The following is a 118863-nucleotide window of genomic DNA, read 5'->3' as shown; positions in this document are numbered from 1 at the left end:
GACTAATGACTAAATATAACAAACATAAAAGATATAGCAAACAAAAGCAATCACTTAAAAAGGGATTTAATTAAAAATATTTGGGGGCGGGGGGAAAGATCATCATCAAAATTTTATTTATAATTGCTGTTATTTATGCTATAAAATGCAAAATTCTTATCAAATGAAAAACAATAATCTAAACAGTTGCTGATTGTCATGTAATTTTTCAAACTAAAGTAGCAATTTTGTATGTTAAGGAGTTACTATATATTTCTACTTGACTGTTATTGATATGTTTCAGAGGGCTGTAGTTAGATTAGACTATAATATGAACATAATAATTCGGTCCATTGTTAAAGTTTTTTTTTTAATATAATTTAAAAAGTAATATTACTGATATATTTGCTATAAATCACATAACAGTATTTATTAAAAGAAATGAAATATTAATGTATATTCTCAGTAGTTTTAATTTACTAAACCAGGTAGTTTTTCAAGTACTAATTGTCTCTTATGTGAACTGAGGAAAAATATAATTTCCAGCTTTATTTTTTCAATTGGTAATTTTTTTCCCACTAAATGTTAAGTATCAATGTAATCGTTTTTATAATAATAGATTAGTACACAATTGTATGTCAACACATTATTTATTACCTTAAACTGTCTGGAATTTATTATTAAAGTGTTGCGATTGCGTAAAATTTACTATCGTGGAATTTCAGCTTTTTTGCGTTTTGGCTAATTTCATCCCTGTTCTAGGGACTAATTTTAAAATCTAAGTATTTCCAAGTACTCCTTGGAGACCACTTTATTTCTAAGGAGTCTGTACGAACCCTGCATATAGCAATTTGTCAAATCACTAGTGAGATAGGTTGAATGAGCAAAGTGACAATCGTTTGAATTATCTGATTAATTTTGGAGGTAATTTTAATTGTCTTTCAAGTTCTTTTTATTTCATTAGGCACTTGCATAGGTTTGTCAGTCCAACCCACCTCTAGATTTCTAAAGCGTTTTTGTTCTATGTTAGCAAACAACCTATTATGTGTATTGGTTTTCATATACTTCATTTTTCATGAGGATTATAAAAATATATATTAAGTGGGGTATTGGCGGATCATCCTGTTAACTCATTTAACATTACTCACTACACTAAAAAATAATATTTCACAGTCTTACTAGAAAATGATACTAAATGTACCATTTTTTTAATTTGGTATCATAATATAGTGTTATATATATTAAAAAAAAAAAAAAAACATTCTAGATTTCATTCTAGGTCCTGAACGAAGTGAGCTTTTAGGTGTCAGAGGTAGGGGCAGTTTGGACTAAATATATATATTTTTTTTAAATTTCTTTAAATAATTTGAGAGAAAATTTACATTGCTTACAAATTTACATTGATTTAAAATGGATAACACTTCAATAAGTAAAAAATTATAGAAATTTCTCAAATCCTAAATTCTTTTGGAAAAAATTGGTAATGTATTTGGCTATTTTTCTGAATTCTGTTACAATATTATAGGGAATTTCACATAATTTAATTTGAAAATAAGCATAAATTTCATTTTTATGGTAATTTTCAAATGGTTAAATGATAATTAAAATCATACTAATGTTAACAAACATATTGAAAATGAATAAATTTTGAACATTAAAAAAAAAAAAAAAAAAACAGGTATTTTTTATTGTTTAATAAAACACATTTGGATTTTTTTTTTAGGTAGAAAAGTAGACAGCCTTGTGATAAAACAGGAGGGTGTGTAAATTAACAAAACATCAAAAATAATTATTTGATTTCGGAAACTTCCAGTTTTGTATTGTGAAATGTGTGGTATTTTAATCAAATTAATTAGAGGAGGTGAAAAAAAATCCAATTTAAACAGTTTAAAATTGTTACAGTAAAATAATACAATAAAAAAATGAACTAAAATGCTGCATTATTTTTATTCCATTAAATCATTGTTTTTACAATATAAAAAGTTTACAATTTGTATTCACAAAAATTATGTCAGTCCTATTATATTTTCATAAACAATTAAATTCTATTTAGTATTACTTCACATCAATTTCGAAAATGGTTGGGGTTTGCCATTAGAAATAACTTAAAATTATCAATGAATGAGAAACGTACAAAATACACACGTAAAAAATAAATACTGTAAAACAGTATTATATATAGTGTTCAAATAGTATGGAAACAGTCTAATTTCTGAAGAAAACACATGTACAATGTTTCCAACTCAATAATACCTAACTAAAGCTGGGTTTTCTCCAAAGGAAAGAGAGTGTATTGGCGTGGAGGTCAAATTTGCAATCATTTGATAGCTTTTAAAACATCTAACATCACAATTTTAATTTTTCAATCAGACACAAGACATCTTCATTAAAATTTTTTTACCCAATATATTTTGAGATAACAGCACCATCTATGAATTATAAAGCAACATCCTGTTACTCAAATTGGGATACTTTTTGCCGGAAAATTCACATCTGCAATAAAAAATTATGGTGCTCATTTAAGATTTTGAAGTTTTCTACCACCCTTGGCTCAGTTTGAAGATCAAATATGGTGCACAATAAAATGCAATTTTTGAAAACATTTCCCTTTCAGATGATGCAACCAATGCCATTTTGAATTTTTAATTAAATAAACTTTTCTCCAGACAATTGACTGGTTTCAGACTTTTTGGGCATCCTGTACATAAAAAAAGTTTAACTTCAGTAGCCCTACAGCTTTCCCCCAATTTTTTTTTTTTGAAAGACAAATATAAACTCAAAATAAAATAATTGACAAAAAAGTGAATATTTACATGAGTGTATAAGAAAAAAACCAAATTTTTTGAATTGAATTATTATTATTTTTTTTTTTGAAAATGTTATTTACACTGAAAACATAAGCGAAAAAGTGCAAATTTGTGGAACAATCTTCTTATATTCTCAATTTGTGGAACACTTTTTTCTTAGCCTTTATTATGTCGATTCCCACTTCCCCGTGGATTATCTGAAATGACAAAACAGAAAGAAAAAAAAGTTCAGAAACATGCAAACCCAAAAATTAAAAAAAAAAAAAAAAAAATATGCAAGGCAACATAAGTAACCAAATGCAAGCACATGATTTGATGCATATTTTTTTTAAAATCTATTCTTCTAGATAAACATAACTAAACAAATTTTTGATACCATTCATAAGTCTGTGACAACATTGGTATACTAAGCCCATATGAAAATAACATTATTTAAACAAGTGATTTTGCAAATTAATGGATAAATACAATGTATCATTAAAGATTATATAAAACTGAAAACTTAAAATTTTTTTTTTTAACATTGTAAGTCATTGAATAAACAAGAATGCATGTTTCTGTGCTCCTCATAGAATCAAAACACATTCCATTAAAAAGAGAAAGTGCCAAAATTTAAAGAGTGAGTCATACTCACTAAATTGTGTTTTTATAAACAAGTAAAAGAGATCGAAATCTTTCTTTGAGATAGAGAAACAAAAAAAATAAATAAATTAAAAGCTAATAATAAGGAGACAAAAATTTTGAATGCTCTCCTGACTAAACTATTGTTACCATATTTTTGAGATAACATCCGCCCCCATATGTTAAGAGGACGCCATACTGCGGAATAAAAGTTTCCTCACAAATTCTCTTTCTCCTTCATTACTAATTTAAAATGTAGAAAAAGTGAATTCAGACAAACCTAGAGTAATCCATGAAGTTTCAAATGCTGAAAAGAAAATTTTAAAATGTACAAATGAAAATAAATTATGAGATGATAACTTAGGATTACGCAACAGAGAAGTTCTCTTCTAATAATTTGTTTGCATTTTAATATTTTGAAGTACTTTTTTCAGCAATTCAAAATTCATGACTTACTCTAGGTTTGCCTGAACTTACTTTTTCTTTCTTTTAAATCAGTAATGAAGGAGAAACAGAATTTGGGATCAAAATTTTCTTTCACAGTATGGTGTCCTCTTAAGAGAACACTATACCCTGGGAGTAACTTTTCATCTCAAATCTTCTTTCACCTCCATTACTAATTTAAAAGAAAGAAAAAGTAAGTTCAGGCAAACCTAGAGTAAGTCACGAAGTTTCAATTTCTGGAGAAATAAAAATGTTGAAATATCAAAATGCAAACAAATTATTGGAAGAGAACTTCTCCATTCTGAAATTTTAAGTTATCTTCTAATAATTTATTTTCATTTTGATATTTTTCAGTATTTGTATCTTTATGGCTTACTATAGATTTGTCTGAATTCACTTTTTCTATACTTTAAATCAGTTATGGAGGAGAAAGAGAATTTGCAATGAAATTTTTCTCCCATGGTACGGCGTCCTCCTAATTAGTTGTTTAAGAATTGTGAAATGTGCAATCTTGTATTTGGCTGCCAAATTTATGATACTTAGAACAAAATTTACCTTAAAATCATTTAATAATTTTTTTTCCTTTTAAATTAGTAATGAAGGAGAATTTGCGACGAAAATTTTCTTCTGCAGAATGGCGTCCTCTTAAAGGTGTAAGAATCAGAATGTGATGAGAAAAAGAAGTGGTTATTCAGAGAGAGAAAATTTTTGTGTTGTCATTAAAATATATCATGTATGGATACATTTTAATGACAGATCCTTGAGTTTTTCAGATTATATACTAGTACGTTAAAATCCGATCACTAAATTGAACATATTTAATTTTAAACACAATACAGACCATCCTTCCAATCATCCCATTGTCTTGCTTTCATTAATGCGATTGGATCGTCTTTGTCCAGTTGCTTTTCTTTTTCTATTTCTTCAGAATCTTTATCCAATTCTTCTCCTCTTAAAGCTTTTTCTTGCAGTGACATCCTAAAAAATGTGAAATGTTAAAAACATAGCTGCCAACATGGATAGGGAAAAATCCAGTAGATTTTACCAAATAGCATGAATTTTTTGTACTAAATACTTTACACATAGGGAATTTTAGGGATATTTAGTCATCAAAATAAAAAAAAAATTGCTATATTTTCCAGTTATGATTAACATTAAATGAACTTGAAATATTAATAGGTATTTAATTCATCAAATATAGTTAACTGATTTTTATAAATAAGGCTCGCTTCTTTATGCATAAGGAACATTTATTTAAATATTCAAGCAAGCAAATAATCTGAGCAAAAATTCTATTTCAATAGGGATTTCTTAAGGAAACATTCTCAATTTTAGGGAATTTTCTAAAATGTACAAAAACCAGGACAATTTTTATCAAACCAGTAGATCACGAGAAACTGGTAAAATCCAGTAGAGTTGGCAGCTACGTAAAAATGATATTTTTTTATTAATAGGCTAACACATTATTTAAGTTTGATTTCAATTATTAGACTTTTACTGCAAATGAAAAACACCATGTAAATTAAAAATATATGCAAGAATTGATTCAATATTTAAAGAAAAATTCCCACAGTGACCGCACTGTCATCCAGTCGGGACGAAAACCTATTACACATCATCCAGATATATTTTAAATATAATTTTTTAGTCGATTACCTATAATTGACACCTTATCAAAAAATAGTCACATAAAATTATATTCTTTAAATAAATTTTTTAAATTTGCATGAGTTAATTGTAATTTTGTGAGAGAAAAAAATCAGTTAATGCATTGATATATTATTTCCTTTTTTCTTCAGTATTTTTTAAATTAGGTTTTAACATTTATTTTAAACTTGAATTTAAAACTGTATCTTAATTTCTCTTAAGATATGTATCGTAATACAGTTTATTTAAAAAAAAAGCTATGGCAAATTTAAACTGATACTATTCATTCAATTTGAAATATTTAAACAGTTATATTTTCAATCTCTACTTTCAATAACTAAAAAGTTTAAACTGAAAAGAGAAAAAATTAAAAATAAAAGAAAGTAACAAGTTGATTTTCTTATACTTCTAGCTTATATGTTAACTGGTGGCTTTGTTGCATCAAAAAACCAGTTAATCTTACATTATTCAAAGAGAAAATAGTGCCCAATACAGAAATTTAAGTACAATTTTTCCCAAGTGTTCAAGGCTTGGATCATGATATCAATTTCTTTAAATCAATTTACCACTCCTGATCATTTAGAATTTGTTTAATACTAAAAATTCTTACAATACTAAAAATTCTTTCAATACTAAATTAATCACTGTATCTTAATGATGAAATTATCAAAAAGTACGAAGTTTGTTTGCACATAATATAATCAGAGGGATAAATTAGAAATTTTCAAGATTCTGTTCTTCTTTCGGATTTTGTTTTAATTGTCTATACTCTGCTAATTGTTCATAATCAGTACAAACATTTTAAAATTTTAGGTTTTAATTATATCGCTTCATCATTATTATCCTTATTACTTCTTGCAGATGCTTAATTTTGGAATAAATTTCATCGTCATCAAGAAAAAAAAGAGAAACGAAAAACTATATGTTTGCCCTACATATGAAAAAAATATTTTCAATTAGCAAAGTTCTTAGATAAGAAAGGTTTGGAAAAGTGAAGCATTAAAGAAGTTTTAAAAGATATGCATTGAATGTATAGTGATTGGCTATTAGAGACATATCATCACCTCTCTTTTTAGAGATGGTACAAATTTTTTTAAAGTTTAGAGAGGGTTGCCACTCAAATCTGGAGAAAAAATATTCCCTACGTATTACACACAATATATTCAGAGGAAACATAATTACATCGCTCTTGTGTAAGCTACATTGGACTAACTAAACTAGTTTTAATTGCTGGAAAAAGTTAAGAGAAAAAAAGGAACAGCTGAACATATTTAAATAATGCCATAGTAATCGAAATAGTTTAGTACAGTTGGAATATCATCCTTAAATATCCCATAAATTACACATTGAGTAGTCACAATTTTTTAAAAGACCAAAATTCCCCGTATTTTCCCAGTTTGTAAAGAAAAAATCAAAATTCCCTGCATTTTCCCTGCTATTTTAGGAGATTTTAAAATTCCCTGCATTTTCCAGGTTTTCTTGATTCTCCCTATGGAATGGCAACCCTGTTAGACAAGTATAAACAGAAACAGACTTTTTTTTTAATAAAGATTATACTTTAAGACATTTGAAGTTGTGACTTACCCTGTCGGACGGTTTTTAATTTGATTGTGAAATCTCTGATAATAAAAATCATCAATAGTCATCACAGGTATGGCCGGATAACCAAGTCCAAACACTTTCTTTTGAATTTCATTTTTGGTTATGATTAACGGTTTTAGCGGCTGAAATAGAAAATTTTTTTTTTTTAAACTTGCAAATTAATTAGACATTATTTTTATTAAAATAATTTTTTTTATATAAAACTTTAAAAAATAAGCTGAGACAAAAACCACATCTTGACAAAAATAAAATCTCATTTTACAGTATAGTAAAAGTAAAGTTCACTTATAATGCATAAATCAAAGTTCTAAAAGTTGATATAACATTAATGACTAGTTAATTCACCTACGGCTACAAACTTGCAGCATCCACAGAAATGATACAAAATATCTGCAGTAATAAATGGAAAATAGATTAGAATTTTTCTGCAATCATTCTATATCTATTCTATTCTATATCATTCTATCATCTATAGAAGATATTAATAGTTTAAATTTCTCAGATACAGTTATTATATTTCCCTGTTAGTTCCATTAAAGAATGTCTCATGAATTTGAGACCCAAAGCATGATTTATAGATTCCCCTGTTTTTAGATCAAAAAGATTCAAGAGGTGAACATTGATATTTTATTTTATATCTGTCGTTGAACAGCCGATCCAATTTTTTGGGTTTACGACTACTGATATTCAACTTCATAGCCATGTAATTTTGAAGCCAATTCAGAAGACAAGGGAACTCCTGGATCAAGTATTGGGAGAAATTTACCTTCGTGGAGTACTTTTTAATGGAACTAACCTGCATTTGCGTCACATGGAGAGGAAAAACTATGAAAATCTCCCACAGACTGACGGCAAGGGGACCCTGACCCATGATCCGTCTACTACAGACGATATTTTACGTCAGCACTCTGTGGAATTTGTATCAATCAAGAGTGAAATTTGTAGCCGTGTATGGAATTTGTATCAACCTGCCATTGCTGGGATTCGAACTCGGTATACCCAAACCAAAAATTTTTGAGTCGGCTGCTCAACGAAGATAATAAATTAAAATCATTAGATTAAAGATAACAGTTCTTGTTCTAGGATATGTTGAATTGCTTCGGGTTCAAAAGTATAAACTCATTTTTATAAAAGAACAAAATAAGTCTTTATTCTAGAATATGATGCAGTGCTCTGATAAAAGCATATGACAACAACAAAAAAAAAATTTTAAATCACAAATAACAAATTTAAATTTTTAAAAAAACACTAAGTCGAGAAACGTGCTAAAACATTTTAAGTCAATAGTTGCTAATGATGGCTAAGTAATTGAATTAATGATATTATTATATATATTAAAACTTTTTAAAATAAATAAACGTACATTGAAAGTTCAAATATACATATTAACAGAACAAAATTCTCAGCAATGAATTGCATACACTTTAGTTTATTACTGATATTGTTTTTGAAACGTGTGTGTATGTGCATGAAAAACATGAATACTCACCCTAATATCTTGCGGTGGCTTTTTATTAAAATCAGTGGAGTTTCCCCTGCCTGGCATAGATTTCAAAACATCTTTTTCCTCTGAAAATATAAATTAAAATAATATAAATAGGATTCATGCCAGCATAAAAGCATTGCTACAATCGTATTCAAGTCTTAAACAAAAGTTACCAAAATGATATGTATGGACTTAAAATTTGCTGAAATATTTGCTTGATTAGAAATATTATCATATCAGAAAGAAATAAGGATTTTAAAAATCATGTCAATCAGCCTATAGCAACGTAGATACAAAAGCGATTGGCGAGACCAAATGCATTTACAATGGAATAATCACAAATAAACCACATAAAAATACTTCTTTTTTAAGAATACCAGTGTGTTATAAACCACCTGGGAATTCATTGCAATATCTGCTAGAAAAAAAAAGCAACATGGCTTTCAAAAAAGAATCAATGTGAATTAAGTTAGTTCAAATAATATTGCATTAGAAATATCAGGGTTGGAAAAAGAATGTACAGAATATATTCAGAAAAATTCATTTTGATGTAACTTTCAGGATTGAAAGGAATATATATATATTTTTTAAAGGAAGAAAAAAATCCCCCGACGATACTTTTTCAAAAACACAATTTGTTTTGTCGAATTTACGATTTTATCAAATTTGGCGAATGCTTAATGGGGCCTTGCATCTTAATGTGCCTGAATATGAACAGCGCGCAAAAAATCAACAAACCACCCTGAATAACTTTTAATCAAATAGTTGGATATTTACGTTCTAGGACTCAATTTTAATGGTTTGAGGGCGTAACTTCAAATATGCTAATTAAGTAGTCTAAATGATATTACAAGTTGCTAAATCAGACACAAAAAAGTACTTTTTGTGAATAAACTTAACTTTTTTTCAACGGATTCGGATTTCTGACTCCCAAAATATAGGGGATAACTGCAATCTGGGAAATATGGTCCCCATAGTTTGATCAGGAGAGTGATTCAAAGTTTGGACCTCTTAATGCTAATTTTACTTTTTCTGCGTTTTGCCATATCTAAGAAATTTTTGAGCAAATTGAAAAATTTTTGCACACAATTATAAAATTCATTTGTCCAAAGATTATCTCGTGCAATAAATAAATTTTAGTAAAGACTTATTACATTTTATTATTTAATTTAATGATAATCCAAAAAAATTTGAAGGAAATCTGTTGAATAGTTCCTGAGAAATTGAATTTTAACTATACGACTTTTCTAAAACTCGAAAAAAAAAAACTGTTCAATCAAAGCAAATTAAAGAATCAAAAGCTATTCAGGGTGGTCCTTGGCACATTGTACAATCATCATAAATTGTATATTATTTAGCATAAATTTTATCACATTTGTCTAACATGTCATATTTTTGGACCACTAAAAAACTTAAGTGGTTCTTCCTTATGGGCGACTAAAGTTTTTCTGCTGGTGTGAACCATAAAATAATAATAATAATAAATACACATAAATTGAAGAAACAAAATATTTGAAACCTAAGTAAAATTTTTCAAGAAAAAAATATTGAAACTGGAATTAGAGTATGAAATACTTTACTTTTAATATTTTCTAATTCTTCTAACGCTATCATTATCCATCTTTCCAAAAGCACAAAATAGTATTCTCTCTAGAAAAGTACAAGCATATGTTTTAATTATATTCCATGAGTATAATAATAATAATAAACACACATATGTTGAAAACATACGCATTAATAAAAGATGTCAGGTGTTTACAAAAGTCCATTCCTGCTATGAAGAGCATAAAATAAAAATATTTTGTTTTGTATCTAGCGAAAAAATTACATTCACAGGGGTGATTGTGAGCCCAAGTCAAAATTCCGGAAAATTTCTTGAGTTAAGAAGAAAAGTTTAAATTGAAAAAAATAAAACAAGATTTTTCTTCCTTTTTCTCAATATTTCTTAGTTTCCTTAAAATAGTATTAAAATTTTACACGTACCTGTACCACTTACACATTCCTAGATGACCTGGAGAAGTAATTAAAATTTACAAATATGTCTTTCTTTCTTGAGTTTATGATTATAACAACTATTTACTCATAAAAAAAATGAATATTAACCATGAATATAAGCTTATAAAGTATATCTCTGGCTCTCCTTTCCAAACAAATAAAATAAACTGCGTTTTCAAGTTCCACCTTTGAAAATTTGATTTCCGGAAACTTCTGTGATCAATAATTTTTTTAAACGCCTGGACTTCGATTTCCGGATCACTGTTAGCGAAAAGTCCGGAAATCCGGATTTTTTCCGGAGCACAATCAGCCCTGCATGAAATAAAAGGCAAAGTTTTCCCTTACACTATCTACAAAAATTTGTAACGCAATAATAAACAATGAATAAAACTAATAAGCAATGCTAAAATGTGTAAATAAAGGAAAGAAGTTTAAAGAATTAAGGAAGTTTAAAGAATTAATTTTAAGATCTATTTTATTAATAGCTATATAATTGAAATCTATTTAATTATTTACTGCAAATTACACAACTTGCTTACATACTAATTCAATTATTGCTGGTTGTAAGAAAATTTGCATAATTGTTTTGCAAATTTCAGTGTATTATAATCATTGATTAGCAAAAAAGAAGCTAATTTTTACAATTATGAAAATAACTATATGAGTCATAAGTATAACGAAATAAACAAAATGAAAAAAAAATCAATCATTCATTCTTTAAAAATAGGATTCAAGAAGATAATTTTTTAAGTTTAGAATTTTGAGGAAGGTTCATTTAATAAATTTTTAATTTTGTGAAATGTCTTTTTTGGAGGGATAAAATGACTTCCTGTACAATCAAACTAATCTAGTTAACACTTATGAGTATTTTCAAATTGAGTAACTGAACTATAAAAAAGTGAAGCTATCTTTTCAGGAAACTAAAAGTATTACACATTGATTGCAGATACTTTACTTTTAAACAATAAACTATCGAGAAAAAAAATAGAATCAACCAAGTTGTACATTGTACTAAGTTGTACAACTAAGTTGTATTAAAATTTTACATTGATTTTAACTCCAATATTTTTCAGAAGAACTATGTGTAAATTTAATCTGCCATTTAAAAAGATACATATTACAAAATGAAAATATGTTAATATTATTGCAAACAGATTTAAAAATAAAATTATACATTGATTCCATCTTCAATATTTTCCAGAACTATGTGCAAATTTAATATGTCTCTTAAAAAGACTAACAACATTAATTAAACAAAAGATTTACAAGATTAATTAAAAGAAAAACATCACTAAATTATTGGAAACTATAATAAACAGCTATAATAAAAATTGAAAAAAAAAAAAAAAAAAACATTAAATACACAAACTTACAATGTATTCCTCACAGTCTTCTCTTTCAAGATATTTACTAAGATTCTTCTCCTTTTCTTCCAATTCCTTTTTCAACTTATATTGTTGTATTTTATTTTGTCGGATGGTGGATGGATCTACTTGAATTGGTGCTTCAGAATTCTCCAATTCATCATTAAATTGTTTTAAAGATGACACATTTAACTCATAATTTTTACATCTGAGTAGAAAGTCTTTAAAATAAACCTAAATTTAGAAAAAAAAAAATATTAGTGCAACAATAAAAACTACTCCTGGTGGTATTTCTATGTTTATACTATTTTTCCTTTTATAACCGTCGTTGAACACCCGACCTAATTTTTTGGGGCTTACGACTACTAATGTTCAACTCCGTAGCTTTGTAATTTTGAATCTAATCCAGAAGACAAGGGAACTTCTGGGTCAAGCATTGGGAAAAATTTGCCTTAGTGGAAGACTTTTTGATGAAGCTAACCGGCATTTGCGTTACACGGAGAAGAAAACTGCGAAAACCTTCCACGGTTAGCATAACAGCAAGGGGACTCTAACCCATGATCCATCGAGGATATTTAATGTCAACACTGTGGTCAGCGCACTCACTCAACAGATGTTGCTGAGAAAAGCTAAAAAACATTTTTTTTTCACTTTTAACAGCAACACTATCTTTTTCAATAGATAATTAAAAGTAATAATTTTAAATTGACTAAATCCAAAATAACATTAAGATTCTTATTTTTCCTCTTTAGTCAAAATTTCTACTTCTACTAAACAAGAAGAGAAAAATATATTTGAAATTAATGGATTTGTTATTGCATTTGTGTTCTAGAGATTAGATATTGTAAGCAGTATACGGAAGCAGTGACATTTGAAAAATCATTTAAAGAAAAATGTAATATATGATCTGCTAAGGTAACCAGAAAATTAATTCTTACCAAGTAAAAGTAGTAACAGTTACTCAACAGATATTGCTGGAAAAAGCTAAAATTCAATTTTTTCAAAATAACCACTCTTTACAGCAACATTATCTTTTTCAATAGATAATTAAAAGTAAGAATTTTAAATTGATTAAATCCAAATTAATGTTAAGATTCTTAATTTTTCCTTCTTAGCCAAAATTACTACTTCTACTAAACAAGAAGAGAAAAGTATACTTAAAATTAATGGAATCCATGCAATAATTATTACTTCTGCTATTCTGAGATTTTCCACTCTTTCTGCAAATTCTTTGGTTGCAAGACTAAGAGTCAAACTTCCAAGACAAGCAGGAAGGATAAGATATCTAAAACAAATCATAACAAAATTATTATTGCATTTGTAATTAATAATAATAAAAGATAATCTCATATTTTCAAAATAAAATTTACTTTAAACTTGAAGTCTGAACTTCTTCTATGGTTTCATTGGAAGAAAAGAGATCAAGATGATTTACTATTTTGGTACATTTTTCTAAAGATTTAACACAACTAGAAATGGCTTCCTAAAAAGGGATGAGGTTACACATTAAAACTATTTTTCATGTTTACATAAAAATAAACCATTTTTTATTTAAGGTACACATTAAAACTATTATTTTTAATGTTACACATTGTGGTATCAATATAATGGTATACATTTTGAGGTTGCACATTAAAACTATTTTTAATGTTTCCATAAATTTTTTTTTTTATTTAAGGTACATATTTTCACACACATTCAAAATATCATGCTTTATTAAAAATAATAATAATGTTGAGAAGTAATACAATTTGAAATACTAAATAAAAATGGATGAAAATTTAATTTTTATAATAATTTTTCTAAACATTATGCTTTAAAAATATTATAATCTTTTTCGGAAAAAATCCACGGGGAAAAAAATGTAGCTTTTGCAATGAATGTTTTTTTATAGTAATTGAAAACATTTTAAAATTATTTTTAGTATAAGAACAATATCAATTAATCTTAAAAATTAATAAAAAAGAAGTACAGCAAATCACATACAATGTTTGGAAAAATATGCATATCGAAGTTTGGAATGTTTCTTTAGAACACATAATAAAATTTAATCAAAATAGGTTTAAGACTTTTGCGGTTAAAAAAAACTAATTTTATTATTTTTACTTTATATAAATTACTTACACATTTAATTTTAAATTAAATCTTCTAATTACATTTGTTTAAATTACATTGGTTAAAGAAAATTTTCTTTAACCGAAACTTTTTCAAAACAATTTAAAAAAACACTACATATGGCTGAAAAATTGATCCAAAAACCCTCGTTAGCATAGGATAAAACTGTTGAGTCAAAAAATAACTAAAATGTGTAAATTGCATATTGTATTAAGTATATCAGAATTTGATAAATCTTGGAGTAATGGCTTAAAAAAAAAACGATGCACAGTGGCTAAAGCACAACATGATTTAATGATGGATTTGTCGTTATTTGGCCAAGTAAAAAAATAATAACTTATATTTCAAAATTGCCTTTCATAATAATATCGTATTAAGTATATTATAATTTGAAAATTCATAAAGAAACAGCTGAAAAAATAAAAGACAACCGCCAAAAAAAAAAAAAAAAAACTATAAAAATGAGATTTATTGTAGAATGGGTAACAATTTCCGTAATCAGGCAAAAATTGCTTAGAAGCTAAAAAAAAAGGGAAAGTGGTATCTGAGAAAAAAATATAAACACAAAACTATTATTTAATAATGCTTAAGAGGCATGCAAAAAAATACAACGATAAATTCGTTGGATTCATTCACTTATAAAACATGTACACTATTTCAAAATAGCTTGAAATTATACTAATCCTTAATCATTGTTTCAGTATCTGCACAGCAATAAAAGAATTCTCTTCACAGTCACATTAAATAATTTCAAGCATAAAAAATTTACTTCTTAATGCACAACAAACACTTCAGATTTCCAGACTTTACACCTCTAATTAAAGCAACAGTTTTGCACTCAAATTTACAAATATCACTTCAAGCCGATTCTACGCCTCACTTCAAAAATTTGGCATTCTTAATTTATTTGGGCAGTGAAAATATATTGAAAAAACATCTGTTCAACTCTTTAAAAAAAACATTAGTGTAATGAATGTCTGGGCAAATTTAATACATATAAATCAAACAAAACTAAAAAATAAATATGGATAATGATTTTGCATATTGCTTCAAAGTCAGCATGAAAATCTAGAAATCAAAACAACCTGGTGATCCTTAACCTAAAGATATTAAGTCTCTTTTAAGATGCTCCATCATAACATTAAATTATGCTTTTTTGAGAATAATATGCTATTTTTATAAATGCTGTGAGTTTGCAACTGTTACTCATTACTGTCAGGTCAAGTTTAGCCTATCTAAAGCCAGAGCTCATTCTAGGCAGAATAAAAAGGCCAGGGTGCAAAAGTTTAAAAAAAAGGGCATTATTATTCAAAAAGGGCAATAATTTCTTTCTATGGGCTTCACACGTTCTATGAAAAAACATTGTCAATTAGTAAAAAAAATTTTTTTTTTACTTTACTAACAGTAGCAAAGCAATCATATTTACTAATTTTTATTAATAAATTAACATATATATCGAGTTATTGAGCTAATTAGCATAGCAATTTATTTAAAATGCATGCATATATTAATAAAATAATAAATGTATGTTTTTAAGTGACTGTAGTTATGATTTAATAATTAAAATGATTAATAATAATTATGATTTAATGATAGTGGAAGCAACTGCAAACTTTCAAAGACAAGTGCAACAAGGGGGTGTGATGGCTATTTTTCCATTCCCATATAAATCTATGTATTGACAGCAATGACAAACTAAATAAAAGGAGTTGAAAATTTAAGAAATCCTTTGTACAGTATGGAAAAAAATAAAGAAGGGTTGAGGAAAGAAAGGGCAAAAAGGGGGTGGAGTTTATAACATCAGGGCACTAATTTACATTGGGCAACAGGGTGGATTCTTTAGACTAAAAGGGCAGCAGGGTGCTGCGCCCTGTTTACCCTGCCTAGAATGAGCTCTGCTAAAGCCAGCGCTGTCTACGCTTATTTTGAAAATGGCCCAAAACGTTGATATTGAGAAAAGCCACAGTTTTGTGAAAATGAAAAGCGCTTGTGGTCTAATTTCTTTAATATTTAAAAACTTACTCCGATTCTGCATCACTAGAGCTCATAAATAGTTTCAAAAACTGAGAATAAAGCAATGATTTAATAATTTTCATCTAGGTCAAACTGGCAATTTTTAAAAGAGGTTAGTAACTTCTAAAATATTTAAGTTATTTGGGGATATTTCCCTATCCTGATCTGCCAAGTCAATTACAATTGCCAAATTGATTTTAAATGGAATAATAATAAAAACAAAAAAACATGTAGATGTTTGCCAGGGGGTGACTACAAGTTATATCTTCCCAGTTAGTCCCTTCCCTTTCTCTGATGTTTTTTTCAGTTTCTGGAGGGACACTGCCCAGAAGTTGCCAATATTTGGCACTTATTCTGCTACAGAACAGGGTACTCCCTAGTTGTCTTGCCCAGAAAATTTTCCGCGGCAAGATAATACCTATAAATCAATTATACACATTGCTTCATCATATTATATCAATCAATTATACACATTGCTTCAAGTGTAAGGCACTTAAGCTACGGTTTTTTTAAATTCTTCTTGGCGACAGAGCTTCGAAAAACAGCATTAAGTTGAAAAATTTGGAAGTTATTATTATTGCCAATGTAGGTGAGAAAAAAAAATCTCGAAAAACGGGTACTGACACATAACAAATCATTGCGACGAAAATGTACAACTTATCAATTACTTTATGTTTATTAATGCGTGTTACGTTTATTTGCATTTTTCACACATTAAAGTTAATCATAAAATATCAGTTGTTAAAAACAGCAACTGGAGATTCTTCATAAGATAAAAATAACAGCATTTACAAGAAGGCTAAAAAATTAAAGTCATTGACCAAGAATTATAGACATTACTTAACCTGTAAGGATTTATCATTAGAAGATAAACTTGTATTCTCAATTAGTTTTAGAAGTTTTAGGCAGCCATCAAAAATTTCCTTTAATTCAAAACTATTATTTTCATCTGCTGCTTTTGAGAAATATCTCATCAAATTATTTTTGGAGATTATAAGTTCTGATTCAGTCATGCTGCGTTATTAAGCTGGAAGAAAAAGATTAAAATTAAAAGAAATTTGTTTCAAATGTTTTAAAAATACTAGGAGTTTGCTTGTAGCTGAAAATAAATCTTACTGAGCTGCTTATTTCTTCTCACCTGTAAACCTTTATGGAGATAGCAAACTCTTTTAAAGTGTTTCTAATAAATAACTTAATCGACTCCTGAATAAACTGGAATCAAATTTCCTCAAAAATAAAAGGTTCGCATTAGCATATAAACTGGCTTGTAAAGAATTCAGTCCGCGAAAATCAAGAGAAGTAGAAAACTGAAACTCGTGAAATTTGGACTTAGACTACGAATTTTTATTATTGAATAAATTGGCTATGTAATTTCATTTCTGAGAGAAGTCCAGTTAATGTTTTGAAGTTCTACTTATTTAGTTATTCTAATAATTAAAATATATTTGAAGGATGGTATGAATTGACAGCTATATTATCTTTCTAAGTAATCAAGATTTATTTACTGTTTGTGTAAAGTTATTTTTACCGTATTGAATTATTGAAGTTTACTATATTGTGATTATTAAGAATTTCCTATTTTGTGCAGCATTTTAATGGTGTTATAGTTTTATTTGCTCTTTTTCTGAAGAGTCAAATAATTTGTTAGATTTAAGTCGTGGATATCTTTTTTTGCCTGTGCATGCAATTAAAAATATATTTATTGATAAAAAAGCTTGAAAAATTTTCTATGAATTAGACTGAAAATTATTAGTAAACAAACAGTTAAAAATGCATTTTTGAAAAAAAAAATTATTAAAAAGATAATTTTAAAATTTAAAATCACTTAAAAAATTTATTAAATGTCTTAAAAAAATAGAAACTCATAAAAACTCTTAGTAATCAGAATTAAACTCATAAGCACAGATAATTTTTTAGTGTAATTATTATTTTTACAGTTAATTAATTTTCCTTAAAAATGGAGCATGAATTAAAAAGCAGTGTTTTTAAGAAATAGCGACTTATTTTTACAAAGAGGACGCATTTATAGGGATCAAAGGGTTAGCCGCCTTTCTAAGAACGTTTAGTTAGAACATTGCTATTCAATAATATGTGATAATGAAGCTGAATATTAATAGTTTTTTTTTAAAGAAATACCTGTTTTGTAAAGAAATGCCTAATAGGTTTGTTTTAGTTTAAATTGTAACTCAAAAAGCAATTGTAACTTAAACAGAACTCAAAGCTGTTGCTCTTGCCACCATTGATGAAAAATACCCTAGTAACAATTAGGTACACATCTACACAGATGGCTCAACTGAGTGAATTACTGGAAGAACTGGTGTTTTTTTCCAAACTTTTTCAACTTAAGGAACCTTTAAGTCTTAGAAAATTTCAACAGAGAAATCTTTGCCATTTACCTGGCTCTTCAGAAGATTTTGGAAAAACCAAATGGGACTTTTGCCTTCTTCATTGATCATCAAACTGAAATACGCACTATCTAAAATTATGCACCTCAGCCTACAGTCATTGAATTCAATTATGAAACTGTTATTAACACTCAACTATCTACTGGTAAGAAAATAATTCTTCAATGGATTCCCAGCTATTGTGTCTTATGTGGAAATAAAAACATATATAATCTCACAAAAAGGGCATCCTTCATGGACCCTCCTGTGTCACCCACTAACCTGAGAAATGCCGAACTCTAAATCAAGCAAAAAATTCAAAACCAGCGAGAAACCTCCTAGAGAGATCAAGTTGTTTTTAAATCTTGGAGGGCCTTCTAACATCTTGTCTCCCAAAAACACTTCCTAGAACTATTGGAGTCGCATCCTTCCAATTTCTCACTGGACATGACTACCTTTAGTCACACATGCACTGTATTAAACTTACTGACTCTAATGATTAAATTTTATGCAAGGAATATGTAAACGTGAATGGCGAGCATCTATGGAACTGCTCCTCCCTCAATGATGCTTATAGTTCTTATTTAAAGACTCTCTCAATTCCTGGAGATGCTTCTTATTTGTATTGGACTGCAAGACTTCTTGCTAGAAAGAGCAACTGAAGGACGTAATTCCAAAAAAAAGAGATGCCAACTGCTCTGGACACGCCAAAATAATTTTAAAGAAACGGTAAATAGAAATATTTGCAAACAAAATTTTGCAAATATTTGACTATTTTTGCTTGCTTTTTAAAAGGTATAGCATAACTACGATAAAGTGATGAATTATATAAGCCTATGAATTATTTAGCAATAGTGGTGGATAAAAATCTATCAAATTGAATTTATTAAACCAAGAATCACAATTGATAAACTACCTCTTTTAAATATTTATTTGCTGTCTGGAGCAAGTTGACATCTCTGAGTTTACTCAATATAGCTCTTTGTTCAATAATAATAAATATATATCATTAAACAGGATTTTTTTTTTTTTTTTAATTTAATGTTTTTTTTATCTGAATATCTGCTGCTAACTATTCACATTAAATAAAAAATAAGTAAATGAACATGAAAAAAAAGAATGTTCAAAATATTTACTTCTTATTTTATATTTTGTTAATGACATTTATAAAATTAAATATTTTTTAGTTAATTGAATGTTTAACCACAAACAAAACGTTCTTGATGTTATTGTTCATTTATTTTTTATTGTACTACTATAGATATTTTAATCTTTGACCTTAAATGCCTATTTTCAGAAATATCTTTTTTCGAGCTTTGCTGAAGTCCCACTGATTCAGAAAATGGGACTTCTCAATGTATATATCAACTAATACTTTTGAGGTTAAAAATTATTTTATCTTTGTAAAAAAAGCAAACGATTCTCTCAACAGCTCATTTTGGGCTAGAAGGGGTCATAAAGTTTCAGGCTCTACAATTTCAAAAGCATAATTTTGTGCCAATGTGGTTTAAAGAAGGCTAACTTCTTAGGTCAATAAATGTGTAAGAATAAAGAGGAGGGCTAATGATTTTAATCCTATTTTTATAGACTAACTTTTGTTGCAAAGTTAGATTTCTTTAGTCTTAAATGGAGTTAATATAATATTATAACTCAAATAACCCTTTTGAAGTTTAAAGAAGATTTTAATGTCTGCTGGATTTTATTTATAAATATCCTGTCTGATAATTGCACTGCCTTATACATTTTATAATTTCACATGTTTTTATTAAATAATTGTATTAAGCAAAAAAGGCATAAAATTTTTTCCGAAAAGAGAAGTGGTGTACTAGAAACAGATAATTACAATAGTTCTATAAATTTCTCATTTTAGATAAATTTACATAATTTTTTTTATCTTTATTAAGATTATTTTTTTATAGCATAGATGAATTTAAATGGATGATTTATTAATGTTCTATTAATTGGTGTGTGAAGTAGGGGACTGGTAGAGATTTCTAATTATTGTGGAGTACCTATCTGATTTATTAATAAATTCAAATTTATTATATCAATAAATGTATAAGAATAGAGAAGAATTTCTATACATGTTTATTTTTATGGTATTTTAATTTAAAAAAATTATAAGCTTCGTTGCAAATGGGATTTTTGCTGATTTAAATTAAAGAATTTTATTGTTATAAATCAATACTTTAAGAGTTTAAAATTATTTCATTTTATGTATGCTTTTTTTAAAACTGTTGTTTAAATAAAAATAGCTAGTAACTGTTAGATAAAATTGTTTGTTTATCTTTTATTTATTTGTTTTTTATTGACATTTTTTTTTTCATTTTGTTTTGCAGGTAAAAATATCTACTTACTGTTAATAATGATTGGCAAAAGTGTATGCCATAGGAATTTTTTACTTTCTGTCATACTTCTGAAGTTACTGTATATTAGAAGAAAGGTTCATTCTGTTGTGTTCAAGTTTTATCATCTGTAAACTAAATTAAACTTAACAACTATCAGAAAGAATGGAGCAGGAAGTTGCTATTTTTTTCCGGAAAATATTAGCCCAGAAAAAGCTTATTAGTTATGAAAAATTGTTTAACATTTTCCTCAAGGAGAGTCATTCTGCTTTAGTAGATAGGTTCAAAAGTTATAATTCTCTACAGATATATAATTTTTTCAACCTTGAAGAAGGTGATTTTTTTCTTTACAAAGGTTATGTGTTTGAAAAACTTCCTTGCATGGCGATTGGGAATTATCAGAAGATTTACTCTGCAGTTGCTTTCCTTTTGAATTGTTATGAGCCTTTGCATTACTTAGAACTGAAGCGTTGCATATTTCATGCTTTTGAATACCTTAAAAAGGAAATGAGTATATTGCGGGAAGAAGCTCAGAATAACTTGTTTAAATCTATTCCTTTTACGGAACAAGATAGAGAAGACTATTACGTGTTAGTTGATGATTATCGACACTTTCAAGGATTTTACATAACAACCGATGAGAAAACACTGTTATGTATTGTTGGAACATTAATGTTTTATAAAATAGTGCATTTTGAAAAGTTATTTAAAGAAATAAAATCTCGTATGCCCATAGAGGAAAGAGCATGTGTGTTTGATTCACCAATTTCAGATCAATTTAGTTTCTTGAAAGAATATTATCCTATTATTAGCATATCAAATGATGGTTATGTATCACTGACAAAGAATTTTATTTTTCCTGCCTGTAGTTATGAAAACGCTCCCAAGAAAGGCTCATTAAAATCTATTGAATTATCTAATCAAAACAATGATAACAATCTAACAGGATTTGTAATAGACAATTTAACTACATTCACATCCAAAGATACTGAGCAAGAAATTAAGAAAGATAGTACTTTTCCTAACAAAAAGCTTATTACTGAAACTTTTTCTGTACTGAAACTTTCGAAAAGATTCATTAATGGATTATCTTGTTTACTGAAATATTTTAAGTTTTCTAATAAAGAAAAGCTTACAAAACTCACCCTCCTTGTTTTAGAAGATGTTGAAAATTATTTGTTGCATGTACCACTTCTTGATCGGTGTCATTTTTTAGAAGATTGTTTTAAACATTTTACGATTCTGACTAATGACGTGATAGTTTATAGGACTCCTATCTCCGATGACACTACATTAAGTGAAGAAGAAAAAGATTCCTTTCTTTTCGTTTATATTTTAAGCGTGTGTGGTGCAGTGCATTATCATAAAATAATTGAAAAAGCTTTAGAACACAATAAAACTATACCTCATAACATAGTCTCCGATTCGGAAAAATTGCAATATTTTAAATGCAGGCCACATTTGTATGTTATACAACAAAATGGTGTCATAACTTTGTCAGATTTACCATCGGTAGATTTGAACATATCTTGTTTTTTGGGTAGCAACCAGCTCATAAGAAAAGAAACAGTTGCTCATGATTTTGAATTGTTAAGAACAAAAAGTCTGAATTTAAATTCAATCACAAATTATGATAAAAGTAACCATCCTTCTCATGAAAAAGCATCAGTTGTTGAAACTTCTAACTCTAATGATGCCCTTGATTCCAATTTAAATTTACATATTGATAATCAAGAAACTACTAAGTGTTATGAAGGAGAAACATCAACCACTGAAGCTTCTAACCTGAATGAAAGTCTAAGCAATGGTCTGAATGCATTTACTGATAAGGTAGAAAGTCAACAGTTTTCAAGAGAAGAAGCCCCTGATGCTGATACGTTTAAAGATGAGGAAGGAAATAGACAATTTTCTAAAGATCCAGATATTGAAAATTTTAATTTTGGAATTTCAAGATCAGAGCTTATAAACAAGGAAGATTTGCCTATAAATAAGGAAGAAACTAATCAAGTTTTTGTAAAAGAAAAGTCAGTTGCTGAAGCATCTAACTTCAACAAATCTCTGGAAACTTGTTTGAATTCTCTTACAGAAGAAAATAACCAAGGAGCATCAGCTTATGAAACTACTGATTCTAATTTGAATTCATTTATAGTTCACCCAGAAAAGAGCCTCATGCTTAATGTAGAACCATCAGTTACTGAAATTTCTAATTTTGTTAAAACTTTGTCTTCAGATTTAGATTTATTGCCATATAAGGAAGAAAGTAGTCATGTTTTCATAGAAAATGCTTCAATTATTGAAGCTTCCAACATTGTTGAAGCTACCAGTTCAAATTCAGTTGTAGATAATAAAAATACTGTCCAACTTTTTGAAAAAGAAAGCTCAACTAATGAAATTTCTAATTTAATTAAAACTGCAAATGGCGAGGTGAGCTCGCCTGCAAATGACAAAGAAATTCAAAAATTCAATGGAGATGCATCACTTGATGAAACTGACAACTTGAATGAAAGTTTAAACACTGAGATAAATCCAGTTACATGTGATATAAATACCAGCCAGACTTTTGATGAGGAAATGTCAGTTATCGAATCTTCTAATTTAAAGAGAACTCCTGACACATATTCACTGACTGAAGATGGGTGTAACACAGCGACATCAGATATTAAAACTGTTAATTTTGTCGACACTCCAGGCAAAGATGCAATAGATTGTAAAGAAACTATTTCGATTATTCAAGAAGTATCAGTTAGTGAAACCTCTGCTTCGATTGGTATTCTAAGCACAGAGGTAATTTCACTTGCCGACAGTGAAAAATATAGCCAAGAGTTTGCAAGAGAAGCCATCTTATTAACTGAAACTCATAATATTAGTAGTATTCCAAGTGCAGATTTGATTTCCCTTTCAAATGACAAGAACATAAACCAAAATTTTAAAGAAGATACATTTGCTACATCTACAGATTTAAATTTATTCACAGATCTAAAACCAAATTCCTGCTTAAATTCTGAAGAAATTGATGATAATTCTATTGATAATGACATTCAACCACTAAATAAAAGCCATTGTGGCTCAAGTTTTGAAGAATCCTATGTAAATATTCAAGATGGTATTGTACAAAATGATGAAAATTTGAAAGAGGTTGAAGTCGCTAGAGAAATGAAAATAGACGAGCATATCTGTAAACGATTGACAAATGGCATTACTTTTCTATTGAAATATTTTGATCTTCCTGTTAATAGCTTTTTCTTTGAAACCATTATCCATGCCTTGATTGATGTACGAATTAGTTTGAATGCATTACTTTCTTCTTGTGAAAAAGGTTCAATTCTGAAATATTTTGTTTTATGTTCTAACGAATTACGCATTCTGTCGAAACAATCGGTTTTATTAAAGAAAGTTGATTTAAATAAAGAAGAAAAGGTTTCGTTATTTATCACATACATTCTTATTCAGAAAGGCAGAATGAAATTTCGAGATCTATGTCAGCTTGTGATATGCATGGAAGATAAACCTGAATCTCTTTCCACAAATTCAAATCTTTATTCATTTCTGAAAAAAAATAGCAATATATTTGTTTTAGACCACTCTGAATCTGTGCATCTTGAAGCAATGCAAATCTTTGACGGGCGTTTAAAAATTGATTACAGTAATTTTATTTCTTTTGTCCAGTTAGATGCTTCGAAAATACTTGTTCCTGGTCTGAATTGTGAATGCAGAGAATATAGAAGGTTATGTGCTGCAGTTAATTTTCTCCTTCATTTTTTCATTGTCTTACATTACTCTGAACTCAAAGCTTGTATTTTTTACATTTTAAAGGACATTGAAATATATCTATCTGAGTTTGACGAAGACACTCAAGTCACTATATTTAGATGCATACCTTTCACCGCATCAGAAAAATATCTTTTTAAGCTAGTTAAAACTAGTGATATAAAGATGGGTTTTCTAACCCCCAATGAAAGATTTTTACTTTTTGTTTCCTGCGTTTTAGGATTTCATGACAGAATTTATTTCATAGAACTATTAAAGAAGTATGCAGAGAAACATACTGAGAACGGTGACCCGGTTTTGGCCGATTTAACATTCAGTGATCAAGTGAAGTATCTGAACTCTCTCTACCCATGTATTCTGTTAGATGACCATTACTGGGTGAAAATGCCTGAGGATTTTAAATTCCCAAACATTGAGTTTGAGAAAAATATGAGTATTCAATCTTATGATGAACATTGTAGAAATATTTCTTGGAAGTGTCCTCAACGAAAATGGGGTGATTGGGATAAAAATTGCACACCTGATGAAACTTCCATTGTGGATTCTTCAATTACAGATCTTGATTTTAGATGTATTCTTAAAAAAGTTTGTAAAAAAATAACCAGCAGCATTGCTTATTTATTGCAGTATTTCAGTGTGAAATCTTTCCCTCGTCTCTTATCTATTATGTTCCTAGTACTGGATGATGTGGCATGGGAATTCTCTGCATTGTCTGTTGCAAAACAATCTTACATTCTTAAGGAATGCACCTCTCTCTTTATCAGGAATCACAATGAAAGTATTTCTCTTTGTTTGCCTGATTCTTTGGAGCTATGTGATTTGAAAGAAGCAGAAAAAGATCTTTTACTGATAAGTTTTATAGTCAGCAAAGGTGGAGAGTTACATTATCGAAAAATCTTTGAGCGATATTTCGAACTCCAAGGGCATTTCCCTAGAAAGCTAAATACTGATTCTAGTCACTATTCCTACCTGTCCGACAGAAATAGAATTTTTATGACTCGTAAGAATGGATACTTCCAACTAAGAAATTTACCTTCTTCCTTTGATTCTAAAATTTTAAATAGCGTTGAATTGGAACTTTGGACAGAGAATATGAATGCAACTGATCTTAATATGAATAGCATTAGTTGCAATAAATCAGAAATTGCAAAAGAGATTAAAGACTTCAAATCTCTTATTAAGCCTGGCATTTCTGAAGCTTTCCTTATTTCAAAGTCAGATTTTCAACAGCTGTCAGAAAAGATAACAGAAAATCAATTGTTGAGCTGCATTGTAAGAATGAAACATGGAATTTTCTATCTGTTAAATGCCCTTAAGCTGTCGCTTACTCCACTTCTTTTTAATTGTGTTGCTTATGTTCTTGCAGATGTCAGAAGGATAATTGTTGAAATGTCCTCACTTGATCGCGATTTGGTATTAAATATTGCTGTCTTTTGCTATGAAGATAGTAATTATAATGATTATTTTGATAAATACAAAATGTCAACAGACTTAACTGATAATGAAAAGAAGTTGTTGTGTATTGTAGCATTTCTAAGTGAAAAGAAAAAAGTCCATTACAAAGATATATTTGATCAATTAGAAAGCTGTACACTTTTATTCAAAAATTTTGAATTGCCTAAAGATCTATGCAATTATATGCTAGAGTGGAATGAAAAATTTTCCGTCGACTCCGAAGGTTTTGTGACCCTGCTTTTGTTTTCTGAAATTAGTTTTTATAGCATCACTGATGATAGTTTTGAAGATTTTTCTGAAAATACTGTTACAGCACTCTTTGAAAATGAAGGAGGAAATAGTTTTCTTCAAACTGAATTTATTCAAAAGTTACAGACTACACTAGTGTTTAAAGAACAGTTGGAAAATATGCTATCAGAGATGAAGACCTTGAACGAAGCTTTTATAGCAGATTATAAACCCACCATTCGAGAAATTATTGCGACCCAAATGAGATCTGGTATTATATATTTGTCAGAATGCTTTGAAGTGATCACATATCCTTATATTCTTAGTCTTGTCATCCATGTTTTCCATAATTCTGAAACATATTTCACGTGTTTACCATCCATTGAAAAGTATGATCTTGTAATAAGAATATTAAAACCTCTCACTTTTGATAAAAAGGGTGCAATTTTACTTAATAATGCAATGTGCTCCAAAATATACAGTCTTAACAACGAGGAGAAGGATTTATTGATTTTTGCTTATAAGCTAGCTATTTCAAATGAAATTCTTTTGTCAGATTTAATTTTGTCTATGCAAGAGGGCAAGAATCATTCATCAACAGCTTTAAACTCTAAACATGTTGAAGTTTCTTATTTTGAAAAGCACAATGAGGTATTTCATGTTCTTGATAACGAGCATGTAAAACTGACTCCCTATCCTAAGTTTGGGTTGAAATTTAAGCTGTTCAGTCAATATTTTCTGCTGAGTCCCGAGAAGTTCAGATCCTTGCTTATGGAAGATAATTTGTTAGAAGTGAAAGAAAAAAGCTGTTTTTCAGTGTTAGATCAAAGCCAAGACACTTCAGTATCTGAGAGAGATGATCTTATAAAACAAAGTGAAAGATTTGGTCTTATTTTTTCAAAAGCACTATCTGAAATAGCCAATGACTCCAAAAATTGTGCTTCAAAGCTTCCGGAATGTGAACCATCATTTTCTTTAAATGATTGTGATTTAGAGAGTGATAATTCTAAAATCGTAGCAAAAATCATTCAAAAAATTCACGTTGGTTTAGCATTTTTATCAAAATGTTTCGAATGTGTTGCAAAATCTAAACCTCGTTCAGTTTTAATAACTATGCAGTGTTTGGATGATGTAAAGAAGTATTTGGTGGCATTGGAGCCTGCTGATCAAATAGAGTTTATCAATATATGCTTATCATCAATGGTGGTTAAAAATGGAGTTGCTCTTTATAATTCAAGTTTAATTATAAAATTAAGTAACGAAGAGAAATTGAGATTATTTTCTGCTTATCTTTTGAGTTTTGAAACACAAATGCACTATAAAGATATTTATACAAAGTTGTGTATGAAAACTTGCATAGAAATTGATAATCTGAGTTCTATTGGAAAGTACATAAGTTTTCAAGCTAGACATGATATTTTTGAAATTCACCAAGAGCATGTAAAGTTGAATCCATTATTTATTATAGATATGTCTAGAAATTGCCGTGCTGGAAATTATAACAAATCATCCGACATCTTTTTCATGACTGCTAGTGGATCTGAATCTTCTCTGCTGCAGTTTACAGACCTGAAAAATAAACCGAAAATTCAACCAAAACCAAATCTTGATGCTAAATTTGTGGGTCCATCTGATAATGAACATTTTCAGCCTGAACTTTTAATAGATAATACTATACATTCACTTCAAGAAAAGGCAACAGATGGCTCTGAAAGAGTAATTTCAAATTCCTTGACTGTCCCTGTTGCGAGTAGTAATGAAATATTAGATGCCACTGCCTATGGCTCTACATCTTTTCCTCAGCTTAGAGATATGAAAAACTATTCAGATATTAGCCCAAAGCCTCATATTGATACTGCTAAATGTATGTCCATTTCGGTTACATTTGAAAATAAACAATTAAAACCTTCAAACAGAATGTTTACTGAAAATTCACAAAAAGAAAAAGTAGCATATAATTCTGAAAGTGTATCTTCAGATCCTGCTTATTTTGCAGTTGAGTTTAATTCACAAGCTTTTAAACGAGTTACTAGTGGACTTGTATATTTAATTAATTTGAATATTCCCCCATCCCTGCGTGTTATGAAGATTATTGTTCTTTGTTTGCATGATGTTAGAAAGTTGTATGTTTCCCTGCCCCCGCCAAATAAAAATTCCTTTGTTGCTAAATGTTGTGAAATTAACTATGATTTTAAAAATCGTGAAGCTCCACTTGATAAAAAGGAGAAGTGTTTGCTAACCCGTAGTGAAAAAGAATTACTGTGTTTCGCATATGCTCTGCAGCAATTAAGAAAATCTCATTATCGCAAAGTATTTTGGCAGGCAATCCATGTGGGCAAAGATGTCAACCATTTACTGCCAGACAAAGATATATTTTGGTATTTTAAGCGAAAGCCAGAAATATTTGTGATTACTGGTGATGGCTTTGTAAAGTTTGTGCCATTTGAGTTTGTGAAATATCGGTCTAAAGAGTATGCAAACAGCCAAGAAAAAATATTAAAAAGGAAAGTTAATCTTGTTTCACCAGAAGGAGAAGGTGTCAGTCATGTTAAAAGCTTTGCTTTAGAGAGAAACGATTCATCAAATCATCTGCAAGAAAAATCTGATAAAATAAGTGACACACCCAACTACAAGAAATCCTTGTCAGATATACAAAATGAGCCTAAAATATCTGCCAAATGTAGTGAAGAACATAAAACACCTATTACTAAGAGTTATGAGCAAGAAAAACCTATTAGAAGTAGTACTGAACAGAAAAAACATACAGAAATAAATCATGATCAAGTAAAACATATTGAAATGAGCTCTAAACAGAAAAAAGCTTCCACAGAGGGTCCTCATCAGGAAAAAGCTACAACAAAGAGTTGTGAACAGAGAAAAACTATCACAAAGAGTTGTGAACCGGAAAAACCTGTCAGAAAGAGTCTTGAACAAGAAAAACATGCCAAAGAGAGTCATAAAGAAATCTTCAATGAAATGCAAAAGAATACTTTCTTTATTAGCGGAACTGAAAAGGTTTCTCAACTTCAGCGAAATGATGCTATACAAAATAAAGAGCTTATGGCTATTCAGAAACAATCAAGTGATACTGAAAATTTGTCCAACAATCGATGTTCAATTGACTTTATTAAAGATCAAAAAGCAAATGAATCTTTAAGTTCAGGAAAAGTATCTGTGATAAAAGAGAATTTTATTTCTAAACATTCCATGATTAAAATTAAAGATGTTTCTGTTCAGTTACGGATTAAGGCATCCGCTGCCCTCATTTACAAACATTTCCAATTAGCTTTGTCTGCAAATCTTGCTGTTCAAGCTGTGGTGCATGCCTTAGAAGATGTCAAGAGGCTTTTTATGAATACAACGTGTGTTGATCAAATATCATTGTGTGGTAATAAAAATGACATCAATTTGCCATACGGTGAATATTTAAAGGATGAAGAGAAGGGTTTGCTAGTATTTACATGTATTTTGTTAATTATGAAGTCTTGTCATTGCAGTGAGCTATTTCAAAAAATGAAGTCTTTAAATACATCATTTGCAAGTGATATACTTAAAAATAATGAGGATTTCAATTACTTCAATCAGAGAAATAACTATTTTTCAGTCACTAGTGATGGTTATGTAGTTTTGAAAAAGACTTTTTCCCGTGTGTTGCTCAAGTTTAGTCAAATTATGAAGGATAACTCATATCTTCTCATAAATGCCTCTAAGTCTGAAGTAAGAAGTTCACAGTTTAGTTTGAATAAATTTGATCTGTTAACTGTTGAAGTTCTTGATCTCTGCAATCATGTTTTTGTTGATATGCGCCATAAAGGTGTCTTGGCAACTGAAGCTAGTAGTAGAGCTAAGACTGCATCTATTAGCTCTACTGATGCATTGGTCTGTGAAGAGCATAGAACTTACTGTGATAATTTAGTTGACTCATTTTTAAAGTGCCCAGAAGATAAATACTTCACGCAGGGAACACCTCAACACTCAGTCTTTGTGTCCGGAAACCCTGAATCTGAAAATGTGCCTTGTGATAAAGTTGTATGTTCTGGCTCAGAGTTAATGAAAGTGTGTGCCGTTCCTAACCTCGAGCATACAACTTCTAACTGCACGAACGCAATATTTAAAACGGACTCAGTTAGCCAGGATCACACTAATGTTGATAAATTGGAATCTGTCCATTCTCCTGTTTTGGAACTAAGAACATTAAAATTTTTTATTATAATATTGGTTTCTAATAATGGTGTGGTCCCGTCATTCCTTTATGAGAAATTGAAAATTGCATCCCAAGAAGTTCAACATTATTTTAAGTCAAAGTATCCAGGTGGCATTATTACATTTTTTCAAAATTACCCTGATGTGTTCCATGTTTCCTCATTTACAAAGTTAATTTATCTGAGAAGTAATGCATTTAAGTGATTTTCAAAAAGTACTGTTTTTCATTTCACTGTTTTTGTGTAACATATTTCATCAGAGAAAAATTTGTTCGAACTTTATTTACACAAATATTTTTTTAGTTAAGTGTGAAATGTAAAGTCTTTCCTGTTTCATTGATTTAATGTTTGTTGAATTCAGATTTTTCGTTTATTTAACCCAGGTTATTTATTTATTTTTGTACTTTCTGATAGTTTATTTAATGTTGTGCAATAGCTGTAACAGCAGAATAGTATTTTTGAATGAAAATGTATACTTTTGGTGTGCAATAAAATTTTGGATAAAAGTTTTAATGTTAAGATATTTCATAGAACATTTTGTATAAGTTTTCCTTAAACTATTTTTATTTGAATAAAGTGGGAGAATTTATAAGAATTTTTATTCTATGAATGAAAAAGAAATGACACAAAATTTTCTAGATGTGAGATTTATATGAGGACGTCTTACTGCGGGAGAAAGCCGTAATGCAAATGTTCTTTCACTTGTGTAATTAATTTAAAATTTAAAGCACAATAAGAGTGACTTCAGGTAAACCTAGAATAAATCATGTTTTTCAGGTAAACCTAGACTAAATCAATTAAATGCTGAATTTTTTTTCTGAAATATTTAAATGCAAAAAAAAATATATATATATTACATGATACGATTATGCAGTGAGAAAGTAATCTTGCAATAAGTTAAGCACATTTTGATATTTTATTTTAGGTTTACCTGAATTCATTTTTCTCTTAACTTTACATTTTTAAAAAAATACCAATTGAGCTGAGACAGAATTTGCTACAAAAAGTTTCTCCTGCATTATGATATATCAAGAGAAAAAGTAGTTCTGAAGAATATTTCATATAATATGGAGTTCTGTTAAGTTCTAAATTGTTTTCATAAGGAACGTATGAAACTAGAATTTTGTTAATTATTATTAATATTTTTGTCTTCAAATATCACCCAACACTGCCCAACATTTCCTCATTTTATGTAGCCTTCATTGAGAAAGTTCTTTGTAAATTATAACAATGGTGTTAACAACCATTATTGTTTTTTTTAATGATGTCATTTATGACGTCAGTATTTATTGGTGGTTTGGTAGAAAGTAACATTGAATGAATGTTGATCTTGTATAATTAACCATGGTAACCATATATTCAAAACTATTTAAGTTAATTCTGTCATTTAAGATGTGAATTCAATGAGTATTTACATAAGAGGACTACATAATGCGAAGAAAATATATTTAAGTGACCATGTAGTCTTTCTTCTTCATCAGCACTGCAGCCTAGTGCAAGCCAAGGCTTTCTCAATTAGCTGCCGGGCGACTTTGAGCTAGATTTTTCCACATAATAATTCCTAAACATAGTAAATAAAGTCCTAAACATAATAAATAGTAGTCCTAAACATAATAAATAGTAGTCCTAAACATAATGAATAAAATTTTTGTTGCTTGTTTATTTGAGAATGATAATTAAAATTTTATAATCAATTGTATAAATTTCAATTTGTTTTTATTTTATTGTTTTTCAAATACTTAAAGTACTGTCACTTTACCTAAAAACAGTAGCCTAAGCATATAAATCTTTCATTTACATATTATTTCAGTTTTATTATTTGATGCTTAGTATTTAAACTGACTGATGTCTATAAATTTTTAAAAAGGCAGTGTCAGAAAGAAATTATTATGTTTTTTTATGCATAATTTGTAAACTGAAAACATAAATTCTGCTATTGATCTATCCACAGTAAATTGAAAGTTAAAATCGAAAAGTTTCAAAATTATTTAGTAGATGAAAAGTCAAATTCAATTTATAGGAAATTGGTTACAAAGAATTAAAAATTGATCTGCCACTCCTTTAATGGCATGTTTTAAATTTTTTGAGTAGAATTTAAAAAAAAAAAGTATTTATTTCTTTTAAAAATGTTTTAGATTGAAAATGCATTCACTGATTTATGGGTGATTTGTTTATTAATTCTTTATATTTTTCAAACTTAATGTATTACACAATTTTTTTTTAATAGGAATACATAATGTTAGTTATTTTAATTAATTAATTTTGCTTCTTTTGAAGATTCTTAGTTTGCTTTCTGTTAAAATAATTTTAAAACTTGTGTATTTTAACTCTCAACCTACTCATGACCAGACTAGCATACTAACAGCATCCGTATTGTTTAAGTCTACCAAACATATATAAACAAATTTTAGATAAAACTATTTAGAGAAAGAATTAAAAGTGCCAAATTTTAATTTTTTTTTATGATTATTATTAGGAATTAGTATAGCAGTTTTATATCTAAATAGGTTGCGTAAATGTCAATCAATTACCATACTCTTATTTACTTTCAAAAAGCAGGTTAAAGACATTGAAATGTGTGTTCAGATTTTAAAAATGCACAGAAAATTGCCAAAAATCGTTTTCAAAAATTTTTAACAGTTAATACTGAAATTTAAAAATTTATTTCTGCTAATTGCTTTTGAATATCCGTCAGTGATCTCTAGAATAGGTTGAGCTGATAGACGGTCTTGGCCGGTAACCGGCTGTAGTGCCTAAGAAGAAGATCTATAGAAATGTGACTACACAATATTAAAAAGTTGCTAAATATTAGATCGATGCATAGTTCAAAATTTTTGAAATTTCTTAATGTTTGCTTAATTTTATTTTATATTTGTTAAGTTAATTTTCAACTTTTTTGCCAGCATTATCATTGTATCATTTAGTATGCGCTGTCATTTAAGTTCTTATAGCTTAAAATATATTAATATGTCCGATATTACATAATTAACTTCACTTATTATTGTATATTTTGTGTTAAATTTTTTTTCCTCTAGTTTTATTTAGAAGTGCAATTTGTTATTATTTCTTGTTGTTATCTTATATGTTTTCCTTTTATTAAAAACGTGTGCTTATACAGCAGCTATATCAAAACAGAATGTTAGCAAAGAAAGATATTTCTCTTTTGAATATTTATTGAATATATATTTATTAAATGATGCATATTGCACAAGGTAAAAAAGAGAGAAAGAAGTGAGACTACAATTACAATAAGTGCTAATATCTATGTTTGTTGTGCTATTACTTGAGTTGTAAGGTGCAATTGAATCTCACTTTTGTATTGTTTCCATTACTTGTGGAATTTTTTAAAATATTATTTAAATTAATTTGTTCTGTAACTGTTAAAAAAATTTGTAATTTTCGAATGGAAACATTCACTTTTCTCATTGTAACGTGATCCTCTCAACAAAACAAAAAAAAAAAGAAATTTTGAAGACCACATGGTGTGTGTAAAAAGAAATTTTTTTTTTATCTATTGATAGAATTATAATTTATAGAAACTTATAATCGGATCATATAAACATATTAATCGATGTTATATTAATCGAAATCAAAATCATAGAGATAGGCAATACAATATTATTTTAACGGGATCTATTAGAACGAAATTCCGTGCTTCAGAACTTTTTAAAATTTGGAAATTAAATTTGAAAAAGAAAACGTTTATTAATGTTGAGCTGTTGTTGTCCGGAATAAAAAGAAGAAAAATCATACAATCTTTTTTTCATAAATTTAGCCTAGCCATTTTCCTCACAGAAAGAGAATATTTTAAAGACACCATAAAATGCTTTGTTTAGGGCACAGCCACTGTCTGCCCCGTCAGCTATCACGTGGTTATGTCCTCGATTTTATGTCTAATAAAATAAAAAATAGTCTTAAGATCTATGTACCAGTCATTATATCGACGCTTTGTATCCTGAGAAGAACATTTGAGAATTATTTTTACGTAGTTTCACAAATATCTTAATTTGTTATGGCGCTAAAATATTAAAATTTCTTTGTACTTGGTTCAGAAACAAATCTCTTAATTCAGTTTACGCTGTACTAGAATATTCAGTTTTATCAAAAAAATAAATAATAAGCAGTATTTTTACAATGCATTTTATTTGAAAATTTCTTATAGTTTTTTTTAAACATCAGAAAGAATCAACCATGTATTTATACAATATATCCAGCTGCAAAAAATAATAATTTTCTACAAAAAATTATACAACATATTTTTTTTTTAATCAGTGGCACAGTCAGCTACAGACATTTATAAATATTTACTGATAGATGTTATTGCAACAAGAAGTTTTGTTTTATTAAAAAAGAAAAAAAAAAAAACTGTGTTGTTTTCCAAAATGACGATATTACTTATTTCTATAGATAACTCTTTAAATAAATTATTAAAAGAATTATGTTTTGTATTTTTGTAATATTTTTATATTTTCTAATAAAATGTGTCTATAATTTGCTGTATTTTTGCTTACTATGGTAATTTTTAATTTGTAAAGTTTCTTTAAATGAATCTGCAGTTGACATAAAAACATTTTAATTTTGATTAATTTACTGAGCTGTTGAATTTTTATTTTGATAAATACAAAAATTACAAATATATAATTTTGTGTGGTTTGTAATAGCAATATTTATTCTGAGTTTTGAATGCAAATTATTGTGCTTTATATTTTATAGAATTCATAAGAGCCCAATTTACTTATTTTAAATAGCATTAAAATCTGAATCTCAATCTGAAATATTACTTGAAACTAAGCCAGTTTAAGTATATATTTCCTAAAATTTATTCAAAAATATATATATTTATTATAATATATTGAGGCTAATATCAAAGCGGATAATAGTTTTAATATTCATGTTTCATTTCATTAAGTAAATGGAATTTTTTTAAATGAAAAAAAAAAGAAAAATATCTGTCATACAGAGGGTGGGGGGCTACAACATCAGACATCTAGGGCCAAAGGAGCCACATAACTTTAAATGTATTACAATTTTTATCAAGAAATTAAATATTTTATCACTTAATATTTGGCTCAAGTGAATTATTTTGCGAAGAATAAAATTTTATGGTTTTTTAAATGTAATAAATCATGAAGTCTTAGATCATTATAATTTAATTATTCTTTAAGAAAAAAATAAGCTTATTTTTTTGGAAATAACATATTTTTTTTCATTTTAAAATAATTTATCCTTAACTTTCGTAAATCAAAAATACAAATAGGGTTTTAATTTTTTTCTAAAAAGGAAAAAAAAATATATATATATACGATAGTTTTTCCTGGCATCTAACGAAGAATTTATCTTGGCAAGTTCTCTACATCCCTGTGTGTACGTCGAATTAAAAATCGTTTATTCATTCCTACTTGGTGGAATAAGGTGGTTTTAAGTGACATTTTAGAAACATTAACTTTAAGAAATGTAGCAGCATCAAAAAGCTGTTCGCAATACACATTCTTTTTAATTAAAAACTGTCTTGTTTAATGAAAATGACAGAAAAATGTAAATTCTACACATATATGTAATCATAATACATTTTTAAAAACAAAAACGTGTTTTATATTTTTAGAATTTTATGTGGAACATTTAACTCACAATTCAGCATCGAACAATTATATCGTGCTAAATTATTGCAACCCTAATAAGGCATCAAATTGAACCATATTTTAGTTCTAGTTGAACCACAGAATAGTGTAATAAGGTTCAAAAAGCATGATCAAACTTGAAATATATTATTAGAATATATTATTACAATTAGAGACCATATTAAGGTTATAGCAAATTTGGACGATTGGATTCAACGCGCTGCAAAATTTCTAACATTTAGGCGCATAACGACAGGCCATATTTCGAGAAACCTGATTAATACAAATGATGACTAGAAAAATAATTGAAATGTAACTAATTAACACAAAAGATAATTAAATTTGAGCTGATGACTGCATTAAAAATTACAAGCATTTGTGTTGTACAAAGAATCGACTGGTCCAACTGTGCCACTATTACGACAACATTTTTATATAGAATTTTCTCAACGATAACAATTAGAAACTTACATTTGGATAAATTTTATATTTCACATTGAGCTATAATACAATTTATTTTACATAGTATAGCATAGATAAAGATAGATGTTCAACAACATTTTACCATTGAATTCGAGTGCTGAACACAATATTCTAATGATAAAGATTTTTTTTATAATGTCAATGATTAATATTGAATGGGGGAAAAAACGGCTGTGGAAATTTTTGCAACTCTTGAAATAAAAGCTTTAAATTGGATCTTTAAAAAATTAGCTTTTAATTTGTTAATTATGAAATAAATGTTAATAAACTAAATATTATGTAAGAAATGTGTATCATTTGAAATAAATAAAATTTTAAATTATGAATTTTATAAATAAGTAATTAACTTCTAGTAAGGAAAGTACTCGCAAACCGGACAGTTTTACAAGGAATTTTATAGGTTATGAACAATTGATGCATACAATTAAAGATACATACAATAGATTAAAATACATACAATTGAAGATAAGGGGGGTGAATGATTTATGTCCATTTTTCTCAAAAAAAGGACGATTTGATCACTATTTGTTGCTTGTGAGGATTATAAGTTATGATGACAAATCAATAACGTACATAATCGGTTCTTCCCAGAGTTGTAATACAGACAAGATAGGCTACGGAAAAACAGTTATTGTTCGTGCGCTTCTGATGTTTTTTCTCAGAATTAGCTTTCATGGACGCAAACCGTTCTCCCCCCTTGACCTTCAACTTACTTTGTCTGTTTCGAAATAACTATTAAATTATCAAAAATTACCATTTTCACCTTGAAATACATCACTAATTTCTATTCGTCCCGCATACGAAAAGCATTGTTAATTGTAAATGGTTTTAATTTATGACTTTCTTCTGAATCAAAACTTTAATATTTGCGTTTAAAAGTCTAAAATTTTAAATAAAAATTTAATTTAATAAAATTAAATAACAAATTTCAAGTTTACTGCATAATTTTTTTAGATAAATATTCAAGAAATTGCTAAAAATTTATCATCTTCTTTGTATCTTTAAAATGATTCTTTCTCTTATAGCTTTTTGCTAAATATCTGCGATTCTTGACAACTTTTTTCGCCTGAATTACATTTTCAGTAATTTATATCTCCATAACAAAAACGAAACAGACAAAATTGTCTGCGTGTATTAAAACAAAACGTGCAAACAAACAAAATGTATAAAAAATTCACCTTGATCTGTGTGTGACAATTTGGTACCTCCCTTATAAGTTAGAAATAAATACAAAGAAATGAAAATGTTCTCAATAAAAGAATTTTGTTTGCTAAGTACTTCTGTTTGCAGAGAAAAAATATGAAGTCATTGTCAAAGTTATGACTTAATAAATTTCATCCCATGACAATGGAATTGTTTTGAGAATAACGAAGAAAAATTCAGAAAATGCATAATCTTCCAGAACTGATTGGGAGAAAGAGTGCAATTTTTTATTTCAGGAACTCTGAAAAACGTTAAAAATCTTCATCACACGAATATGTCATTACAAGTATTGCATTTATCTATATATATAGCTTATCTTTAAAATATTTCAATCTTTGAGAGATTATTTTTGTACTTCTGAAAGTCAATCTTCAGAGGTTGGGAATATATCTGGCTTTTATGGAGAGAACTGATACAGTCGAATTCTTTCGAACTATTTTAAAGATAATCCATACTAAAAAAAAATTAGATTTAGATCAATTTAGTTTTAAATCTTGTTTCACAAATAACCATTTTTTTGATTTATTAAATAAAAAAAACTTAGACCAACTATGCTTTTTAAGGATGCTTATTTTGCAAATTATATCGACATTTTGTCTTGTGTTGGAAAATTAAGTGCTCAATGTTAAAAGAAAGTCGAAGAAAATTTTCACACCAAAAATTCTGTTATTATAAGTCAAATAAAATCCTCTAAGTCGTATTTTTTTCTTCTCAGTAGAACAAAATATTCAATTAAAATGTTTAAATGCCTACAGGGCTTGGAAATTGCCACAATGTTCACTTTATATTGTAGTTAAAAACTTTTCTCTCGCTTTAGCAGGCTTTGAAGATTTTTAAATTGAATCTGTCAGCCTATTTTAGAACTTTTATTACAACTTTCCATAAAGGATGTTCTTTCTGTTCAGGGAAAGCTTTGAGTGCGAAATATGTCAAAGCTATTTTTTAAATAACTTATTAAAAAATAATAATAACAATAATTATTGATATTTTTCATTTTTAGTTATATCTTCCTATAATTTTATGAAAATTTTTAAATAAAAAATAAGCTTCAAGCAATAATTTAATTGTAAAATCGGGAACTTGTCTAAATAGCATAGTTGTTATTTTGTGGCAAAGAAATTGTTATAAAATCTATAAATATTTCTAACTTATAAAAATACATGAGTTAATATAAAAAAGTGAAAAATTATCATGATAGTTTCGCGCATTTAATGGTATTGCTCACGAAATATATTTATAAAAACACATTTTATTTGATCAGCGACAATGATGAAAAACAATGCAACAAACATAATAAATTTCTTTGCCACATAATAACTTTCTGTCATTAAGAATAATGTCAATTTTTGTTTAATAGAAGCTATCTTAACAGCTAACGATACTTTTTTCGCCAACAGGGCAGCAATTTATTTCTTTATGACGTTCAAAGCATTGAATTCATATATTCTTTATGAAATATGAAGTAAGATTCCAAGTTTTATACTTCATTATTCTAGTATTGGTCTATTTCAATTTGCAGCCTAAAAAGTGTTTTATGTTCTTATTTTATTTCCAAAATAATATTTTATATACAAAGGAGAAAAATGTTCTAAAAAACGATTATTTTAATGGCGAATTTCCAGGAAGCTTTTCCTGATTTTTATTATCTATTTATTTTTTCGGATTAAAATTAATTAAATCAAGATACATTTGGGATTTTGAAAGTTTGAAGACAATAGCGTAAAGATACTTTGAAACGAACTTAATTTATTGCTTATACCCGGCTAACGAAAAGGTACCCAGCAGCAAATTATATGAGATAGTCTTTTAAACTTTCTCTCAAAGATTGATTATATTTTGAATATAAAAATAATATCCAACCACTAAAACAACAACGTTAAATAGCGTATTGATAATATTACAGAGACTATTTCTCTCGTTTGTTGTTTAGTTAAGTTTAAAAATAATAATAAAGGAAACGACGTAAAAGCCATCAAAAGGAGAATTGATACATGAACTTAAATGATTTAGTTTTAAGTGAGTGGGATAATGTTGATTGTCTCTGTAATATTATCATGAAGTATAGAAAACACACATTGCACTGCAAACTTTAAACTTGTTATTATTACTCTTATGCAAAATGATAATGTTAAGAAAGTACGAATATTTAAAATTTAAAAATTTCTGCCATCACAGGAAGGAAGACAGTTCGGTTGAAAACGATTTTTTTCCCGTTCAGCCGAATTCTTCCCAAATCGTCTGCAGATTCTATGATGTTTATGGAAGAGCACCGGTAAAATAGTACATTTCGAATGCATGTTGAGCTTTAATGGAATAATGAAAATATAAGACGAAAAGCAATTTCGATGATACAGTAACTATGAATTATATGCTTTGATTTTTAAATTTTTTTCTACTTTATTTTCATTTTTTTTTCCTTTTAAATTTAATATCACCAGTCCATGTGGAATATATCACTTTGAATCATTATGAGTGGCAACAACAAAAATAACTTCTTCAGCCACTTTTATTGAAATTATTCTTATTTGATTAGACATCATTGGAAATATCAGTCAGGCATATATTTTGTTGGAGCTACTTCAAGTAGCAACTGGAAGAAGATAGTTATATTTCCTGCAATGATAAAAATTAAAATACTATATTTATTTTATACAAGAAAGTAAATATTATTCTTTACAATATAATAACTGAATAAATGTTCCAAATGAAATCTTTGCATGTAAGTAATTTTAAACTGTTCTTTTAATTTAATTATATGTAATAAACGTTTCATACTGAATGATCTTACCAATCGTTTGAATATTATAGTTATTTTATTCAAAAAAGTAACATTAAATTATTAATTACAATATTTTGGAAACTAAATAAGTGTTTTAAGTGAAATCTTGTCATGTAAGTAATTTTAAATTGTTCTTTTAATTCAATTATATGTAGCAAACGGATCATATTGAATTAAATCATCTTACTAATCGTATAAATATAGTTATTTTATTCAAAAAAGTAAAATTAAAATATTAATCTCAATATTTTGGCAACTAAATAAGCGTTTTAAGTTAAATCTTGTCATGTAAATAATTTTAATTTGTTCTTTTTATTATATTATTTGCTATAAATGGTTCGTATTGAATTGAATCAACTTATCTTAACGTATAACTTATTATTATATATATTACTACATATAATAATTAATAACTTATTTATTATACTTATTTATAAATTTTATATTATTTATTTAAATTATCATTTACAACAATTTATTTAATGAAAATGATACCTAAATTGATTACACTACATACTTCAAAAACATTGTCAAATCTATTGATTTCGACAGAATTTTAATTATTAATGATTTTTTTAATGATCTATAGATTTTTTCAATTTTTAATTATCGTGATCTGTATTTTTTTAATGTTACAATGCACTTCATTTTCAAAATTTTAATTTTTTCATAAGTAAAAAGTGTAAAATGAGTATTTTTATAAACAGTAATATATCTCATTGTTTATAAAGCTTGATTAAAATGTAATAAACTAGGAGGGTTTCTCGATTATTCTTTAAAAATTGCTAAATAAATAAGCAAATGGAAATGGTATAAAAAACGAGAAGAACAAAATAATAGATTAATAAATGATGCTGTTTTACAAAAATGCTTTCGTTATGCATGATAGAATAAAAATTAGTATAGTTTGCGCATTTAACCCTGAACTAGACATTACGAACAAAACCTAACTATTATAATTATGATTTTATAAAAAATAAAATTTTGTCAATAGTTTAATTAATTAATTAAAAGTTAATTAAAAAATAATTAAGTTTATAAGTTAATTAAAAATTAATTAAATTTAAATCTAAAAGTTTGAAATAAATTCAAAGTTATTATAATAATCCTATTTGATACCGGTTTGTCATTTGCCCTTATATACAATGTCCAATATGCAATGTGTAAAATGTTCAATCTGTTTACACTTTGCCGGTTCTATGGAATGATTAAACATTGTATGCAATGTCTAAGAATGGTCAATCAATAGCCAAATATACACAATGCTTTGTTTTATAGATTTAAATGATGACAAAAGTTATTAGATTTGATATTTCTGTCAAATAATTAAAATGAGATTAAACGGAGAAAAAAATTTTACCAGAAATAGAATTTCTGGTAAAAGAAAACTATAATTTTGGTAATAAATATACGGTATTTAAGCTATTCATATGGTAATGGTTTCAATTCTATATATTAACGGTTTACCAGAAATTCTTGTTTTTAAAATTATAGTTCTTATCACCACACGTTTTTAGTAAAAATATAAAACTGAAAAGTATATTTAACCGAATAAATGGTTTTTATACCGTGTTCTAAGGTATCATGATAAAATTACCAAATTTTACCACATATAATAAATTTTCAAGTACTTCAATTAAATTGAATGGTTTTATTATACGTTTTTAGCAATTTGTAGGTATTACAATAACTTAATTATAAAATAAAAAATAAAGAAATTCTTTCTTACCCATTATGTTCAGTTTCAGTTTGTAATAAACAAAGGGAATGTATACAAAAAGGCCAGAAAGAATAAAAACTGAGGCATATAAATATTCAATTTGAGGATCTTCGATTATTGGGGCTACTACCAAATATATAGAAACCAAGAGCACAATGTACGCAATAACTATTGGTACCTGAAAAAATGTAAATGAATGAGTTATAAAAAGGGTTAACAGATATTAAGTGCAATATATAATTTTATTCTCCCGTAAATTGCAAACCCTTAAAAAAATTTTTAGATCTTGCAAGCTCTATGAAGTATGTACCGAAAATAACTGCTTACTTTTTAAAATTATTAAAAAAAATTACTGATGTACTTTACTGTTTACTCACAGCGTTTAATTTTTAATTTCTTTAATAATTTTCTTTACACTGTACTCACTTTGTAAGGTCTTCGCAAATCTTTTTTAGTGTGTCGCATGACGATTAGTGCCAGGAACGTTAATCCGTAAAAAAGCCACGCTGTAAAACTGAAGAAGTCTATTAAACTTCCAATATCTCCAGGAATGATCATTAACAAAGCCAATACAGCCTGTATAAGAAAAGATAAAAGAAAATACAGAGCTAGAGTGAAATAAATAAATAAATAATGTTTCGTTACTATTTATTGATTATTATCAACTTACGTTGAAAATAAGAGCTGGAGATGGAGTATGACGACGAATATGTAGGAATGAGAGTATATCTACAAGATGACCTTCACGAGCTGCTACATAGCACAGCCTATTTAAAATATGAATAAAATTATTAAATTGTAAAATTTTATAAATAGAACAGATTTAGTGTTTTAGTTAAGCGTACTCCCATAAAAGAATAAAAATTGATTCCCTGTCCACATAACCCTTTTCGCCTGTTCATTAGTGTTTTGAAATGAACTTAAGCTACTAAAACGAAAATTATTTAAAAAAAAAAAAAACTCTGGAATTTTTTTACTTTTTAATTCATTGTTAGGTACTTCATCTAAAGTTTCGCATGATTTAGTTAAAAAACCATTTAAGCAGAAATATTTCGATAAATTTTTTCACGTTTTTTAAATTTCAAAAACTTGGTGAAAAAGCTTTTTTTCCAACTTATGTTGGACCTTAAAAATTAAAATTTATTTATTCCAAATGAATTTATTGCCAAATGATGTGCACAGACATGGATTTTTTTGACGTGATGACCATGCAAGCCCAGTATTAGGCAAAGAAGCCAAATACTGGTAGTAAAAGTTATGGAAATCTTAGAAATTCGAAAACATTGCGACTTATGATATCAGATGGTCATAATGAGACTTAAATATTAACTTATGACTCCTATAGGCAACAATTGGAAAATTATAGATTAAAGGCTGTAGTTACGGAGCACTCTGCTAATTAGATATCGGATGAAAATTAAAATACATGTTGAATTTTCGTAAGATAATTGCTTTGAGCCAAAATTACTATAAAAAAATAATTTTTAAATTATTTCTCTTTGTAATAACTTCTAGTTTTAAGATAAATGTAAAAATTGGTGATTTGCATAAATCAATTAATGAATAGCCATTTGGGGCAACAGTCATCACCTAAATAAGTTTTAAATATCCTTACCGTCCTCCTGTAAAGCATGAACCATTACCAGCACCAAATGAACTCAATGCTACTGAAATCGGCATGATAAAGTACATAACTCCCAAAACTCGATGAGCCCATGTCTATAGAAATAGAGAAATGTAAATCCATCAATAGCTTTGTTTCATAATTATGAATTAGCAATCAATTATAAATTCAAGAGATTGAGGCAATATAATAATCAGTCAAAGGCAATACAATGATCAAATGTTTTTTAAGAGCATATTTTGTGTAAAACATCATGGATTTTATTAAGACAGTAACAAGTTTCTGTGTATTCTGCTTTTAACAAAAAAGAAAAAAAACACTCCTCAATAGCCAATATTTTGGCTGGTGATGGAAATTAAAGATCTATAATTTCGGAATGATGTTTGCAATGTGGTCAGCATTGCGCAGCTGACGCCCTTACTTTCAAGGCAAGCTAGTACCCACATTGAAGCTATGTGTGCTCGAAGCCACCTCAGAGAATAGAATCCTGCAATGACAATTCTGTGCGTTATTAACTGTGCCATCACTGCTCGCATTCTGCTATCAAGTAAAAATTCCGTAAACTTGTAAAATACAGGAAACAACAATAAGAAGCACTGCCACAATTGGATAAAATGTGGTTTATATCTTTCATTATATTGCTCCAAGCCAACAATTAAGAATTTAAGAATGAAAAATTTTTTTCGAGTGTGGTAAGCAATTAATGCAACTGTAGTTAGTAAAACAAGTTGGTTAATTATAATGATAAAAATATAAGAAATAAACAAGGAAAAATATACATACTCAATCACTACGTAATGAAATTATTCAACCTAAAGCTAAACATATTGCAAATTTATTTTTTATATTATTATTATTTTTTTTTTTTGATATGCGGATAACTATGATACAAAACTTTCTTACGGAAATTTTTTTTTACAAAATCTATTAAGATTTGAAAAAAAAGCCGCATGCCCTCTTTACAATGTTTTGTAATTACTGGAAATTCAACAAATTAAATAATAACATTTTAACACTATAGTAAATTTTTTATTTTAAACGAAAGCTGTAGTTCAACCTTTAGCGAAACTACTGGTGCTAAAATGGCACGCATTTACTACTTTAAGAAAATAAATAAAATAATCTTAGATAAAATAATTATTTAGAATTATTAAACTGTATTTCTTTGACTTGAAATTTTTTTCTAAACATTTGCAAGGTTTATTTACTAATAAATATCTGTTTAGAAAGTATTGGTAGCCTATTTAAATTTTATAAGCATAAACGGCTAATGTGTCACTTGACCTTGTAATGCAAATTACAAGTAATTGAAATAAATATTAAAAGTCGCATACCCGCTATATGGGCCGATGGTTTTTATGCTAATTATAAAGTATAGACACATTTATAAGCTCTGAGTTTTATTTCAAAATGTACAAAGTACAGAATAAATTTACTAACCACTGCGACTGCTTCGGACGCTAGAAGTTCGGCCGTAGACATGACAGTGATGTAGGACACGTTCACCAGTACGTAACATAAGGTAACTAATGGTATTCCAATCGCTATAGCAAGGGGCAAATTCCTAAAAGAGATAAGCTTGTTTAAAGCGCTTAAAAGAAGAAATGATTTTTTTTTTAAAAGAGATCTTATGACATAAATTCTTTCAAGTTCATGAATTATTTTAAAATTAAACTTTAAAGTGTGAAATTCTTTTGCTTTGTAATATGTAACTTTATAACGAATTTCACTATTTAAGTTAAATATTTATCATTCTAACTTAAGTATTGGATTTACTCGCTAAAATATGAGTTTGGAGAATTAAAAAATTTAACTATCAACACAAATATTTAAAAATGTATAAATTTCTAAATCGAAAATTTATTGGTTTAAGTGTATGATGTAGGACACAAATTTACAAAAATATAGATAATTTTAAATATCCTGGAATTTTTTTTAAGTTTAATTTTTCATATTTAATTTTTCTTGAAATTCTCCAAAAATTTAAATTTGTTTAAAGTAAAAGATTTTAGAGTGTTAATTATATACAGTTATACATTTTGAAGCGTGTTGAATAATACACTGACAAAAAAAAATTGTGGACAATGTATGGTTGATGATAGTTAATTACAAGAATATATTATAAGAATATATATATTATAATGATAGTTAATTACAAGAATATATTATTAAAATATGATAAAATTTACGGTATTTCGGACTCTATGGGAAGACCAAATAGTCAGCTAATTTTTACCAAAACTCTTTGGTAATGATTTTGGTAAAATTAACAACAAAATATAGTTTTATAATAAGTGATAAAATTCAGTTTTTTTTTTTATCAAGATACCTTAGAACATGGCATAGAAACCATTCATTCAGTTAAATTAACTTTTCAGTTTTATATTTTTAATAAATGTGTGGTAATGAAAACTATAATTTTGAAAATAACAATTTTCGGTAAACCCTTATTGTATCAGCGGAAAAGTTACCTAAAAATGGTTTAACTATAGTATATTTTAGGTTTTTCTTAAACAAAATTATACATGTATATTTTTTTTAAACCAGAAATGTCATTACCATACAGTGTGTTAATTTTACCAGATTTGTATTTCTCCTCACAGTATCACTTGCATTTACTGCTACTTTAATATCGCGCTAAGTTCAACAAAATATCATATTCCTTAAAGTTTATTGAACGATAATATTGTTCAATTGGATAAAGACTTGATTCAATTTAAGAACTTTATGAAATTGCTGTAGTTTGCACCATATTTTTTTAAAGGCAGCGATTGTATGATTCAACGCTAAACCGATTTTTCTGAGAGTGCATATACACGATTTCAATATAGTCAATGAATAAATTTTTTTAATTATGTTAGATTATTGTCAAAATAAATTACAATCTGTGTAATGCTATGTCTATAATAGCAGAAGAGAAATATTTTTTGTTGATATAAATGAGTTTTAAACATGATTCAGAGTGCAACGGAATTACATTTATTTTGTTAGTTTCTAAAATACAGATATTATGTTCTAAAATACAGATATCAGAGTTGGTGAAATAGAATAGAAGACATTATACGCTAAACTTTGTTTCATTCATTGTTAATTTGTCTAATGAGGATCAAAAACATTTGTCTTAGCTTGAGCAATATTTATTTTCGCTGGCATCAATTAATACCATTAATTAAGGAAATTAATAATAGATTTTTCTAGAGGTCAAATACATCTGTCAAAATGTTGAGTTTCATTGGCAGTTTTATGATTTTTAAATTATCTATAGATTTTCAATAACTTTTATAGAGGTCAAACACATTTGTCAAAATGTTAGCAATTGCTTTTTACATGATTGAATGCTATAAATTTAAAGACTTCAAACAGCGGAGTTGTTACAATATGTAGAAATATTTGTTGCTTTTTAGAAAATAGTATTAATGGCGTATTTTTAGTCAGGTCACACTATAGAAATCATATACTAAATGAGAGTATCTAGGAAGAATCGAACTAAAATTGATAGGGCAAAGATTTTTGATAATAAGTTTTATCTGTCCTTAAATTTAACTTCAACCATATGGATTTATTGTTGTTATTATTTTTTAAGGTCTGGCTATTTCTATTGTGACCTTTATACAGGGTGTAAAAAAAAACATGGAAAGGGTCAAATGTCTCAAGATATATGCATTGAATAGAAAAAATGAAAGTAGATGCATTCAATAATTTTGAAACACTATTCAATGATACTAAATTCGATTTTTCACTCCAATCCCTGGAAGAGGTGGGTGTAGCTTTGAAATCTTAAGTATGAACCCTTATTTTAAAATTTTTTTTTAAAGTTCGGTTTTTCCGAAAAAAAGTAACCCTATTGGATTTATACGCATTTTTCTTCAGATGGTGCTATAATGGAGAAAAATTTAAATAGGTTACAAACTGTATAAAAAAGCATTCTTAGTTTTATTATTATTTTTTTCAATCTGATGGGTCTTGAGATATCGCCATTTTAAACAGCTTATAACCCATTTAAATTTTTGTTGATGACAGTCTATCGGTGAAGCAAAAAGCCTAAACCTATAAATGGAATTGGGTAACTTTTTTTCTGAAGAATCCGAATCTGCTATAAGAAATAGGGAAATTCTAATTTAAGATTTCAAAGTTACCCCCAACCGTTTCCATAATTTTTTTAACACCCTGTAATTTTGGAAGTAATTTTAAGAAAACAAGACAAAGACATTGTTTAGAGAATTCCTTGAATATCTATAAATGAAATCAAATTGAACTTAAGTAATAAATTTTTCACAATATAGAATTCAAATTAACTTCTTTGTACAGAAATTAACTTTATTAATATAGTTAGAAACAATTAAGAACTTTGCTTTGTATTCTAACAGCTGTTAATACCAAATCCAGAACAATACTCTTACCACTCTTTATCCACCAACCGTTCACATCCGTCAACAGTTTCAAATTACTCACGGATCCGTCAATCAAGAACCGTGAGTTGATGTAACATAACCATGACCCTTTTTTTCTTACGAACACCTACATCAATTTTAGTACTATTCTATGTCCAGGAAATGCATGTTTCCCAACACAGAGAGACAAATCTAATAAGAAATATAGCAATACCTTATAAAGGGGTTAAGGATTAAAGTTATAAATATGTCTCCATTTCACATTAGGAAAATTTTAACATTTGCAAATCAATGCATGTCTCAGCCTAACAAGCTTCATTAGTTTCCGAAATGCCATAAAGTTGTTAAGCCCATGAGTAATATAGTTTATCAAACTTTATAAATGCGGTTTAATTTTGAAGTATCATGTTTTATAAATAAATGATTGTTAATTGAAGAGCTCAGTAAAAGAAGGTTCTAGGTACATTTTTGAAAAATTGAACTTTATCATCGAAAAGTCTTAATTTAGTCACAATTAAGACTTTAACAATACAAAATATTAAACATATTAATTATATAACTTATCTTAACTGTATAATGTTAATTTATTTTATTAAGTTATCAAACTTGGGAATGATGTTAGTAAGTGACAGTCTTTGTCTGTTCCAGGTATTAAAAATAGTCCAAAATGCATTTGGGCATTGGGTAATCTTAGAAAACTTGTCTTTTGGAAGCAAATTTGAATCAAGACTGGAAACGCTATGACGCGCACGCGACCAGTTTAAATTAGTACAGATTTCGTGTATTGGAAGTTCAAAAAAATAAATAAAGGTATTTCTTATTGTTGATATATAAACTTTAATTCACTTAATTACTAGTTCACTAATCAAAGTTAATTCACTCAAAATCAATAACTTGTCACTTGGAAACTCCATCCACTCAGCCCTTCAATTGTATTTAAGACATTGTGAAAATTCATTCAAATTCTCTTATTGGGGTCCGGAACACAACAATTTTAAAATTCAAAACTTTTAATTACTTGATAAAGAAATGAAATTAAATCTCTCTAAATGGTGAAATAATTATGTTTTTATTTTCTCAAATAGAACGCAAAATATGACTTTTGTTTTTTAATTAATTTTATAGTTACTTAACTTTATAGTTTATTAAACTTTATAGTTTTGCTACTTGAAAGCGATTTATCTCAAAAGCAGTTGAAATTAGCTGCATGTAACGAAGAAATATCATGTACTATTTATTAGTTATTTTACTTTTATTTGTTTTAAAGTATTTCATAAATAAATTTTTTATTTTGTTTTAAAGCTTTTGAAAATTATAAAACTGAAAAATAAGCAATTTTTATTTCAGAATATTGTAATTTTTTTTAAACATTATTAGCGATAAAATGTAAAATACAAATTCACTAATAATAAGCAAATATTTCTTAATAATTCATTGGCTCAGTTGTTTCGAAAATTAAAGCATTACTTTTTTAAACTTTAATTGTTTTTTTAAGAATGTCTTATTTAAGACTTGTGAGCTATTTTATATAAGTACTGTATGTACTGTAAGTGCTATTTGTATACGTACACAGCCTAAAAAAATCGAAACATTGCATGCAATTTAATAATAATACTAAAAAAATGTCCCGGAGCCCCTTTAAATCACATTCATATTCAGATTATAAACGGAAGATATAACATAAGAAAACAATATCGACTATTTTACAATAACAATAAAATCATCAGTTCGAAAACAAAATACAATAAACGAATTCTCGTTTTTCCATAGTGGTACGCATTACTTTGAACACAAATGTGTATTAAAGTTCCATATCAAGCCAAGTCTTGAAGAATTTTTTCTGTATCTACGGTTTAACATTGAAAACTGTTCTATTCAAGCTCTGAAAAAATGTTTTTTTTTCTATAAACAGAGTTATTTATGATTCCAAATAGTTTTACTTAATTTGGAAAATTTGTTGAAAACAAGTAGGAAGTATGTTTTTGCTCATATAAGTTATCGTGAAAATTAACTGAGTTTAAATTGATGTCACAGGAAAGGTAATATATTAAATTATTTCTTCTTGATTAATAATAATATATATTTGAGATTTTGTCATGAGAAGAACTCTATTGTAAGAATTTAAGTTGTATATCCTCTTCACTACTGAAGTATAAAGGAATATAGCAACAAAAAAAAATATTTGACTGTTTCGAATTTCTATTTTACTGTCATAAGTCATAATAAAATAAACAAAATAAGAATTATATGACCATGGGGCTAATAATTTTAGGTACACATGCGTAGACTTCAAGCTTTAACTAAGTAAAAGATATAAATATTATAAATGTTGAAATGCGCCTAAAGTAGGAGCAAACATGAATATTGTTATATTATGGATTATTTAAATAAAATAATAAATGAATTTAATAATTATTTTGAATTTTTTTTATTTTTAAAATGAAGTTTTATCTAAGTACAATGCAATACAGCATTAATTCTCAGTTTCAAAACTATTTTAATAAAGCAAATCACGCAAAATCAACAATTATAGCAAAGAATCTATCATTATTTATATAAAAAAAATATTTAATTTTTGCTAGAAAAATTGTTATTAAATGTATGAATGAGCCTTAATATAAAACAATTGATTAAAAAAAAGTATTGCTAAATAGATATGAAATTGAATATTTATAATACTATGAGATTTCGCTTGACTACTACGCTGTCATAAATTCCGCCATATGTACCAAGGTACAAATAGACAGAACTGCTTGTTCTTGACTTTATTATTTTTAAATATTATGTGGATATAAATGTATAAGTTTCATACACATCACAGATCTACTAAATCAAAAGAAAAATAGTTATTTTCAGATTAATTAAATCAGAATAATATTTAAAGTTACTTAAGTTTTCGAGCACGTTGGGTTTACCTTCATTTTTCCAAAATCACTTCTGTTTATGTGGAATTAATTCTAACCAAATAACTTACATGTTCTGCATCTATTGAAATCCCTAGAAATCTTTAACTTCCATGATTGTCTCAGTGAGAGTAAGACTATAAATTTACTTGTTTTTAGCTTGTTTTTAGAAGGTAAGAAGCAAAGGTTCACTTATGTGGACCAAGGTAATAAAAAGGATATAACTTATAAACTTATAATAATTACTGTTTTGTGTTTTTAATATTTCTGTTAAAAAGAAGTTCTATCAATTGACTTATTTGGGGGTAATTTTCGTATGTTACGTTTAAACAAAAGATTGATAACACGTACCACTATAGAATTTAAAAGAATTCATTGCTTTCTACTTGATTAATCATTCTTTTTACGATATGCAACAAAACCTTGCAGCATACAACAATGAATTAAAATGTTTTTATATATTTTGATTATTTTTCTAGATGTAAATATTTTTAAATTCTGATACTATTAACTACGAGTATTAATGATCCGTAATTTACTAACATGCTTAAATCTTTAAAAAGAAAATTTTAAGGGAACATAATTTTTTTAGAAATATGTGATTTAACTGTCATATTAATTATTAATAATTAACAGCATTAAATATTACCTTTTTATTTCTTATTTCAAATGCCTTTCCAGTCTAAAATTTTCAAAAATGAGAATGATGCACAGATTATGAACTGAAATAAATTACGAGATTTTCGAATAGCTGTTTATTCTTTATAAATCGTAATTTATTGCTAAATATAACTAAATTTAAATTTTAATTAAAATAGTAATTCACTTACACTTTTTTTATATCGTATCGTAAATCTTTCGTATTAAAACTTCAGTTAAAAAAATTTAAATTTTCTTATACTATTAAAGCAAGAAAATAGATTCTGAAAGGATAATTTGAACCCAAATAAAAATAGATGTTTTGTATTTGAATGTATTTTTGTAGCAAATAAGTATGAAATTAAGAAAATAGATTCTAAATAGATAATTTGAACTCAAATAAAAATAGATGTTTTGTATTTTAATAGCTTAGTATTTTACTCAATAATTATTCGTTAGTATTTTAATAAATTTTTATAACTTAGGAATTGAAACTCAATTTTAACTTAACTATTTCAGAGCTACAATGTAGAAAAAACGAAACAAAATTATTTTTCATTTGAGCTCAAATTGATAAAAAACGCGAAAAAAAAAAAAAAAAAAAAAAAAAAAATTTTGGAAAGAAAACATTGAAAAAAAGTTTTATTAATAATGCTATAATAAAAATACGAAACATGATTAAATCGCAAAATGAAAAAAAAAAAAAAACATATTTTATAAGTATACTAAAATGAATAATTACGTTAAAAATCTATCTTTTATGCAAACCATACTAATATGAGTAATGTAAGAAGCTTAATAAATCAATCGCCATTTCAACAAAATTTAAATAATTTAATATCAAAAATATTCAATGATCTTGCTCCTAGTAAAGTTTCATATAAATTTCCTTAACACCGTTCTTATCAAGTTTAATATGATATGATATTAAAAATAAGTTTCATCAATATATTATCCACATAGAGTTTCATTTGATCAACACAAAGTTTTATGTGTGATTCATTATATAATTTATAAATAACTTATGTAATCAATGCAAAATTTATACGATACATTTCATACATCAATTCATTAAATTCAAATAAAATTTTATATGTGATTCATATAAATATTATTCATATAAAGTCTTAAATGATCTTAGTAAAATTTAATAAAATATTTGTTTATACTATTCATATAGAATTTTATTTGACTTTCATAAAATTTCTTAATGTTATTAATTAAAAAAAATTGGGGCAATATTAAATTTCATGAAAGATACATTAATATCATAAATAATTTTTATGATATTCATAAAAAACTTCATAAAAGAATCATAAAAAATTTCATATAATAGCCAAAAAAGAATTTAATTTAAGAATCACTAATAGAATTTATATACATCTTACATAACAATATTTAGAATGAGATTAAGTATTGTTTATACTTACACATATGGATTCTTCAATTCTTCTGTTACATAGTTCAAGTTATTCCTGCATAGAAAATAATAAAGCATGAAAATAACATCCATTCAAGTTCCCCTCTTTCCCCCTTCTTAAAACCGAAAAACTTTTAGCTTACTGGAATCACAAAGACCTTTAAATTTGTAAACGAGTGGTGTTATAGGTAATCGATTATTTCCAGTTATATTTCAGGAAAATATCAAATTCTTTCTTTAAGTAAAAAATAATTTCTCAAAATAGGTATGGACGATTATTTACTGCTATACTCCCAACCATATTTTGATAAAAAATATAGTAATCAGACAAACTATGTCAAATTTTATTGTTTTCTGCAATTTTAATTTTTTTTTTTTATCTTTGTTAGTTAATGAGGACACAAGTATTTAGTTATGCGATGATGGCTTTGCTTTTTAGCATTGAAAAGTGATGCCATGCTTGAAGTTGGAAGTTAAACTGTTCCAAATAAGTTTTTGGTAGCGTGTTGAACAAAATACTCAAAATTCCTCTGGAAATAAATTTAAAAAAAATTAATTAATTAATAAAAAAATGGGAAAAAACGAAAATTTGTCTTCGATATAGAGGTGTCCCAAAAAGCACACGAGAAAATATTTTGATAGAAATAACATGCTTTTTTAATTAAAAATTACGAAATTCTTATTGATTTATTAAGCATACAGTATAGGGTTAAATATAGAACAAATCGGGTATTGCAACGAGCTTTTCTGTCTCATGCGCACCCTTTCGTCGAAATTTTTAATGACCCTTTTGCATAAATGTTGATTACTTTCATTGACATGCTGCTTGATTTCATGACTCAAAATATGGGCAATCGTGGACTTGTTGACCTAAGCCTTAGATTTATGAAGTCTAATATGAAAAGACCAAAATTAAAATTTTCCACAGCGTTAATCACAATACATGGGTGGTCTCTTCTAATCAACAAAAGAAGAAACTAAACGACCAGGCAATGATACAAAAATGCTTAAAAATGAGAATGCATAATTCTTTTGAGTAGGACTACATTTTTAATAACCCTGAACTATCAGCTGTCACTCTTTTTTTTTCTTTCTTCTTTTTGTAGGCAATATTTTAAGTCATGAGTGACGCAAATTTAAAATCTTGCGTAAAATTAAGGATACGTTTTATTATGAATCTCATTTTATTGGCTTATTATTGAATTTTAAATTTTTATAGGTATTTATGCATTTGTATTATCAATAGAAAAATATATTTTGATTTTCCGTCAAAAATGCAGGAAATTATTTTTAAACTTTGTACACGGTCATACTCTTTTAATTTAATTTTATTAGCCTAATTTAAATGAAAATAAAAAATAAGATTGTATACGTATTTTTTTTCAATTCTTTTGCTGATTCTACGCATTGAAATGTTCCAAAAAAAAAAAAAAAAAAAAAAAAAAACTAATGGCTTTTATCAAACACTAAAATATATTCTCCACTTACAAAATTATGACAAAATTCGCGTCATTTAATGATAAATATGCAGCTAATAGAAAAACAGTATTTTTTTATGAAAGAGTTGTATTCTTAAATTGCAATTATCTTACTTCCTTTTATTTCACGATATCGCTCAATAATTTCCGTAAAAAAAACTGTGGCACAAAATATACTAGTACAAAAATTTGGATATTTAATCCAAAATATCAAATCAATGGATGAGTTAATCAATCTCAAATCCAATCAACGAAAGGAAAGTATTTATAATATTTTTCCATTTTTTACCCATAGATACACCGACAGTGGATGATTGATTGCTGCATAGCTAAACTATGCAAAACGCTCAGTGTCCTTGAGTATTGCAAGGACTTTTTAAGGTTATTTAAATTATTTGTGTGTAGAGATAGTCGAAATCATTCTAAATCAACTTTAAGTTTTGCTGACGTATACATTTGTTACCACTTTAAAAATGAAAAGAAAATATTTTGCGAAAATCAAGATATTTGGCAGCTAAGCAACTGTAGAACAGAATGTTTTTAAAAACATTCAAGTTTTTGTCAATTATTAAGTAAAAATTATATTATATCATAAAAATAATTAAATATTTTTTAAGTAGTAATGGGTGATTGCAAAATTTGAAAAAAATTTTATCGAAAAATTATTGTACGAAAATACTTTTTAATAGCAAATAAGAAGCAAAAATGTTAAGTGAATTGATTTGTATTTCATTAATAAAATAAAATATTTTTTAAAATTAATAATGGAATTAGGACATAATTAATTTGCCTCAATATAATAATAAAAAATATAAGATGAAATTATAAGCATTTGTGAATGTTACGGCTAAACTAAGTAAAATAACATCTAAATAATGTCAAAAAATTAAATATTTCTATACTAAATAATAAATAAGGAAGATATAATTAAGATGCATGTAATTTATTCTGAGCTTCAGCTTTATTGGAATTATTCTTATAACTTAGAAAAAGAGCTTAAAAATAATATAATAATTAGTTTAACTTTTTCTTAGATTTTTATGCATAATTTTAATTTTTTGAACGGAAAAAACCGCTTTAAAATAAATATAAATGTAGAAAAACATCTTACCTGATTGCATACATTTTTTGCGAATAATGAACTGCATACATACAAAAAATGAACAAGTTTTAAACACAGATTATGTAACTCTTTTATAGAAGACAAACCAGAAAGTAAATAATGCATTCCATTACTTGCTATACAATATTTAATGTAATTTAATAATTATTTAAGTTAATATCTATTTTTATCTCTCGTTTATTATTTCCAAAACATTGATGTTTCGAATAATTCGTAAATTCATTCTTAATAACCATTTAAATGGTATCAGTTCTCTCTGAGACTGTCATACATTTATTTGGAATAAGAACTTATTTTCAGTCATTTTTAAGTTTCTCAAAGAATTAGGATTTTTTAAAATTAGAGTTATGTTATATACCTCAAAAATTTAACTGAGGTTTTCTTTCTTTCTCTATATTGCATTTTTTTTTCACAGATCGGATTAAGAGTTTTGAACAGATATTATGGTATAAAAACATGAAAAAACGCAAGTATTCATAAAATTAAATTAACATTTTAAGTAAATTTTTTTTAAAAATCAACTCTATGCTTGAACTTATCTTTTAGCAATTATTTGCTTGCTTACAAAAATAAGAAAAAATGCATATTTTCTGATGTGAGTTTCCTTTAAACCAAAAAGGAAATAGTTTTTAATTTATTTTTAAATTAAAATAAGCAAAAAATGTTTTTTATTTATTTTTTTAAAAAAAAATACTCATCTATACAGTGTGTTCCACAATTACCACACTTCCACAATGACAGAATCCTAGTTAAAAGTTAAGACAAAAAGTATACTTAATAGAAAATTGATATTTAATCAAGGAAAAAATTTAAACGATATTAAAATATAACGAAAAAAGGGAGTAAAAAAATTCTGTTTCCTTACCAGAGGAAAGAAAAGGGATTTCTAATAACTCCTCAACGTTTAATCAGGTAATATAACTGGTTTTGGTACTTTCAGTTCTGACTTTAATAAGTGATTTCTTAGAATTTGATAATGTCTTTTATTTTTAGTTCCTCTACTGCCTTATATGAACTTCAAGATCCAAAAGCGCCTCGTTTACATTATTATTAGTATAACTGCAGTTTTTTTTCTATGTTGAAATTATTTTAAATTAGGCTCGGGGCATCCGGCTTGCTACGACCACAGTGCAGACGTGAAATACGCTCAGTGGTAGACAGATCGGGTGAGAGTCACCTTGCAGTGAGCCTAACCGTGGGAGGATATCGTGGTCTTCCTCTCCATGTAACGCAAATGCGGGTTAGTTCCATCAAAAAGTCCTCCACGAAGGCAAATTTCTCCCGATACTTGATCCAGGAGTTTCCTTGTCTTCTGGATTGGGTTCAGAATTTCAAGGCTATGGAGTTGGACATTAGTAGTCATAAACTTAAAAATTGGGTCGGCTGTACAACGACGGTGATAAAATAAAAAAATAAATGGATATAACACCCGTAATTTGTTTACTTTTTTATTTCTTTTTCGATAAGGATTCCTAAAATATATATTGAAGGTGGTAACCACGGAACACATTGTATATACTTGCCTTGACTATTTCATTCAGAAGTATATAAAAGAAAAAAGCACTTTTGCACATTTTTAACTTTTGCGCAATTGGATGAGTACAGTAGACAAAATAAAAAAGTGAACATCCTGAATAACTTTTGATCCATCGATCGGGTTTTAGCGTACAACGACTCAAACTTAATCATTCGAGAGCCCAACTTTAAATAAGTTAATAAATTAATGCAGAAGTATATTTTAAATTATGAAATCAGACACAAAATCGTATTTTTTCAGAATAAACGATTTTTTCTCTCGACAAATTCGAATTTCTAACCATCAAAATATAGAAGTACCGAGATTAATATTAAGGGCTCTAAAGATTTGATCATTCTTTTGCCTAAACTTTCGGGACCATATTTTGAGGTTCAGAAATCCAATTTCGTCGAAAAAAAATTCTATGCTTATTCTGAGAAAGTACATTTCTGTGCGTGATTTCGTAAATTAATACATCGTCTACGCTCGTAAATTAGCACATTTAAAGTTTGACCCTCGAACCATGAAAATTCAGTTCTATTAAGATCATTAGAGTAAAAAATATTTTAGTGGTTCATTTTTTTGTTTTGCGAAGTACATCAAGAATTTTACAGTTTGTTTAGAACGAAAATTATCATTATTAATTTGAGATCTCAGTTAAAAACCATTCAAAATTTTAAAAAAAAATTATAGTTTAGAGAATTGAAAGATTTTTCTTATCCCAGAAAGCATGTCAAATGTTCTTAAGTGAAATAAAAAATATTGAAATTTCATTTTTACATTTCTGATTTCTCTTCTATAGAACTCATTATGAAAACGTAAATGGATATTACATAATAGCAATTTTCTGGAATGGGTGTTTCGTCCTCATATTTTTAATCCTATTGCATCTGTTTTATCCAGTATGATTTTTGTTACTTTCAGGATAGCTGGTTTTTATAGCAATTAATGCTTTTTTAAAAATAATATCTTAATCGCTATTCAAAACTTATGCAAATAGGAATTTTGTAAGAAATTTCAGTAAAATGAATATTTTTTGGAAAAAGCCCTTTAAAATACTCAACGAATGTTTGACCGAATAATATCCTACTTAAATAATTAATTCAAAATAATTAATAATAAAATTAATTAATAATAATTAATTATTAATAATTTAAATAATTAATTATGAAATTTATTTGCAATTTTTATATGCCTTCCAAAAAGTTTCTATCTTAATTTTTTTTAAGGTTTGCGGGCATAAGAACTTTTTCTATGTGTAAATATTACGTAATTTTAATTTAATAAAAATAAAGTTTAAATCATCAGAATCTATATAAAATTAATTTTTCGCAATTATTTTAAAATTTTTAGTCTGTAATCATATCACAGTTAGAAGTTAAATAAAAGCGTATAGTAATTATTTCTTATGGACTGAGCTTTTTAGTTTAATATTAATTGAAACTAAATATTTGCGTATTTTATTGAAACAATGAGAAAGGGGAGGGGGGATCCATGTACGTTTCTGATAATGAGTTGTAAACTAAGGAATGATATAAGGCATTGGTCTTGTACTGACGTCGTATCACTAACCATCCGTCGTAGGCCCACAAACCGCTATAAAATGCTGTCGCGATATCCGAAAACGTCGCAGTTTCTCCTTCGAATCCCGTCGCAAGATGCTTGGTGTGACCTGAAATTAAATTATTTATTTTTATTCAAATTCGTCTAGAAAAAATAAAGCAGAAATATTATTGCATTTGTTAAAAAGAAAGGCATAAACAAATCACTAAAAATATCATGTTTACCAAATCGAAATTTTAAGCTTTGTTGCTAACAGCTCTTTTAAAAAATAATATTACATAAAACACATCCTCTTAACATCCAAAATTACCATCCGGTTGGAACCCAAAACAGAGGCAGATTCAAACTAAGGTTTTTGACTGCAGTAATGAGAATCTGCTCCAATTATTTGGCCTATAAAACGCGGTCGAGTCTGTCATTTTTTTTCATCAAACATTAGCATATACGCTTATATATATAATATATATACTATATATATATATATATATATATATATATATATATATATAATATATACTAATATATATATATTATATACTAATATATATATAATACATACTAATATATATAATATTAACTAGTGGGCTGCGCCCCCTGCTTGCTAACGCTCGCCAACCCCCAAAAATTGCTACGCAATCTTATATGGTTTGCTTCGCAAACCAAGCTCGCTTCGCATTGTAAATGCACAAAATTCTAAGAATTCAAAACAATCATTCAAATCCATATAAAAACTTTTTTTTAAGAAAAATTACATCTTTTTAGTAAAGGTTGATTAGGTCCCCGAACCCCCTCCCCGAATATGGGTATGCGGGAAATTTTTTTAACTTGTCACTGTGACAGTCTACCGCACAGCCGGAGGTGGACAGGCACATCTTTTTAGTAAATACTAAGTCATTAAAATAAATTTGAATTCAAATAAATGACATGTAATTTGTTAAACCTATTAGAAATGTGCTATAGTATAATTCGTGATATAAATCATAAATTGTCAAATAAATTCGTGAAAAAAAGCACTTTCGACAAAATACTTAAATAGAGATCCATCAACAAAGACTACTCACTTCTGCCTAGCTTAATAGAATGAGATTGCAGCAGCTGATGCTCTCTGGTTATTTCAGCTTCCGTTTTTAAAAGCATTATATGTTGAGCCACCTCAGCTAGATTTGGCATGTGACATTTTTAGCTGCAATCATTGGTCGATTTTCTAGCGTTGACACTCGGGGAGTTTTTTTTGTCGCCGTGTAAGAGAAATAGTAACGTAAACAAAACAAAGCAAACGTTGCCACCAGCGGAAAAGAAATACAGCCAAAATTTGGGAGCCACGTAAGAGAATTATATATATTAGATTATTACATCTATTACTTTTTAAAAATGAACAAAAAAATATTTTAACACAAACATCGTGGATGCACACCCTTTATTGGAACAGGGCAGCAAGAAAAATAATTTAGTTTCCAATAGCCGCAATGATTTCAGTTTTTATGCTATATTAACTAATACTTTATTGCTTAATTTAAGGCAAATACAACAAAAGCCATTCGGATTTCAGAATTCAAAACCCTACATTAACAATTGGATGCTTGATAAGTGTGCCCATTGAAAAAATTTAAATAAACTAAATTAGTTATAAATAAGTAATGTGAAATTTATGGTGAAAACAACATGTGCGTTCCTAAAAAAAGTCGTTAAACAAATTGGCAAAAATTATAAAAAGCACTTAATTTAGCTGAACAAATCGAAAGATAATAAATATAAAAAAGGGATAAAGAACAAATAATTTATGTGAAATTGAGGTTACAAGGCATATGTATAAGATATAGAGCATTCCTTCAAAGAAAAAAAGGGATGTCAAACATTAATAAGTTAAAATCACTTAAATTCGGAATATAATCCTAAAATTTTTTTTGAAGAAAGAAAAATCTTTATTATCAATTTCCCTCTTGATGAGTGGGATGATTAATAAATTCTTAAAGAATTGAATTAATAGCAAATAATTTGTGTAAAATTTATAGTGAAAAAAAACCCAACAATATGCGTGTTTTCAACTATTCTTAAAAAGGAACAACCAAACAGAAGTCACTTAAATTACTTAATCAAGCGGAGAGAATAGAAGGATTCTGATATTAATTATTATTCTTTAACTCAAAATAAAAAAAATAATCGACCAAACGCTTGGTACATAACAATTTTAGAAAAGAGAATTTAATACAAATAATTCCTGTCAAATTAACAGTGAAATCAATCTCTTTTTGCATTTTTGAATTGTCCCTAGAAGAGACTGAAGGCACTAATTGGTAAGAATTACCAAAAGCCCTTAATTTAGAGGATGAAACAGAAGCATAAACAGAAATATATTAGTTAAGATAATTAAAAAGGAACATAATGATTATTGCAAATAAGTTTTGAGTTTCAAAATATTATATTTATTATGACTTTATTATTTTAGTTCTAAATTGGTTATTAAAGTGTTCGTTTGTCTTCTCATTGTACAGATGGTTTTATAAATTGATTTGTGACAAGATTATTGAATGGATATTGTCAGGGGTAGCATTTAAGGCACAACCAGTATTAAAATAACCATCATTATTTTTTGCTGAAATTTTTAGATTAAATTCGGAGCAATATAAACTTACCTTCAGTTAATTTTATAAATCCCCCGACGACTATAATGGCAATTGCTAGCAACTTGGAACACGTAAAAATATTCTGAATTCGTGTAGCCAATTTCACACTCAAACAGTTGATGTACGTTATTACTCCTACAATAAAAGAAATATACTAATTTTAATTCATTTTATCAGATTTCATGAACAATTCTTATAACTAGTGGGCTGCGCCCCTGCTCGCTAACGCTCGCCAACCCCCGAAAATTGCTACGCAATCTTATATGGTTTGCTTCGTAAACCAAGCTCGCTTCGCTCGCTACTAAGTTAGGTACATTGCAAATGCATAAAATTCTAAGAATTCAAAACAATCATTCAAATCCATATAAAAACTTTTTTTTTTTAAAAAAAATTCGTATTATAGGAAAACGTTACTCTATATAACATAAAATTATAATGGTCTGACACCGTTTCCCATTGTTGTCGGCACATTTTTATTGGTCGGAAAATCACGTGGTAGGATCCAGTTTTCCCCCATTCATTTCCATATTGTTTAGGTTGTCATCAGCAGATCACACTTGGTGAGAATGCTCTCTCTGGTTATTTCTGTTCCCGTTTTTAAAAGCGCTGTATGTTGAGCCACCTCAGCTAGATTTGGCATGTGACATTTTTAGCCGCAATCATTGATCGATCTTCTAGCGTTGCCATTCGGGGAGTTGTAATGAGGCTTTTTTTTGTCGCTGTGTAAGAGAAATATATATATAGATTGTTACACACAAATGACAATTTTCCAGGCCTCTAGATTCCAACTTCCCTTAAATCAAATACTTGGTTAACAATCCTTCAAGTTACCGGAAACTAATTTTAAGCCATATTAAGAAATTAAAGTATGGTCAGGTAACATTGTGTTTCTGGCTCAATGGGAAAACTAAAAAATTAGGTTATTTTCACCAAAGAGCTTTAATAATATTTTTCGAAAAAATTACCAATTAAATATTGTTTTATAATTCTTCTTCTAAGGCACTATAGACGGTGAGAGGCCAAAATCATATCAGTCAGTTTACCCCATCTATTCCATACTATATTTCTCCACCTTTTAACTCCCAAGTCCTTTAACCATTTCTCTACTCTATCTAACCATCTTGTTCCATCTTCCTTTTTTTCTCTCTTACGTTAGAAGGTTATTTTTTTAACAGGATATTCATCGTTATATCGAAATGACTAACCTAGACGCCTTTTTTGAGAAACCTTGATCATTTTTATTAAGTTAGGTTATTTGTATTTTCATTGCTATTCATGAGTGTAACAAAACAAATTCTCCAGGTTCCGTTTTTTTTTTTTTTTTTCCCCTGCAACAAAAATTTATCTTGATATTTTTCTCTCAAAAGTCATCAGTTATAATATGTTATAAAATTTGTTAAATGTGGTAAAAGTTGTTAATTTTATCATGATACTTTAAAGCATGACAAAACCCACTGATTCGGTTAATTTTGGCTTCTCGGTTTCGTATTTTTTACTCAATGGGTTGTAATAAGGACCATAATTTATTTCAAAAACCAGAATTTCCGGTAAACTGTTACTATATAAACGGAAAAATTCTCAAATAAATTATTTAAATACCCGTACTTTGATTTTTATTACCATAATTATGTTTCTGCTTTTTTTTTTTAAAATTAGAAATGTAATTTTTTTACGGTAAGATAATTTTACCAGGATTTTTTGTCTTTGTACATGTATTTATACTTATTAATGTATTATAATTGTACATTAAATATTGCATTTGCAAGCCGAAACTATTATATGCATAGTTTTTGCGACATATCTATATATCAACTACAACTACGTTTACGGCATACATACTTGGGCATTGATATTTATACTTAAGCGCATTAAAATTTACATCATTCATTTCATTTTCAAGCTGAATTTATATTGTAATTTATTTCTGACATTATACCCATAGATAGTGCGACAACTAATGTCAGGGCTGCACAGTGCCAGTGCGCAAAATAAAAAACGGACCACGCTGAATAACTTTTTATCAAATGATTGGATTTAATGTTCTAGGACTCAATCTTAATGAGTCAAGAGGGTGATCTCAAATATGTTAATTAAATTACGGACGATATTTTAAGTTACGAAATCAGGCACAAAAACGCACTTTTTTTTAATAAACATACCTTTTTTTGACAGATTTGGATTTTCGACCCCCAAAATAAGAGACAGTCAGGGAAATATGGTCCCAATAGTTTGGTCAGGAAAATGGTCCAAAGCATTGACCCGTTAATTTTAATTTTTGTGTATTTAACCCTACCTCAAGAAATTTTTGAGGAAATTGTAAATTTTTCACACAAAAATTATATTTAACCTTAAGGGGTTTAAACTTTGGACTGCTCTCCTGAACAAACTATTGGGACTATATTTCCAAAATTGCGGCTATCCCCTATATTTTGGGGGTCAAAAACCCAAATCCGTCGAAAAAAGGTATGTTTATTCAGAGAAAGGACGTTTTTGTGTCTAATTTTGTAACTTAAAATATCGTCTGCAGTTAGGATAAGGGTGGTCCGTTTACTTTTTTACCCACTCTACATGCTTGAACATGTTGATATTCATGTTGATACTTAAGCGGAATTATAATTTCTCAAAAAAAAAAAAAAAAAATGCACGTGCAATCTAGAACATTTTTCCTGGGGACATACCTATAGATAGTGCGGCAACTAATTTGACGGCATACATGTTTGGAGGGCAGCCTATATTGAGAGGTTCTACGACGTATTCTCCGAGTGACAAACAAATAATGGCCATCATGGAGGGTTTCAGTACCAGCACTGAAACCCACGAAAATAGAAAGGCTGGCAAAGGACCAAAAGCGTCCATCATATAGCTGTATTCAGCTCCGGATTTCGTTATCATAGTTCCTAATTCTGCATAACACAATGCACCTGAAAATAGATATTATAACAAATTGCAGCAATAACAGCAGATCCAATTAAATAATATACATAAATTTCAATTTTTCTATCAATATTTTAAGCTTTTTTTTTTTTTACAAAATATTATAAGTATATCAATGCTCTAAAGAAAAGTCATATTAATATATAAATGTTTTTCGATGATTTTCAAAAAATCATTAGAAATATTTTTTCCCCGAAAGATTATTGAAGGTAAAAGATGAATCGAACAGGTTGATGAAACTATGTTGTCTTTTGTCGAAAACAAATATATTAATCAATAATTTCTGAAAATTAAACGTTATTTGTCAAGTCGGAGAGAGATAACAAAGTTGCTTTCCTTATGCACTAAGTAAAATTAAAACGAATTAAAATTTACTAAGAACTATTAAATATGCATTAGTTAAATGCAATTTTATATTTGGTGATTTAACAATAAATACGTATTTTGTACGTCAAAAATAGTCTGTGCAACTTTTTCATTTCGATATTCATGAAGTATTATTTTTCTTAGATCAAATTTACATTTAAAAAAATTGGAAATAGATTATAAGAAATGCAAAGTACAAAAAAGTCTAGTAAATTACTGTAATCCACTATAAAAAAAATTCCTTATAAAAATTTATTATCCCCTAAATTTTTGTTTATTTATCAAAAACTTTCAGAAGGGATAAGAACTGCTATGAAGCTTTTAAATCGTTTCAATACTTTGCATCTGTATTGAAAATGTTTGAATAGGTATCCAAAAATGCAAATAAATTAAAAAAATTGGTTTATTAATATTTTAAAGCAAGTCAAAAATTTTAAATACAGAACTAACGATACAAATGAATACACAGTTTTTTGGTTCACATAAAAATCATGGGACATACACTACTTGAACGCTAGCTTTCAAAGTATATAAAAGTAATATTTAAAAATAAAATAATTTTCTCGTAACATATACGTTGTTTAGCAGTAAGGAGTTTTACAAACAATATTATTGATAAAACGATATGCACGAATTTTACACTAGAAACAGTAAATCTCAAACAATATTTATTAAGGTTTCAATGAATTTTTATTTAATTTATTTATTGTACTTTGTGGTCTGGACATATAATTGATGAGAGTCATAGAGAATATTAATGAAATAATCTTTTTTACCTAATAAGGAGAGAATGCCACACCCAGACCAAACGAGAAGGCTTGTACCCACAGAGCCGGACCTTAGCAGTACTCCTTTGGGCGAAACAAATATACCCGAACCTAAAAGGAAAAAAAAATTCGTCAATTAATTAATACAAATGAGAAACAATACATTTAACGTGCACAATATTGAAACAATATTTTTTTTTTGTTTGAAAAATGTAACTTAATGAAATAATAGAGTATTCTATGATAAAATATTAACTAGTAATATCGCGTGCATCTGAATTGAAATGCGCACTTGATGAAATGTATTTAGGTCAAATGTTTAAGAAAATGAGCATTAATATGAAATTAGTATGAAAACAAAGCGTGTGTTTTTAACCAATTTAATAATGAAACCAAATTTTTAATACCTAACTTATGCTTGAAAAATCCTCGGAAAGTTGAAAATTTACTTTTTTCAAAGTTTTAAACTAAGTAAATTTTCACTAGCTACTTCTTTTAAAAGGCAATAGCAATAACAGTAGTTATAGTTTAAGAATGGGCATTTCCTTATCGAATAGCATTGTCTAATTTGTTACTCACGTATTCTGAGTTAGGTCCATTTTTTTAAGCATATCAAGCTTTGTAACTATGTTCGTTTTCTTAAACACGCCTTTTGAATTACATATTTTTTTTCAAACACGTATTTCAAGCTAGATCCATTTTTTTAAACGCATATAAGACGCTTAACATTTATTTAAGAGCGTTTTAAAATTTGAGACAAAAGGCGTTTTTATTCCAAAATAAAATTAAACACGTTTTACACGTCTAAGAAAATTAAAAGAACATAAAACACTTCATTTTACAAAATTAAAATCAGTAAAAAAAAAAAAATATTAATTCACTCTATTCTTAATAATTATTTATTTTCCGAAAGCACAGATTCACAAAATTCAATTGTATCACATATGATACATTTATATATTTTTTGTAAACAATCTGAACAAACAAGTCAAATAAAAAGAAAACTTCCTTCTTGATAAGTGTTTACAACTATTAATTATAAATCAAAGTTAACGGTTTTGCTTAGCCAGTTTTTTTAAGCTTCTTTTCTTGCAAACCAAAGAGGAATGATTTTTTGTTTTTTTGTTTTGTGCATAGTAATAATTTAGCGGAGATCTTTATTTTCTGAAGTAAATGGGTGTGTAATATTACAAAGAAATGGAGAATTCTAGGATAAATGCCATTTAGACATTACATTTGATGATATGCTTAATAAAGAAATCATATTAATTATTACAAAAAATGATCAAATAATTTTTATCACCAGCATTTCTCATAAAATTCACAATTTTCAAGGGAGCTGATGTTTATGAGTGAAATGAATTCTTTATCTTTTTTTATATCATTTTTATAATTCCCTCTTTACCTAGACGCCTGGGGCCATTGCCCCTTTCAAACTCCTCCTTGCGCACCATTGTTGGTCTTAGCCCGATCCCCTCTCTGTATTATCCCTAGGTCTTAGCCCTTAAAACTTAACGAAGTCTGTGTTACTCGTAGGCTAAAATATTGGAAAATACCTAGTTAATTCCTAATTGATGTTATGATAAAATCATTAACCAATTCTTTTAAGATTGCATCATTTTTAAAAACACACTATATATATAAGAATAACTTAGAACTTTCAAAAAATGTTTTTAGACTAAGTTGATTTAGGAACGTACATACATTGTTTTTCAATTTTATTTATGGGTACTCTTGCACTTCACACTGAAGTATGTTTTGATGTCATGCCAAAGACCAAATTGTCACCGATGCCAGACACTCCTTAATTTATACCGGTTTAAAGAACTAAACGTCGAAAGTGAATTGTTTGTGAAGAGTAGGGAAGCACATTGTCTTGTTCAAGTTACAAATTCAAAACTTTTCAAAAACACATATATAAATCACTTTCATTATTTATCTAAAGCAAGTTTTTTTTTTAATGAAAAATGTAGGCAAATTATTCTAAAGCGATAGTTTCATCATAAAATGATTTATTGATTTTTATAAAAATTTCGATTGATTTTTATTCTAATTAGGCTGAGATAATTTTTGTCGAGGCAGTATTTTAACTAACACGTGGTAAAAAATAATATTAGAAACATCCATAAATTTATCACTTTAGTCTTTAGTTTCTGTTCCATTCATTTTCTATTCCATTTATTATACTGATAAATAAAAAGGTTTAAAAACTAATGACTTTTTGTGACAACTCCTAAGGGTTTAACTCTTTTCTTTAATTCTCCACGTATTTAACTTTAAAGAATGATTTTTATTTTTACTAAATTCGTTGTTACTACCTTATTTATTTATTTTATTAAATAAAGAGGTTTGTAAACCAAGTTAAAATCAGTTAGGAAAAAAAAAATGACTATTACACCTACTTCGCACCTCTAACGGTATCGCACAATCCAATATTGTATGAGGCACAGTACTTACTTTTCAAAATATTATACAATACGGTATCTATCCTATACAGCTTCTTTTTAAAATTTTATGTGATTTATAAATAGGTTTCCACTGCTAATAAATAGCTATTAATAGGTTTCCTTAGCTAGCACGTCCACCTGAGCTATTGAATTATATTTAGAGGCTTAAACTTGCCATTTCAAACAAAAACCGCGAAAATATTTCAACTCAATTTGTTTTTTGAAAAGTATATGGATCATATGTCTTAGGAGTGTTTAAAACTAGTTTTAAAACATAAATGAGTTCTTACCAATCATTGTTCCTACGATGAGTGCTACTCCACTGACCAGACCAACCCTTCTTTTGAGAGCTATTCCTTCAACTGGAGTGTCTTCATGGTTGTCTTCAGCCATTTTAAGTGGTAATTCTGACAAGGCACTCCCCGTTGACTGAGATGTGGGGAATCGCTTTGCTGTCCCGTTCACCTCACTCACTGAAACAAATTTTGCAATCAGCTGCATACTCATAACAAACTAACAATAGCTAGTTTCAAGTGATTACTATTACTCAAGTGATCTACTGTTTCTAAAAACTTGATCACATTAAGTTAACCAGTAAAGACTGAGTTGCAACTTATACTGGATTTTGGCAGGCTGATACTGAGGGAGCGACAGAGAAGCGAGATGAATAAAAAAGGCGGGTTCACGGGAAAACAAAACGCACGAGAGGCCTTCCGTGTTCATCTCGCTTCACACTGTCTCCCTCAGAGTGTTTCGGTGTGGCCATAATACACTTTTTAAGAAAATTCTATCAAAAATGATTTATAAATATTATGTACATTAAGATTCTCTAACTAATATACAAATGAAAACGAACTAAAGCGGTTTAACGAACGGTTAAACGAACTAAAAATTTTAACCAAACTTTATAGAGGTTCAGAAGAGCAAAAGAAGGTTTAAAGTGGTTCTTTACCATTTGTTTATGGATGACGCTTAGAAATGTTTCAAACACTATAATAAATAAATAATCCAAACGAAAATAATATATTTTAAGCAAAAAGAAATATCAGGGCACCCTTTTTGTGAAAGTGCAAATGCAATTTTAAATTTTTTATGAGAAAGTAGAAAATGTAGAAATAAAAAAGTAAGTTATTGAAAGTTTTTCGATATATGTATGTATCATAGGAATTTCATTTTATAAATTTGAAAAATGTTAATCAGTACATAATGAAGTGAAAGGCAATTTGAGGGAGCTATTAAATGTGAATTTTTTTTTATAATATCCAATCTAAATTAATATTAATTAACCAACTCTTATTTTAAGTGCATTCCCTTAACTTTTATTATACTTATCCAAAATTTGATAAAACAATAAAAATCATATATATGAAAAATACTTGTCTTACGATTGAGCTTATGTAATAAAGGTAGTTTTATAAGCGAATTGTTTATGGGAGAATTTAGATGTTGCGTTAGGTTTCAATTTTTAATTATTTGTATAGTATTTAATCTAAATTAATATTAATTCACTTACATTTATAAAATAATTAGGTTATACTTATTTAAAGGTTTGACGCGCTAATATGTTTTGTTTATTGGAGAAATTAGATGTAGCATAAGGTTTCAATTTTTAATTATTCGTATAGTATTTAATCTACATTTATATTAATTAATTTAGTCTTATATTTATAAAATAATTAGATTATACTTACTTAAAGGTTTGACACGCTAATACGTATAGCAGTAAAAAAATTTGTATGAAAATTAGTTTCTTCAAGATACACGAGTTTGATGCAGTATGAAGTTTTAATTGTGATTTATTTGTTTTCATTCAATTAAATCTAAGCTAATACAAACTATGATGAATTAAGTCTTACCTTTAGATAAATCTGATCATATTTATCCAAAGTTTTACTGCGCGAACACGTAGTAGTAAAGAACGCATAAATGAATAATTAGTTTCTCTAAAATTGAGCTCCAGCTGAAAAAGCCCTCTCATAAACAAATTCTATGAATAGGCTACTGAGTTCTGTTAGGAATTCTCTGTTACAAAACTGATGGACACTGAAAAATAAGTGTTGACGACCAATGATTGAGAGGGAATTTCTTTACGTCAAGTTGCAGTCTCTAATTGCAGTAGTAAAAAAAGAAAGAAAAAATTGTTTTCTTCGATTTGTTTCACTTTAAACTAAAGTAATTTATCTCGTTCACATGATGAAACCGCGAAATAGGTTTCCACGGACGTTTTTCCTTGAAATAATAATCCAGTGGAAATAAAAATTAAAACTATTGCAATTAGGGAATGTAAGAGGGAAAATAACAAATTTAGTTCCTTGGAATTTTAACTTGAAGATTATTTTTTGGTAACAAGTTCTGAGAAAAAAAGCTATTATTTTGTCACCTCTCATTGCAAGTAATATATATTTCGGAGCATTTATGGAGAATTTTACATTTTTTTCACCTACTTTTTGTGTCTGGAAGGAAAAAAAGCTGCTATCGAAATTTCGACAACTTTCCGACTCATTGCCTGGTGGCAAGTTATAACCGTTTCCTGAGGGCTGTAAGGAGAATTTATCGTTTTTTTTTAAATTTAATTTCTAAACAGAATTTGTAGTCAATCAAAATTTTAAACTCTTTCCGATTAGCTAGAATGCTTAAATTTGAACTGGAACTCTTTCCTGGATGAAATTAAAGATTTCAATAATTTTTCTGTCCGTTACTGACAAAATTCATCACTTCATTATTTTCGGAAAGAATTTATCCCCATTCCTAATTTCATTCACTTTCTGACTAGTTAAAATGCTCAAATCTGAGCTGAAATTATCTTGCATATGATCTGTACTAATATATTGGACTTTGTACTACTAAACATTACATTCAATGCAATCCTAATGACACTATCCTCTGAGAAAGAAAGTACGGTTACCAATACCAGAGTATGGTAAAACCTACCGTGTTCATTGTCCTCTAGGAACACCAAAAACCAAGGTAATTTGTATTGAAGCACTTTGATAATTATTTTCGATAAAATTAACAATAAAATATGATTTTATTACCAAGCATTTTGGCAGTACATGTGATAAAAATCTGGTAATTTCATCACAGAAATGTCATTACCATACAAATACGGTAATTTTACCAGAATTTTTTTCCAGCGTGTAAGTTTTAATTGCTACCCGTGCAGTACGAGCAGAATCTATGCCGCTATTTTACAGCATAATAGAATGTATCATTAATCCAAATTTTAACCTTATTTTTCAAATTTCTGAAGAAATTCTGTGCCTAAATCTTAATGCAAGAGTTACAATTATTTCTTAAATAGTTAAAGGAAAATTTATCGTTTATGTATAACCTGCACCTACAGATGTACTGTAGTGTCTCTTTCAGTGGTTTTTATTACACATTGTTTTACAATTAAAGAACACATGCAATGTTTTTAATAAACGATTTTAAACTATTTCATTGCTTGAAATACTTTTCTAATTTTTAATTTGTAGTTTCTGTTGCGAAGAAAATTTTTAGTAGCTTTTTTTTTTACTTTTGGAAATTCTTTTTAATTTTCGCTAGAAATTATAGGTGCCAATTTGAACCATACTATCGTGTAAATTAATTTTTTTAAATTTAATTACAATTCACAAAGGTACAACTTAAACGGAATCATTACGATTCAACTTTAAATCCGATAAAAGTTGTTGCAAATGTGCAAAATATTATGATTAAAGATACTAACATCATGGTTTTATGTTGAACCTATTTTTCTGATAATGTATAATGTATAGTTTGCAGCAAGCTATATAACGCGTTGTAGTAACTATAACGCTATTATATTTATTTAACAATGCGACATAACATACGAGCCAGCTATCATGATTTAAATAAATAAAAAAATTTAAAAAATTACTTTTTAAATTTTGAACTGTTTCAAACAAATGGGTCTGCCCCACAACACGGAACTTTTGGAGCCCTCTCCAAATTTCTGAAACTTTTAAGAAATTTATCGTTTAACGGTTGATTTTTTTTATTTATTTATTAATAATTCTTTTATCAATATTTTAAATATTGCTTTCAGAAAATTGAGCAACAATAAAAAAGTTAAAATCTTAATGATCAATAAAATACAATTCATGATCAATAAAATACAATTCAACTTAGGGAACATTCCTATTGAATGTGGCTTGATCATTCTACTTTAAATTCACAAATCAAATTTTATATTTTTAAATGTGTGTTTTATATGAATTTTTATTTTGACGAAAAGTGACAAAACATATTATCGGTATAGTGTTGGAAAGTATTTTGTATTAAAATGAAAGGCTTGTTCTTAAAACGTTTGAATTCTCCTCAAAATAGTTTATTTGCAACAAAAAGAACAGAAAAGAATAGATCCACTCTTCTTTCAAGATGAAAATCTATTAAACTTTTAGGTTTGTTTTCGAACAGCATCGTCAGAACAATTTGTTGCGGGCTCCATAAGCTCCATGTAAGGAAACTGACCCATTCTTTCTAAAATAATATATGTTACAAAGACTGTTTTATTTTATCAATACATAACTTTTAAAAAAGAAAATGTGGACTGTAGTAAAATGTGGACAAAAATTATTTCAACTATTATTTTTAAAGAATTTAATTATGAAAATACTTTTTGTATCCTAAAGTACTGTGCGCTAACAGTGTTTAAGTTGTACTGCAAAATTCGAAAGATGATCCTAACGTATTGAAATTATTGAAATGAAATTTTCCGATAATTTATAAATAGCTTTAAGTTTCCTAAAATAATTATTCTGAGATACTATATTAATAATAAAAGAATTACATACTTGAATCTATTGAGCTGAATGCGTTTATTTGTCCGGCATAACCCAGAAAGATGGTTGTTTACGAACTTTTAAATTTAATCACCTAGAATCAATGTCTATTGATGAGCACACATTTTCATACTCTCATACTTCCGGTATCAAGTGATTGCACTATCCATTGCAATAAAGGAAGTTATTGAAAAAGGTGAAAAGTCTCAAATATATTACACGATTAAATTCAATTTACATTTGAAGCAGTAATTTCCAGTTTTCAATCATTAATTATGTTATACCGATTTTGATGATAACAATAGTTGACAAATAAAAATTAGTCATGATTATTTAAAGTTCCCTTAAAAACATGGTTTTCCAATTGATGCATTCGTATCTGTTATTTATAATTATGAAATGCCTCTTATTTGTATCTGCATTTTTATCAGATCGTGTTATAAAAATGAGTTGCACGTTCTTAAAACCGTCAATCTTATTTTTTATTATAAAAATCAATTACGTGGCTTATAAAATTATCTGTGTTTATCTTTTATTGTAAAATTCATGACATGGTTTTCAAAATCATAAGTTTGAATCTGGAACTAGAAAAAATAGTGGCATTTTTATAAAATTATCGCTCAAAACCTTTTACGATAAAAATTAATTACTTGACTCCTAAAGCCATCATTACGCATATTTTAATAAAACATTTTAATGACATGGTTCTTAAAATCTTATATGTGGATTTTATTTAAAAATTGATGACATGTTCTTAAAAATTATTCACTTACATCTATTACATTAAAAACAAATGAGAATAGTCTAGAAGTTGTTAGTTTTTATTAATTAATTTGTAAATAATTAATTAATTTGGTCGTAAGAATTATACTCCTTATAAAATAATTAGAAATTATGCTATAAGAAGTATAATTTCTTTGTTTTTAAAATCAGCAATACGTAATTATTACTATTAAATATTGAATTTATCCATTAACACTTTATATTCCAAAGTATTTATAAATATTATATTCTAAGTATTATATTCTAAGTATTATACATTCTAAAGTTTTATTAAAAATATTCGTGAAAATACTTCTTCCACCACAATTAGTGACCAATTAATTATGACGTGTTTTTAAACACTATTATTTTTATCTTCTAGTCCTGATTAAATTTACATGCCTCATTCTCGGCTTTAGAGTTTCAATAAACGATAGCATGATGCAAAAATATTTTTAAAATAGTTCATGATTAAAAAAAAATATTAATTAAATATCTTATTAATGAACATTTATTTGGTCTGTGATTCTGCAATAATTTTTAAAATGAAAACTAGTTTTTAAAATTGTGAAATTGCCCGAAATATAACTCGGATCGAATTTTCAAATGAATTTTCACTTACTAACAGGCTAAGGATTCAATTCAGGATTTTCAGGGTTCAATTGTAACCATAAATATATGCTAATCCATTTCTACAGATTCTGCAGAAAAAATTTAAGTCATTTACGAAATCGGATAAAAGAAACGTACTTCTTTTAAAAGCATTTTTTTTCTTCACTAATTTAGATATGTGACTCTCAAAACATGGGAGGTAATAATTTTTTCAGGATGGTTACTCACAGTTATAAAACTCTTTTAGCCAAAAAGAATCCATGTAAAAAAAAAATTTAAAAGAATACTAATTTTTATTATATAATTTATTAAACAAAGGTTTTTAAGTTGAAATCTGTGCAAATTATTACATTATTTCATACTACATAAATTTAAATAACAAAATAGAATAAAATTTGTTCAAAATTAAATAAAAGGACATAGTTAGTTAAAATTCTATTTTTATATTTATTTTATACTGGGCATTATCTATGCGATGAACAATCTGAAATCAGCATCCGAAATAAAATTTCTGCTTTGAAGATCTTCGTCTTCATTATTAGTTAAACTATTCCTTAATCAAATGAAGTGTAGTTTCGTCAGAGGTACAGAATAAGTAACTAAATACAGAAAATTACTTTGCGTTGTTTCTTCGACGATGTGTTCCGACTAAAGGATACGTGGGTTGAGACTGGCACCTTTGCCAAACAGATTAGATGAAATAAACGAAGTAATGCATTAAGATAAGAAAAAATAATGGCCCCTTTGCTTCTGTTCAAACTTGTTTGTTTTCACCTCCACCATTCTGTATTAGTAGTATTACGCCACACCAATTATAGCACTCAAATAATAAAAAAAATTGTGTATTGTTCTTAGAAAGGCAAACTAATTAATATCTGTTACTTCTCTTAGAATTCCTATGTATTTTGAAGTTTTAAATCTTCTTTAACCTTGACGTGCACAAACTATGCTTCACTTTTAAATGCTTGAATTCAATTAATACGTTCTGTCGTAGTATTTCAAAATAAAAATTTTCTGTAGTTGTTATGAATAACATGTTTGTTATTGTGTATTACAACTATAACTAATACCAATTATAAAATGAGGGTATTTTTTTTAAAAATAAATCTCAAGATGTTTAATTATTTAGAACATCTAATTTGAGTAATTTTGGAGAAATCATTACAAAATCTGCTTTGAAAATACGTTTTGTAATTTATTAAATAGAAGAAACGAATAACTTTCTGCTTAAACCATTAGTAGATGAGGTATTATTTTAGGGACATTTCTAACATTTAACAAAAGCTTATAAAGTTGACTTAAATTAGTTTTAAACACTCTTTTCTTTTACATTTTCATCATCAGACTTTCGGTTTTTCAAATCCTATTCGAAAGAAGTTTTTTGCAATAAGCAAGAGAAAAAGCAGTATAGTCTTTATGATATTTAAAACTAGTATACAAAAAATAATTCTAAGATATCATAACTGTTTTATAGCGAAATTCCCAGCCTTGGAAAGAATCTAATTGCAAGGTAAAAAATAAGCGCTTTATAGCATAAAATGTGTCTTATATTAGAAACTCTCTGTTGTACACTCGAAAGAATTTCATTTTACATTGGAAAGACTACATTTTAGAAAGAAATTTCTAGCATTCAATTCTTTTATTATGGAACGTATTCTATTTTAAAATTCAAAGTATTCCATTTCTAAGAAGAATATATTCCTTTTACAGAGCAGCATACTTTCCAATATAAAATGTGTCTGTAAAGTAACTAATATATAGTAGAAGAAATTCCTCTTTAGAGTGAAAATTGACCGTTTTATAGCGGAATTTCATTTGTCATTCAGTTCCGTCAATTATTTTGTAGTAAACTGTAAAACATTTCGGGTCAAACTACAGTAAAAAGTAATAGCACTCAAGGGTGCTGGTGCTTTTTACCATAAAATCCATTTTTGTAGGAGCATGTTACGGAGCAAAAAATCTGATAAATCGTAATTTTTACAGTAATAATTAGCGTAGAATCACTGAATAACTCTAATTAATACTTCTATAAAAATTACAGCGTAATATTTTAGAGTAAAAATAGATTTTATGGCAAAATGAATTTTATTGACGATGTACCCAAAGAGCGGATACTTAATTTCGTAATTATTTACAGTGTGGAAACTATAACATTCCAAAATTTTAAGAACCCGTTTAATAGTTGGTTCTTTCCGTGATAATTTTTTCTTATATTGCGAAAAAATTATTTTTATAGTGAAAAGTTATTGATGCAAGTAATGTTATACGACCTTTATTTGTCACGCTTTATATCACGCTTTATTTCGAAGTTAAAATGTTTTTTACAGTAATAATGATAAAAATTTAGTTTTAGAAAAATATTTTACGTCTTGTTAAATATATTTGTGTTTTTTGTTCATAAGGTTTTGTTTTTACTAAAAGTTTCTATGTTGTTACGACAAACAATCAACTCTTTACAGAACTTTAACCTTCAACGCGATCATGGAAACAGAGTTTAAGATGGGACAAATATCATATGTCGACACGTAATCATGCATGCAAAACTGAATATTTATTTTTAGAATTTCAAAATGGTGAAAATTACTTCGCAATTGGAATGTACTTTCTTTTATTTTTGCGAAGACTTCTAATTAAATTGATTGAAATGTGATATTTGAGATGTGAAAGCTTCACAAAAATTTCAAAGAAACATTTAATCAATCTTTCTAACGTTTCACTCCCTACTATCGTAACACGTTGTCAGGATTATTAAAGCTGAAGTTCACTTTTATTTGCCAAGTTTTCACTCCGGCTGAAACTGGTTTACCTACTCGAAAAAGTAATAAGTTGAAATCGCCAAGATCAAAAGATCGCAACTAAAAATCAATCAAATATGAAGTTGCTTATTCAAAAAAGCTGCATTTTTTTTATGATAAATTCAAATAATAATTTATATTTGATATTTTAAAATCAATACAAAGAAATTATTATTTTAGCATTCCATATTTTTTATTATTTCATAGAAAAAAAATCTTAGAAATAAGAAATAAAGCAAAAATTAAAAATATTGTGATCGCTTTATTACTATCACTGGTTACCCCTTGGTCAAATGCTTTTTTTTCTGGTTTGACTCCGATAGACGCCGCAACATTTCAAATCATGCGTGGGTTGCAAAAACTGTCTCAATTGATGTTTGTCGTCGGATTCATTTTCAAATCATAGCTATATACATGTTTCATGACGTCACAAAATACTTTTCCTTCATCAGTATTCGCATTCACATTAAAATCACCGTCAAGACACTAATTATAAGTTAATAATAAAAGAATATATGAGTACTTTAAATTATTATTACGTAAATACATTAAAAATGACAGCAGTGGTCGCCATAGCAGCGCATGCTATGACGACGCATGCGCACTGTTTACTATTACTCTTGAACACAGTTGAAAAGTGTAATGACGTCTAAATAAAGTGCGTACGCCATAAAACCCAAAACAAGACCCATTTTGCCAATGGGTAAAATCTATCTTTTGACGGTGATGTTAATTCTTATCTTTGATTAACAACGAAGCCAGCTTGCATGAGTCTATTTACTCGTGTACCGTTATATCTTTCTAATTTTTTATGTAGATAATAGCGTAATTCTTAACTGTTTCAAAACATTTTATTTGAAGAACGGTTGCTTATTCCCCTGAAGCTGATGGGGCTAAATCTACCCCAAATTTAGACGATTCCCCATTTCAGCAAAATAAATAGATAAATACACAGATAGATTTTTTATTTAAACAACATTATTAGAGTTATGCACTACGCAGATCTCTTAATTATTTCATTGTTGGTAATATTTTGTAAGACATCATTTTCAGAAGATAAAATTAACATTTGGAGAAACATTACAAAAGATTAAAAAAAAAGATTTAAAATCCTTTTCAGTGCGCAATGCAAATACCCCAAAAAAAAAGTTCCAAAAATATCCTCTTAATCGAAAAATATTCTCTAAATTTATTATATAGTAATAAAACAACAAAAAGTATTTGAAATACTAAAAAACGGTATTCCCCAAATGGCAATGATGACATGTTGCCTGTATGCTCCCTACCCTGATTTGGAGTAATCTGCCCTTTTCACAACTTTTTGCGATCTTTAAACACAATTGAAACGCACATACATATCAAATTAAATATCTGATAAAATAACAAGTAATTACTATAACATTTCTTTGAAAGATTTTCGAGCTAGTGAAATTTATAAATAAAAGAAAATTATTTTGATTCATCAATGTAGTTCAGCAGTAATGACTAATAAAACTAAAAATAGCATTTCCTTTGAGATTTTAAGATTTTGATTATTTTAGAATTTACATATTCTTCAGATATTTTTTGGTAAAGTATACTTTTGGTCTGATTTTTTCTTAAATTCACACAAAAATAGTAACTATTAATCAATTAGTATATTTAAGCGTATCTTTTAAATCATGACGATAGCTTGTTAGTAGACATAGTGACTATCATTGAGTCAAAATTTTTTAAGCGTGTGATGTTTTTTTTTAAAATTTAGCGTAATATTCTTTAAAATTATAAGTTTTTTATATTTTGAAGATTTTAAAACTAACAAATTTCGTTCTATGCAAATTGTATGAAAGAAAAAGTCTCAAATATACGTATAAACTATTCCATCTCATAAAGGAAAACGACAACTATAAATTCCGTTTAATAAGAAATAATGTCCTTTTCTTTTGACTTTATTATCCCTTTCACTTCCTTTGGCGACTTTTTTACTACCCACAATAGGTTTACATCGCAGAATACAGAATACAAGAACATAACGAAAAAAACTCAATATATAATCTGAGTTATAATATAGCGATTTGTCTCAATAAATATAAATTATATTCCTTCTAATGATGCTGATGATTGCAAGTTTTCTTTATATGACGAAAAAAGTGTTAATTTTCTAAAGAATAGATGCAAAAATTATGTTCTGAAATAGATTACGTGAAGCTTATAATTCCTCTTTTTTTGCGCATTTATATCTAAGTAGTTATGGAGCAAAACAATATATCTTTATTATATTTTACGTTTGTTTTTAAAATATTTGTTTTAAAATATAACAGTAAAATTGAACTTCGTTTTGTCCTTTATTAAACACACTGATGCATAAATGCATTAATTGTCATTAATTCTTATATTCGCGTGTTTATTTATAAATAGTTTTAGAACAACTTGTTATATTTTTAATATTCTTTACGCTTATTTTTAAATTTATTTTTGTGTCCATATGAGTGTGAAATTGAGTTCCATTTTAACCTTACACAACACAGTGATGCATTTATGCATTAGTTCCTTTATCTTTCCTTTATCTTATTTAACACATTACATAAATGAGGACCAAAGGGAAAAATGATTTATGTCAATGAAAGTTGATTCTGTGTAAAAACGAATTTAAAGGTATGAGATTGATCAGGAGCTAGCATAGGACTGAAATCATAAAAATAAAAATGTGCATGAATATAATAAGCATTTATTGAGATCCCTCCAAAAATTAAAAAAAGTAAATAAAATTTTTGATGTTGAGAAAAAATAAAATCTGAAAATCAACAACAGTTGGACAAGAACTGTTTTTTCTTCGAAATTCCTCTCCCAATCAATACTTTCTCTGTAGAACTTCTTTCAAGCAAAGAAAAGCATATTCTTCTTCACTATGTTTTTCTTTGCTCTCCTGTCTAGACGCGGACATGAACTGTTTTGCCCTAACATGGCCTATCTTCAAAATGTAATAACTCTCGGGGATCTTCCATGTAATTGTTTTGTCGAAACTTAGTAATCCTCAAAATGCAACGAATGAGGATGCAATCGTCATTTTTGGGAAAAATGGAAAAAAACCATTTTTACCCTTTGGGTCTTCAAATGCGTTAGTTTTTTTCATTACTTCTTATATCTAGTTATTTATTAATTAATAATTTTAAAACAACTCTCTAATTCTTTATAATTCTTTGCGTTTATTTTCAAAATTATTTTGATTTCTATGTAAGTATAAAAGAAAGAAATCAATGAATTCTTTAACTATTTTAAACATAAATTAAAAAAAAAAAAAAAAAAAAAAAAAAAAAAAAAAAAAAAAACAGCAGATAGGGATCCAATCATCATTTTGGGGGAAAAATGGGCATAAACCATTCTTCCCCTTTGGATCTCAAAATGAGTTAGTTTTTTCATTTCTACTTATATCTATTTATTTATTAATTAATAATTTTGAAACAACTCTTCTTTATAATTATTTACGCTTATTTTATAAATTATTTTGATTTCTGAATGAGTGTAAAAGAAAGAAAACAATGAATTTTTAAACTATTTTAAATATGAATTAAAAGAGACAGCAGATGGCGATTCAATCGTCATTTTTGGGAAAAATGGAAAAAAATCATTCTTCCCCATTGGGTCTTCAAATGCGTCTGTTTTTTCATTTCTACTTACATCTATTTATTTATTAAATAATAATTTTAAAACAACTCTCTTATTTTTTGTAATTTCTTAAGCTTATTTTAAATTTTTCTTTTGATTTCTATATGAGTGTAAAAGAAAGAAAATAATGAATTATTTAAATATGAATTAAAATGAACCTATTTATCAATTGTAATTACTATTTTGAATATGAGTAAAAAAAGACACTGGCAAAAATGTCTTATTGTTTATTCATAAAAGCGTTATTTTTCCATTTTCACTATAAATGTAAATTTGATTTTCAATTTCGAAATATTCATTTAGTTAACGAGGGAAATCGATATCAGCACAAAGAATAGCAGTAACTGAGACAGAGGACAACGATTTGCATGACTGATTAAAATATAAATAAACAACATATAAGCACAAAACAATTGAGTCGCTCAGAAGCCAATGCGGTAAAGTCCAAAACACAACAATTGAGAAAATTAATGTTTTTTGATACATTAGTTTTTAAAATTCCTGGTTTATTAATTTAATTAGAAAAGTATACTCTTTTTTCGAGGTGTAAACTCTGCAAAAAAACAAGATATGTGCAGGATGTGTAAATAAAAACGTAAGTATTTATTGAAATAATGACAGCATCTTAAAAATTTTAGGACTTATACCTTTTGGCAGTTGAAAAAGATAGGAAATTTATGTCTTCTAGTATAAACGAACTTCGATTTTTCTCAATCATCACTAGATACAGTGACTAATAGAAAATAAACTGTTGGATTATTTCAAAAATTGTTTTTTACTTCAAAACTAAAGTGGCACTTTTCTTTGTTTTAGGAAATGAAAAAAAAAATTTTAAAAAAATAAAAAATACCACATTTTAAAAAAATACTACGAAAAATACCATACCCCTTTTTTTGGTGAAAAAATACTACCGTAGAATTAAAAATACTACGTCTGGCAACCCTGGTTACTATGAATTTCTTGTTTTTCAGTGTTACCAACAAATATCGAAAGAAGAAGAAGAATTTAATTTTTATTTCAAAGTTTATGTAAAACAAATATTGATGAAAGGTGGACTTATTCACAATGGCTTCTGAAATTATTATATAATATATTCAGAAGCTATTAAAAAATTGCTGTCTAACCTAGAAAAAAGTAACCAACGAGTAAATCCTTTAATAACTAAGAAGATTATTATTTATTTCATCAAAATTTCCAAAAATCAGAAAATATCAAAAAATGGACTTAACCGCATTGGCTTCTGAGCGGCTCAATTGTCTAAAGTGGTGCTTAATTTCCATAGTTTCCATTTCTTCTTTATTTCTTTTTGAAAAAATAAGACATAAGTTTGACTTTTTCAAATTTGGAGGTACCAAGTTCAACTTATAGACAAGGAGTTTTATTAAATAGAAAAAAAGGAATGATATAACTGTTTTAAATAATGAAAAAAAAAGCGGAATTTTGAAACCTTTTTTTATAAACGAATTTTTTTTTTGTTTTAAAAATGATACATTTGTACAGTGATGGAAAAATGCATTTGAATACCTACATTTTTAAACTAATTTCAAATGTTTTACTTACTAATGAAGCAATAACAATTTCTGCAAGGCAACTATTTGTTTCACCCACAAAACATCAATAACAGCATGGTTTTTGAAAAGCTTTCGTTATACAATTAATGATAAAAACTATATCCAAATTTGAATTTTTCTGAAGAAATGTTTACAAAAACTAAATGGAAATTTTTGGTTTATCCCACATGAAGCGAAACTAATCACATGTTTCCGAAATGATGCGTGACTCTTTTGCGAATTTGCCACTTGAATGCGTCACGGTTTGCAGATACAAAGTAAACAGTTGCATAATTGAAGTTCTTCAATTTATAAGTATTAGTTTTTTCAATGACTTAACATATTTTACTATTTTACACAAAATATTAAAAATGAATGATATTTGAATTTCTGACTTAAGAAAGAGCGCGAACCATTCACACACATGATATGACACAGTTCTGTAAAAATTTTCTCAGAAATGCTCATATGTTTGAGATTTTATTTTATTTTAAGAGGACAAGATGCTTTAAAAAGCTTTGAATTTAGAAACAAAAAATATTAGTGTCTAAGTAGAAACAAATAAAACAAAATAATGCGTTACTTGTTAGTTATTGATATCTTTGTCAATAAAACATCTTGTTAAGATAATACAAAGATATTGGTATTAAAAATATTGACAATTATATTTGCAGTTTTGAATAAATTTGCACATAAGTTCGATATTTATTGATCTGATTTATTTATTTGTTTACTTTACTTTCTTCCTTATTCTCACGTTTCAATAATTATTATTTAGTTTATATAATTACAACTTTTATTATTTGGTTTGTACTGGTTGGTATAAGTTCGGCACAAATTTCATATACGAGTAATATGGAATATATAGTAAGATTGCTAAAGTCTTTTTTTTTTTTTTTTTTGAGTAATTAAGTACAAAACATTTTTTGTGATTTAAGTGCATCAAAAAGCATAATTTTGCAGGGAGAAAAAACATCAAATATGTTTTTATTTTTTTATCAAAAATTAAACAAAAACTTATTCTTATTGTGTCGATTTATATTTCTATACTAGCCGCCTCGGAGACTAGCTGGTCCGCCTTCATGGATTCACCGCTTCGCAGTCCCATATTCTCTTGAGCCAGCACAAATTGCACATATTGACCTTTCCCGGCATGAAATCGCTTTGTCGAACCCTCATTGTCCTTCCCTTGCTCAGACATTGGGTATTTGCGCACACATTGCGCGTGTTATATGATTTTTGAAATGCATATGGTTTTGATGCATATGGTTTTTATGTATCATAGAATGAATCTATGATGCAGCGAATCGACCTCATCAACAAAATGTTATTAATGTTCAAATAATTGATAACTATTTATGTTTATGATTAAATATTATATTAATATACATTTAAGTATCTTTTTATTTAAACAATCAGCCCTTCTGAGTACTATAACACGTGCAAAATCCGATCAGACTACCTCTATGTGGTGCACTTCGGTTAATTAGGTGTGACGGTATAATTAGAGAATTGAGAATTATTATTTATGTTTGAGGCTTTATGCATCTCGGAAGCTATCAATTTTTGAACATTGTGTCATGGAGAAATTTTGATCAGAATGTTAACTACAACACACAAAATTTTCAGCCAATTTGACAGATAATTAATTTCCATAAAATTTGTGAGCGAGTGAGGACTTCGTCTTTTATATATGTTACCGTTAAAGTGTATAATTCAGTTATTTCAAAGAATAACTAGGTATTTTAGGAAATAACTAGACAAGTCAGTTAAAGTATATAATAGATGAAAAATTTCAAACTTTACTTAGTTATTCTATGAAATAAATATTGATAGACCGTTAAAGTGAAAAATAAACAATGTTAAAGTTATTTTATAAATTAATTAGCTAAAAAATAGCTAAAAAAATCTCTCGAAAAAGACATTTTATTCCTATTGGGGATGATTAATTGATAAATAATAAGGAAAAGCAGATAATATAATTTATTATTGCTCATATTAAATACGTCTAAAAGCAACGGGGAGCGTACACACATACGTTCAACACATACAACAGTTCAAAACTTTCTGAAGCAGTTAGAACCGGTTCAGAAAACCTTCGAGTGTCGTATTTCGTACTTGGAAGAATTTAATAGTTTTACATACTTTAATTGACTTATCTAGTTATTTCATGAAATACCTATAGTTATCCTATAAAATGATGGATTTTCACACTTTAAAGGTAACATATATACAGATTATGCGTCGGTGGTGGACTAAATTTCAAATTTTTCTGTTGACATTTGGGATGCGAGAGATAATTTTTCAATTTTTTTTCTGCACCTGAAAAAAACTGTGGTGTAAAAGCTCACAGAATATGGCATTGAACAACCCAAAAGTTGTGCGAAGGGGATCTTTATTTTAAGTTAACGTGAAATTCAGTCTTCAGATACATTTTAAATTAGGTGCGGTTAATTTGAAACATTAATAAATTAAAATGATTTCACCATACTTAACATTCATCGAGTGTAAAAAAAAAAAAAAAAAAATTTTTTTTTGAAACTATGGAATAATATGGAAAATATAGAAACTGAGTAACTAGTTAAAACATGTTTTTTTTTACTATAAAAAGCAATAAATAAATAAATAAAGTTTTTTCCCCTCGAGAACGTCTTAGTTCCTATGAACAATTTGATATGCTTGCAACAACTTAAAAGTTAAAGCTTCCTGCTATAAAACAATTGTTTCCAATATATGTTATATATATTTATGTATACTTGTTACAATGATCTGTAGAACAATTGTTTTGATTCAATCATAACATAACCGAAACATTATTTCTATCATTGTAAGGAAAAGTTTTAAGAAGTAAGCCAAAGATTTAAAACTAAAAATTTACTTCGTTCTTGCACACTATAGGAAAAAGTTTTGAAAATTTTGGTCCATTCAGGTGCGAGCACCTTGATTCAACGAACATCTTATGAACCCTACGTTCTCATTTTTATTAATTTAATTTAAAATGCAGTGGGCGAGAAATGAACAGAGTTCTTTTCACAAGATGGGAGATACACAAATGGAACTAAAGAATTAGCAATAAACAAATAAGCAAATGAAAGTGAACAATTAAAGAAAAACAGTAGGGAATAATTAAGCTAAAAAATTGGATAAAGTTCTCCAGCCTTCCAATAATGGGAGTAAATAGATAGGGTAGAGATGGTCCACAGTCATTTAAGCTCGCAACATCATAGGGAAGAGAGGGCTGTTGTCACAGAGTTCTCGTTATGAACGAGTTCAACTGATGTTCTAACTATAAAGATCTTTTTTTAAAACACTATAAGGTACATAAAAAATCATATTTTATAAAACAAAAATTTGATTTTTCACAGTCAAATTTATGTATATTTATGCTATCATCATCTTGAGCCATCATCAATCCAATATTTTTGAAAATCTTTTGTAAATATTTGATTTGTTGATTTTGCAATAATTAAAAATCCCTCGTTTTTTTTCTCCCCCTTTTCTAAATTTATAAGATTATCTATGCCTGTTGTCGATTTTTTTGGACATTTAATGTTGAAAGGCTATCAGTCTGCATTATAATTCAGTGGTCAACTCTTCAAGTTACAAGTCAAATCATTATTCATTTAAGCATAAAATTATCAGGATATTACGGACAGAGCACTCGCCTCACAAAAAAGTTACCCAGGTTCGAATCTCAGCTACGGCTGGTTGATACGAATTCTTCATCCGGCTCACACCGACCACAGTGATGACGTAAAATATCCTCAGTGGTTGATGGATCATAAGGTCGAGTCTCCTTCTCGTCAGGCTAATCGTGGAAGGTTTTCGGGGTTTTCATCACCATGTAGGATAGTTCCCTCAAAAAAGTCCTCCACGAAGGCAAATTTCTTTGAATTTTTGATCCAGCAGTTTATTTGCTTTTTGGATTGGAATCACAATTACTAGGCTACAAATTTCAACATTGGAGTCATAAACTCAAAATTGGGCTCAACGGCGGTTATAAAATAAAATAGCATTGTAAATTTGTTACACAAATATAATAACAATAATTGATAATTGCTGTTTGTTGCCTTATCCATGTTACTCGATATCGGTCCTTTGGCAGAATACTGAGCAAATTTTTTTAATGGCATTTTCACTTTGTGTTAATATAAGTTCTGCACGCGGATAATTGTAAGTTAATGGTAAGTTAAATGTTGTCATATTTAGGTATAGTCATAAATGTATAACTCTTCTATTCTCAATTTACTTTTTATATTTGACAATTAATGTTTATCTCTTCTATTTTTTAGATGTTATAACTCAAGCAGTCAGTTTTTCGAGTTAATGGTAAGATTATTGTTTATTATGTGTACAATTCTTTCAGTAACATCAAAAACTTTCGTTTGTTGTCTTATGCATGTTATTCGCTTTCCATACTTCCATTTAATAACGAGTATTTATCTTTTGATACTTCTTTGTGTTGTTCTAAGTAACATATATTTATGTATAGTCAAAATCTTTTATCCCTTCTATTATCAGCTTAAAGATAATTATAAGTAGCTGAAATAAAAGAATTCCCTAAATTCGTTTTTATTTTTAAAATTATTTAGAAATATTAAAAATGATAGGAAGAAATTATTTCGATTGGAAGAAAAAATTGAAAAAAGTATACAAAGAGTATTTTTATACAATTTTAAATATTTTTCTGAAATATATACCTTTTTAAACGACACTTTCGAAATTTATTAATTCACGCGTGTTGACAAAGTAAATTTGTTCCAATTAGCAACAGAAAACAAATATTGCTAGAGAGTGAAATGAGGTGGAAAATCCGGATGACGCAGAAATAAAGGAGTGCGACACAACTGGAATTATTTTCTGTGTCTAACACAGTCTGTTTGATGGAGACGAACCCCGGGAAGCGTGCCAGAAACCTTTTCTTTATTTTTAAGCTCTTTATTTTAAAACATACTAACTATCACTTGAAGTTTTCCCGCAATGAATAAGTAGACAGGGTAAGAAAGTCGTTTTCGAGTAGTAAAATTATTTTGGAAAAAGGTGATAAGGAAAGAAATAATAACTACTTTAAAAATTGTAGCAGAGTATTTTGAAGACGTTTAAAAATTTGCACTTTTCCAAAAAAAAAAAAAAAAAAAAAAAAAAAAATGAAATTGTGATAGTAAATTGCAAACTGCGTGATCTAGCATAATCTAGCTTATCCGCAGATTAACTAGAATAATCCGTTAAAGTGCGCAATGAATTACTTTCTACAATTTAGTGGAATTAGTAATTAGGCTGTGTGCGCATTAACGGTTCCGGTATAGTCAAAGTTCAAAAAGTTTGTTTCTCTCATTCTATCAACCAATTTTTTTTATTGTATCGATTGATTCAATTCTTAAGATATTGAAAAATAAATTAACGAGAATTGGGTATAATATAGCCTACGTCACAGGTTGTGTTGTTCCTACTAAATTTAACCCATGAACGGCATTTTCTGCGAGCCTAACTTCAAGCCACAAATAAACAAACGAAGTGTTCGATCGTTTAAATAGCTGCTCGCCAGATTTTATTGCATTATAAAGAAAAGTTATTGAAACTAAATACAACTAAATAAACAACAACAACTAAAACAAATAATAACAACTACTAATAACAATAACTAAATAAACAACAACTAAATTCCATTCGTTTAGCATTGCGTCATATGTTGTTCCTACTAAATCGAAGTAGTTGTGTTTTTTTCATATTATACCCAATTATCTTAATTTTCTTAATTGAAATAATATTTTAAACCGTTTGATTTTTTGTATTATAGTTTTAATGGGATTGATGATCGATTCTCTCAACTAATGTGTCTATTGTTCGATTGTATTAATTTTTTTTTTTTTTTTTTTTTTTTTTTAGTTACGGAAAAAGCTTAATAGACTGAGGAAGTTTGGAACAGGTAAAAATTGATTATTGAAAACACATTTAAATTTCATTTAGAAATCACGATGATTTTTATGCTTTTAATCTTCCTCAACGGCGACTCGTCAGATTTTTATAAAGATTTTTCTTTTCCTTGCGTAATTAGTTTTTTTTTCTATTTTTTTTAAATAACAGTCGTTGAACAGCCGACTGAATTTTCAGTTTACGGCTACCAATGTTCAATTGCGCAGCATTGTAATTTTGAACCCAATCCAGAAGACAAGGGAACTCCTGGATCAAGTATTGGGAGAAATCTGCTTTCGTGGAGGACTTTTTGATAGAATTTGCGTTACATGGAAAGAAAAACCACGAAGACCTCCCACAGTTAGCTTGACGGCAAGGAGACTCTAACCAACCCATCATCCGTCTACCACTGAGGATATTTTACGTCAGAACTGCGGTCGGTGCGAGTTGGGTGCGGAATTCGAATAAACCAGCCTTCGCCGGGATTCGAATCCTGTTCACCTCATTGGGAGGCGGGCGCCCTATCCCCTGAGCCACCACGGCTCTTTAGTTGGCATCATTCTAGATCTAGATTTATAAAATATGTATTATTCATAGATGATTATTAAGGAAGACCTTGCATTGTCATTAACGTATGCCACAGATATAGCAGTAAATTTTCTTGCTAAGTAAGCAATGATGTACAGATCTTGCATAAAAAAAGTCATTTAATTTCATCAGATACTTTTGATTACTTTAATCTTATCCAAATTAAATTAATCAAATTTAAAAATATGATTTTGATTAATTTAATTTTACTTTTAAATTGATTGATCTCAAACATAAATCGCCGAATTTTGATAAAATCTTGATTGCGTACTAGCTTAAAAACTAACTTCAGATCCAGAATGTTGTCATTTTTGCTGCCTATTACTTCACCCAGCATATGTAATTTAATCTAGGGTAAGCCTGATATAATTGAATAAATTTAATAGGGCTGTATATCCTCAAGTATACGACACATTAAATGCGCAATAACTCACCTTTATAACTTTTGATTTAATGGTCTGATTTTCACATAATAAGTATTCGGTTAATCATGCGGTTGATACAGCTTTGATACGGTTTAATGATCAAGGACAAGGCCTTAAATACACTAATTAATTTGTGCTAACGATATTTTGAGATATAAAATCTGTGAAATAAACCTACTTTCTGCACGGAGAAAAAAATCTGGTATAGTTACCGTTTTGTATAGTAATGGCATTTCCGGTTAAAAAGACATAATTCTAATTAATAAAACCAAAACATATGGTATTTAAACCATTCATTCCTCAATTTTTCCGTTCATATGGCAACGGTTTACAGGGAAATTTTGGCTTATAAAATTATAACTCTTATTACCTAATTTACCAAATTTTATCACTTATTATAAAGCCACATTCTATTGTTAATTTTACAAAAAATCATTACTCATTAGCTTCGGAAAACCGAGCTTTTGGTGTTTCCATAGAGCCAAAAACACGGCAAATTTGATCATATTCTGGAAGTTTTCACCATACTTTTTTTCTTAGAGTGAAAATAAACTTAACTTTTTTCCTTCCGTTGAATTTGAGTTTGATCCTCGAAACATGAGGAATAAGCGCAATCATAAGAATATGGTCCCAATGGTTAAGGCAGCGATGCGGTTGAAACTTTGACCCTTTAATGTTAATTTCATATTTTGCGTATTTAGCCACTTTAATTAAGTCGTATTTTTTAATAATTCGTTTTCCAAGAAATGTTCGGCCGATTCTTTTCTGTCTTAGATTTCGTCATTTAAAATTATGTAGATTAAATTTGGAGTTGAAAATTTGTCTATCTTAACTATTCAAACTTTTTACGGTCATTATTAAAATGTATAATAAAAAATTAAAAGTAATTTTAAAACTGAAAAAACTTTCATAACATGACACATTTACGCAAATCCTTTATTTTTGGCTAATCATTTAAGCTGATCCTGTAGGCTGGGCTGGTCATTATTTGCGAATAATTTTTATGTGCATTTATTATTTTGCCTTGTACTAAAATTTACGAGTTCATGCATTCTTGTTCTTATTTTTAAGTGAATCATTTCTATAGACGTAGGAATGGGAACAATGTCAACCTTTGCTATTTGAATTAAAAGTCTGCAGTAAGTGAAAGCGGTGTTCACGTACTCTTGAACAAAACAAAGCAAAAATATAGAAGAAAGAAAAAAACTGTAGCCACAACGAAGAACAATGGTTGCATCCGTCAAATGTTTGATTTACGTTTGCTGATGCCTTTTAGGAAAGTGCAGATATTTTTGGCAAGACATGAAGCCGGCTTAAAATTTAACTCCTTCGAATGTCTTACGCAAAAGCATGAAAAAAAATATTTTTTTCCTCAGCAATTTTTAGAGAACAAATTTGTATGGATCTAAAAAATCTCGAAAAATGTAAAAAACTGCAAAAAAAAGCACTGAAAAAAAATTCCGGATCAAATTACGGTAAAAAGTACCTGAACTCAGTGTATCGATACTTTTTACCGTGAAATCCATTTTTACCAGAAAATGTAACGAAATAAAAATCTGACTTACAGTAGTTTTTACAACGATAATTATCGTAAAATCACCGAATCATCTTAATCAAATAAATATTACTGGAAAATTTACGGATTTAATATTTCAAGGTTAAAATGGATTTTATGAATGATGCACCCAAAGTGACAGTACTTTATACTGTAATTTAATTTGATATTTTTATAGTGCTCAAAAACAGCAAAAATGCCACTGAAAATAGCAAAAAATACCCTTAAAATAAAAAGGACTTTTTAATTAAACAAAATTTCAATTTAAAACGTGATAAATTTCCTAAAATGTCATATAACACATAATTATATAATATATTGAGAAATTAAGATGTAATTTTCATTGAGATCAAATGGTTAATGCAATAATAACAAAAATTCAGAATTTATTGGATAATGAACTTTGAAGGACATTATAGGAAAATGAACTTTGAAGAAAATTAGTATAGCTCAGTTAAAATGTCTGAAATTTGTAAGAATGAACTACAATATATTTTTAAAAAATGTGCTAAAAGTGAAAAAAAATTGCTCTAAAATCAAAAATATATATTTCTTTATCTCGATTTGTTGTTGTTGTTGTTAATTTACGTCGCACTAGAGCTGCACAATGGGCTATTGGCGACGGTCTGGGAAACATCCCGGAGGATGTTCCGAAGACATGCCATCACAATTTTGATCCTCTGCGGAGGGGATGGCATCCCCGCTTCGGTAGCCCGACGACCTGCGCGCGAAGTCGAGCACTATACGGTAGCACAGTTTAACGAGGACCAATACCGCACACCCTCGGTCCCTACGTAGACTGATCCAAGTGGTCACCCACACGCACACTGACCGTAACCAGTGATGCTTGACTTCGGTGATCTGCTGGGAACCGTGTCTTAACGATCAGTCCACTGCGGGACTCCTTTATCTCGAAAAACGTATTAAAGTACCTAAAAATGCTCCGAAAGAGATGAAGTCCAAAAATGAATTTGTCATCAAAATCCAAACTTCAGTAATTAGAAATAAAGTCTACGCTAGTTGTAGTTTACCTGAGAGAATGATCAAATAATGGCAAAATATGTATATTAAAAAGCAAAATTTTAAAAAGCAAAAAAAATTTTTTTTTTATTTCACTTAATTAAAACTAATTGATTTGTAATTTTTCAATTGTTTTTAATACTTAATTTATAATTTTTAATTTTTAGCTCTTTTTGCTTATTGTACGATATTTTAATTCATAAAGCAACACTCAGAAGACTCAAATAGTATGATATTTCGAAACTAAGAAATAATCCAGAAGTTTACCTAAATCAAATCTCCTTTTAATAATTTTTCACTCTAACTAAAAATTTCAACAAAAGGGACAAAAATCAAGTACACAAACATGCGCTTGACGAGATATATTTTCAGAAAAATCATTTTTTAATTCATAAAGAAGAAAAAAAAACCACAATGGCAAAATGTATTAGCATTGAAAAAAATTATGTAAATGATTTATCCAATTTAGTTAATATTTTTAATCCATCTGTTTGATTAATTAAATGAAGGGTGTTTGAATTTTATTATTGAAATTGATTGATTACTTTATTTTAGTTAAATAATGTTGCAATCAGTTAATTGAATTATTGATTACTCTATTTTGGTTTATATTGTTTTAATTTCATTAGTTGAATTAGCATTAAAATTCTTAAATTAATTTAAATTGATTTATTAATTTTTTATTAGAGTACATTTCTTTAATTTATTTTATCTCATAAATGAGATTAATTAACCTTAAAATGACTCATTTAGTACATTAAAAAAGTTTCAATTAGTTGCTTTCTTCTTATTATTATGTTATTATTTTTAATTAATCTAGAAAGAAAGTAAACAAAATCTAAGTGTAAAGAACCTAGCTAACTTCACGTAGTTTGCTCTTATTATACCATTAACAAGTTCAAAAAGATACAGATGCAAATAAAGATAAAAAAAAACAAAATAAATAATGTTTTTTGTTTTTCAAATTTTTATTTTTTAACTATTATTCTCCACTACAAAAACGTGGCTTTTAAAAATATTATTTTTTATTTTTATTATTTTTTTGTACGCACTTTACAAAACTCAATTTTTTCACTCACTGTACACAAAACTTTTCAACTGACATCTGACACTAATTTGAAATAATCGAATCGACAACAAAAGACAATCGCGAAAATACTTTTTTTTTTATTTTAATTTTATTTTACTTTGTATGTCTTCTTTTTCTTCATTTTCATGCATTGTCATCCAATTCTGAACTAAGTGCCAAATTTGAAGTCTGTAGCTAGTCGGGAAGTTATTTTAAAATCGATTGCAAAATTCCACCCAAACAGACATACACGAAGGCAAGTTAATGTAAACGTGGTAAAATAAAACTTTCCTTATAAACTTAAATAACTATATATTAAAATTTTTGTCATTTGAAACAAAATACGACTACCAAAATAAATTTTATATCTTCATGGAGACATAATTTTTACAAACAATCTATACGTTTTGAGTGCTAGAGTTGCATTTTAAATACTTTGGAAAAGAATGAATCCATAAAATGCATCGGAAACATTTTATTATTAAAGAAAAGTGCTTGGAGAATATTGCTTCCAAATCAGACAACAAAATCAGCTAGTTCAAAAAGCAAATGTATAAATATGTTAATTTCTTAGCTTAACTGTCCTTTCTTATGAGCTTGTTTTCCTACTTGTGCCGATTTATGACTTTTCTGGTTGAAATCATTAAATCTTCCTTTCTATTCAAGTATTTTTTTTTTTAAAGGAGGAAAAACATTTTTCGTAAACAAACAAAAATATATATTACGAGGGAATGAACCCTCAACTATATAAATATACATTTCACTTCAAAGAAAATTTAAAATAGTTTTTATTCACGTTGTAAACGAATTCGAATTAAATTATTATATTCCTATGAAAATAGTATTAAAATATAATGTCAAATAACTAAAATGTTAAAATATGCAAATGTAGTAAACAATAAATGTAAATGATAAATTTATAATAACAGTTTAGAGCATTAAGAACATAAATATTTCATTTTATAAGCGACGTTAAATAGCCGATCTGTATCAAATTCACGACTAGCCCTGTACTTTTGAAACGAACCCAGAAAACAAGGGAACGCTTGAATCAAGTGATACGAAAACTGACATTTTGTGGTGAAACTAATCGGCATTTGTGTTGCGCAAGCAACCTCTCACGGATAGCCCGATGACAATAAGATTCTAACAAATCCCGTCTACAGCTGGGAAAATCTTTTTAGCAAGTGGCCAGTGTGAGTAAGATGCAGTATTCAAAATGATTATTTATCGCCAGTATTTGAACCTGGGTTGCCTACACTGTAAATTCCGGATCAAATTACGGTAAAAAGTACTGATCTATTTTTACTGGATCATGTTTCGGAACAAAATACTGATATATCCCAATTTTTATAGTAATAATTATCGCACAATTACTGAATCATTTTAATTAAAAAATATTACTGTAAAAATTACGGTATAACATTTTACGGTAAACTGGATTTTCCGGATGTTGGCCCCAAAGTGTATACTGCAATTACACTTTGGGGGTAACATAACATTTTGTAATTACGCACCAATTTTATACTGCAATTGGATCTGCAATTTTTTACAGTGTAGTTGAGAGGGTGTTGCTCTAACCTTTTGAGTTAACTCTGCTGAAGAATAAGACAGTGACAAAATTATGCGAACAGTAACAGTAACTCGAGAAACACTCTTTCTTTAGGTTGCAGCAACCTTGAAATTTTTTTCCACGACAAATGAGTTAATAAATTTGTAGATATCATAATAACCGTTTTAGTAATGGTGCTACCTTCACAGCACAAATAATTTCCGAAACATTAAACTCATATAGAATGTGTAGCATTTTCCCAAAAAATTCAAAATATCAAGCATTATTTTTTTACGAGCCAAAAATATTTAAAAAAAATCTGTAAGAACGAAGAGAAACACATTAATGTTCTAAGAATAATGAATAATACTTAGGAAAAAATTGTTTTATAAAAATTCGTACCTCGCTGTTTCATTGAAATTAAATCATCTATAATTTAGCGAAACTAAATCGCAAGCAATGCTTTTCATAAATTTTTTTTAAATGTGAATCGACTTAAAATATTCTAGATTGACGTAAGTAACCCTCAAAATAAAAACAATATTATTAAGTTTACTAAGTAATTTATAATGAATTCTTACTCATTCTTTAAAACTTCACAAAATAAATAGTTTTACGACTTTTATTATTATTTATAATTTTTTTTGTTGCTTTACATGTTTCTACTTTTCATTTTGCTTCACATATAATTTCTTTTCTATATAAGAATTTAAAATTCAATTAAAACTTGAGGAGCTCTCAAATCATTTTTCTATCTAGTGTTTCAACATCTTTTAAAGCAGCACTGACGAAAGGTAATTATTATTTTATAAATAAGTTATTTTTAAAAAAAAATCACTTAGATAACGAGCCTTAGATAACGAAGCGAAAAATAATACAGTACGAGGCAAAATTGAAAAACAAGCATTGTACTTACTGTCATTATAAAATATAGTACCCGTTGGTGGCATCCTTTGGTGAAGCTCCTTCTTATCCAGAACCTTTCTCCTTACTTACTTTGATTATCTGAAAAATAAAAATTTTTTATAACAAGCCAATACTATTTTCATGTTTTGAATTTAAATGCAATTATTTTTATATTCATCTAGATTTATAGTTACAAATGCAATTATTCTTATAGCAGTTTAACGTTTTAGTTTTAAATACAATTATTTTTTTCTTGCTTAATATTTAATTTTAAATACAAGTATTTTGAAAATTGTTTAACGTTTCAGTTTTAATACAATTATTTTTGTTCTTGTTTAATATTTAGTTTTAAATACAATTATTTTGAAACTTGTTTACCATTTAAGTACAATTATTTTTATTCTTGTTTAATGTAATTTTAAATACAAATATTTTGAAACTTTTGTAATGATTTAGTTTTAATGCAGTTATTTTTATTCTTGTTTAATATTTCCTTTTAAATACAGGTATTTTGAAACTTGTTTAACGTTTTAGTTTTAAGAGAATTATTTTTATTCTTAATTTTAAATTTTAAATACAAGTATTTTGAAACACGTTTTACGTTATTTAAATATCATTTTAATATTGGTATAATGTTTTATTTTTAAATAACTACAATTATTGTAATAGTTTAACTTTTCAGTTTAGAATACAATTGTTAACTGAACATTTTAGTTTTAAATGCGTTTTATCTTATATTTAATTGACTTAAATAAGTTGATCTTTCATTACTTTTTGTTGTTCTCTACCAGTTGTTTTCTGATTTGAAAATGCAGGTAGAAAACGGTCGCAGTACCCGCTTTTTTTTCAACGCAATTTTCGAATTACTCAACATTAGAAAGATAATATATAGCAGGGGTGGCCCAACTCCTTGATAGTCGAACCATTATTCAAAATTTGAAAATTTTCGCGAGCCGCAATTAAATACGTATTTAAAACGTATGCAAAAAAGGTGTTAATTTTTTTTACATTATATTTATTGAAAATATTTAATTAAAAGTACAAAATCTGCGTATTGAATTTAAATATTAAACACATTTGTTTTACTTCTCTTGATAATTCTTTAAAATTTAGTGAATAATTGGTGAAAACACTTCTCAGTAATTCTTTGAGATGCTGGTTAGTTAATACTGATCGGTGTTTGGATTTCACGAATTTTAAAGAGGAATAAAATGATTCACATAAGTACGTTGCTCCAAATATTAAAGTAATTCGACAAGCAGCCTTTTTTTAATTCAGGGTACTTCGATGCTGCTACAAATTTCCAAAATTCAGTAATCGACGTTGACTTATATTTTAATTGTAGAGCTTGATCTTCTTGCATCTCTATTAATTCTAATTCTCCAGATGCTCCAGATGATCAGTAATTTAAAAGATATTTTCAAATACATACGGAACGATAGTAATTTAAAAGGGAACTGGAGTACATTTATCAAGAGCCACAAATAATCCTTCAAAGAGCCGCATGTGCCTCGCGAGCCGCAGGCCTCCCCTGGTATATAGTATATTCGAATAGAAAAATAATTACACTAATGTAAAGAAACTAACTTTTAATATAATTACTTGAAAAGCAGAAATCTTAAACAGCAGTTTTTTTTAAACTGGTTTTTATCGGTTTATAAATCAGGGAGGAACATACATTAAAAATTTAGTTAAAATACGAAATCTATCTGGTAAAAAATATAAATATAAGTAATTTACATTTTGCATCAATGTTGCCTCTCAGGCTGATAGAAACTTTTATACAATGCAATATTGAATGTTTACAGCAATTAGTGACCTCATTTTTTTTGTGTAAACCACTTTTTAACTAGTGCAGTAAACCAAATCCTTCGTTGGCATTCAAACAAAGATTAACTGTTGGTAAAAACGTTAATAGTGACCGATTACCTAGAGCTACTAGAAATAGAAGATACTATTTTCTTTGAAAAAAAGAAAATAGATGAAGTTAACCTTCTAACCGGCGTGCTTGAGAGACACAGTAGAGAAGAACGTCGCTACCGTATTCTGATTTGTGAGCACTGCAGAAAAGCGGTTCTTCCTTCACTTCCTTTTTATCTACTTTCAGTCATTTTCAGAAGTCCGTTTTAAGCAGTATCGTCTGATAATGCTCAAAATTTATACATTTAAAGTATTCTAAACACATTTGATTTAATTGTAAGAAACTATTAAACAAGTTTCTTCCTTTTAACCCTTTGACGCATATGAGTCACCAGTATCCCTTTTATAAAAAAAAAAATGACGCTCAAATTACAAGCAAAAATATGTTTTGGTACTTTTTAATTACAAAAATCAGCCTAATAGTCACTAAAAAATCTGTTTGATTTTCGGAATTTTATTTAAAGTAAAATATAATATCCAAAGAAAGTAGTAATATCCACTCAAAAATTTTTTATTCACATTATAAAAAATTATCAATAAAAGAAGTAAATTAAAGAAATTTAGTAATGTAAATTAAAGTAATATAAATTAAAGATATTTTAATGATGAATAACTGTTTCACTTGAATCTAAATAACTACAAATAACTGCAAATTTGAAAACTTATTTTTCGGAAGATTTTACCTTTAACGCAGAAAAGACACAGGTTGTTTCTTTTGCTGTATTTCATAACCATAAATTAGTAAAATGCTAAATTAAATACTTTTCACTTATTTTGACCTAAATAAATATAAAATAATGAAAAAGTATGAAAAATATGTTTAATAAAAAAATTCTGCGTCAAAGGTCAATTTACGTTTTTTTTTTCCTTTTTAACTTCAATTTTAATTTTTATCGTTCAATATTGCAAATGTCGAAGATTCAGATTGTCGAAGAATCAGATTCTCCATTCAACAAGATTCAGATTCAGGCCATTTCACTTGGAAATCATTTCAGTAAATATTTATAGTTAAGATTTCTTTTTTTAAGAAAAAATATTAACTGTTTAAATTAATTGTAAATCTTATTAGTTGTAATAATAGTATTTGCTTAATTGAATATTATGCTAACTGATTTATGATTTTTGTTTTTATACTTACAAAAATTAACATTTCATAAAATTGAATCTAGGAAAGATGCGCGACGTGTCTCGTATGTGTGAGGGTGCACCTGCCAATGGTTTAACCCTTTGTAGATTAGTTACATTTATCCTTTTTTAGTAAATTATGCTGAAATACTTTTGGGATTGAGACTCATTTGAGAAAATAAATTTATTTATTTTTTCATGATTTTCAAGATTATTATTTTTGTCTGAAATTTCCAAACTTGAAGCTACTGTAAGAATTAGCCATAAATTTGAACTTATACTCTTATAAATAACCAAATTAGTAAATTCTGGGTTTATAACTGCAAATAAATTCAATGAGAAGTAATCAAATGAATATAAAAGCACAGCGCACAGCAAAAACATTAAAAAGGTAATTTTTTAAGCAAAAAATAAAATAGTTTTTAAACTCAAAACCATTCACGATATAACGAATGTTGAAGACATGTAACTATTTCTCCCATCCGTCCTTATGATTTATGGATGAATATTTCGCTCAGCGGGCAAATGTATGCTTTGCTTTCCCGTTTACTAGTTATTTTGAGTTAGAGCGCCATCCGAGTGCATCGTCCTGGAAATCAAATCCGGCATCATCCGGTTCTTGATGGTTCGCATCACCATAGCAACGAGTAAAATTTCAGGATCAGGATTGGGTAGGGCGTTTCAATGTCAAGGTAAGCTCCTCCTACTAACAGTAGTTACCTATTGATTGACTTGTGCGAAATTAGTTTATATATTTTTTTTAACGGCGACTGAACATGCCATTACAAGAAAATGAGTTGAAGATGAAAAGTCGTCGAAAAGTACGGCGCAATCGAAATTTTATTGCATTTCACGGAATCTTTGAAATTTTCGGATAACAAAATTTTCAGATAAATTCGCCTTTGGCTCTTGAGCGAATAAAACTGTTCGAACCAAAAAGTAAAACTAATTTGAAGTGATTATCGTATAAGCTTTTGTCATCATTATTATTATTTTGAAATAATCTTAAACAATTTCGTGATTATAATTAATAAGCAATAAAAAAAAAACTTTCAGGAAAGTCGTGATGGCTAAAGAAAATTGAAAAAAAAAAACGTAAGGTATATAAGTATAGAGGGTGTTCTGTAATGACTACCCTGCTTAAAACATATTTTTTAGTATTCTCTTTAAAAATGAGATAAAAAAGATACGCATTAAAGATGCATATTTATACTTAAGCGAGAAAAAAAATAAAAACTCTATCAAAATTTCGTAAATCACTACTAAAGAAGGTGGGAATGAAAACATAACTTGCTTAATAGTCCAAGGAAGGGAGTTTAAAAGCAATTGTAAGAAAAATCCCCAAGTTTCAACAAATGAAATTCAAACTGGTTTTGATGTTTTCGCATCACTTCCGTCAGAAGCGAATCAACAGATTTCAAAGGTGTTTCGGTTTCTTTCTCACTTCAGTTGAGATCTCTCTAAATTTACACATTTTTTGTGGTCATTTTTGACATATTCTAAAATATATATATTAAGGGTGGTCAATAAGGGTTATCCTGCATGATAGCTTTGAGTTGGAAAATAGTTAAGGAGAAATTATGTTTCATATTATTTCATAGTAGATTTCGTTTCTATTTTAAAATTTCTCGAACAGACGAGTATCATATAAATTAAATTACCCAATTTTGTTAAATATTTGAAGTAATTTTAAGAATGTTTGAAAAACCAGCTTGAAAAGAACGGGGAGTTCGTATGGGTAATTGTTAAATCTTATAACTCCATTCAACATAATTCATTTGTCAAGTCATTTAATTTCGTGATATTGTAAGTGACTGGATAAATGATTTCTTTTTAGTAAGAAAAGGTTCCAAGAGCATTTTATAACCTCGTTGAACAACCGACTAAATTTTCAGTTTACGGCTACCAATGTTCAACTCCCTAGCCTTGTAATTTTGAACCCAATCCAGAAGACAAGGGAATTCCTGGAACAAGTATTGGGAGAAATTTACCTTCATGAGGACTTTTTGATGGAACAAACCCGCATTTGCGTTACATGGAGAGGAGAAGCACGAAGACCTCCCACGGTTAGCCTCATGACAGGGGGACTCTAACCCATGATCCATCTACCTCTGAGGATATTTTATGTCAGCATTGAGGTCAGTGGGAGTCGGGAGCGGAATTAGAATAAACCAGCCTTCGACGGGATTCGAACCCGGTTCACCTCATTGAGAGGCGAACGCTCCATCGCCTGAGCCACTACAGCTCTTCCAAGAGCATTTGGGGGGGGGGGGGGACAGTTAATGACAACCTTTCTTTAGACAAAATACTAACACATGAACAATTCAAATGAGCGTTAGGTAATCTAGAGCTCATTTGAATAGCTCATTTGTTTAGTTAGAGAAAGTACATTTTAATTCCTGATTTCGTTATTTTAAAATATCATCTGCATCAACTAATAAGCCTATATCAAGTCGATTCTTCGAATAATTGAGAGAAAAGTCGATCAATAGATTAAAGGTAATTCTGGTTCTCCATTTTTTATTTTTTGACTAAACATTTTAACAATTTAAAAAAATCTAAATATAATTCTTTTACAAAAAATACTATTTTATATTAATTTTATACAAACTAAGCAAATTTATTTCTGTCAGTATGAAAAACATAGTTTATTTTAAATCAATGTTTTCAAACCGTAACTCGTAATTTATTTGTCTGGGTTGTTTATTTTAAAAAATTGTTGAAGCCCACCAGACGTCTAGAAATATTTCGGACATTAATCGAACTCCAGCTAGTTTCTGTAAAGTAACTTCACTGTTTAGCACTGCGACTGCGCCCACGGTTACATATGATTGGATTTTCAAATGTGCTATTCTTATGGCATTCTTTAATCCGTTCTTCACACGCTATTGACGTAAAGGTTGTTCGACTCCTGAGCAAGCAGGAGTTGATTTTATTTGAATTATTGCTTGACATTATAATCGATTTAGCAACACAATACGTTTTTAAGCGGAATAACACGGTTTATTTATGCTCGAAGTTCAAATAAAGATTTATTTTTTTTAAACTTTCGCTTTAATGATATTTTGCCGGTCTAGTAGTTTCACATTTTGAATGATTATTTCAAAAATAAACAATGTAAAAACCTAAATATTTAAGAAGTAATAACGCTATCGATTAAATAAGATATCGATTGTTTTTATTTGGAACTAATTTCGTGCATCAAACGATTTAAGGATATTAAGTTGCCTTTTTTTTTTTTTTAAAGCGGATCACGAATCTACAAATGTTGTTATGGAGGTAAAAACGGATATTTTTTCTTAGCCGCACTAATGCTTTTTATTTGTTTATTTATTTAACGTCAACTTAAAGCCCTCACACGTTATCTCAAACGTTTTTTTTTTATTGAAATTTTATTTATTTTATTTATTTAACATCTTATCCCTTCCGATATTAATATCAATAAATAAATATCATTATTTGTTTGTCTTTACAATGCATAAAATTTTTTCTGGTAATTAGGATAGAAGAAGCAAGGTTTGATATTTTGGAGTTATAGTGCAAATTGTCTGACTGCAAAAATTAAAAACAGTTCTGCATTCAAAATTTTAAGAAAAACAATAAAATTTAGAGTGTTTACTACCTGTTCATATTTTTTATCCGAATATTTATCTATAAGTTTTTAATCCTACGATTTGATACAGTTTTGCATAAAAAAATTTTAGGGAGAAAAGTTAATCGCGTCGAAAGTTTATTAAATTTTAGTATTTTGGTGCTTTTCCTAAAATTAACGGTTTAAATTTAATACATAAGTGAATTTTATAGTTAACTGTAAATAATCGAGTTTTTACGATATAACTGCATTTTTATATGCTGCTCCTTGTTTGTAATCTTAAAGATTTGAATACAAAAATATAACTTAAATATATCTTAAAGATTTGAGTAAAAATATAAATCTTGCTTCCTGCATTTTTAGGCTGATTATCCTTCACAGCTAATTTAAAAGCATCTTTTTTTTAAAATATGCATCAAAGATCATGTACTCAGTAAAAAAAATACTAAATATTTTTAAGGTTATTGTTATTGTTTGATTATATGCTATAGCTTTTGTCACTTTCTAAGCAGTGCTAACATTGCAATAACCAGTTACGGAGAATTCAATATCTAAATGATAAAAAAACTATCTTTAATTAGCTTTTTATTAAATGAATTTTAAAGAAGGTGCATCCTTATTTTAGCTCATTCGATATCCTGAGTAGTAGACCGATTATGGTTTAGAGTTCCTTTGCTCTCAGGCTAACCGAGGGAGGTTCTTGTGGTCTTCCTCTCCATGTAACGCAAATGCGGGTTAGTTCCATCAAGAAGTCCTCCACGAAAGTAAATTTCTCGCAATACTTGATCCAGGAGTTCTCTTCTCTTCTGAATTGAGTTCAAAATTACAAGGCTACGTAGTTGAACATTAGTATTCGTAAACCCAAAAATTGAATCGGCTGCTTAACGACGGGAGTAAAAAAATATCTAAAGGATGGCTCAGGGGATAAAGTTTTCGCCTTCCAATGAGGTGAACCGAGTTCGAATCCCGCAATGGCTGGTCGATATGAATTCCGCATCCGGCTTGCACCCACCACAGTGCTGACGTGAAATATCCTCAGTAATAGGCGGATCATGGATTAGAGTCCCTTTGCCGTCAGACTAACCGTGGGAGGCTCTCGTGGTCTTCCTTTCCATGTAGCGCAAATGCGGGTTAGTTCCATGAAAAAGTTCTCCACGAAGACAAATTTCCCGCAATACTTGATCCAGGAGTTCTCCTGTCTTCTGAATTGGGTTCAAAATTACAAGGCTACGTAGTTGTAAACCCAAAAATTAGGTCGGCTGTTCAACGACGGTTATAAAATAAAATAAAATGTATTTAAAACTTTCCCAACCCTGCTTCCATACAATTATTAAAATTACACATAACTCATTATTAGTAACATGTAATAACATTTACATTTGTTAATTATAACTTACATGAACTTTATTACTTTAACATGTAAAATATACTTTTTGATTTAACTCATTATAATTCAACAAGTAGTTTCAATTACCTCTTAAATTGTTCATAAACGTAGCATTAAAATTAAAGAAACAATTTTTCTTAATAATAAAAGAAAAATGTTTTAGATGTTTTAATACTCAAAACATCTAAGACAAAGTAATTTTTCTTACATTTTACTGTTTTCCACTAATTTATCAAAAAACAAATTAACTATTTATACTACGACAAGCTTTATATAATATTCCGTCTTATTTATTTTCCTTCCTATATACAATTTTAAATATCCCAAACGCTGAAAAGAAAATTTCCCTTTTCAGAAAATAAATTGAAATATTATTCGAGTCACCTTGCAAATCATTGTCCAATTAATATTCGGAGGGGAAGTAATATGAATAATTTGAAATAAAAAGATTTTCCTTGAATGGAAAGATAAATTTCTTCCTAATGGCAACGAAAAGAAAATGCGTTAACCTTAGCTTCGAGGAATGTTTATTTCATAACTTTAATTTGCTGGTCGGATTATTTTAAACTGTTAAAGGATTTCTAAAGATGACATCATTTAATCTGTGCTTTTTAAATATTTAAATAGAAATGGTGTGTTCGTTAAGATTTTGCAAGGAGTCTTTAAAGTTTAAATTTAATTGGTAAAATATTTTTCATGTGTTATTTTATTTACTTTCACGAGGAAAATATATCCCAAAAGAATTTTTTTTTTCTACACTTAAAAAAATATACGTTTTTGTTACAAAGTTCCTTGTAAAAATTACTTTTTATACCTTTAATAAATAACAGAATAAATTTATTTTCTAACATTCAATTGTTGCCTAATCAAATTGGTGCTTATGTTCATTGTAGTAGCATTGTAATTTTGAATCCAACCCAGATGACATGGAAAATTCTGAATAACGCATTATATCAAACTTGCCTTCGCGTAAGACTTTTTGTGACCCGCATTAAATGGAGAGAAAAACCACGAAAGCCTCCCACTGTTAGTCTGACGGCAAAGAGACTCTAATCCGCCACAGGAGATATTTTTCATCAGCATTGAGGTCGCTGAGACTAGCCACAGCCGGAATTCGAACCTGTGTTGTCCCATTGTTGGAAAAAAAATTTAGATTGAGAAGTTCTAAAAAATTGAGAGTGAAAATTGGTCAAAATGTATGTCACGAGATGCTACATCATTCCATCCATCCTCATTTTCTAAGCCAATGATATTGCACTATCTAACTTCTTCTCGAATCACAGCTCTACAATTAAGTCTCCTTACAGAGAATTTCTTTCTGTAACGATTTTCTATTCGAGATGTTATGTACTATTCTCTAGATTAATTAATTAGTAAATGAAAATCTCAAACCTTAATATACCTTATAACCGAATATTCTACATAGCGAATTTTTAAACTGAAACCCAATATTGTGACCAATATTTTTGATATAGAGGGACTCAATTTTTCTATTTTCAAATCGTTATTCAACCGTTTAAATTAAGTATTACAGTTGTGTTTCGCTTCTAGATTTTAAAAAGCGTCATTTTTTCTTTAACATAAAAAAAAAAAAACACTCTACACGATCTTTGCAAAATTTAAAAAAATCAAATGCAAAAGCTTAACCAAAATTGTTCGTAACTTCTTAAACCGGAATTTTATCTATTTTTTCTCATAATGATAGAGAATCTATTTGATTAGAATTTCCATCTTTTCAACACAATATCCCGTAATTCCCATTGCCATAAAAAAAAAAAAAAACTACAGTTATGAATTATATATTGCACCACATTCCAGTAATGGCAACACCTTTACTTTCATACTGATGACATTCACTAATGACTTTTATTCACGAAACCATGAAGTAATAGTTGGATCTTATTCTAGTGCATAAAGGGTTTATTTTTAACTCCAGGGCTAAAACGAGTAGATCTATTTACAGAATTCAATTTTTATAGTCTTTTATTTCATTAAAAAAAAGGTTGATGTTAATGGAGTTACTTCTATTTATTTATTAAGAATTGATTCTTTTTTGTTACATAGGGAAAAATTTAACATTGGAGAGTTAATAAAACTAATCACACCATCAACAAGCCTAGGGCTATTGTTACGTACAAGTTCGCAAGTTGTTTGGCTTCAAAAATACTTAATTAAATTTCTGCATATTTTTAAAATTAAAAACGGACAGTTTTCTCGAAAATTTAAAGATATTATATAGTTATAAATATTGCGCCCTGGTGGTTTAAATTAGTGTTGATCGAATCGCTAAATTGTGCCCGGATGCGTGGATAGTTGATAAGTAGAATAAATTTTGTTTACAGCCATGTCATGTTTTGTAAAATGTGAGCTTCTTTTAACATTTTTAAAGTAATTTCTTCAGAAAACATAAAAATTCGCATTTTTCTGTAATATTTTCGGAAAATGTATAGAGTGGATTTAAAATTCCATTAAAAAAAGATTAAAAACATGATTTTTCAGTCATTCCTGTTAATAGGACTTAACTCTCAAACAGAAGTCGGATTAAACTTGAAAATTAACTCTTAAAAAAAAAAGGTAACTTTTCGCGCAAACTTAATTAAGAAAGCCTGGCTTTTTAATGTGTAAAATTTATTAAAATTCTTGTTTACCATTTTTTATAGAATAAATATGTAGCTTTCGAGTGGACGAAAATATTGTCACTTGAAAGACAAGGGACCATAATATAGTCATTATCTTTGTTGTCGGCTGTGTCTCTTAAGAAGCTCTCGAACAATGCTTGATGAGTTTATTTTGGTGTAAAAGAGGTATTGTTTGCGCGCTTAGGTTTTGCTATTTTTGAATATACAAAATGAATTTATACAAAATGATCAATTGGTTTGCCTATATCCAGAGCTGTCCCAAAAGTGGGGTAAGCGGGCATTTGCCCAGGGCCCAGCACCGATGATATTCAGATTAAAAAATAATAATAAAGGTTCTTTTTCAAAAAATGAAATATCTTTAAGCACAGAAACCTGGGCCTGCTAAAACTCTTCCTGTAAATCAAAATAATGGAATCAGAGAATTTCAACATCTTTAGGTTATTATCAAAGCAGTGCCCCTAAATGCGAAATTTCTCACTACAAAGGACCACTTGTGTTGTGCTTATTAATTATAAAAATAAAACTATAGTTTAAAAAAAAGCGCTTTGAAGAAACTGTTAAGTAATTCATTTCTAAGAATAAAATTCGAACAAGATATCATATTCATTATAGTAATATAGGCAAAGACCTGGAGTCCCCAGTGACTAATTTTCCCAGGGGAACATCAAAAAGAAAATATTGAGAAGAGTCCCAAAAATTCTAGCGACGATTTTGTTTATATTATAGAGAATTTCTCTCATACATAAGTCATTTTTTAAAACAATAATATTTAAATAGAACTTATATTTTTAGCAAATAATATTTTGTCGACTAATTGTTGTAGAAATAATAATTTACCGACTAAAACGTCATAAATAAAAGGTTTATCAATTTTATTATCTATTAAAAAAACATAATTAATAGTACTTATAATTATCGAGTATTCAGTTTCATAATATGCTCTTTCGACATGATAAACAAAACTTTGTTTTATTATCACTTTCCGTCTTTCTTTTTCTTTTTTTCAGTGTTATGTTATGTTATGTTTTTCTTAGCACACTTCAATTATTAATTACATAAAATTATACTTTACTTTTATATGAATTTTCTTTTTTTTTTTTTTCTTTCCTTCTTTTTCTTTTTTTTTTAGTGTTATGTTATGCTTAGTTTTTCTTAGCACACTTTAACTATTAATTACATAAAATTATACTTTAATTTTACATGAATTTTATTTTATACCTTTTGATCACAAGATTTCAGTAGACACCCATTAAATAAAACATACTTATAGCAACGTAACTCGTAAAATAATGAGCAAAAGAAAAATAAGAAACTATTTAAAATCTCATTAGAGATGAAAAAAACTACTTTCTTTTGATTTCTTCATTTCGTAGCAATTGGTAAAATAATTATTCTTTTGTTCAAATATTATAAATGACGTACAGAAACAGTCTCAGTCATTGAATAATTGCTAAAGAGCATTGAATCATTAATTTGATCATATCATCATTAATTTTGCAAATTCTATTCTTTGGCTTAATTTGAGGCTGTTAACCTATGTCATTAAAATTCTAGGCACCACTCCCCGATCGCTTCCCTCACCAACCCTTACGATTGTTACGCAATACTTTTTGGTTGTTATCAATGTCAAAATTATTAAATTCAAATATCTACTTTTTTTTTATTGTGTTAATACAAATTTAGTTGCACATATTTTGTTCCCGATTTCAATGGAATAAAAACATTTCGCCGGTAACCATTACAACATCATCTAAATACTTTTTTCAAACTCCTATTTCATTTTTGGTTATTATAAAAACTGGTTAAATGATTTTCGAAAAAGAGCTAATTTAGCAATACGGCGAAAGTATATATTAAGTAATAATAATAGAAACATTTAAACTAATGATGCATTAAATGTTTCTACTGTATATTTGAATCACATATGTTGTCTAGACTAAATTTTATGAAACGATTATTTTAAAAATAATTATTATTAAGTCATATTTAACACTAAGCCTTATTTAACATTAAGTCATTCGGTAATAAGTTATATAGCGTTTAAAATATAAAATGTTGCGTAGTGAGATAATATTATGGGATTACCAAAGGAGAACATCACTTTTTGCTTTAAGTCTTTAATTTGGAATAATAATCGAAATAAAAAATATAATAAAAGCGGAGAATAATATTAAGAAAAGAGGATAAAAGAACATTACACATAAACACCATTAAATAAGGGAGAAAAGTTTTACGTGTTGAAATAACATTTAAAACATTTATTATAATAACATGTACAATAATTGTATACAAACATGTACAATAATTGTTAATGTAATGATGAATCCTATCATATGATTTTCGGCCAATAAGAATGCACCGACAACAATGAGAAACGATTTTAGATCATTATTTTTTTGTTATCGAAACAAACATGCTAAAACAGTAAAACTTATTTTAAAGTTTTGGATAACTTTGAAATTACGGATAAGAAATTATTTGTAGTCCAAAAGTAAATTTTAATGAGGGAAAATGGGCCTGATTGACATGGAATTATTTTTTAGTTTTTCTATGACAGTTACTTCAAATTTGAATAATCATGTGGCTAGTTGAATTGATTGAAATAAGAACTAAAGATAAAAATAAAATATTTAAAATTTAGCATTAAATTTATAAAAATATTTTTACAAAAGTTTCAACTATGTTAAGAACGTGTGCAGGTTGAATTGGCACTGCATTGGGATTCAATAAAATCAACAGAATGAACTCAAGGTAGAAAATTAAATTAAAAAAAAAACGGGTAAAAATTATTAACAAATTAAACTAGTGTTTTATAATTAAACAAATAAGTAATTAAATATTGAACTCTGTAATTTAAACGAGAAAGTAATACGAAAAGAAAGTTATTCATTTGTAAAAATCAGATTGTCAATTATTACCCAAAAGAAAATGGCATTTTAAATCTTGACAAACATACCTTAATAGCTAGCCTAAAATACTAAAACTTATTTCAATACTGAATAATTAATTTCGCAAAATATCTCAAAAAATAGTTTCCGAAAAATTTATTTTTAAGGTAAATTTAAACAAGCAATACTAAAAATTTCACTCAACATTTAAAAATTAACATTGCTTTCAAGTTAAATACTATGCAATACTTATTTATAATGTGGACTAATATAAATTTAATTCAAATAAAAAGAATATTCCAAACACATATTAATTACTTTTTATAACAAGATTTTTAAATTATAATATGAATAATTTATACATAAATATTTTCAAGATAAAATTATTCGAAAGTATGTCAGTATTGTTTTGCAATTGCTCAGTCATTGTTCTGTTCTTTTACTTCTTTTGATATTTTTGCTAAAACTATTTCCATAGAGATTAATTGTTATCCAGAAATTTTTGAAACCGATAAGAAATTTTTTTTTTCTTTTTCGTCACATATACAACATTTAACTGGTTGATAGATATATGATAATGAAAATTTTTGTAAATATATAACATGCTGTAAGGTAATTACCATTAAACAAGTAATATGCTTACAGACATAAACTGTTGCCAACTTGTCGTAAAATATTTTACTTCATTATGTGAAACGATACTTTTGCGTGTAGCATAACGACACCTGTTGCCTAGGTGAAATCTTAAAAAGTAATAAATTATCTATGAATTATTTAGTGCCAATGCTATATAAAATGGTTGAACATAAAACAGTATTTAAATTAACGACTGTGCAAAATATAATGTTTTTTTTTCTCATTTCAAAATTCTGAAAAGGATTACATTTAAAAAATATAAGGTATAAAAAATAATGATATCTAAAAAAATTCTATGGTTCGTTTCGTATATGGTTCTGTATAAGGTAAGTATTCTGCTAAAATGGTCTTTCTTCCCCAAATCATTTAAAAAAAAATTGCAAATTAGGGATTGCAAATTTATATTTAAGCATAGAAAATATCAAAACTTAAGTCTGTCGAATCAATACTGAGGAAGGCGAGACTGAAAGTATCAAAATCAGTTTGATTGAAATAAAATCAACTGATGAAACTTAGCGGTGTTCCAAACAAAACAATCACCTTTTAAATTCCTTGTAGGTTTCTCTAGCAATCATTTTTGTGTTTTAAATCCAACTTTCCCCAGTAGAAATTAGCATTTATTCTCGTCGCTTATACATTCATTTTCAATGGTACTTCATTTTTGATTTGACTTTTGAAATATATTTATTTATGGACGTTTATGACAGAATATCCAGTATTCTAAATAACTAAAACTATCACTTTTTATGCCTCTATGGATATTTAAAAAATTAAAAATTATGTCTGTCGAATCAATACTGAGGAAGGCGAGACTGAAAGCATCAAAATCAGTTTGATTGAAATAAAATCAACTGATGAAACTTAGCGGTGTTTCCAACAATCACCTTTTAAATTCCTCGTAGGTTTCTCTAGCAATCATTTTTGTGCTTTCAGTCCAGCTTTCCCCAGTAGTAATTAGCATTTGTTCTCGTCGCTTTTACATTCATTTTCATTGGTACTTTATTTTTTACGTTTGACTTTTGAAATATATTTATTTATGGACGTTTATGACAGAATATCCAGTATTCTAAATTTTTTCTAAATAACTAAAACTGTCACTTTTTATGCATCTATGGATATTTCAAAAGCTTTCTTTACGAACCAACGTAATTAGCTTTTACAACTTTAAACGAGTTTTTTATTTATTTATTTATTATTATTATTTCTTTTTAGAGATTAAAAATAGACACCCATAGTGTTGAAACGGCATTATACACAAAGCTTCATTTCAGAAGGGTAAAAAAGAAGAATGACTAGGATAAAAATTATAGTTATAATTAAAAACTTTTTTTTTTAATCCAAATATTCTGTAATGTATTCTTTAACATTTTATACAATATGTAAAATGTTGCGTTTTGACCGGACTTAGTGTATAATTTTAGAATCCATGTTGAAAAAAAAGATAAAAAATTGTTCTCATTAAGGATAGTAAACTGATTTTTGGCCAGGAGAAAAAAAAATCTTAAAGAATTAATACAAATCTCTACTGTGGAAAACGGGACTAAAAACATCAAAAAAAGTTTGATTGACAGAGGGGAGATGAAACATGATTATAAGGAAACGCATATAAATTTCATCAGGTAATCAAGTTGGTTTTAAGGATCTTGATCCCACTTCACAATTGATTCGACAGACTTCTTTTCATCTGTCTCTATTTATTTTCATTTGCGGCACATAATGTGTATAATTTCCCTTTTATTTCTAGAAATATAAATTAAAAGTAATCCTTACGGCACACACTAAATACGAACTATAATAAAAGTAATCCCATTTTAAATAAAATCGTTTTTGCTTTGAAAATATAAATGAAAAATTTTTCAACAGAAAATAAAAGAAGATATTTTTAGCTCGCTAGATTGTCTTAAAATGAACAGAAACCTTCTGCATTATATATGAATTACTCAGATAACGATTCTCTTTGATGTCTTTTTAATTATACCATTTAGAGAATTTTTAGAATCTTTCTTAATCTATTTATAACCTATTACGTTCCATAGAAAGTTGTTTGAAGATTTTTTCTAACAATTGAGTAAGTAGCTAATCAGATTTTACAAGCTATATAACTAAAAAAATCAAGCATTTTTTTAAATTTAATTTTATTTATTTTCTGCACAATTTATGAGTTTATTAAAAAATAATTGAAATAAAATAAATATTTCTAAAATTTTAACATGAAAAAGCTATGTAACACAAACAAACTGCTTTTTTTCTTAAAATTTTTTTAAAGAAATTTTACATTTTATGTTTCATGGTTTTTTAGCAATTTTACCTGAACAGGAATTTTCCTAAACTCTTTTAAGAGAACTCACATTTTTCTTTAAAAAAAATTCTTTTAAGGGTTTCAAGAAATGTTTCAAAGAGTTATGAGAAAATAATTTATATTTTTTAACATTTTAATGAAAGTTTATCATAAAAGAAAAGGACTGTACCATATGCTAACGATTTTAAACTTTTTACCAGTCTAAAAAACCCAGAAAATAAATCTAAATATACACTTTATAACAAAAAAATCGACGCACCAAGAAGCAATCATCCGATTGCTTTGAAATTTCGTATGCATGAATGTTTTGAACAGATCAGGTTGGTATGATGCCGACTGGCGACGTACAGTCTTTAGCGACGAATCCCGCTTCCAACTGTGTCCTGACGATCATCGTAGACGTGTTTGGAGACTCACAGGGTAGAGGGGGGATCCTGCCTTCACTATTGCATGCCACACCGGCCCTCAACAAGGCATTATGGTCTGGGGTGCCATTTCCTTTGACAGCTGGACCCCTTTGGTCATCATTAGAGGTACACTTACTGCACAGCGGTACGTCGACGACATCCTAAGACCTGTTTTGCTACCGTTCCTTTTGCAGCGCCCTGGGCTGGTTTTTCAGCAGGAAAATGCCAGATCACATACGGCACGTGTTGCTATGAACTGTCTGCAATCTTGTCAAACTCTTCCTTGGCCTGCCAGATCACCAGATCTCTCTCCCATCGAGCATGTCTGGGATATGATGGGATGGCGATTGCATCTGGCACGGAATGTTGATGACCTCGTTCGACAATTAGATCGAATTTGGCAGGAAATACCACAAGAGACCATCCGGGAGCTTTATCGGTCTATGCCACGCCATGTGGCAGCTTGTATCCAGGCTAGAGGTGGGTCAACACCTTATTGAACTTGTTACTGTAACTCTGCAATAAATTATTCAATTGTTCTGAAATTTTAATCGTTTACTATTCTGTACATTATCTTCCTATCCACCAATTTTCGTTTCAATTGGATAACTCCTTCTTGGTGCGTCGATTTTTTTGTTATAGAGTGTATTATTTTATTGTTGGATTTGACTATTTGAACAATTTTTTTAAGTATTAAATTACTGCCAAACGGTGTTTAAAAACTTTTCTTCGCTGCCTTACCTTTATGTAAACTGGGAACAGACCCGTGTACCTAACAAAGAATAGAGAATAAAAACTATATTCTTTGTACCTAATTAATGTAATTTGATATCCATTCAAAACTAGAATTTAATACTTCTATATACGTTTAGTGCCACTAAAGTGCAGGTGATATAACTGTAGTTAAGAATATAAAATGATGAAATATTTATTAAAAGTAAATTTTTAACATCACCAGCACCGAAATTTTTTTATAAGTTAACATTAAGCAATTTTATTTCTTTAATTCTTAATCTTGACTTACAAATAAGATGTGACAAACGAAATCTTGTCAGACATCACTGTTAAGTGTCGGCTAAGTCAACTTTAAACACTTAAAAACGTAGAAGCAAAATTAATTCATCATTTAAGTTGTATCTTGAACTTGGTGTTTTTAAAAAGGTATTAAAGATTGGTACCTGCCCGTTTTGTGAGCATATATTATATTACAAAAAAATGGTGTGATGTAATTTACTATGGAACTGTGCAAATTAATTTAAATTTACTATTGGCTTTTAAATTCCAGTACAAATAATTAATGATTAATTTCCTAACTAATGCAGTGCAAAAATCTTTAGATATAATAATAAAAAATTATTATAATATTAATCTTTATAATTGGAAAAACTAAGTAAATATTGCATCATCATTGTCACTTTGCTTGTGGGTATTATTTCTATCATTATTTAAACTACGCAATCCAATTTAGAACATAATTTAAAAAATGATCTAATTTAACGGGATCATAAGATTTAGTAAGATATCCCTTATCGAAGTAAAAATTCCATATAGTGCAAATTAAACAAATCCATCTTAATATTTGCATAAATAAAAATTTAAAAAAAAAAAAAAAACTGTATTGTTTCCTTCCGACAGCTGTTTCAATGGTATCGACAAAATCCATAATTCTCGTCTAAACAAAGAATAATTCATTATTTGGAGAATAATAATTATTCTTTTTATTTTATTTTTAGCAAAAAAAAAATATATATATAGTTTTAGTCACCGAAAACTAGCTACATGAAAGACTAACTAAGAATTCTAAATTGAAATAAAAATCAAATCAATGTTTTAAAAATTACATTATTGGTTATCGTTTTAAATTTTTATTCAATTACTTTAATTCAGTTTTAAAATGTTTGTAAATAATTAATGCTTAATGAAAATTTGATTTACAATGAGAATGCTAGTAATTTGAATTTAAAAATGTCATATTTGTTTAAATATTCATTCAAAGTGATAAAAATTATTTATACGAATTTAATAAGTAAATTAAGATATCTATAAAAGATATATACATATATTTTAAGCAATTGCAGAAGTAATAAAGGTAACGATAAAAGAAATTGTTATAACAATCATCATACAACCAAGTAAATATTGCAACCTAAGTAAATATTGCAACCTAAGTAAATATTGCATCATAATAATTGTCAACCTCATTTACTTCTTATTTATCACTTTTATCATCACTTTTATTTATCATTATTTAAATTTTATTATGATCTAATTCAGATCATGGATATATAAACAATGCGTAATCCTAAGATTTAACAAGGAGATGTAAATATAACTCTCACTCTTTTTTTTGCACTAATATCAAAATAAAATACATTCTTTCGGTGGAATGTAATAATATTCTAGATCATTGATTGTGATTATTTTAAAAATGTATTTAAAAAAATTCCTGTAATTATCAACACGATTATGGTAAACAATAATGCATTTAAAAATAACAGAGACTGTAAGTTTTAAGCATCAACAGATAAAGATAATGCAAAAATTACATATCAAAAGGTTGAGTTCATAAAGCTGTTTCAATGCTATAGACCAACATCATAATTCGTGTCTAAATATGGAATGATTCACTATTTGGAACTCAAGTATTTAGCCAAGAAATAGTTTTATGCACCGAAATCTAACCGTAGAGGATACCTATGACATACTATACCAAAATAAACATTTAATTTAAAGAAGAAAAAAAGTTTTGACGGGGATTGAAGTCATTAATCTTTTTATTACGATGTCAATTCAAAATTAAAACTTTTATTTAATTTTATCAATTTATATTCAATAAATGTTTAGATGTATTAAAAATGCTAGCAATTCAAATTTCTAAAAAAAAAAAAAATAAATAAATAAACAAATGAATAAATAAAAAAAAGAAAGAGAGAAAGAAATTAAGGAAGATAGTCAAAGTCTACGAAAATGTCGAAAAATTACATAACTTCCGAAAATTTTATTCAGAAAAATTTTAATTTATTGAATTAAAACTTAAGAACATATAAATATATATAGTATATGTATTCTAGAAATTTTTAGCGAGCTCAATATGAAATTGTTTGATTGAGATAAATTATACTCATTCCCTAAATTACCATTAGTATTGGTCGTAAAATAAAAATTATTTATTAAAGATTTTAAAAGAGTAAAAATTCGCATCAAAAGGTTATTTATATAAAGTACATGATAAATAAAGCTTTTTAATCAATAAATACATTATTAAATCATTATTTTCGTAGCACAATTTTATTTGAAAAGAGATGAAATTCTATAAAGCTTTTTGCTATAGTTTCTGACATAGTAAAATTTGTATCAGACCAACTAAATCAAATCAGATGTATTTTTTTAAAGGTAAAGCATCTTCTTCATATTTTAATTAAGAAATTAAGTTTCATATCTAATTTAATTTACATGTTCTGGAGCATTTCCTAATTTGACCCTGGTACATTTTATTTTTTATAAAATTATCGATTTTTAGTGAAAAATTAATAATATTTTTATAAAATTATCGATTTTTTAGTTAAAAATTAATAATATTTCTTTTTAAATCATCGATTTTTTAGTTAAAAATTAAAAATATTTTATAAAATTAAAAAGAGGTATTATACAAGCTTGTTTATTAATTCATAATTAAATCATTTTTGTGGCAGCTTAACTTTGAAGGGATTATGCAAATCTTTGTGCTGTAGGGCACACAAAATGAAACTTGCATCTAACCAATTAAATCAAATCGGGTATGTTTTTCCGACAGCGAATTTCCATATTAAAATGCGAATCCCTTCACATTTTAATATGGTAATTAGATTTTTTTAATTTAATTTTCTGGTACTGAAGTATTTTAATAGCATATTTCTTTTTTAATCCCATCATATCAAATATTAATTTGTATGAGAGCTGATATTTTGTAAGAAGAAAAAATTATAAACAATCAGTCAAGCAAAAATTTAAAAAAAATGAAATTTTGCTTTTACTATACAAACAATAATTAATGAAAGATGTTAAGAAAAAGAGCAAAAAAGCATGCATTATAAATTAACCAAAGGTCATGGGTTGAAAATTTGGTGAATTTTTATATTATTTAATAAATCTTTATTATCCATTAATGCAGAGAAAGAGAACAAAATATCAGCTGTATAAATATAACTTGAAAAAAAATCAACATTTGACAAGAAAAAACTTAACTTTAAATAGAAGATTCCAAACGATTTTTCGCATTTCTAAAAAAAAAAAAAAAAAAGAGTGGCAACAGCATCAATACCGAACGGATCTGTTCACAAAATAGTTTTAGTTTTATCGTCCTACATCAGAGTAAGCTAAATTTAGAGTGCGGAAGATTCATGTGTGCGAGTTAGAAAATTTTACTTACTAATTTGATTCTCTTTTACAATGTAAGAAAATGTTCCGCAGTTTTTACTTTCAGCAGACAATTTTATACTTCACACAGAAATAAAGTTCATGGCAGACAACAATGAAGAAAGATATAAAATCAATGAAATTTTTGATGAAAATTGTGAATGATACTTAGGAGGAATGAATGATCTCTTTAACTCCTTAGGAATGATAGGCAATGAGAGAAATGTTGGATGTACGGTTGCTCTTGGTATTCCGTGTGAGGTTAGGATTGGAAAAGAAGGAGCTACTGGAAGATAAAGTGACGTCATTCAGGTAGAAGCATGCAATGCGCGAAGAAAATTGCGTGCAGTGACGTCAATCGATATTTGTGGCGCTGCCGTAGCACAGATTTGGAAAATTTTGAAGATGAAATTCCGGAGTACCATTCATCAATATTTTCCCGGAAGCCACCTGGTGGACTCTAAAATACTTTTAATTCTTAAAAGTTTGCCATTTGTTAAAATTTAAAGAACAGTTCTAGTGAACAGTCAGTTAGATTGCAGGGATGGGCATATACTTTTTTTAGTTTGTTTCAAACTAATGATAATAAGAAATTATTTATTAATATGGTTCATGAATGTTATTCTGATTATATTAGACTCGTAAATGAATAAAGAGGTAGAGGAGAAAATAAGCCATTATGTTCTTTAAGCAATTACGAGTTCACGGAACACGTTCAGGACGGACAACCCAACAAAATTTTCTTTTTTCTACATAAACTAGTGTGTAATTATACTTCATCAACTTCTTTCCCCTTTATTAGAAGTTTGTACCATTGCTGCAACAAGAAAAATCCTTTTATTTCCTCAATCTCATTTCAAAAATATGTATAAAAACTAAACTTTTTCGCAGTAGCAGACATAATCTTCATAAGTTAATGATAAATAAACCCGGTTAGCGCTAAGATGTTATTTATGTTGAAAAAGTAACCAGTTTTATACTGTTCAAGGATTTATGATGCTTTTCTGTCTTTCTGGAAAAATATAAGGTTACCAAGTCGAATTTTATCCTTAAGCGAGTTTCCTTTTTTAATTAGGAGGCGGCATCCCTTGCTTGCTTTTGTTCTCAAACCATGCAGTTCTTTTCAAATCCCTTTGCGATCTGAGTTAGCTTAATTCTTAGTCTAACCTCAACTATTACACTTATTTTTTTTAAAATATGTTATGCAACTTTCCGCTTGCCAACCCCAAATTTTTTGAGCAGTTCTTTCCCGATCTTTCTTCTCATTTCTCTCTCAGACTTGATAGTGGGATTAATTACTGATTAAGTGGCAACGAATCAAGCTATAGTTAATAGGAATATCTTTGTTTGCGTATGAATTTAAAATTTCTTTAAAGATATACAGGGGTAATTGTGAGCGCAAGTCAAAATTCTGGAGAATTTCTTGAGTTAAAAAAAAAAACAGTTTAAATTGACAAATTAGAAAAAAATTTAAACAAGGTTTTTTTCCTTTTTCTTAGTTTACTTAAAATATATTTAAAATTTTAGACATACCTATGATGACCTGGAGAAGTAATTAAAATTTACAAATATGTCTTTCTTTTTTGAGTTTATGATTATAACAACTATTTACTGATAAAAAAATGAATATTAATCATGAATATAAGCTTATAAAGTATCTCTCAGACAAATCCCTTACAAACAAATAAAATAAACTGATCTTTTAAGTTCTACCTTTGAAAATTTGATTTCCGGAAACTTCTGTGATCAGTGATTTTTTGAAACATCTGGACCTTCGATCGCCGGAAACTTCCGGATCACTGTTAGCGAAAAATCCGGATTTTTTCCGGAGCACAATCAGCCCTGGAATTAGCAACCAATATTTGAGTGCGTGATTAGAAATTTAAATTGTAAGTTTTTTTAAAAAGCTGTCGTAAAAACGGCCAATTTGTTTGTTTGAACCAATATTATTTATTTTAAGAAAATACCAATTTGGGTTACAATAAGAAGAAAACAAAATCTGGTATCAATAAACATAAAATCTGGTATCAATCTGGTATCTTCAACACACACACACACAAAAGTAATAGCAATAAAGAAAGAGTAAAAGATAGAAAAATAAGTGTTGTGAATAAATATTTATTCATAAATTTACAATCAGAATTCAACATAGTGATATAATAATAAGCACACTTAAGCCCACACAAATACCCATTCTTAAGCATGAAAATATTTTTATAACAGTTTGATGATTGTTAAATTAATAATTGCATCAGCAATTTAATTAAAAAGTGTTTAACTTACAAAACAAAATATTCATAAGACAGGACATATTTATATATACAGAATCACATTACTTTATGCATA

The 118863-nt window shown here is 27.8% G+C and overlaps 3 protein-coding genes and 1 long non-coding RNA gene across 6 annotated transcripts; 2 read left to right on the top strand and 2 right to left on the bottom strand.

Moving 5' to 3' along the window:
• Positions 1-1907: 1907 nt before the first annotated feature.
• Tap42 (immunoglobulin binding protein Tap42) lies at positions 1908-17204 on the bottom strand. The gene is made up of 9 exons (XM_016072997.5): positions 16919-17204; positions 13316-13428; positions 13137-13230; positions 11955-12179; positions 10167-10236; positions 8590-8669; positions 7083-7222; positions 4693-4829; positions 1908-2983 (listed from the first exon to the last, which is right to left on the bottom strand). The coding sequence occupies exons 1-9, from the start codon at positions 17084-17086 to the stop codon at positions 2943-2945; spliced, it is 1068 nt and encodes a 355-aa protein (XP_015928483.3). The 5' UTR covers positions 17087-17204; the 3' UTR covers positions 1908-2942.
• Positions 17205-17401: 197 nt separating this feature from the next.
• Positions 17402-31626, top strand: LOC107455433 (uncharacterized). Of its 2 annotated transcripts, none has more exons than XM_043051876.3 (2): positions 17402-17528; positions 20797-31626. In XM_043051876.3, the coding sequence occupies exon 2, from the start codon at positions 20968-20970 to the stop codon at positions 30658-30660; it is 9693 nt and encodes a 3230-aa protein (XP_042907810.2). In that variant the 5' UTR covers positions 17402-17528; positions 20797-20967; the 3' UTR covers positions 30661-31626. The 2 variants fall into 2 exon arrangements, with proteins under 2 accessions (XP_042907810.2, XP_015928481.3); XM_016072995.4 differs by having other exon boundaries at positions 17430-17559.
• An 8539-nt stretch (positions 31627-40165) lies between these two features.
• sbm (L-type amino acid transporter sobremesa) lies at positions 40166-116668 on the bottom strand. 2 transcript variants are annotated; one of them, XM_016072989.5, is made up of 14 exons: positions 116531-116668; positions 95240-95328; positions 68344-68526; positions 65616-65717; positions 64218-64460; positions 61549-61674; positions 58925-59024; positions 53246-53290; positions 45323-45446; positions 43874-43977; positions 42929-43025; positions 42685-42834; positions 42268-42436; positions 40166-40372 (listed from the first exon to the last, which is right to left on the bottom strand). In XM_016072989.5, the coding sequence occupies exons 2-14, from the start codon at positions 95271-95273 to the stop codon at positions 40308-40310; spliced, it is 1542 nt and encodes a 513-aa protein (XP_015928475.2). In that variant the 5' UTR covers positions 95274-95328; positions 116531-116668; the 3' UTR covers positions 40166-40307. The 2 variants fall into 2 exon arrangements, with proteins under 2 accessions (XP_015928475.2, XP_042907812.2); XM_043051878.3 differs by lacking the exons at positions 95240-95328; positions 116531-116668 and adding an exon at positions 69910-70077.
• On the top strand, positions 40351-49108 carry LOC147812091 (uncharacterized). The gene is made up of 2 exons (XR_015433233.1): positions 40351-40478; positions 48922-49108. It is a non-coding gene; the product is annotated as an uncharacterized LOC147812091 (long non-coding RNA).
• Positions 116669-118863: the final 2195 nt, after the last annotated feature.

The sequence above is a fragment of the Parasteatoda tepidariorum genome, chromosome 4, assembly GCF_982258835.1.
Source record: "Parasteatoda tepidariorum strain Cologne lab strain chromosome 4, Ptep-v5.0, whole genome shotgun sequence".
NCBI lineage: Eukaryota > Metazoa > Arthropoda > Arachnida > Araneae > Theridiidae > Parasteatoda > Parasteatoda tepidariorum.
The sequence above is the reverse complement of the archived record's forward strand: the minus strand, read 5'-3'. Positions and strand labels throughout refer to the sequence as shown.

Bases quoted from the DNA above. Each gene is read 5' to 3' on its own strand.
- Tap42 (XM_016072997.5), bottom strand. From the start codon at position 17,086: ATGACTGAATCAGAACTTATAATCTCCAAAAATAATTTGATGAGATAT. The intron at 13,429-16,918 runs GTTAAGTAATGT...ATCCCTTTTTAG, and splicing joins CTAATGATAAATCCTTACAG to GAAGCCATTTCTAGTTGTGT. The intron at 12,180-13,136 runs GTAATAATTATT...TTCTAAATTTAG, and splicing joins AAAATCTCAGAATAGCAGAA to GTTTATTTTAAAGACTTTCT.
- LOC107455433 (XM_043051876.3), top strand. From the start codon at position 20,968: ATGGAGCAGGAAGTTGCTATTTTTTTCCGGAAAATATTAGCCCAGAAA.
- sbm (XM_016072989.5), bottom strand. From the start codon at position 95,273: ATGCCACCAACGGGTACTATATTTTATAATGACA. The intron at 65,718-68,343 runs GTAAGAACTCAT...TTTTCCTTTTAG, and splicing joins CATCGTAGGAACAATGATTG to GTTCGGGTATATTTGTTTCG. The intron at 61,675-64,217 runs GTATGTCCCCAG...CTTTTATTGTAG, and splicing joins AGTTGCCGCACTATCTATAG to GAGTAATAACGTACATCAAC.